This window comes from Eutrigla gurnardus, assembly GCF_963514095.1.
Source record: "Eutrigla gurnardus genome assembly, chromosome: 16".
Taxonomy (NCBI): domain Eukaryota; kingdom Metazoa; phylum Chordata; class Actinopteri; order Perciformes; family Triglidae; genus Eutrigla; species Eutrigla gurnardus.
In genome coordinates, this window is record NC_139927.1 from 24380890 (window position 1) to 24525068 (window position 144179).

Below are 144179 nucleotides of genomic sequence, written 5' to 3' on the forward strand. Positions count from 1 at the left end.
AACGAGCCCCCATTTGCCAAAACCATAAACACACATCACATGAAGACACAATTCACAAAACACAATCCTCCTTTTCTCATAAATCTAATACACATTCTGTCTTGCTGAAACACAAGTTGCAAAAAACTTCTCAAATTCTCAAATTAAAGCTCATGTGATGCACAATGCTTGCCACAGTCAGCAACATTTGAACACAATGAACACACCTGGCTTCAACCATTAAACATAACGACTCAAAATTGAAGACACTTGCATATGATGTGACCACACCTAAAAGCCAGTTCAGAGTGCACAGTTTGCTGAAGGTTCCAAATGAACACAGGCCAAGGAGGAAGAGGAGCAGGCCATGGAGGGAGAGGAGCAGGCCAAGGAGGAAGAGGAGCAGACCATGGAGGAAGAGGAGCAGGCCATGGAGGGAGAGGAGCAGGCCAAGGAGGAAGAGGAGCAGGCCATGGAGGAAGAGGAGACGAGATGCAAGCAACAGTCACCATGTCATTGTCCATGGGATAACCATGGCTGAAGCAGGAGTAAGAGTCCGTCCAAACTTGAGTAGGTTCTCAGTGTTGGGACAATGTACGTTTCCATCGAACGAACCAGATTAGAGAGTGGTTTTACATCAACCAACAATTCCTCAATGTCTGTCTGCCACCCTACTCACCTTTCCTCAACCTCATAGAGGAGTTTTTCTCGTCATGGACCAACATTACACAAAAGAGGACCTTCTCAGGGCTATGGACCTGGGGCCTCATTTATAAAACTGTGTGTAGGATCCTTACTAAAAGTGTACGTACGCCCAAAAGCCAAAGTTTGCATGCGTGCGAGCCGGCATGCAATTTTTTCGAGCGGTGAATCATGGCAACAGGTCTGAAAAAAACGAAGAAAGGTAATTTTTCAGAAACGGAGAAAGAGACACTTGTTGGGGAGGTGGAGGCCCGGAAAATAATTTAATTTAGTGGTCACAGCAGCAGGATCACAAATAAACAGAAGCAGTGCGAGTGGCAACACATTGCTGCTGCAGTCAACGGCGTCAGTGGGACTGAGCAGACGGTGATCTAAAGGTAAATTACATCTTTCTGCTCCTTTACCAACATGTATTTATGTATTGCTTGAGTTTTTGAGGAAGTTTGACTTTGATGTGTCTTTAAGGGTAAACAGATTTTAAACTTTTATTGTATATAAAACAAATCGTTAAATAGTTTCTGTCCTTCCAGAGTCTGCAGCGTTGGGCGTAGCGGAGGGTGGCGGTGAGGAGGGTGACGGTGACGGGCCCTTGGCACAGCGTCCGGGTCCGGCGCAAAGCAGCAGCGCGCCAAGACGCAGTGCACCCCGGGCGCATGGCACATCAAGTGGTCGGGTGCTCACTGATGCAGTCCTGCAACTTCAGCGAGATGCAATTGCTGCTGTGATCAACGTTGCAGATGAGCTAAAGCAAACGCGCACTGTGATTAAAAGCATACATTAAAAATGAACATTGATTGTTGTCTTCCTTATCTTACAAACGCATGACATCCTCACGGATTCTTGCTCCCAGTTGATACCCCTCCAGTCGGGCAGGGGGCTGTGGCTTGGGGTCATCATGCTGGGGACTCTACCACCTTTGCCGGGTGGTAGAGTCTGACTCCTGAAGTTCAGTAAAGTTGTCTTTCCACAAGCGTGGCACTCATTATAGCGCATTTCCTCTGCACTCTGGTGGTTTAAAAACGAGGATAAAGTTTAACAAGTATACGATGGCTTAATGGCTGTATTTAAGTGTGTTGATGACATATGCACAGTAAAAAAGCCATCTCCTCCTCCTGCGGTGACAGCGCTGATTCAATTTTCAAAATTATTTTGATTTAAGATACGAGTCGGATTTTAAAAGGTGTTTAATATGTAAAAGGGTCAAAAATACTGCTTGAGTTCATCATGATAACGCAGATCTAACATATGATATGGAGTGTAATTAAATTTGTGCGAGTCATCAAAATTGTAATAGTTCTTCTCACGTTTACTTCCTACGATCTGACTTCAGTTCACCACAGCTCCATCTGTGTCGCTGATTCCCCTCCAGTCTCCAGAATGTGCGTACGCCCGCCTCAGAGTTTGCTTACAGGTACGCACACTTTCCCGTCAAGTTTGCTTTTTATAGATCACCATTTGCGTGGAAAGTGACGTACGCATGTTTCCAGCCCCGTTTTGTGCGTACGCAAGCTTTATAAATGAGGCCCCTGGCCTGTGACAACGTGCCTGTGGAGGCCTTCCAAGGCTGGATCCGCCATGCCAGGGTGTTCTTCCCACGTTGTCTGACAAGGGACAATATTGCCTGCGATGTAGATGAGGTCCTGTGGCCCAACCCAGCTCAACGACCTGATGCCGCACAATGATTGTGGTGTTTTACAGTTTTTCTCGATCGTTTACACACATTTTCTGAAAGCATGCCTCATACTCTCAGAACTCTACACACAAATCAAAAAAACACACACACAATGGGCAAAACCCCTCAATTCTCCTGCAAAATGAAACTTTACATTCAAAACAATGTTATTTCTTCTCAAAATGGTATTTTGTTGTCAAATGACACACACAAACCATCATATGAATAGACATTTATAAGAACCAGTTGAACACTGATGTGCTCAATGTAAAACACGATGAACACTTCTTCTCCATTTGCCATAATGACTTAGGCCTTTTTTTGTTCAGTGTTACACTCACTACAGACAGTACATACATAAATGTGTTGTAAAATATTTTAGAATATTGTTTTTATATATTTTATTTTTCCCACAAGAATACTGTAATGTACAGTGTTCATCCAAACCAAAACAAAGTTGCATATACAGTGGTCTACATACAAAACCAGAAGAATTTACTGTATACAGCTACAAAAAAAACAAAAAAACAACAACTATCCCGCATCCTCTCTTCTGTTTCGGTCTGGCCACAGCACCTCATCCACATCACAGGCAATGCAAGCGATGGCCGAGCAGCGGGGGAAATATCGCCTAGCATGGCAAATCCATGCTAGGCTCCTCCTCGTACTCTCACTCCTCTGGCTCTGCCTCTGTTGCCAATGTTGGCATCCATTGCTCCAAAACAGAAGAGCTCACCTGTTGCACTTTAATGCTAATGCTCTGATTGCAAATTGTAAAACTGTGTTGCAGGTGTTTTCCCATGTGATGAGTCAGTGTGCATAGTAGGGAAATTAACTTTAGAATTTTGAATGGCAGTGTGTTCCTTGTGAAAACAAGAGATTTTCTTCATGAAAATTGTGCCAAATGCAGAGAATTGTGTGTAGTGTTTTGAAAAAAGTGTGTTTTAAAACTGCAATTTGAGTGTAAAGCAGGAATTGTGCTTGCAGTTTAGCAGAGTTAGTTCAGGGTGTTGGTGCATGAGTTACATGTTGTGGTCATTGTGTCTCAAGTACCAGTATTTGTGTGTAAACAATTGAGAAAACTGTAAAAACTACACCGCCATTTTAGTTTCACATCTCACCCAGGTGAGAAATGTGATGTCACACAACTGGTGCCCTATTGGCTGACAACTGCAGGCACCCCAGGGGGTCCCCGGCAGCAGCCGTGAGCTTTATAAACCGAAGCCGCCTGGAGAACGCTCTCTTACTCTGACTCTTTCTCTGGCGTCTCTTCCTACAACCGGCGCAACACCACGTTGCAACGGGAGGCAACCCCTCCTGCAGCGCACCGCTGCAACAAGAGGAACCAAGCCGTTCCTGCCTTCCAGCTACCAGACGCTGTCTGAAGTAAGCTGACTAAATCGCCAAGCCGCGATTATATCGCCGCTCGTGGAAGGAGGAAACACCAACTGTTTTCTTTATTTGAGTCTGATCAACGAGAGGAAACCCGCTCCGCTCTCGTCTGGACGAAGCCGACTCATCACGTCCCCCGCTGACGCCAGGGCCCACGAACTACCGCCGTTACGGAACGCCGTCATTGCCAGGACGGACTCGCAGCTTACGCAACGACACCAGTAAGAGGCTATCAGTCTGGGCAGAGACATAAGTGATATTGTAGGATATGCTTGTAATTCTTGTTAATGTGTTTTAAGTTCTGATCGCGGACCGCCGAGTCCGTTTGTTCATGTGCTGCTGTATTTGAATGCTGATCGTGATCGCCGCTGGGTTGATTTCTGTAACAGTGTTTTCGACTAACCTCCGCCATATTCGCGAGCTCAGAAAGCCTCTACTATCAGTTAAAAGACCGGTCTAGCGGAATAAACGCCAGTTCATTCACGCGCGCCCGTGTGATAGCGGCACGCCTTCTGAGCCTCAGAATATCGCTTGCGCATTCTCTCTCTCTTTGTTTGTGTCCCGCTAACCAACACACACACACACCGCACACACGTGTCCTCTGCCAGCTGTTCCCGCCGTACGCTAAGGACATAGCTCCACCTCTCGCTCTCTCTCTCTCTCGCTACCCCATCGGACGTCAGTGGCTCCGCCCCCGAACGCTGTGAGGAATAGCTCCATCTGGTGGCCGCACATCTCCATCTCTCGCTCTCTCTCTCTCTCTCGACACACATGCACACACGCACGCACGCACGCACACACACTCCACGTGTGTCTCTCCTTCTGTTTAGCTTAGTTTTGTGTGTTAGGTAGTTAGGTAATAAGGCTTTGTTAATTGCAGTGTTATTGATTGTGATCATTATTACTGATTTTAATAAATCTTATTATATTATAACTAGCGGTCTCTTGTGCTTGTTGTGTATATGTCACTGGATAACAGCAGGTTGTGAAGGCTAGTGCTTGAATTTCACGCCCTTCTTAATTGTTAGATTGTTTTATGCTTCCATGCCAATGATCACGATGATTGGCATGTGAGTATAAAACCTTTATATTGAGACTGAATACAGTTTTAGGTTATCTTTTCCCTGATCCCAGGGTGGTGCCCCGTTTATTCATGATTATATCATGATAATATATTAAATATAATTATTAATACTGATAATCATATTGATATTAATAATTAACTGTTGATAACCAAATCTGCTCCTGCTACAACCCCAACAACAGGCAATGCAAGCGATGGCCGAGCAGCGGGGGAAATATCGCCTAGCATGGCAAATCCATGCTAGGCTCCTCCTCGTACTCTCACTCCTCTGGCTCTGCCTCTGTTGACAATGTTGGCATCCATTGTTCCAAAACAGAAGAGCTCACCTGTTGCACTTTTATGCTAATGCTCTGATTGCAAATTGTATGTTGCAGGTGTTTTCCCATGTGATGAGTCAGTGTGCATAGTAGGGAAATTAACTTTAGAATTTTGAATAGCAGTGTGTTCCTTGTGAAAACAAGAGATTTTCTTCATGAAAATTGTGCCAAATGCAGAGAATTGTGTGTAGTGTTTTGAAAAAAGTGTGTTTTAAAACTGCAATTTGAGTGTAAAGCAGGAATTGTGCTTGCAGTTTAGCAGAGTTAGTTCAGGGTGTTGGTGCATGAGTTACATGTTGTGGTCATTGTGTCTCAAGTACCAGTATTTGTGTGTAAACAATTGAGAAAAACTGTATTTGAAAAAAAAGAACAAAAGGAAGTTTTATCTTTTGTGTTGTGTGGTGGTTTAAAGAAAATAAAAAAGAACAAAAAAAAGAACAAAAGGAAGTTGTATCTTTTGTGTTGTATGGTGGTTTAAAGAAAATATCCTTTGTGTGAAAGCTGGGGTATGTAATGTTGGAAAGCTAGCAAGAGAGCTAGCAAGATTTGAAAATAGCACCTCCTCCTACCTCCTCTAAGTTCCCCCCCTCCCGTCAGTGAGTCCGTCCAAGCTGATTCTTCCGGCATCAGCGAGACGTGAAGGCTGTGCAGAACTAGACATGAAGGCATCTGATTGGTTTTTTACTCCGACCAATCCCTTTGGTGCGAGAGGCGCAGATTGGTTGTTTGTTTTCTCAGTTCCACGGTGGCCACAGAGCTCTGTTTAATTCTGTTCCTTTTCCTGATGACATAATGTACTGATCCCTCTGAAATTAGACGGGCCATTTCACCCAGTATAACAAAAAGCTTCTGAACAGGATTACATACTTCATCCCATCTTTAAATGACAACATATCTTAGTTGGGAGGAGATGTTGTGTATGAAGCTACATATTGTGTTATACCAACAGTGTCCACTAGGTCGCATTTGTGTTCTGTAATAGGTTGGGCTCTCATGTGAAAAAAACAGTCTTGAAGAAGTGATTGAACAGCCAACAGCGTATCCATGTTGCTCTGTCGTGTGCCTCTAGTAGTAGAAGTGTTACCACATAGATATAAAGTAGAAACATAATAGTCATCATCACCTCATCACAATCTCCATACATATTAAACTTCTGCAGTTGATCCTCATAGGATTTCATCCATCCATCGTCTACCGCTTATCCTGTATTCCGGGGGCGGGGGGGCTAGAGCTGATCCCAGCTGACATTGAGCGAAGGAGGGGTACACCCTGGACAGGTCGCCAATCCATCGCAGGGCCAATATGTAGAGACTGAAAACCATTCACACTCAGAGGCCATCCACACGTACTAAAACAAACTTTTTTTCTCCGTTTTGCCTTGGCGTCGTTTCAAGATAATTTGCATCCAGACGAATCCAGTGAAAACGACTCAGCGCGCTGTAGTACATATTCCAGGCCTATATGTGGCGCTGTTTCTGCTACAAAAATGCAGAAGAAGAGACGGAGCTTGATCGGATGTTTGCCATTGCTATGGCAACACGTGAGAGCTACGGCTAATCGCCACCCGACCATCCGATCAATAAACACCCATAAGATGACAATTTGGCCCGTATAAATAAAACCAACAATAAGCATCAAAAGCCGTCACCCCAGGACATTGACGAGGCGTTGGGATGAATTAATTAGACAAATAAATGCCTACATTCATGGGAAGTTAGCTAGCGGTTGTTTGTTAGCATCGTAAAAAGTAGCAAATCTGCAACTTTTTTCCCAGAATATTGCCCCCCTCTCTCGGCTCAGTTTTTTTTCTTCATACAGTGGCCCTAATACGCCATCGTACATACGAGCAGAATATCTGCTACGAGCACGGAGGCCGCTGTTATTGTTGTTGTTATGAGACGTCACAGGGGAAGAAGTCAGGCTCGAGGGTCGAGGGGCGGGCCTATGACGTCAGCGTATTCGTTTTCGCCGTTTACATGAAAACGAACAAGAAACGGAGGGGCGTTGTTTTTTTCTTTTCCACCCTGAGAGCTGGTTTCAAAAAAGTGAGTTTTCGGCCCCGAAAACGCCGGATCCATATGGACGGCAGGGCGAAACGCATAAGACTTGTCCGTTTACGCACACCTACGGGCAATTTAGAGTCATCAATTAACCTATCCCCATCCTGCATGTCTTTGGACTGTGGGAGGACCATCTACACCACCATGCCGCCCCCTCACCAGATTGTTCCCTACAAATGTGATCCTGTTTCTCCACTGCCAAACAATTCCCCAGCCTGCCTACTCTCCTCTCCCAGTCTCCAGTCACTGTAGTATTTCTTTGAAGGACAAAAATGTACTTTAATATAATAATTAAGTATAAAGCAAAAAGTATCCCTATGAAGGAAAGCAAGGCTTATTGAATCCGGAATAGATAATTCCCCTCCAATGCATTAAAACTAAATTAACAAGCCTGTTTTGAAAATGTACAGAATAGATTGTTTTATGTACTGAGTAAAAGTAAAATTTTGTCAGAAAAAAATAAAAGTAAAGTACAGAGTACAGTAATGAAGTATTTCTATTGAGACACATGCACACATTTGTTTTCAATCAACACCACAGTGTTAAGTGCAATGTAGAAGCAAAAAATACATTTTGTACTTCATTTTAAACATGGTCTTCCTGGTTAATTAGAGACATGCTTGCAATGTCCAGAGGATTCAGAACAAAAACCTTGGTGAGTGCTTGTGTTCATGCTGCTTGATGAGTGACATGTACAGGCTAACATGAAGGCATTCAGTGAGCACTACACATCCAATATGGTTGAGAGTTGACAACACCGAACATTGAGAGAAAAAATGTGCTTCCGCCATCCTTTCATCTGGATGTTACTGTAGTAAAACGTCATCATAGCTGACAGAAATATTGGCCAATCTTTAAATACATTATCTGACAACCTTTTTAAAGAATGTGATAATAATTGCGTAGCTCAATTTGACAAACCCTAGCAGGCCTTGTACATATACAGCACAATGTGTGCATCACATCCACAGAGGGTACAGTGAATATGTTGACATTACAGTAGCATGAAGTGACAGGTTCTTCACACAGGAATCAGAGAGATATAAGGCACTAATATATTGCAGTATTCACTGTCTATGGACCCTTAAGAATATGCAGCTCTGTTTCAAATTATTTCTCACTCTCGTTATCTTTGGTTAGCTCTTGAATAAACCCATTATGTGGCTTGCATGCATCCACAAACAGTGGAAAATTAGACAAGCTAGTGTTGCATTCCTTGTCTTCATTCTCATCGTCTCCATCGTCCTTCCTTTTCCCTTCATCTGTGATAAATGTGCTGCCATCAAAAGTGGGCGTGCTGCAGCCGTAGGCTTCACTGTAAGGCCGCCGAGTCTCATCTGGGATGTTCTTCTTGAGGTCCCGATTCCTGTTGCGCTTGGCCATCTTGGTAACGGAGCCCAGGCGGTTGAAAATGTTGTCCTCAGACATGGTCTGGTGGTTGGCGCTGCCGTCGCACTGCTCAGCCCCCCGCAGAAGAAGGTTGTTTAGCTTGGAGTCAATGCTCTCCTGGGAGGACGTCTTATAGCTGTTGGTGTCTAGGCTGTTGAAGATAGCGCGGCGCTCTGGGGAAAGTATGTCTAGGGACACGGCACGTTGATCCAAGCCCAGCTGCCGTCTCTCCATGCTCCGGATGGTGGCGGCACGCTGCAGCTTGTCATGGACTTCGACACTCATACGACGACGTGTCTCCCGGAACTCTGCGCGCACATTTGCTTTCCATTCTGCTGCATGAGCCTTAATCTCTCCAACCTTGAACAAAGATGGTTAGAACAAATCAATGCGTCACTTAAGCATGTTCATATTTTATCATATTTATCCTTTTCAAGATAAATAGGAATATTAAGTAATTCATGACAATCCCAACATATCTTAATCTCATCAACAGTGACAAAACATAATCCAAAAATGTCTGTCAACATTATAACAGTCCCATTTTACAAGCACCTCCAGTGAATATTGCCACGGATCAATACAAATGATTGATAGATAGAGAGATAGGTGGGTAGGTGGGTGGGTGGGTGGGTAGGTAGGTAGGTACCAATTATCAATGAATTCCTAGATGAATCGGTTATAGAGTCTGGATCGGGTATCGCAAGACTTTGAAGCGGTTGGCGGCATTACACCAGCGTCTCTAAAACAACGTGAGAGCTGAAGCTGCCTGTGAAATGCCGTAGCTGCCTAGCTGGTATGAGTGATAAACAAGGGACAACATGGAAAATGGAGGAGGTGGAGGTGGAGAGGCGGGCGCAGCACAGGTAGACGGCTGCGACGCTGCCGTGTGACCGCAGGCACTCCACGACCGCACGTGAGAGATGGATGGCTTTGAATGTCAATCGCTTGTGTCTCAACTTGCGCCAAAAGAGGCGGCCGCAGCACGAGTAGCATCCACGACACTGTCCTGTGACCGCCATCCAACGATTCAGCCAGACTTTCAGACTTTTTTTGGTCCATGTCTAAAAATAAATACATTGACATGCGATTTTGTTGTTCTGTTTTTGTTGTTGTTGCCAGTGCCATACAGCCACAATGCTTAGGGATATGTGGTTTTTTACATATTTGAAAAGAAACTATTGTACTGTCACTTTCATAGAATTGGCTTCTTTATTTTATAAAATATCTACAACAAATATTGTAGATAGAATCAAATAGAATCAAATCGTATCGTTCTTACACTGTATGGAATCGATTTGATTCAAATTGGTCTGTAATAAAAGGATATCGTTTTTTAATCGAATCGTAACCTGTGTATCTAGATGCATATCGAATCGTTCATCACAGAGAGATGTGCAACCCTAATAGATAGATAGATAGATAGATAGATTGATTGATTAATTGATTGATCGATTCCCGAGGGGAAATTAGGTCATCGTAGCAGCAGCGGTACAATACCTTCAGAATACAAAAAAATAAAACTGTACAATACACAATGTGGTTATATTTAAATAATAAGTCACTTAATTTGTATGTGTTTGTGTGTGAGTTGCATGGGCATTATACAGTCTGATGGCACCAGGTAGGAATGATTTCCTGTGCCGTTCTTTAAGGCAGCGGGGTTGAATGACTCTGCTGCTGAAGCTGCTCTTAAGCTTGTCCAGAGTTTCGTGGAGGGGGTGAGAGACATTGTCCATGATCACCAGCAGTTTTGCCAGCATCCTGTCCTCCGCCACCTCCTCCAGGGTGACAAGCTTAGAGCCAACAACAGACCCTGCCTTTTTTATGAGTTTGTTAAGTCTGTGTGCATCCTTCGCTTTGATGCCCGCACCCCAGGACAACACAATGAAGAAGATGGTGCTTGCAACTACAGACTCAAAGAACATCTGGAGCATCCGGTTGCAGACATTAAAGGACTTGAGCCTCCTCAGGAAGTAGAGCCGGCTCAGGCCCTTCTTGTAGACTGCCTCTGTGTTTGTGGTCCGCTCCAGTTTATTGTCCAGCACCACACCCAGGTATTTGTAAGTCCACAATGTCAACATCTCACCCACCGATACAGACCGGAGAGGGCAGGGGCTTGTTCTTCCTGAAGTCCACCACCATCTCTTTGTCTTCGCCACGTTCAGCTGCAGGTGGTTCTCCCCACACCATTTGACAAAATTGCCGACCAGGTCTCTGTACTCATCCTCCCTCCCACATTCTACGCACCCCACAATGGCCATGTCATCAGAGAATTTCTGCAGATGACACGACTCAGTACAGTACTAATCTGCAGTGTAGGTGGTGAAGAGGAAGGGAGACAGCACAGTTCCCTGGGGGGCACCAATGTTGCCAATCAGACGGTCAGACACACAGTTTTGTAATCTCACAAACTGCTGTCTGCCCGTCAGATAGTCATCGACCCATGTGATGAGGGGAGAATCCACCCGCATGTTCTCCAGTTTGGCCTTCAGCAGCTTGGGCTGGATGGTGTTAAAGGCGCTGGAGAAGTCGAAGAACATGACGTGGACAGCAGTGTTGGGTCTATCCAGGGAGGAGTAGGCTTCCTGCAGCAGGTAAATGATTGCATCATCAACCCCAACATGGGGCTGATATGAAAATTGTAGGGGGTCCTGTGATGGGCACACTAGGGGTCTGAGGTGTGCAAAAACCAGCCTCTCCATGACCTTCATGATGTGAGAGGTCAGTGCAATCGGCCTGTAGTCATTCAGTGCCACAGGATGTCCTTTTTGGGCACTGGAACAAGGCAGGATGTTTTCCAGAGCACTGGCACTCTCTGAAGGTGGAGGCTCAGGTTCACAGAGCTGGCCGGCACAGGCCTTCAGCACGCGAATGCTGATGCGGTCCGGTCCAGCAGCTTTTCTCTGATTGAGCCTCTCCAGCTCTCTCTCCTCACCTGGCTGGCTGTGATGTTAAGTCCAGTCTGGGGGATGGGGGTGGTGCAGAGTGCTGACTGCTGCAAGAGTTTGAAGGCAGCAGTGGGGGAAGTTCAAGAGTCCTGGGGGAGGGGTGTGTGAGAAAGTCTGTGGTGGGGGGTGGGGGAGAAGGAGGTGGTAAAAGCTGGTGTCCGCTGTGGGGGTTGGTGTGGGGCTGTGGGGGGGTAGTGTCCAAGAGTTGGTTGCTCAGAGGAGCAGCAGCTGGTTGCTGGGGGAGCTGGAGTCGAACCTGTTGAAAAACAGGTTGAACTCATTCGCACGTTGTATGTTTCCCTCAGCTGTTCCTCCACCTCTCCTCTGGAAGCCGGTGATCTCTCTCATCCCCCTCCAAACATCTCTGGTGTTATTGTTTTCCAGTTTGAATTCAGTTTTCTCCTGTATTTTTCCTTACTCTACCTGATGCTGTGTTTTAGTTCTCTCTGAACACGCTTGAGTTCCGCACGGTCCCCTGACCTGAAGGCCCTCTTTTTCTCGTTGAGTACGGCCTTTAGGTCGCTGGTCACCCAGGGTTTGTTGTTTGGGTAACAGCAGACTTCTTTAGTGGGGATGGTGTTGTCCATGCAGAACCCAATGTAATCAGAGACGCAGTCAGTGATGCCATCAATGTCCTCACCGTGTGGTTTATAGAGTGCCTCCTAGTCAGTGGCTTCCAGGGAACCCTGCAGTGATTCCATGGCCTCGGGGGACCATTTCCTCACAGTTCTCACTGTCACTGGTAGCTGCTGAACCAGTGACCGGGGGACCATTTCCTCACAGTTCTCACTGTCACTGGTAGCTGCTGAACCACAGGCTTGTATGATTGGGAGAGCAGGACGATGTTGTGGTCTGACCTGCCCAGGGGAGGGAGGGCAGTGGAGCTGTATGCATCTTTAACATTTGCATACAGCAGATCTATAGTTTTATTGTCCCTTGTTGTGCATTTGACAAACTGGTGGAACATTGGGAGTGTGGATGAGAGAGAGACGTGGTTGTAGTCACCTGTAATGATGACGAAGGCTCCGGGGTGTTTCGTCTGTAGTGCTGCGGTCTCAGCGTGGATAACGTCACACAGCGTTTCCAGATGGCGGGATGTAAACTAATGGCAATAACACTTGTAAACTCCTGTGGCAGAAAATATGGACGTAGTCCGATGGCGATGAGCTCGATGCCTTTAACAGAGATGTGCCCGGGGTGACACCACCTGTTGTTGACGAGCACGGCGAGTCCTCCTCCCTTCTTCTTGCTACTCGCGGTGGTGTCTCTGTTGGTTCGGACCATGTAGAAGCCAGGGATGGTGGCGTTGGAGTCTGGTATCTAGTCGTGTAGCCACGTTTCCGTGAAACACATGATACTGGACTCTCTGTACTCCCGCTGCGTCCTGGCGAGCACTTCCAGTTCTTCCATCTTATTTGCCAGGGACCTTACGTTTCCAGTAATGATTTCCGTGCTTAAACTTCCTACTCTTCCTTCTCCGTTTAACACCCGCTCTGCAGCCTTGCCGTCTCCTCTGTAGCTCCTTCGGTACTGTCGGTCTCTCCCCGGCGAGGAGGGTTTGGGGCCTCAGGGCGATCAGCTGGTCGCGGCTGCAAACAATGCCGGCTGTAGAGCAGGCATGGCTTCCAGTCACCAGGAGAGACCAAAGCACGAAAAAGGTAACTAGGAGATATCCAAAACGTTGGAGAAGCATCTGTGGATTGTGTTAATCCACAGCGCAGAGTACAAATAATAAAAAAAAAGTAAGCTAAAAACAAAATAAGAACTCAATACAAACTATAGAGTACAGGGAGCTGCTACGATAGGCTGCCACTGGCACGGCGCCATCTTGAATGACATTATTATTTCTGCAACACAATCATATACGTTTTCAGGTTCATCGCATTTCTCCTGAGAGGAAGGGAAAGGGTCTGGCAGCAGCAGCCTCCTCCCCCTGGAACTGACGAAACAAGGCATCAGATTTGACATTACGGGAACCAGGGCAGGGGCAGGACAGGAAGAAGTGGAACTGAGTGATCACAGACCACCGGGCTTGGTGAGAATTCAGTCTTTTCCCCCAGCTGATTGGTCCCGTCAAGTCAGTGACTGCAATCTCTGATGCGGAAGTCAGCAGGTGCATGGACAGACTCATGGGGCAAAGGCAGTTCAGGAGTCCATGGGACAACAGGCAGTGATGACTATGGAGTCCATACGGAGAAAGTCTCTGCGGTTGGTTGAGCCACAGATAAATGATCAACAAACTTACGGTGATCGGGTGACACAGAAAGAGAATTATTAAAGTAACATTCAACTTGACCTACTGCATGCTCTGCTGTCTACTGTATCAGTAAATTTAATAGTGGCGGATCGTCTAAAAGCTTACCAATCAATATTATTGGCCAAGAGGGCAACACAAAGGTTTTAGTGAAACTGCATGTGTACTGAATATATGACTCTGATTTACCAGTGTGAGTTTGTAAACTAGTGTTTCAATATACACTGCTCAAAAATATTAACAGTTAAATAACATAACAGATCTTAAAGAACAAATTATTCAAGTTGAAAATCTTAACTGATGTACATTGTATAATTTGTGGAATATTACGTAACAATAGTCAATGTAAATAAAAATCAATCCATTATGGACTGGATTCAAAATCACAACAAAAAACAAAATAAACCATTTTAATCACAGGCTGATCTAACTTTAAGAAATGTATAATTACATCTTATAATTTGAATCTAGTGTGTCTGGCCCCTGTACACCTGTATGCAATCCTGACAGACAGCATGTCTATGAGTGCTCCTGATGAGTCTGTGGACGTTGTCTTTGTGGATCTCCTCCCAGACCTTGATCAGGGCATCAGTGAGCTCATGGACAGTCTGTGGTGGGACATGGCACCACCGGATGAACCGATACATAACGTTCTATACGTTCTCAAATTGATTTATGTCCAGGAAATTCGACGGTCAGTCAATGGCATCAATACCTTCGTCATCCAGGACTTGCCTACACACTATGGCCACATGAGTTCGGACTAGTCCTGCACTAGCAGGAAGCCACAGCCCTCTGCAACAGCATAAGGTCTGACAATCGCTCTGAGGATTTCATCCCAGTACCTAACAGCAGTCAGGGTGCCGGCTATGACTCCCCAGACCAGGATTATGTTACAGGCAGCCTAACGTTCACCGCAGCATCTCCAGATGCTTTCACAGCCGTCACATGTGCTCAGTGTGAACCTGCTTTCATCAGGGCGCTAATGGCCGACCTACCAAAACCACAGGTCCCACTAGAGCCCTCATGCCACCCTCATGGAGTCTATTTCTGACTGTTTGGTAAGAAACATTCCCGCAGTATGCACACCAGTCATTTTATAGGGCTCTGGCAGTGCGCCTCCCATTTCTCCTGGCACAAAGGAGCATATACCAGTCCCCCTGCTGTGTTGATGCCCTTCTACGGCCCTGTTGGGCTCTCCTGGTATCTCCTCTAGGCTCTTAAAACTGTGCTAGGGACACAGCAAACCTTCTTGTGACCTCACGTATGGATGTGCCATCATGTAGGAGCTGGCCTACCTGTGAACTGGTCTTCATTTGTACCAAAAGCAGGTGAAATTGATTTCCAATCACTTGTGCTTCCTAAAATGAACAGATTGATGTCCCTGAAGTTTAACTGACTTGGTGTTATACTATAATTATTAACAGTTCCCTTCATTTTTTAAAGCAGTGTAGATTAGCAGTGTAGATTGGCTGGCCCATTTTCTTTGTTGATGTTATCAACAAATTCAAAGTAACACCAATTGACTAACTGATATGATTATTGTGTGAGTGAAGTGTTCCTTTTAATCTCAAAATGTTATCACATAATATTCCACCACTGAAACAGAACTGGGATGAGGATTAGGAGATAATATGAAAGATTCTGACATTAACATGCTTCAATCAATCCATAAATCAAACAATGAAGTATGCCTAACGAACATTATGATTGGTTGTAGTGATATATCAGAAGAAGCTTGTCCTCTTGTCAAGAATACACAATGAGCAACATCATCATATGGGCAATGATTGTTCCTCATGAAATCATACCTCTTCTTTTGTCTTTTTGGACAGCACCCTCAGCCAGTCTCCAATCATGTTCAGTACTGCAGCAAAGTAGGCAAGACCACCCAGGATCCAGAACCACACCAGCGGTCTGTACCATGTCCGGTACTGAATCCTTCTGTCTCCCCCTGGTTAGAAAACAAGACACAAATGTGTCACTGTGCTGCTGCTGGATCACAACAAAGAATTAAGACATTCACAGGTGGGTTCACTGGTGCTTCTTTTCCACCAAGGCATTTTAAGGGCAAGTTTGGATCTGGTGCCTAATCGCGAACCAGTTATTTGTGTTTCCACAAATTCCGCCAAAGAACAAAGTCTTGCTTATGTCAGGGGATAGGGGTGGGGTTAACGTTTGAGGCGATGGTGGAAAATATGCTGCTGCAGATCTACTCTGTTACTGATCCTGGTAAGTTTCACTTTTCAAATGTTTCACCTTGTTGCAAACCAACTACCCATTTCTGTTTAATTTACGAAGCTACTGATTACGTTCGTAACAGTAGCAATTCGTATGCTCCCTTGGGTAATGTAAGCTGACCAGCTAGCTAGCCAGCTAGTGTGATAATGCTAACAATAATGTTAGCATGCTACTTTCTGACACTGCCGCTGGCTCACTATATGTTGACTACCAACGTAAATTAACATCTGGCTTCACAGCGTCGTGGACAGGTTTGTGATTAAACCACTGTTCTCTTGTTTTTGTGCTGTTGGAGCTGTCGGACATTGCCGATATTGAAGGAGGCCCAACCCGCAGATGACTTTTGCACACATGCTCTACACTTTTAAAAATGTTGTGATTGTAGTATTTAGTATTTTTTGTCAAAATAAGAGACATGTCTGCTTTGGTATGCATAATCAACAGAGATGCAATGCAAGTAATGCATTTTTTAAAAATGTTTATTCACATGTATGCACATTAATTATACACAGCTGCTCTTTCAACAACTTGACAAGGGAACATAAAAATGTACATTCCAGTGTAATGAGTTGTTTAATCATTGAAACAGAGCAGGTAGAATTACATGTTTAGCAGTGGTGAGATCGTGGCTGTGCCCAGACAGCAGGCGACCTCTATCTTGCCATCCGCCGCTATACTGATGTTACCTGTAAAGATAGAAATTGGTATATCAATATAATTTTTTTTTTGTTTAACTGCAATGTAATCGATGCCAGGTAGTCTGCGCTAGGTAACATTAGCTAATGTTAGCAGCATTAACATCTTACATCCAGTGTTAATAAGAATCAAAACCATAATAATTAATATAAGATAATTACCATTCTTCTCGAACGTTATCTCTGTCTACAGCGTTCAAGATGAGCAGCACAAGTGTGTTGCATCCATTATCGTCAATGGATTCTACTGTCATTAATGGATTCAACATTAATTCATGAATTCTACTTTGACTAATTAATTATACTTTCATTAATGGGAAACCTTGGTAGTTGAACGGATACTACACATACCACATAGCTGTAGAGAGTTTAATTCCAGCTGTGGGATCTTTGCGCACACGTGGATCAGCCTCATATCATAAAACCAGCGGTCAAAGATTGTTATCATGGATGGTCAACAATACCTAATAGAAGCCAATAGAAAAAGCTAGCCAACATCTAACACAGGGATGCCAGGGTTACGGCCCACGGGCCGGACCCGGCCCGACTGTACGTCACATCCGACCCGCGGGTGATAAGGGAAGAATATTATATATTATTATTTTATCTATTTAAAAAAATATATATACCGTAAATCCTATTACCGGCCGGTCTCTAACATTGGACGGGGCAAGTGTCGACAGGCAGCGTTATTTCCATACTTCCCATTCATTGTCAGGTTCGCGTCTCGAAGATTTTGGCTGAGGCTATATTAAAGGATTTACGGTATGCCCTGCAATGCATTAGACTCACGGCGAGTGTGGAGAGACGGTGCGCCGCTCCCTCCTGCAAGCTCTCGAAAATCTTTTAAACTGAATGTTGTCCATCTAAGATAAAGACAGATTCAGCAACTGCATAGCTTATTTCTTGCATAAAATGTTTTTAGAAACACGTTTGGTGCCAATGCAATTTCTTTTTGATGTGTAGGCCTTCATGAACAATTTCAAATAGCCTACCTATCCATGTGTTGAGTTAATGTTTGGCCTTTTCACTCCCCCTGAGGTCTCACTTGAGAAAAATCTGGCCCCCTGTCCAATTTTACCCTGGCATCCCTGATCTAACACTACAAACCAATAAGCCACAGATACAATTAGAACTAAGAGCAATAATGAAGGCAAGGCAAGGCAAGGCAACTTTATTTGTATAGCACATTTCATACACAAGGCAGACTCAAAGTGCTTCACATCATAAAACAAAGTGAGAAGAAAAAAAATAGAAGAATTAAAAGAAAATAATAAAAATTTAAAAATGCATTACAGAAAGAAAAGAGAATAAAAACATATTTGCAATAATTAAAAACAGTGCAGACATTAAAAGATTTAGCAGAAAGCTATGGTGAACATAACAGTTTTCAGTCTAGTTTTAAAAGTGGTCAGAGTTGGGGCAAGTCTTACAGTTTATTCCAGCCATTTGTTGCATAGTGACTAAATGATGCTCTCCCGTGATTGTTGTTTACTCTGGGAATCACTAACAGATTGGTCTCAGAAGATCTTAGTGGTCTAGAAGGCTTATGTAGTGGGAGCATATCAGTGATATACTTCGGTCCTAGACCATGTAGTGATTTATATGTGAGCAGGAGGATTTTGAAATCAATCCTCTGACATACAGGGAGCCAATGTAAGGATTTAAGAATTGGTGTAATGTGCTCACATTTTTTGGTCTTTGTAAGAACTCTAGCAGCAGCGTTCTGAACAAGCTGTAGCTGCCTGACAGTTTTTTTCGGAAGACCTGCAAGGAGACCATTACAGTAGTCTAGCCTACTAGTAATAAAGGCATGTACAAGTTTTTCTAAGTCTTGAGCTGACATGAGCCCTCTAAGTCTTGCTTCATTTTTTAGGTGATAGTAGGCTGATTTTGTTACTGATTTAACGTGATTGTCGAAATGTAAATCAGAATCCATAATAACCCCAAGATTTCTGGCTTTGTTTGAGGTTTTCAGGGACAGAGAGTGAAGGTGTTGAATTACTTTAAACCTTTCTTTTTTAGCACCAAAAACAATTATCTCAGTTTTGTCCTCATTTAGTTGTAGGAAGTTTTGGCACATCCAGTCTTTGACTTGCTCAATGCACTGGCACAGAAGATCTATGGGGCGATAGTCGTTTGGTGATAGTGCTACATAGATTTGGGTGTCATCGGCATAGCAATGATGGTCAATGGGAGCATGTAGATGTTGAATAAAGTTGGCCCCAAGATTGAACATTGGGGGACTCCACACGTTACATTGGTAGGTTCTGATACAAAATCGCCAATGGAAACAAAATAGTTCCTATCTTGTAGATATGACTTGAACCAGTTTAAGACTGTGCCTGAGAGCCCCACCCAGTTTTCCAACCTGTCCAAGAGTATTGAGTGGTCGACAGTGTCAAATGCAGCACTGAGGTCTAATAGCATTAATATTGAAGTTTTGCCAGAGTCTGTGTTAAGACGGATGTCATTTACAACTTTAATAAGGGCTGTCTCTGTGCTATGAAAAGGTCAAAATCCTGACTGGAAGTTGTTGTGGCAGCCAGTTGAAGCCAGGAAGTGATTTAGTTGTTGGAGGACAACTTTCTCAATTATTTTACTTATGAAGGGTAGATTTGAAATTGGTCTGTAGTTGTTGATAATAGAGGCATCTAGGCTCCGCTTTTTTAGAAGAGGTTTAATGACTGCAGTTTTGAAGGCCTTTGGGAAATTGCCTGACTGAATGGAGTTATTAACTATTTGCAATACGTCTATTGATAGGCAGTCAAAAACATTCTTAAAAAAGTTGGTAGGTAAAGCATCAAGGCAGCAGGTGGATGATTTTAGATTTGTCACCGTTTCCACTAGAGTTTTAGAGTCTATGGCATTAAAGCTTGCCATCATTGCTGTGTTACTTTTGCCTGAACAGGGTGGTGATCCAACTTTTTTGTTTGAGATATTGATGGCGCGTCTGATGCCTTCAATTTTATTAGTATAAAAGAATGCAAACTCATTGCATTTCTGTGTGGAGTGGAGTTTAGGTGGTATTTGTGTTGGGGGGTTGGTCAGTCTGTCAACAGTTGCAAATAGGGTTTTCGCCTTATTAGCGTTGTTGTTTATGATATTGGAGAAGTATGTTTCTCTCGCACTTTTTAAATTAAAATTTTATATAATTATATAATAATTTTAAATTTTTAAATTGTAGGCCCGGAGGCTCTCTTTATAGATGTCATGGTGAATATGAAGTTTAGTACTCCGCCAGATTCGTTCAGCCTTCCTGCACTCTCTTCTCTGGGCTGTCACAACAGCAGCTTTTCTCCAGGGTGCCTTTTGCTTACCAGAAATTGTTTTAACCGTAGCAGGTGCAATGACATCTATGACATTCAGAATTTTGGAATTAAAGATGTTTACAAGATCATCAGCATGACATGGGTTTAGAGGTGGTAACGAGGAGATGGCATTTTTAAAGAGTACATTGGCATGTTCATTGATGTACCGCTTTTTGACCTTATTTGATTCTGTTTGTGTGTCAGGAATGAAAGAAATATTAAAGAAAACACAGAAGTGATCAGACAATGAAGGATCAGTCACAAAAACATCAGAAACATGGAGACCTTTTGTGATAATCAGGTCCAGGGTGTGTCCCTTACAATGAGTAGCCTCTTTCACATGTTGAGAAAGGTCAAATGTGTCTAGAATATTAAAAAGTTATTTTGCACCCTTGTCATTCAAATCATCAATATGAAAATTAAAGTCACCAGTTATAACTAGGCAGTCAAAATCAGTGGAGATGCTAGACAATAATTCAGTAAAATCATCGAAAAAATTTGACGAATATTTAGGTGGCCTGTAAATAATTAACAGGAGAACTCTGGGAGAGCATTTCAACACAGCACAAAGATATTCGAATGATGGAAAAACACCAAGTGACATCTGTTTCCCCTGAAATGTATTTTTAAATATAGCAGCAACCCCTCCACCTCTTTTCCCAGATCTACAAACATCAATAAAATTATAGTTGGGGGGTGCTATCTCGATCAGAATGCTTGCACTGTTATTTTGTTCTAGCCATGTTTCAGTTAAAAACATAAAATCAAGTTTAGAAGTGGTAATAAAATCATTGACTAAAAATGATTTGTTATTAAAGGAACTTAGGGCTTAGGAACTTATCAAGAAATAAGACTCAACAGTGACACGACGGCCGTTAGGGTAACTGCAGCCATCTGCCAAGCCGGCGCGGGAGCGCGCATGAACTCTTCAGTGCAGCTGATGCTGTGACACGGTTATTTATTTACTCGCTGTTCACGTGACTGTTTACTACAAGACCTCCGCACATGCCTCCGCGGAACTACGTTGGTAGCATACATCTGCGAACAGCATCATGTCAAGCGACGAAGTAAGTAAACAAGTGTTTATTTTAGTGTAACTTTAGGATGTTTGACAACATTAGCGCATTCATTCAGCAAAATGACAGTTGTAATGTAAAGTACGTTTACCTTACACTGGCCAAATGGTTACTAAAGTTCAAACTTCACCAGCCACGGTGAATAACGAGCTAGCGATAACCATTGTTTTGTGACTGGTGAGTGAAGCTAATGTGCCTGCCACCAACGTTATGGTATTTGAAGAGCATTTGGCTTTGTGGCTGCAGCTAATTTCTGACTGTGGTAATTACCAACATAGCTAATATTTATAACATTGGATAAAGCTTGCTAGCAAGCTGACATAAGTGTACAGTCATTATCATGTAACAGCAGTAGTATGATTCAATGTCTCAAGCCAAGTGTTATGTGCCAGTGTCACTGAGATAATTTGTGAAACCATTTCCATTATAAGACAATATAAATGGTATGAATAGCACTGATGAAAACAAAGTAAATACAAGAAAAACAGAAATGTCAATATGTCATAACTGGTATTATACTAAGTTGAATCAGAATAAAAATAAAATCAAATAAAATCATAACATCCCTTTGAGGATTACTAAAGTTATTCTTATTATTATTGTTCTCAATGTTTTTGTTTCAGGATTTGGAATTGACTCTGGAAGGAGTGGCACACATGTTCCAGATAGAGGGCAGCCTGCTTGGTGCACCTGCCTGAACTGCCGACGCATGCCAACCCAAATGGAGAACTTGTGCTGTCGGCAGGCTCCGGACCAGTGTCTGAGCATGAGTGCCCATCTGGAGCCTGACCCTTTTGCGAATTACACAGGTTACAAAGAAGCTCCATTTAGGGTGCCGGACTGACAATTTACATTGCCTCAAAAAATAACATTTTTCAGCCAAATATTTCATCCAAAAATAAAAACCATTTATGTACATTCTATATTTTTATATTTATTTTCAAAGTTTACAGAAAAACAAAGTATTTTTCAAATTTGCAGTATGTACATAGTTTTATTTTGTATTTATTTTTTATATGTTTATAATAAAATAAATGTCTGGTAAACAAGACGGTCTTGTCTTCTCTCTTCTCTTGCTCACATCTCTGGATCATGTAGCTGAGGCCTTTATGGAGAGAAGAGAACAGTAGCGTTAGAACACATACCAATGCTCCAACTCCAGCCATTAGAATATCTTCCCTGTCAAGATAATGTCACCAGTGTAATCAGTGGTGTGTGTGTAGTTGGGAAGTGTGGCTAAATACATGTCAGCAATTCATGTTATTTTATATTATAATATTTTTCAATGTTTTGTCTATATTCTGAAAAGATTGAAATTCCTGAAAACATACTAACCCCTCAGACACTGGTTCGATTGGTGATAATCGATGAGAGATTTTAGCAGCTGTCCGCTTGCTGGGTGTTGATGTTCTCATCTCCTTACTTCCCTGAGTAGCTGCTTCAGGAGTTTGCTTCTTCTGGTAGCTGGAAAACAGCAATATTTTAAAAAGTTACAGTCTGAGTCAGCAAGCTGGCTGTGACTTTGCTACCTTGGTGTCTTTTCTCTTCGGCCAGAACAACTATGGCCATACAATGTTTGCCTGCAACAATAATAATGTGAAAATACGGGTCTCAGTCGTTCGGTAATATTGTGCGCTTCACTTTTACAAACAATTTCTTCTGCTTTACATACAACGCAATGTATAATGTCTGGAGCAATCTTGTGTGGAAGGTACAACACAAGTCAAAAAAAATAAATGCTAAAAGCTCTCTCTCTGAGCTTGTTTACATGCGATTGTGCACTTCACGGTTAGCTCTAAATGCCTTTTATTCAGCTACATCACAACAGTATCATCAACACGTCAACACAATAGCCCCTAACACACAGCCTGTAAATACCGTTACTGTACCCCCTAAATACTGTATTTCCCAGGGACGGGAACGAGACGGGAGCCGGTGCTGTGTGTATGATATAGCTTTATCCCCTACACTCACGAAGCAGCCGGGGAGCCGGCTTGCTGTGTGTAGCTAGCGGCTAATATGACTACACAGACACGAACAAATTGTTAGCCTGTTGCAGCCAGCTGCTAACGTCACCTCCCGGATAACAGTTGGGCTTTCGGTCCCATATATAAAGGGACATATTTATAACTATTCGGTTTCAGACTAAAGGACCGTGGACAATGCGCAGTCTGTAATTATTCAGTGTTACACAGCGTTGGACTAAGTTACATGTTAGCAGCTAACGCTACTTTGCACTTTAGCTCATTCCGAGTCCTCGGTGATCTCATAAGATTTTCAAATCAAGCCGTAAACATGACCTGTAATGTATTCTTACCTGGTTACTAGGAAATTAGCCATGTCAGCATCTGTTTTCAGTCCGAGTTCAAATTGAAGCAGCCTCCATGAGTCGAACGCATATCCAATGTTTATCCGGGTGCCAGCCCGGCTTTGGTCATAACTTCGTTTGGACTCACGACTTGCCGCTGATAAAACCTTTGTTTTCTTCTTGGTATTACTTTTTAGTGGACTTTGTGTGGTGGTGGGTCATTTTCCGGCCGAAGCAGAGTCCATTACCACACATACAGTACTTGAATCCACCGCGCTTGTCTTTTTCCGGTCTCCAAGCCGTCGAGTACGCGCATTCAGCGTCATTTGACGTCACGTCCGCCGGACTGCGCGGGAAATTCAGACCACGAATTGCAATACATCATGCAGCACACAGCCTGTTCAAGGCAATGGGGAGATATGTGTGTGGTCTCATTCTTTTTGGTTTTGAACGCTTCATCACCCATTAGCATTAAAAGACTTAAAGTGAATGTTTATTTTTTCACAAATCCTGCACTAAGTCCCTTTAAGAGACCTAACATTTAGCAGACCCATCCTGATGGTGTTATTGACAGGCTTTGAGGTTGACTTTGATTTTGAGAGAACAGGAATGAGATTGTTTAGGTTAGCTGTGTGTTCAAGTTTCCCAATGTTTACTCTCTTAGTAGTCACAACAGGAATGCAGAAGGTGCCATGTTTTGATGTAGGCGACCTTGGGTCCAGCTGATAATGCGGTCTACTGCTGAACCCTTTTCTGTCTCAGTAATATTCAGGGCTGCTGTCAGGGTGGGGAGGGGGTGGCCAAAAGGGAAGAGGTGGCCATAAGGGAAGAGTCTTGGAGGAGGGGGTCTTGGATTTTAGTGACTTAGTTGCAGCTTTGGAAGAGGGGGTCTTGGATTTTATTGACTTAGTTGCAGCCTTGGAAGAGGGGGTCTTGGATTTTGGTGACTTCGTTGCAGCCTTGGAAGAGGGGGTCTTGAGTTTTGGTGACTTAGTTGCAGCCTTGGGAGAGGGGGTCTGAGTAGGGCGGGGGGTAGGTGGGGGTAGCTCCTGGAATTCCAAGGGGGAGGAGGGGAGAGAAAGGTTTATTGGAGGGAGGGAGAATGACGAAGACCTGGATTGGGATTTGGGAGGGGTGGGGGAAGGATCCACATTCAGTCCTCCTTCGACGTTGTTGATAATCTGAGAAGGGCGGGGGGTAGGTGGGGGTAGCTCTTGGAACTCCAAGGGGGAGGAGGGGAGAGAAAGGTTTATTGGAGGGAGGGAGAATGACGAAGACCTGGATGGAGATTTGGGGGGGGTGGGGGAGGGATCCACATTCAGTCCTCCTTCGACGTTTCTGATAATCTGTGTTTCGTCTTCCCTCTTTGTTGGTTCCTCTTGTCTCTTGTCCTTGGCGACAGATGGATGACGCAGGCAGTAAGACATGTTGGTGATGAATAGCTTTGCCCCTAGCTTATTTAGGCAAAGTCTGTTTGTCTTAAAAAGATGCCTGCGGTCCCAGAAAAAGCGGAAATTGTCAATAAAATGCATTGGGCGAGCAAGAGATGCAGTTGAGAGCCATTTGAACAGTTGTTTGCTGGGGAGGTTTCTTGGTAGCTCTCCTCTCCCCAGCTGTCCGCTGCTGTGTCCTACGAGGCAGTGGGGTTGAGGAGGCGCTGTGCCTGGATGGAGATGGTAACGCAGGCCAGCCGGTCAGATCACAGATATCGGGGCGCTGGGTCCTGCCAGATATCTGTTCTCCCATGTCACAAGGAAATGGTCTTCTCTTTGGCTTCGCACCAAGTGTGTTCCAGGGAGGATTATCGCTGGTAGATTTATTACCGTGTACAGGATCCTCCCGTTTCTTCATAGCTTCATTATTGCTACTTAGCTGGGTTCTAGCATGCTTCTGTCCACTGTTTTGAGTCAGTGCTAGAGTGGTGTTGTTCCCACAAAGTCCATTCACTTCTACATTTACTTCTAACCGATTCATTTTTGTTTCCAGCAGTAAAATCTTCTGTAGGAGTTTATGGTAATCTTCCGTAGAGAAGGGAGGCATCTTCTGCTAATTACCTTTAGCAGGCTCAGGCTTATCTTGTTTGGTAGGCCTCCTCGCGTAGCGTTGAGGAAGTCGTAAAAATATTGAAAAATGCCCGTTTTATCTCAAAGAAAATATAATCCCACTGGTTTTGTAAATATCCAGGAGCTGCTGCTCTTTGTTTCTTATTGAGGAGAAGCAGATAGCAAAAAATAGCAGAAAATCGCAGGCAGGGGTGAGAGTAAAGAGGAAAAGCGTCTGCACTGTAGCAAAGCCGGAAGCAATCCATCTACCACACAAAATTCCTTCCTGCAAAACAAAATTTTCTCCCCAGGTAAGTCATGCCCCACAAGGTGATACACACAAATTATCCTGATGAGTCACCACAAATATACAGCAATCTGATTGATTGCATCCTAAATTACCTCTAAATGATCACAACAATCAGGGGATTTTTTGAAACTAGAAGCTTGATAGGTGAATAGATAATTTATGTATTTAAGTTTTGTTATTGTTGGGAATAACTTGATTATTATCATGATTAGGACTCATAATGACAATATTGCTCAAAATTACTCACTTTATTTACACACTGCTAAATTTATTATTTAGCACTGCTTCAACATCAACACATATGTGAAGTTCAATACGTATCAATGTTTGATCCCATGGCACAGAAAAGGAAACTTGACCCTAACTGGTGTTAGAATTGGCTTTTACTTTGTTCACTTTAGACTTGTTCTTTTTCACGGAACTCGTATAAATCACTGGTTGTGCTCTCATTAGAACAGTGTGACATTTTAACCTGATAAGCAGGAACCTGTTTAATCTTCAAGACCCTCTTTGATCTGTTAGGTTTGCTAGAATAGATACACGCCTGAAGGACAACATCCATACAGGTTTCATATTACATTTCAGTAAGAAACGTCAGAGATAACTGACCAGTAAGACTCGGTTGCGTGCAAGTTCGACCTCTGTATGGGGCAGTCCCAGCCCAAGATGATAAAATGTGACCAGCACCCAGAAACGGGGTTCGTTCTGATTGAGATCCTGCGGGAGCTCTGCCATTCCGAGCCCAGGCCTGTCATACTTTACCTGTGACCTAAATAAATTATATATTTGTGAACTGAAGATTTCTCCGGTTTATCCTTGGGCTTCCAACAAAAGAACTGGGGGTTAATACTGGACTGAACCTTATAAAGTTGTCTCATCGTGTAACAAGGAAATCAAATCCTGGATCTGGGACGCCTTCTAGCTGACTGGGATCAATAGAAACCTTATCAGTCCTTAGGTTTCATCTTCAGTGGTCCAGCTACGGCTTGCCTCCCACTCAATTGACATATATAGACAGATTACGAGTATTTATATGGACAGCGACCATTTATTAGTTAATAATTGGTTAACTACAATTATGTTGGAATTCAGAAGGTAGCAGGTTCGATAATTAGTTATTATCAGGGATAATTATTAGTATCAATTGGTTTATAAACATTCCTAGAATAATTAATAATCCATCGATAATGATGGGACACCATCCTGGGATCAGGGACCAAAAACTGAACTGATCACATCACACTTGATTTCTGAATGGAGGGCAAGCTAGGGGAGATCTAAGAAAGGAATGAGGAGGGAGGGAGAATTCGATGACACGTTAGTGGTTAGTAAAAAGCAAGGTAATAGATTTGCCTCAATGATAGATTCTATTGGCTTCAGTCAGAGTGTACATCAACCCACTCACTGTCATAACCACACTCTCGTCATTGTCTTATCTTATAGTGTTGAAATAGAACACTAGATAATCTTTCCTCATGTTTTACGTCGCACTTTATGCTTTTTGCATTTCAGGTTAGACGCTAACAGCATTTTGTATTGTACTCTGCACAATGAGAATAAAGCTGAATCTAATCTAATCTATACAATTTATAGGCTAAAGTCAAAGTGAACAGCTGTTCATACTGTAGATTGAAACAAATATATCGAATGTACTGAGAAACAGCCAAAGTTATGCAAATAGATCAATCACAGAGAACAGATCTGTTTTTATGAGGTTGTGTTATGATTAGTGCTGTCAAAATTAACGCGTTAATCATGAAATATATATATATTTTTTAACGAAATTAACGCAGCTGTGTTGGGGGGGGGGGGGGGGGTCGTGGCGAGCGATCACCAAGCAGTTTTTTTTAATAATCCCAGTAATTTGTCTTCGTGAGAAACACTAGGGCTGTGTTCGAAATGCCATACTAACGTACTGCCTACTACATACTCAACGTGTATGTACTGCATACTGCCTACTAAATGAACGTTTGAGTATGCTGTTACCCTCGGACTGTTCACACTGAAGTATACACATCTCATACTACATTTTTTTTTGTTTTTTAACTTTATTGACTTCTCGTCCTCATCTTCTCTCACGTAACCGAATCGATTACGTTAGCGGTTCTAGCTCCCGTTTAATGAAAATTACTTATCAAAATATAACGCATGATTATTATTACAGTTAATTAAGTATTTCTAAATATTTTTTAAGTCAAATTACAATTGTCAAATGTTTTCTACAGTTTATTATATATGCCAGGCCAGTAAATACGTCTTTGGAACGACGTGAACTACTTTGATCCCCCAGGCCGCCTGAGTTATCAAAACCGCGCAGTCACTCAGGTAAGACAAACTTAAGTTTTTATGTTAATTTTTTTTATTGTTTGTTAAAAGTTGTTCGTATATATATATATATATATATATACAATCTATACAGAATAAAATAGAATAGAGTGAACTAGATATAAATAAAATAAAATGGGTAATAGCCATTCGTGTTGCGGCCGGAACACGGAAGCTGAGTATAAAGAAAAAGCAAAGTATATGCAAAAGAAAGATGGTTTTGAACAGGCTCACATCTGGTTGACGGAGGCAGAAAACAGATACAAGGGGCTGCTGAAACAGAAGCAGGAAGAGCAGGAAAAACAAGAGCAGGAGAGAAAAGAAAAAGAAATACCCAAACAGACAAGTTCTAATCTTTATCCTGTTCTTTATTCTCGCCGAGAGCAACGGAGAGATTCCCCTGTGTCTGATGCCTGTCCCTCCTCCCTACCCGGATCAGCTCCATCAGCTGCAGCCTCCGCAGCCTCCACCTCTCCCCGGGCCGGTTCAAGTCTCAACCCCCTCCAGGATGATAGGGCACTTCTCACCACAGACCCCGAGACACCCATGGGTGTGTGGGGGTGACCCGCAGCGGTAAGACATACAGCCCTCTTACTTCACCACAATTTGAATACGACAGTACAGAATGCGTAGCGAACATCTATCCTATGATTGAAATGCTAAATCCTCATGCGGGAGTAGACCAACAGCCGCCGGTAGTCAGAGTTGACGCGGATGTAAAAGAAGCCACAGCTGGCATTCCTCACCCTCAGACCAACAGCACCGAATTTGAGATACAATTCAGGAGGGTGTGTGCCAGCTACTGGCTAAATACACTGGAAGTAGAACAGGCACTCCGACACGTATTAAAGGGCGATTGGTGTCTGGTTAAGGATAATTGGAATCCCCTTAATGCAGCCGATGCCAACAATCCATACGGGTTTAATACCACCGACTGGTCAGCACACGTAGATCGGCTCTTGATAAGAGTGGTTGCGCAATACCGTGGTAGAGCAGATTACTTCAAAATAACTAATTGCAAACAAACAAAAGACGAACCAATTATGGTATACTTCGACAGACTCAAAACAGTCTTTGATGCTAACAGTGGCATAGCTGCCGATGAGATAGACAATAGTCCATACGCCATGCAGCTCAAAAATGCATTTTTGACCGGCATGGACTCAGATCTGGCGCAGTTCATTAAAAAGCATTTGATTGGACATGCTACTACGGGCCTGCGTAACCTAAAAGAACACGAGGTACATGCCGAGGGGGTGCAGAAAAATAAGAAAATGGGAAAGTCAAATAACGCCTTTGTGTTGGATGATGATTGTGATGATGATGATGACGGCGGTGTGCTGTACTGGGGGGGTGCACAGAGAGGGAGAGGTAGATACGAGAGGGGGGGGGACAGGAGAGATGGAGAGGGGAGCAGATCAAAATATAGAGATGACACTTGCTTTAACTGTGGTAAGTTTGGACATTGGAGTAGAGACTGCAGGTCCAGAAGCAGACGAGGAGGGGGGAACAGAGGCGGACACAGAGGATCCAAGCGGAACCGAGACTCATCTCCCCGGCACCGAGAATCACCAACTGTGTGACTATCTCAGCAGACAGGTCGTAATGACACACACACACACACACAGCCCACAGAGTCTACTGACACACACACACAGCCCACAGAGTCTCCGCACACACACACACACACACACACACACACACAGGGAGCAGACACAGAGGCAGATAAAGTCCTTTCAGTTGTAACAATAGACGTCTTGTTAAGCTTAGGAGAGAAACTGTTTGTTACATTAAAAGTAAACAATCGCAAAATAAAATTCCTGTGCGATACTGGTGCATGGAAATCAGTTGTGCGGGAGGAAGATGCTTGGGGTCTAATTCAATCAAGGACAGACGGAATCAGAGTTAAATCAGCCTGTGATAATCGAACCAATGTGCGACCCAGTGTGGATCGAGGATCCTAACACCAAAAGAAAAGTACAAACATCGATGGCCATCTCAAAACTAAGCCCAGTTAACTTATTGGGGAGTTAGCTTTTTACCCAAATTGGAGATTTATATCATGCAGCTAAATTGGGTAACAAAACGGTACAAAGGCTGTTCATCTAAAAGGGGGGAACAAACAAAACGTGGCGGAATGATACCAATTAACTGAAGAAGAGGAACATCAGTTAACAGGTGTTCCACTAATATCATGGTCAACTGGGTCTGCAGATGTGGGTAAAATTAAAGATATAGAACCGATAAAAATTACACCAAAAGGATCATTCAGACCATGTCAACGTCAGTATCCACTTAAACTGGAGGCCGAAGCAGGCATAGAACCAATCATAAAAGATCTGGCTAAAGCAGGGATCATCATAGAATGTCCTGAGTCACCCTGTAACACACCTCTGTTTCCAGTCAAAAAAGCAGCACCATCTACAGGATGGCGCATGGTTCAAGACTTGCAGGCTGTCAACAGAGCTGTGATACCAAGGGCGCCCCTAGTGCCAGATCCACATACGCTGATAAATGAGCTAAGTCCACAGGCCAAATTCTTCTCAGTTATTGATCTAGCGAATGCTTTCTTCTCTATTCCAGTGCACCCAGACTCACAGTTTTGGTTTGCATTTCAATACAGAGGAAAGAAGTACACTTACACAAGGATCCCTCAGGGATATTGTGAAAGTCCTACCATTTTCTCGCAGGCAATGTCTTCTAATCTAGCCAAATTTAACCCACCAAAACAAAGTCAAATTCTGTTGTATGTCGATGATATTTTGATAGCTTCAAAAACTCAAGCTGACTGTAAAACAGACACTCTGGCGCTGCTGAAGTTTTTAGCTGAACAAGGTCACAAGGCAAGTAGAAACAAACTCCAGTTGTGGAAACAAACTCCAGTTGTGGAAACAAACGGTGAAGTATTTGGGTTTCAACATATCTCAGGAAGGAAAACATCTCGATGACAAACGCAAAGAAGCTATTCCAAACTCCAAAACTAAAAATAAAAAAAAGCAAATGATGTAATTCTTAGGCATGACAGGCTTTTGCAGGCAATGGATTGCTAATTACGCTGAATTAGCACAACCACTGCAGGGTCTAATCTATGATCACCTTATGGCAACCGGTGATAATATTATCTGGACGCAGGAGGCAGAACAATCCTTCAAACAATTAAAACAGGTTTTAGTGAGCACATCAGTATTAGCACTCCCAGACTACAAAAAACCATCCAATTCATCCAAATATGTGACGCGAGACAAGGATTCATGACCAGCGTACTAACACAGCCTTTTAGACAGAAACTACGACCGATAGCTTATTACTATTCTAAACTTGATCCCATAGCAAGAGCTATGCCTCCATGCTTACAGGCAGTGCAGACAGCAGCTATTGCTGTACAGAGTTCAACTTCACTCGTGTTATTTCATCCATTGACATTGAAGATTTCACATGTGGTTTCTGGACTTCTGATGCAAAACAAAGTAGCTTTCATGTCACCAGCACGGCATCTCAATTGTATGACAATACTAATGGTGCAGCCACATTTGACAATCGAACGCTGCAACACATTGAATCCATCTACACTTTTGCCACACGAACAGGACGGTGAGAAACATGACTGCTTAGCTAAAACTGAGGAGACTGTTTTGCTGAGAGCAGACCTGACTGATACACCACTCACACATCCAGACATAACAATGTTTGTTGATGGTTCCTGCAGGAAAAATCCAGTTTCATGAGGAAATCGCAAAGCAGATGAAGAAGCTAAACGTGCAGCAACAGAGGGACGGGACTCAGATCACATTTTTGTAACTGATACTGACACAGAACACATTGGCCATGATATCTTAAAGGACATGCAAGCCACAACACCAGACACTGAGAGAACACTGTGGCGAGACAAAGGAGCAAAACAAACAGACGATGCCATCTGGAGATGACCTGAGGGTAAGCCCATCCTTCCTAAAACCCTCTATCGATTTGCAGCTATTTTGAGCCATGGAATTACCCATGTCTCAACAGGAGGGATGGTGACAATGATAAGTAAATGTTTTACAACATATGGATTTCAAAATTACTCTAAAAATGTTTGTGCATCCTGTTCGCTCCAAGCACAACTCGCAAGGAAGAATGAGACCTAAAAGAGGAGCGTTCCCGAAAGCTGAATATCCTTTCCAAACAATATGCATGGCCTTCATCGAACTAAACAAATCAGAGGGGAAGAAATACTGTCTGGTAATAGTAGATATGTTTTCAAAATGGGTTGAAATCACACCAACAGCAACAAACAACGCTATAGTGGTAGCAAAAATCCTTGCTACTATTATTGCACTAAGATTTGGATTCCCAGAAACAATTTATTGTGATAACAGTCCACATTTCAGAAACCAAGTCATGGCTAAATTATCAGAAATGTCTAACATTCAACTAAAAGTTTCATTGCCGTTATCACTGGTCATCTCCTCGCTGGGAAGGTCCATATCAGGTTCTGCTATCTACACCGACAGCAGTCCACATCGCTGAGAGAGGAACGTGGGTTCATCTGACACACTGTAAGAGAGCATACAGCACTCCAGGGGAGACAGATAAGTAAAAACACCACACCATGGCAGATAGACCGTGGAATCCATACCGAAGGACGGGATGCGGTATGAGAGGAACACTGTGTCTAATCAGTCTGGTAGCAGTGATAGTGGTAGTTCCGATACTCTGGGTACACAAACTTCAGTCTCAACAATCGAATGGCAACAACAATCGCACCGCAGCTGAATCACTGATTGTAAATTCGACACTAGCCAATACAACGCTAGCTAATTCAACACCAGCCAAATTAAGAGCTAAAAGAGAAATTGGACCGCAAATTGTATAACTTTGTGTCTCTACTCGCTGACAGGAACTGCACCACTGTACACCAATTGTTTCCCCCTGTGCCAACTCACACGCGGCCACCCTGGTTTGAGCCATATGACGGCAACTACACCTGTCTGTCTAGAGAAGAAGGTACGGTTAGTGTAGGAACTTTGGCTCCCTGTAATCTAACCCTGAAGTTATCAGCAGGAGAAGGGGGTGTGCAGGATGCGTGGGTGAGAAGACAACTTGTGACCAGGGCGGACATCTGGTGGTTCTGCGGTGGTAAGACACTTAGACCAACATTAACAATTGATTGGATTAACTATTTGTATTATAACCAACAAAGGTTCATCAATTATGTCAGAGACAGCATCAAGGGGTTGTCTTCACAATTAGATAGGACTAGTCTCATGGCACGACAGAAACGGCTGGCGCTGGACATGCTGCTGGCCAAGAAGGGAGGCGTGTGTAAGATGTTTGGGGATATGTGTTGCACTTTCATTCCCAATAACACCGCCCCTGACAGCAGTGTGACTAGGGAGCTGGCAGGTTTGACATCGTTATCCGAGGAGTTCGCAGAAAACTCAGGTATTGACGAGCACCCTTACTTTTCATGGATGGAGAGCATGTTTGGGAGGTGGTCAGCGCTCATACAATCAGTTTTGATAACCATAAATATAATGACCATAATTCTGACTACGTTGTGTTGTTGTTGTGTTCCATTCCCAAGAAACTTAGTTCAGAGGCTGATTGACGTTGCCATGAACAAGATGTTACTGTACACCAGAGTGCCGGATGAGGAGGATAAAGGTGATGCAACATCATATCTATCAGATTACAGTGACGATGAAATAACCCCTGTGAAGTGTGCTTCCAGATTCCTAGGTGAGCAGAAAGTTCCAGGTGATCTGGAAGCTGAGGACATGTGCGGGGACTTGGAGGATTTCTATGATTAGTAGTTTAAATAAAAACATAAATTCCACAGCACAATGATGTATTTACAGAAAATCCCAAAAGGAAGATGTAAGATACTGATAAGCATTACGAGTGCAGCGTCAAGAGAAAGATGTTGTCTCCACTATGTATACATATGTTAATCACATGATGGAAGGAAGTCTGTAATGTTTTATTGTTTGCCACGAGCTTAGGGTGAGATTTCTTAGGTAGGGCCAGGTTCAACTAACGGGATCGATGGGTTGACCAGCCTGCGTTGGACATTTTGTTTGATTTCTATTCTTCCTTCCTATTAAGCTTTAGACTGTTAGAGATTAGATTTGCTAGATGTATAATGTATAACCTTGTTTGAATTGAATCATTGTTTTTCCCGATTGGACTGGAGGACCACAAGGCGGTCTCCTGTAGGCAGAGGGGCCGTGAGAGAATTTCCCTGCCTGAATGTAAAGATGGTCACTGGAAGTTGCTAAGAAACTGCCTGACTGGGTTTTCGCTCTCACCCTCCACAAAATGTAACTAATGATTATGCTTAAGATAAGCATAAACAGGAGGGAATCCATCCATCCATCCATCCATTTTCTACCGCTTATCCTGTATTTAGGGTCACGGGGGGGCTGGAGCCGATCCCAGCTGTCAGGAGGGAATGTTATAAGAATTTTGTATAACCACATGATTTTAGTGTTTTAATGACTTTAGTATTTCCACTGATGACCTAAACAGGGCCTAAAGCTATCCTGCAGAACAGCTAACCGTTATCAGGGGCCCTGTGCACATTTATTCTGAAAAACATTCAGAATAAATGTAATATCTTGTGTTTTCTGTTACAGGTTGGTGCCAGACGGCCGTACTGCAGGTCAATCCTCATGTTCCCCCGATGGGCCTCTACTTTGGGTAACGGGATTTAAGGAAGGACTTCTGTCTTTCAAGGCGTTCCACGGAGAACCTCGTCCACTGCTTACTAACAGAACAGATGGGTTCCATGTCCATAGTTCCACGGTGGTGATGGGGCTGACAGCGACGAAGCCCAGCCACTCCAGCAGTCCTGGGACATCCTCAGAGGCTCATAGCTGCGGTGTCTGCTCCAAATGTCCAGATCCCTGTGTTGCAGGAACATGATTATTGTTGAGGTTTTATTTGTGTTTATCAGTGGTGCAGTTTATAAGTAATACCACACAGTAGAAGTTCTTTAGACAAATGTTTCCTGTTTAATGTTTTACGATTATTAGGTTGTGTACAAATCTAAATAATAAATATCTGAATATATATATGATTGTTGACTCATGTTTTAGGCCTGCAGGTCTATTTCCCTCCTGCTCTGGAGGAGAGACCCTGCTGCAGTGGCTGGCATCATGGCTGAGGAGATGGGGTGTAGTGGAGTAATAGCAGGTCTTTGCTCCATCACCTCATCCATGACAACAAACACTTCCAGTGTGCAGCGATGACCGCTCCTCCCTCAGTGCCGACACCTTCAGTTCATACAAAACAACACTTCTCATAATCATTGTTTAGATCAACTATTCTCCACTAGTCATATATTATAATATGTACTGTAATACTGTACCACATGGGACCAACTTAATGGACTCTGATGTTTGAACACATTGTAGACATTACCCAGCACTGACTTTGCCTGATTATTAATAAGAAAGGCAACTTCATCTTGTTTCTTTTATAGTGTTCAATACTTTAAACTGCTTCCAACTCACCTTGTATTTCTGCTTCATGTTCTCCCACTTCTTCTTTGTCCATCCGGCTCCACCTTCCCTCCATCTAATGTTCTTCAATAAACATCCTATATGAAGAAGAGCACGTAGAAAAGTGTTACAGCTCATTGATGATTTCTTGCTGTTAAACAGAACGTTTCAGGTAGACATCTCAGGAGAGCAGTACATCTCCCATCTATATACGCTGGTGTTCAACCTTATATAATTGAGAAGCTAAATATGCACCAGTAGTTGTTAAGCCCTGCATATGAGAATTATAACATTTAATACCACATTTTCTTAAGTGAAGCCTCTCAGAGCAGCATCCCTCCTGCCGGTGAACTTCTTCTTATCGTTCCCTCCACTGAATGGCGTTCGGTGTCTGCATCCGTCAACGGTGCACAGCGTTATTAATCACCGTTAGTAAATATATAACCACGGTTTAACATAAGCACCATCTTCTTAGTTAACGTCAGTAAAAACGGCACATTTGCTGCTTCGGTTACGCTCGCTAACCTCTATGGTAAATTACCGTCAGTAGGCTAGCCGGCTGGACCTCCGATTCATAACGTTAACGTACAATTCCAACAACAATAAAGTAACGTTCATTATCAATACGATTTAAAAGTCAGCTGGAAACATAAAAATCGTGTTACAGTTTACTTACATGTGTACGCGGTTTGTGTCGGGCTGTCGCCAGAATCACAGCAATCGTCCGCCATTATCCAAAACTTTTCAGAAGTCAGACGAGCCGCAATGCATTTTGGGCAAGTTGAGTAGATTTAGCAAGGTCCGCTGTATGCTCAGAAATTCTTGCCAATGCAGTATACATCCGGGCATTTCTCGCATAAACAAATTCACATACTATTGTATGTGAACGTACTACGTACTCAAATTTACATCACAATTGAGTATGACGTTAGTATGGCATTTCGAACACAGCCTAGATGTGGCGTGTGCTGCTTTGTCCTCTGACAAAATAAACAGACTGGTCTGTCTCAGTAACGAGCTGAATTTAAAGGAGGACTAAGCTGACTTGTTCTATGGAGTGAAAAGGATTTATCATTCTGACTTTACAGCAGAATATTTCCTTGTTTGAAATGTTCTGTTAGTGCATATAAGAAATATGCCTTTTTCAAGATGACAGTTAATTTTGATGGCCTTGATGGTTTCTTTGGAAATCTGTAGTTCACATGAGAGAATCTGTGCTTAAAGTAAAAAAAAGCTGCTATTTAACAATAGTATTTTAATTTAAATACTAGGGTTGTAAACGATTAACCGATGCAACCGGATATTCGGTTCAACAAGTGAGAGATACGGCTGCATCGGTAGCAGCCTCCTCAATCGATACGAATTATCAATGAATTCCTAGATGAATCGGTTACAGAGTCATGGATCGGGTATCGCGAGACTTTGAATCGGTTGGCGGCATTACACCAGCGTCTCTAAAACAACGCGAGAGCTGAAGCTGCCCGCGAAACGCTGTAAACAAGGGACAACACGGAAAATGGAGGAGGTGGAAAACGAAAGCGTCAGCCTGACCGAAGGTGATAATGCACCGAAAAAGATTTTCAATGCACCGGGGAAACAAAAATCCAAAGTGTGGACCATTTTTGGATTTTATAAGAAGGAAGGGAAGCTCGACAGAAGCCATGCTATTTGTAAACTGTGTAGAGCGTCGTTGACGTACACTGGCAGCACTACAAATCTCGACCAGCATGCAAGGAGGAAACGCGGTCAAGCGTACGGTGAGTTCAACCCCCGTGCCAACGAGCAGGAGCGTGCAGCAAGCAGTAGCACACAGCCAAAAACAGGGAACGCCATTTCCAACTTATTCGGGCAACTTGGTCACAATTCAGCACGCGCTAAGGAAATCATGGCATCAATAACGTGTTTTATTGCCAAGGGATTATGTCCTTACAACATAGTTGAGTGGGAAGGATTTCAGGATTTGATTCATACGTTAGAGCCCAGGTATAAGATACCGTCCCGAAATCATATGACATACACGTGCATGCCAGCGTTGTATGCCGAAGTTAAGAGCCAAGTTGAAAAAGTACTTGCAAATGCAGAGCGAGTGGCAATAACAACAGACGCTTGGACTTCGTGTGCGACGGAGTCTTATGTGACGATCACAGCCCACCACATCGCTCCAGATTGGAAGTTAAATGTTCATGTCTTACAGACCAGGGCATTCAAAGGATCCCACACTGGGAAGAATGTAGGTGCTCTGCTGAAGCAGGCATGTGCTGACTGGAACCTTCTTGATAAAGAGCCAGCCCTGGTAACTGACAATGCCACAAACAGCTGGCATAGAAGCAGAAATGAGCCCTCACCTCATGTGCTTTGCACACAATAAATCTGGCCACACAGAAAGCCTTCAAAGTGGACACAGTAGCAAGGTTGCTGGGGAGGGTGAGGAGAGTGGTTGGCTTTTTTCACCGCAGTGTCAGGGCAGCAGAAATTCTACAAGACAAACAGAAACAACTGGCCTTGCCTATCCACAAACTCATCCAAGACGTGTCCACCCGGTGGAACAGTACCCAGAATATGCTTGAACGTGTACTGGAATAGCAGCCTGCCATTTCTGCTGCACTTATGTCCAGGGATCTCAGAAGAGGAGCAGAGATTAACACTCTTAAGGACAAAGACTTTTGCGATGTTGAAGACATTGTCAAGCTGATGGCGCCGGTCAAACTTGTGACCACCAGCATGTGTGAAGACAAGCGGCCCACACTCTCAATGATTTCCCCTGTCAGAGCGAAGCTTAAAAAGAACTTTGAAGCATCAGATGAAGACTCGGTGGTAATCAGAGAGATGAAACAAGCATTCAGAAATGACTTGGAGAAGCGCTACACCGGCCTGGATGATCTCTTCTACACTGCAGCAGCTCTGGACCCCCGCTTCAAATCTCTGCCCTTCCTGACGGAGCATGATGCTGAGCAGACGTTCACGAGCATAACAACAGAAGCTACATCCCTGCATAACAAGGTAAATCCCCCAACACAACATCATTTACTCAACACAAAATACATATTACAGTGCATTCTTTAGTATGCTGTCATTAGATTTATTCTGACTGCTGTTACTGTCTGTTTGATTGTGTACACTACAAACTAACTGTCTTATATATTTTATTTCTAGGCAACAGGGGATCCAGTCCAGAGAGGCCCACTGCAGACAAATCCATGTCAGACTGAACCTGCCCTTGGAGATCTGGACATCAGCATTGATGCACCCCAGAACCAAGATGAGCCAGAAGGTTTGTGTATTTTATAACTTGTAATCAAGAAAGAGTTGACAATGGCTTAAACTCATGCTGCAGCTATAAAATATTAGCATATTTTTATATATATATAGTTTTCTCTTTCAGATGATGACCCTCCTGTCAAAAAGAAGAAAATGTCAGCGTTGGACCAGCTGTTGGGAAAAGACTTTGAAGTGAGGATGGCAGATACATCTGTAAGAGACAAGGCCAGTGAAGAAGTCAAGAGGTACAGAGAGCGTGGTCTGTTGCCCCTGCAAAAAAACCCACTACAGTGGTGGAAAGAGCAGTAGGACATGCCACTGCTGTCATCTCTCGCTAAAAGATACCTCTGCATCCCGGCCACCAGTGTGGCATCTGAACGGGTGTTCAGTACTGCAGGAGACATTGTTTCCACAAAACGTAGTCTACTCAAACATGAGCATGTGGATCAGTTGATTTTCCTTAAAAAGAATCTGCCCTCCAAAAAAACAGATGACAGTGATGATGAGAATGCACATTAGCTGATCTGGGAAATGGTACCTCACACACAGTAGTTTGATTTATTTTACATATGTATTTATTTTCTCTAATATTTTACACAAAGCACTTGTCACTGTGTGCATTGTTGCCACATTTTGAGATGTTTGTTTATAGGTGTGTAACTTGTTTACATTGAAATGTTGCACCTTTGTTACCTACCTCTAGTGTTCAAAACACTATGCTCAGGCTGAAATATTGCACTTCGTTGTTAGTATTCTGTGCTACTTTTACCTCTGGAGTTCACATCCAACGATTCAGCCAGAGCCTTTTTTTTGGTCTAAAAATAAATACATTGACATGTGATTTTGTTATGTTTTTTTTTTACCAGTGCTATACAGCCACAATGTTTGGGGATGTGTGGTATTTTACATATTTGTAAAGAAACTATTGTACTGTCACATTCATAGAATTGGCTTCTTTATTTTATAAAATATCTACAACAAACATTAACCGTAGAATCAAATCGTATCGTTCTTACACTGTATGGAATCGATTTGAATCGGTCTGCAATAAAAGGATATCGTTTTTGAATCGAATCGTAACCTGTGTATCTAGATGCATATCGAATCGTTTATCACAGAGAGATGTGCAACCCTACGTAGAATCAAATCGAATCGTTGTTACACTGTATGGAATCGATTCGAATCGAATCGGTCTGTAATAAAAGGATATCGTTTTTGAATCGAATCGTAACCTGTGTATCTAGATGCATATCGAACCGTTTATCACAAAGAGATGTGCAACCCTATTAAATACTTCCTTTGTGTTGATTTTACATAAATTCCATCATTTTACATTTAAATATCCATTATAACATACTTTATTCTTAAGAAGAAAGAAAGCAATTAATTGCGATTAATTACGGCAAATTGTGCGATCAATTAGTTAATTTGTTTTAATTGATTGACAGCACTAGTTATGATTGATTAAATGTTCCTGTTGGAAGAGAACATGTGTTAGTGTTTGGTAGACATGTTCGGGTATTATTGTATTTTGAAAATTAATGTTGGATTTTATTTAACAATGTGTGATTTTGAGCATGAAATTAAGTGTTTTGCCAAGTGTGTGTGGTAGGTGTGTTGGTGCGTCAAAAGTTTAGGAAAGTTGTTGAAAGTATTGAAAAAATTGTTTTAGCAATCGTAAAAGAAAAAACTGTAACCAGGACTCGGTTGTTGTAAAACAGGGTCAAGGGTCAAGACACCATAACGAGAAGCAACAATAAGTTATCCTTAAATACATGGTAGCTAACCTGTAGAGACAGGTTAGCGATCACAAGTGAGAGGCTTTGCTGGGTAGAGACCCAGCAAAGCCTCTCACTTGTGATCGCTTCACAGAGCTATGAAGTTGTGTTGAAAGTCTATTGATGCGTGCGTCATTCTCAGGCCAGGGCAATAACGGGGACATTATCTTGCTCGTCAGTGGATTAACGGCAGCTGGTCCTCATGCTGCAGCAAAGGATATTCAGGGAGTTGACTTGGATGAAAATGTGCGGGTTAACCTGTTATGCCCTAGACATATTTTCATAAAGAAACCCCTACCTACCCAAAGTACCCAAAGTAAATAAAGAATTGCTTCACAATAATAAGGCTCATATGCACATTCTTGGTGTCTCAGGAGGGTTAGGCTGGGGTCATTACTCACTCTGTTCCATCCCATTATACTCCAGAAAGAAGTTTCTCTCAGGAACGAGGCAAAGTGACACATCGCACTTGGAGCAATAAATGGATTCATGGTCTTCATGTCCTTATAGCCGGCATCAGCTTCTCCATCTCCTTCTCCGTGTCCTTCTCCTTGAAGGTCCTGAGTGACAGTTCTCCGCTGGTACATGGGCATGCAATTGTGCAAGTGTTGGTGAGCCAACATCACTTCTGCTTTCCGAGTACAGAGAAACTGTAAATGAGACATCTGACTGCAGAAATTTCGGAGTGATAGTGGATTAATATGGCTGTAGTTTGTTCGGCCCTTCAACGGGCTGATCGGGCTTAACAGGTTAAGGAAGTAATCCTTCTCTATTGTGAAGAACAGTTGTTTGTGTCTTCCTTCTGCAGGTAGATTAGGATCACTGGTTGTATAGTGATACTAAATCCCAAAAATAAAGAGTAAAAAAAGGAAAGAAAAAGTCTCCCACAGATAAGAGGCAAAACAGTCTGTCGCTTACCAGCGATTAGGGCTGCACGATATATAGTTTGAGCATTGTCATCGCAATGTACGTGTGAGCAATAGTCACATTGCAGAGCCTGCGATGTAGGAGGCGAATTAACCCATCTCATTTCAAGGGTAGCGTGTGCTGTGCAGCGATCCACCAATCACATTCGTTCTTTACTCAGTTGCCAAGCAGACTACCCTGCCAGCCGGCAATCAAAATTAGAGAGGAGGAAACCACGACCCTGCACATGGAGTAAGTCGCTGGCGACAACAATGTTTGCAAAATGAGCAACGAACAAGAGTAAACCAAAAATGAAGACTTTTTGCCAAAAAGAAAAGCATTGTCAGTTATCTGGACTTATTTCGGTTACAAGAAGGATGATGTCGACCAAGCATGCGTTCTTTGTCGGTAGTGCCTTTCATCTGTTGCCACAACAAGCGGTAACACAACAAACTTGTACGTCGGCACCACACAGCTCAGTATGACGAATGCAAAGCCAGATCTGAATGTCGTCCAAAACAAAAAAACATTTCAGAAGCCTTTGCAAGTGTTACAACTTATCACAAGTTGTTTAAGGTGTATGTTGTAAATCACTAAGGCAGCTAGCAATATGCTAATATGTTTTATATAGTTTTGTTGAAATCGTGTTAACTTCTTTCCTTCTAGATTCTGCTCTTATTTATTTTTATCATTTTTGATTAAAAAAGAAAGATGTTTAGTTTTACTGTAAAAGATTTCAGTAATTCAGTTGTTGAATAAAAGGTTGAAACATGTTTATCACTCATTGTTAGTTTCTTAATTTAATTATGAAGCTGGAATGTTCCATTTTAATATAATATAATTATACGTGATAGAACAAAACATGCACTCAAGTCCCAGCACAATAAAAGCAAGCAAAAAAAAACAAAAAAAAATCTAAAACAGACAGAAGCCATTCTACTAACGTTCACAAAAAGAGGTAAGATCAGTGCAGGTTAATTGTCCACAAGATTTCTGCAGTGCAGTGCAGCATAGCATAAAGTGCTATTCAGGTCATCCGGTGAAAATTCCTGAATGTAATATCGCAATATATATCGCAGGGTTGAAAAAAATTGCAATGTTAGTTTTTTCCAATATTGTGCAGCCCTACCATTGATTGTCGAGATGATTACTTAAATGAAAAAACATTTGTGGAGACCTTAACTGGTGGTACAGTGGAAAGGCAGGAATGCATGCCCTGTTTTATGGCCAAGTTGAGGTTGGGGACGTGTCACAAAAACTCTCCCGAGTTCAGGTAGACTTAATCCAATAGAAGCTCAAAGTTTGAGTTCAAACCAGTCTTCACACCCGAGTGAGACTTTTGGAACCCGACGGGATTTTGGCTTTGTCCCATTGTTTTTTTGACTTTTCATTTAAGTAGGAAGTTCTTTCTGATGTATTTATTGATTATGAACAATATGTCAGAAACTATTCAGGTAATCAAGATATTTCTGTTCATTAATACTACAAATGATAAGCTCTCACCTGCAACATAGTCACCTATTCCAACTGTGGTCAGAGTGATGACAACAAAATACGTTGACTCCAGAGCCGTCCAGCCCTCGATGTGTTGGAAGATCACAGCTGGGATGGTGACGAACAAGATGCATCCAGCCAGAATGAAGAGGAGGGTGGAGGCCACACGGATTTTAGTCTGACTGATCTGGTTGTGTTTATTCTGTGAAATAAAACACACACATATGCACACACACACACAGTATAAACAAAATGTAAAACATAAGGCCGCGTTCACACTACACCCGTGCATTGATGGACTGGTGCCGGACAAGGGAAGGTGAGTCTGCCGCATGGGGGAGATGCCTTTGCGGATCCACCAATGAAATCGCTTGCTGGCTTCTTTAGGCTGCTTCTGGCATCTTTATTATTATAGTGCAAAATGAATCCCATTATAGCCAGAAGAGTGCTGCTGCGGTTATTATTAATGCAACATTACAGCGATGAAATGGACATGGACATGGTGGTTTCACCCCATCCTACTAGTGCGACAACAACAGGGAGAATTTCATGCCCTTGCATGAGTTGCGCTCCTCATACAGCCTTTCTATGAACAATCTTAGTTATACATGTCACTGTGAATAAATCATTTGATATGAAATATAAACTAGAAAATTCCCCCGCCGGGAAATTTTGAAAGGGCCACGGGGGCTACTGCTGGAGTGTATATACATTACGATGAGATTCTTCGAGATTTCAAACGAGACGGAGTTGTTTTAGAGGCAAATACAGAGACTGCTTGCTGACTTAACTGTCAGAGCAGTCCGTTTTGAGTATTTTGACGTACTGTAATTCAAAAACTTTAGATGTCACCATTCTTCTTCTCAGCCACACAGCTCTCGACAACATACCTGAAACATGAATACGGATGTCTGACAACACAAACCAAGCTGATTAATTAAACAATAACTAGTAACTAGAAAATTCCCCCGCCGGGAAATTTTGAGAGGGAGGCAGTGGGTGTGTCTGTAAAAGTTTAAAGTTTAAACGGAGTTTCTAGGTGAAAGTATGCCCCAGCAGAAGACGTTTGACTAAAAAAACTACATTTCCCACTACTAAATGTAGTTTTTAGTACATTCCTGTCCACCAATCAGAGCACACCACTCGTGTCTCCATTTTAAAGTTTAAATGGAGTTTCAAGGTGAAAGTATGCCCGAGCAGAAGACGTTTGACTAAAAAAAATACATTTCCCATTACTAAATGTAGTTTTTAGTACATTCCTGTCCACCAATCAGAGCACACCACTCGTGTCTCCATTTTAAAGTTTAAATGGAGTTTCTAGGTGAAAGTATGGCTGAGCTGAAGACGTTTGACTAAAAAAACTACATTTCCCATTATTAAATGTAGTTTTTAGTACATTCCTGTCCACCAATCAGAGCACACCACTCGTGTCTCCATTTTAAAGTTTAAATGGAGATTCTAGGTGAAAGTGTGACTGAGTAGAAGACGTTTGACTAAAAAAAACTACATTTCCCACTGACTGCTCCTTCCTGTCCACCAATCAGAGCACACAACTCGTGTCTCCATTTTAAAGTTTAAATGGAGTTTCTAGGTGAAAGTATGGCTGAGCTGAAGACGTTTGACTAAAAAAACTACATTTCCCACTGACTGCTCCTTCCTGTCCATCAATCAGAGCACACCACTCGTGTCTCCATTTTAAAGTTTAAAGTAGTATTCCATTTCGGAATACTACTAGGTACTATGTCACCGAGCTCAGCTGTCACTCAAGTACTACCGAGTACTACCGAGTACTACCGAGTACTACTAAGACTCAAGTATTGAGAACTACTAGGTACTATGTATTGCTTGAAAAACGACAACTCCCACTGGCTGCTCCTGTCGGCCAATCAGAGCGCACCTGCAATCACTTCTGAGTGAGACAGAGAGAGATAGACAGACATTTTAAAGTTTAAATGGAGTTTCTAGGTGAAAGTATGCCTCAGCAGAAGATGTTTGACAAAAAAAACTACAAATCTCACTGACTGCTCCTGTCCACTGCTCCTGTCCGCCAATCAGAGCACACCTTCTGTCACTTCTCAAGATCAAAGCCACAGAGTGCCGTCACCATAGCAACGGCCCTCTACTCGCGTGTGTAACTGCTTTCAAGCCTGTCTCTATCGCTCCATTTCGGCTTCGTGGAGGGTCCGAACAAAAGCTTGCCACGCTCACACCGAAACTCCTATCGCCAATATTTTCGCACCGTTAGTGCCACAAGACTCTGCTGAAGACACTGATCACTTTTATTTTTTCCTAGTTTCAGAAATGTGGACGCTAGGGCAAGTTAGAAATGGAGCTGCTTTCAGGTTTCTCTGAAAATCTGCTTCTCGATTTACATTGGAGCGGATGAGGAGAAAAAGAGGAGTTTCTAGGTGAAAGTATGCCTGAGCAGACGACGTTTGACTAAAAAAACTACATTTCCCACTACTAAATGTAGTTTTTAGTACATTCCTGTCCACCAATCAGAGCACACCACTCGTGTCTCCATTTAGAAGTTTAAATGGAGTTTCTAGGTGAAAGTATGCCCGAGCCGAAGGCGTTTGACTAAAAAAACTACATTTCCCACTACTAAATGTAGTTTTTAGTACATTCCTGTCCACCAATCAGAGAACACCTGCTGTCACTTCTCAAGATCAAACCCAGAGTGCCGTCACCGTAGCAACGGCCCTGAGCGCGTGTGTATGAATGCCTTCAAGCCTCTCTCTATCGCTCCATTTTGGAATACTACTAGGTACTATGTCACCGAGCTCAGCTGTCACTCAAGTACTACCAAGTACTACCGAGTTCTACCGAGTACTACTGAGACTCAAGTACTGAGAACTACTAGGTACTATGTATTGTTTGAAAAACTACAACTCTGCCAATCAGAGCGCACCTGCTATCACTTCTGAGTGAGACGGAGACATTTTAAAGTTTAAATGGAGTTTCTAGGTGAAAGTATGGCTGAGTTGACGATGGACTACATTTCCCACGGACTGCTCCTTCCTGTCCACCAATCAGAGCACACCTGCTGTCAGTTATGAAGATCAGAGCCCCACAGTGCTGTCACCATAGCAACAGCCCTTGGTGCGTGTGTAAGACTGCTTTGGAGCCTCTCTCTGCTTCTTTCTATCGCTCCATTCCCCCTTTGCGGAGGCTCCGAACAAAAGCCTGCCACGCTCACACCGAAACTCCTATCGCCAAAATTTTCACACCGTTAGCGCCACAAGACTCTGCTGAAGACACTGATCACTTTTATTTTTTCCTAGTGTCAGAAATGTGGACGCTAGGGCGAGTTAGAAATGCTGCTCATTTCAGGTTTCTTTGAAAATCTGTTTCTCATTTTGTATTGTGAGTCAATGGGGAGAAAAACCGACGTGGCCGCGCTTAGAGGTTGCTAGTTCAAATTCTGTAAATCTCACAGAGTTTTTGAGCACATTGTGAGAGACAGGACAAGTTGGTCTACAAAATTGGAAAATATCACGTCTGTAGAGTGAAGATTGTGGCCGGGAGGAGTTTGGAAAGGAAAAAAATCTGAGAAGCCCTCACACTCTAAGCGATGATGTCATCCACTCTAGCCCAGAAGGTTCCGCGCAATACACACCCATTATAATCTCATGATTTCTCCCAAAACGATCATGGTCATTGAACAGTGATTGATCAATAACTATATGACCTATTGAAACGTGGATTGACACACCAGGACACAAGACTTGTGTCTACGTTTTAAAGTTTAAATGGAGTTTCTAGGTGAAAGTATGCCTGAGCAGCAGGTGTTTGAAAAGCTACGATTTCTGCTTTTTTTTTTTCGCTCGTCCCATTCAAGTCAATGGGAAAATTTCAGTGGTTACGTCGCGAAAAATTTGTGTTCGGCTAAGAAAAGTAATGGCACGAGCACTGGTCCCTTCAGCTTATAGCTGTAGGGGCCAGTGCTCGGTGCGATTGCCCCTTGGCCCTAACTACATTTAGTAATGGGAAATGTAGTTTTTTTAGTCAAACGTCTTCTGCTCGGTCATACTTTCACCTAGAAACTCCATTTAAACTTTAAAATGGAGACACGAGTGGTGTGCTCTGATTGGTGGACAGGAATGTACTAAAAACTACATTTAGTAATGGGAAATGTAGTTTTTTTAGTCAAACGTCTTCTGCTCGGTCATACTTTCACCTAGAAACTCCATTTAAACTTTAAAATGGAGACACGAGTGGTGTGCTCTGATTGGTGGACAGGAATGTACTTAAAACTACATTTAGTAATGGGAAATGTAGTTTTTTTAGTCAAACGTCTTCTGCTCGGTCATACTTTCACCTAGAAACTCCATTTAAACTTTAAAATGGAGACACGAGTGGTGTGCTCTGATTGGTGGACAGGAATGTACTAAAAACTACATTTAGTAATGGGAAATGTAGTTTTTTTAGTCAAACGTCTTCTGCTCGGTCATACTTTCACCTAGAAACTCCATTTAAACTTTAAAATGGAGACACGAGTGGTTCTGATTGGTGGACAGGAATGAGCACCACGACAGGATCCCGAGAGACCAATTCTGTTTGGGGGAGCAGGATGAGTGTCCTTGTTTATAGACTCACCGCGCTCCTGCACGAGAAGGGAATTTGAAAAGGGAGTGCATTGGTAAAAGGAAAACTCTTTTCAAAGACTTTTAAAATGAACACTTATTGTTATATTGTTTAGGTATTGTCTTTGTTGTATTTTAAAGGGTTACTTTTTGTGAATTTTTGTTTGTGTCAATAAACATTTTCGAAAGAAAAAAAATCTGTTCTTATCCGTTTAATATATGATACGTCCCCTACCTGGGGACCACATATTAAATAGATTTTTGGAATAGGGAGATAGAATAGGGGCTTGCTCCGTCCAGGGATGGTGCACCCTACTTGTCGAAAATAAAAATATAACTTTGTTGAATTAGTCAGCTTGGTTTGTGTTGTCAGACATCCGTATTCATGTTTCAGGTATGTTGTCGAGAGCTGTGTGGCTGAGAAGAAAATGGTGACATCTAAAGTTTTTGAAGTACATCACAATACTCAAAACGGATTACTCTGACAGCTCAGTCAGCAAGCAGTCTCTGTATTTGCCTCTAAAACAACTCCGTCTCGTTTGAAATCTCGAAGAATCTCATCGTAATGTATATACACTCCGGCAGTAGCCCCCGTGGCCCTTTCAAAATTTCCCGGCGGGGGAATTTTCTAGTTTGAAGTATATTCTTTACTTTTTTTATCCTAGATACCTGGCCACAGGCGATTCCTTTAGGACCATCGCATGCAGCTACCGTGTGGGAATATTTACTGTTTGTTGCATAGTGCAAGAGGTTGCCAGTGCCATCTGAATAGCTTTGGTGGAGGAGACCATGCCAGTTCCCACTATGGAGGACTGGAGGATCATGGCTGAGCAGTTCCAGTGGCGGTGGAACTTCCCAACTGCATCAGTGCCATTGATGGGAAGCACGTATTCATTCAGGCTCCATCCAACTCTGGCTCGTTGTTCTACAACTACAAGGGCACCCACTCATTGGTCATCCTCGCAGTTGTAGATGTCAACTATTTCTTCTGCATGTTGGAAGGTTATGTTTATGTTGGAGGCTACGGCAGGACGAGCGACTTTGGCAGCCTCCAAAACCCCTCGTTTGGAGAAGGCCTCCGTTACGGCACCCTTCACATCCCCTCCGGATTGTGCCATCTCAGGAGTGGAACAGTGGGGCCCACTTCCCTTTGTTTTCATGGGGTATGAGGCTTTCCCGCTGATGACCAACCTGCTACAACTGTTCCCTGGATGTCATCACCCACCAGGGAAGCAGGTGTTAAACTATCGCCTCAGTCGGGCAGGTAGTTGAGTGTGCCTTTGGCATCCTGGCTACTTGGTGGCACATCTACTGCCGCGTGATTGCCACCAGTCCTGAGGTTGCGGAGGTCTGTGTCAAGGCCACCTGCGTGCTGCATAACTTCCTCTGGGCGAAGACGCAGCAGAGGTGGAAAAGACATCCTGATATCGAGCCACCAACTGCTCCGGGGGCCCTGCGTGCTATGCCCAGGATGGGCTCCAACAATTCCACTGGCCATCCAGATGAGGGAGGCTTACTGTGCAAATTTCAATTGAGGGTGCAGTGCCATGGCAGCCTCAAAAAGCTTGTTTAAGAGCTACCCAAGTGTTTTTGAAAAAGCAGATTCCAATTATATTTGCATACACATACATATTCTAAATATGTTCCAAGTGTCATAAAAGTAAATGTAATAATTATTGTCTTTGTTTCTTCAGTCACATGAACCAGACCAGCTATTTGAGGTATCCCTATGTTTCTATGTAATGTATACAGTTATGCTATTAGTAATATTATTTTATAAAAATATAACCTTCTAATGAGTAGCTACCAAAGTTCCACAGTTACCATAGTTCCAGTACAAAGTGTCATCACTTGAAAATAACAATGAAAACACAGTACAAGCAAATGTTTATTTACAATTTAAATGTGTATTGAATGTGATGTAGGTGAAGACATAAAAACATAGGAGAAAATAAACTCAAACATCATCTGTGTCAGTCCATCTCCGCCAAGAACACCAGCTCATGGATCTGGAAACCTGGAAGCCTGGCCCTTTGTGCTATATTGAGGCGGAGGTGGTGCTGGTGTTGGCTGGGCCTGGGAGGAGGCAAGAGTTGCCAGCGGCTCAATTGCCACCAGCAACCCTCTCTCAGTCCGCCTCTTCCTGCCCCGAGCTGCCTTTCCACCTGCCGGCGGCTGCCTCCTGCAGCCTGGCCGCTGCCTCCTGCAGCCTGCCCACTGCCTCCTGCTGCAGGCTGCTGCCCACTGCCTCCTGCTACTGCCTGCTGCCCGCTGCCTCCAGCAGCCTGCCCGCTGCCTCCTGCAGCCTGCCCGCTGCAGCCTGCCCGCTGCCTCCAGCAGCCTGCCTCCTGCAGCCTGCCCACTGCCTGCCTCGACACTGACCCTCGTAAAAGGATCTGTCCCAACTTCAACTGAGCCACATAGGCGAGCGATAGCGATGCATCCATTGTAAGCGTTAGCGGCATCCTCTCCATGGCTCCCCAATTAGGTGTTGACAGACGGAGCTCATTAGCATTTAAAGGGGCAGGCACAGAACCAGCCTGTTCTCAGGAGAGCTCATTTGAGTACCTTTGAGACAGCTGAAATTCAGGACCACAGATGAGTTTGGAGCAATGCATATCAAATAGAGTTTTGTTGGACCTCTAACAGCTGTGTGAAATTGATGAAAAACTGTTTAATATGGCACCTTTAAACAGTCCCTTCAGGACCTCCACCTCTTCATGCAGTCATCGACTGTTGTAAAGGAAAATTAAATCAAATTATTGCTAAAGATACAACCTGCTTCTTTCTTATCTACTATTGTTTTTATGAAACACCCTTGCCTATTTGTTTCTATGTATCATATTAAAAAACATGCAGATTTCAGAAATTGCAACTATACATTTTTTTTTTCTTTTTATTGAGCATCAACAGTATTGTACATAGATAAAAATACAGAAGGATCACCATGCTCCTGTTTTTACAACTGTTTTATAACAACCCCCCCTCTCCCCTCCCCACGAACATGTTGGGACACCAGTCCAGAAAAAAATAAAATAAAATAAAAATAAAATAAAATAAATAAATAGTTAATTGAATGAAAAAAAAAAAAAAAGGCACATACATGAGTTTGCCAATACTGAGGCTGTGCACATGGATTTGGTCACAATCACAAATACAAGATGGATGCTAAGTGGTCATTAAGTGGGCACAGTTTACCTAAATGCTTCAACACCGGATCCCAGACAGAGAAGAATTTGTCCCTAGATCCCCTGAGAGTATATTTTATCTTCTCTAATTGTATGAATTGTGTCAGGTCACTAAACCACACAGACACTTTGGGTGGATTTTTTGATTTCCAATGTAATAATATTCTTCTTCGTGCAAGCAGCGTCGTAAAAGCAATTATGTTTTTGTAACTTTTCCTTAATGTTGTATGTCTCCTATCTGTGGTACCAAATATGGCCATAGCTGCGTTGGGTTGAAGATCAATATTCAATGCTTCTGACAACGTTTTAAAGATGGTAGACCAGTAGGTTGCCAGGGCCGGACATGACCAAAACATATGTGTTAAATCAGCAGGAGAGTTTCAACACCTGCAGCTTGCATCTGTGTTTGGGTATATTTTAGCCAGTCTTGCTTTGGAGTAGTGGGTGCGATGTAGAATCTTGAATTGTATGATGCTTAATTTGGCACAGGAGGTACTGTCGTTTACTCTTAGAAGAGCGCTTTCCCATATCTCCTCTTTCAAGTCTTCCCCCAGCTCATCTACCTAATCTGCTCTAATCTTTGCCAGTGTCGTTTTTTTAAAAGAGGTTATACAATCACTAATTCTTGAGATAAGTCCTTTAGTCTTGAATGTGGACTTTAACAGATCATCTAAACCAGAAGTTGATGCTATGTATGGAAAGTTGGGATCATGATGTTGAAGGAAGTGACGGACTTGGAAATATCGAAATAAGCTAGACCGAGGGAGGCCAAATTTGTGCGATAAGTCACCAAAGCTTGCAAAAGTAGAGTCTATGTACATAGATGGAGAAGGTTTTTCCGTCTAAGTTGAGCCCATATTTTGAGGGTGTTTATGACAATAGGATTGTTAGTGTATTGTAATGAGATGCTTGAGACGCGCATGACGCTCATTTTTGAACCGGTGCTGCTCTAGCGGGGGAAACGAGGACAGCGCCGGCGGGGGGCCGGCGGGTCACGTCGGCGGACCCTCCGCCTCGGGGTACCCGATGCCAGAGTCCGTGAGCCCCCTCCGGGAGCCACGTCCCTCGCACCTCTCCCCAGGGAGAGTCGGGGCCACATTCGCGCCAGGGTCCAGTCTTCTCGGAGTCGGGTTGTTTGGGAATGCAGCCCGTCCATCTCGGCTCATCTGTCTGTCGGCTTGAACTCGTCGCTGATTGGATGTCGCGGCGCGATGCCGCCTGAAAAGTTCGATATTTTCAACTTTATTCGCGTCGCTTCAGACGCGCCATTCGCTTCAGACGCTTCATTCGCTTCAGATGCGGCATTCGCTTCATTCGCGCCGCGTCTGCCTGAATCGCGTGTCATCGCGCCATTTACATTGATTTTCAATGTAGAGTTACCGCTCTATTTGCGTCTATCGCGTCCGGTGTGAACGCCCCTTAAGAAAGAGAGCAGTAGGCTGGAGGTGACCAGGGCTCTAAGAGAGGTGGAGATGCAAGATGCAGCTTCAAATTGACACCAGTCTGCGTCAGGAGTATGGAGCCAATACATGATTTTTTGAACATTTGAGGCCCAATAATAATGACAAAAATTTTGAAGAGCTAAGCCACCTTGGTTTTTAGGCCTCCGTGACAGTTCTAACCGAATTCTAGGCTTTTTCCCGTCCCATATAAATGAAGTCAAAGCCTTATTAATAGATTTAAAGAAAGATTTAGGAAGATAAATTGGGATACATTGAAACAGGTAAAGAAACTTGGGGAGTACATTCATTTTTATACAATTCACTTTCCCTATTTAAAGCCATTTTTAGAAATTTTGAACAGTAGAGCACCGTCCTGTATTTGAAGAGCCAAGTCGTTAACAGGATAACGTTCGCTTTTACTGAAGTTCAGTTTGTACCCAGAAAAAGCGCCAAATCTCCTCAGGGCGTGGATAATATGTGTAGCACATGAAACAGAGTCAGATACCTACATTAACAAACCGTCTGCGTAAAGAGATACTCTGTGCTCCCCCCCCCCTATGAATCCCAACAATTGATGGTAATGATTTGAGTGTAATAGACGAGGGCTCTATGGCCAAGGCGAATAACAATGGACTGATTGGGCAGCCCTGACGGGTGCCCCTTGACAGCTGAAAATATTGTGAACATTTACCATTTGTGGTTACAGAGGCTTTGGGTGAGTATACAAAAGTTTAATCCATGAAATAAAATTAGGGCCATATCCGAATTTCTTTAAACAAGCAAATAAAAATCCCCATTCTACCCTATCAAATGCTTTTTTCTGCGCAATTAACCACCTCAGGCACCGCGCTGGACGCAGGAGAGTGGATAACATTTAGGAGTCGACAGATATTTGTAAAAGAATGACGGCCTAAAATAAAACCAGTTTGGTCAACAGATATCACATTGTGCATTGTGGTTTCTAGGCGTAGGGCAAGGGCTTTGGCCAAGATCTTCACGTCACAGTTTAGGAGGGAGATACGATACGAGCCGCATTCTGTGCTGTCTTTACCTGGCTTCAACAGGAGGGTAATTGATGCTTCAGTCAATGTCTGTGGAAGTGACCCATGGAGCAAAGAGTCATTAAACATTAGTTAGTAGTTTGTCAGAGAACTTTTTATAGAACTCTATGGGATACCCATCAGGGCCTGATGTCTTGCCATTTTGCATTGCCTTTATTGCAGTAATGATTTCTATACGATTTAGCGGAAGCTCAGTTTTAGTCCTATGAGCTGTTGTTACAGAAGGAGCCTGGAGGTTATTGAAGAAATGTTCCATGTCAGAGCAATCATTTGTCATCTCTGATGTATACAGATTTGAATAAAAAGTGGTGAATGTTTCTTTAATTTCTTCTGGGTCAATAGTTAGTTCTAGGGGTGTGACAAGATCTCGTACCACGAGATCTCGCGAGATTAAAGTTGCGTTAAAAATCTGTCTCGCGGGATTTGTGAGCTATGCTCGGGCGGGTGAGACGAGTGACTGCTTTTTTTCATCGTAGTTCAGCGGCTACCGCGGTGAAAATGTCCAAGCAGAAACGGCTACAATTACCATCACACAAGTTAATGACGGGCACATTGGATATGCTGGCTCGTTACCTTGAGTAACAGCAGCAGTAGCAGCAGCTCTCACCAGCCCAGAGATAAGACAAAACTCCCGAAGAATTGATACACTTGCAGGGCTGTAAACTAGCGGTCGCCACTCGCCAAATGCAAATAAATATTCCCCTGGCGACTTAATTTTGGAGGGATACATGCCACTGGGGCAGGTAAATGTTTGGCCCGATAGTCGTGCTCTTGCAAATTATGCCTGATATAACAAAACATTGTAGTAGCTGTAAACTGATAAATTATGACGGTAGCAAACGTCAAGCTAAACCGGTGATTTGTTGTGTGTCACACTGAAGTAGCTCCCCCGTCACCGCTGTAGAAAATAGTTCCCCCGAAGCAACGTAGCGCGCGCGTCACCGCTCTTTAAAAGTTTGGCGCAGTGAGTGTGATTCACACCGGCCGCGGAAGCGCCGCGAATAGGCGCGGCCGTCCCGCGCCGTGAAGCGATCCTTTCGGCGTCTGCTCTATTTTTTGCGCGTGCCGCGAGCGAACGCGTCAATTCTGGCAGTAAATCACACAAAGAAACCCGAAACAATCCGGTCAATTTTCAAAATAAAAGCAATTTTCAAAATAAAATACCGCGATTGACAAATGCGATCATATTTGTGTATCTCAACTCGCACTGGGAAACAGGAAGAGAAAATACATTTAATAAATGTGAAGAGTAGATAAACAAATATGCGTATTTCAACGGTATATCTGCACTACTTCTCTCTCTCTCTCTCTCTCTGTGTCTCAGTTCTGATGAGTAATTAATGAGTGTTTCCTTTGTCACAGTTTTGCACTGTTAAAGTTTTCAATTTGCAATGTTTGAGATGAAATTCAATTAATAATATTAAAATGTATTTCTAAATAATACTTTGGCCTCTTTTTTAAGCATGTACTGCTCTATAATACTGTTATCTCAATGAAAAGTAGTGAAACAGTTGTATATGCAACAAAAAGAGGCAATTTATTATTTGGCCGGTAAAAAATGTACTTGGTCGGTAGATTATTTCATCTACCGGTCCCCTTGGCAGGTGAGCCAAAAAGTTAGTTTACAGCCCTGTACTTGACAGCTGCGATGTCAGAGATGCTGAAGATGCTGTAGTTGCAGCATGTTGTTCATGACATACTTGGTCAGGCTCCGTTTGCACCATTTGCACTCTGTATTGACAAAGTAGAAGTTTGATTTGGTTTTGCACATATTTACACTTGGGAAAAAGAAATATTTTATTTTATTTTAACTTTTATAAATTTTAGTTTTAGTTTAAATTTGTAAAAGAAGAAGTTTATTAAAAGATCATGCTTACATCATGCATGTAAAGAGTTATAATAAAATATTTCAAAATGCATGTGCAACTTAAAGTCTGTTAGTCCAGTCATATATTTTGTCATTGTAGTTTTCTTAAAATCTCGTCTCGTCTCGTTCTCGTGAACCCAATATCGTGTCTCGTCTCGTGAGCGGAGTGTATCGTCACACCCCTAGTTAGTTCACCATCATCTTTTCGTATTTGTGGGATTTGTTGAGAGGCTGAGCGGCTTTTAAGTTGGTGTGCTAATAACCGTCAAGCTTTGTCGCCATGCTCATAGATATACCCCCGTGATTTTAATAGGAGACGTTCTGTTTTTTCAGTTGATAATAAATTGCATTGTGTTTGGAGGTCCAGCTTCCTTTTGTAGAGCTCAGGGGAGGGAGAAACAGAGTACTGAGCATCCACCATAGCTTTAATTAGCTCCTCTTGTTTAATTCTTTTCATTTTATTTATTTTAGCTGAATACGATATAATTTCACCCCTGACTACAGCCTTTAGTGTTTCCCACAGGAGAGAAGGGGAAGTGTCATCTTTTTGGTTGGAATTTATAAAGTCATCAATTTTTTGTGATATCATTTCACAAAAGCTCTCATCTGCTAGGAGATTTCTGTCTAATTTCCAGGAGGGGCAATCTAATTGGTATGGAGGAAATGCAAGATCCAGAAGTACAGGGGCATGATCTGACTCTGTAATAGATGAATATTCAACTTTTTTGACAAAGGGGAGAAGGTTCTGGTCAATAAAAAAATAGTCTATTCTACTATATGAGTGGTGTACATTAGAAAAAAAAGAGAAGGACTTACTCTGTGGAAATAAAAACCGCCAGGGGTCAACACTTCCTATCTGATCCATAAAGACTGATAAAAACTTGGCTTTTTTGAAAAGATTTGTAGATTTAGAATTGGAGCAGTCAAGTGCCGGATTCATCACGCAGTTTAAATCTCCTCCAAAAATCAATTGTTGTGAATTCAGATCTGGAATTAATGACATAACTTTGGCAATAAACTTACCAGAACCACATGCTTGTGGTAGAGGAGCCCTGAAACCATCACGAACCGTCCTTGCGGATCTGAGATAACAGTGGTTGCATTAAACTGAATTCTTTTATGAATCAATAAAGAATATAATATTAGAATTAAGATTGGAGTGGAACACATTCCCCACCCATCCTTTTTTAAGTCTGACTTGATCTTTTACCAGCAGGTGAGTTTCCTGGAGAAATGCAACAGTACTTAAGATGATTAAATATCCTTGCTCTTTTAACAGGCCCATTTAAACCCTTCACATTCCAACTAATAAATCGTATAGCAGCCATCTTCGCATCAATACCATTCACCATGTTTAACTAAAGAAAATAAACTGAAAAGAGAGAAGTAAGTAATAAAAAGGTAAAGCAATTCTCATGTTAAAGTGCACAGTTTGATTCATTTCTACTCTTATGTGAATAAAGGCGAGTATATGTTGCAAAAATATGGTGGTGTCCCTTTCCCTAACCTCAAAAAACAAAAACAAAACTGGAACTAAGCCTATACTTGTCGCTCTCTCTGAGGCAAGCTGCAGGCTAAACACTATTTCCAAAAACTTCTGGTAGCACATTTTCTCAACACTTCTGCCCTGGAAGGCTCCCAGTTCCTGTGATAAGATTAAAACCTCTTAACACCAAGATAGAAAAAAAAGAAGAGATGGTTGAGCAGCACAATTACTATCAAACAAGTAGGTACACACAAATGAGAATAACCTCAATATTCAAAGACAACAAATTAGGAAGAATTTAAGATACAACTCAGCATAATATTGATTAGTCCGGCAGTAACATCATTGAATGTCCATACCTCGGGTCCGCGGACCGCAGGTTGATATCGTATGCTGAAAAGGTGAACTTACACATCGTCGGGCTCAGATGATTAATCATCGCCAGGCTGTACACAGTTCAAACCGCGACTCATCCTATTCTTTGCTGAACCTCCGGTCGAAAAACTTCTGGGCTTCATCAGTCAAGTCAAATGTGGACACGTCGTCTCCATGCATCACTCGCCGGGCCGGGTAGAGCAGGCGGAACCTGATGTTCTTCTGAAACAAGGCTTGCTTGATGCCGTTAAACGCAGCTCTCTTTTTGGCGAGTGTTGTGCTGACATCCTGATAGACCCTTATAGTGGCACCTTGGTATTTGAGCTCGTGATTCCTGGCCCAGCGCAATACAGCTTCTTTCTGTTGGGATCTGGAGAAGCAGACCAGGAACGTGCGGGGGATGATCTCTGGCTGGCTCTGGAGGCCGGGGTACGGTGGGCTCTCTCCAGTTCAGGCGGTGTAGAAAAAACTTTGGGGCCCATCGTTCCCATCAAAACATCTGACATGAACTTTAGTGGATCTTTGCCATCTTCACTGCCTTCGGGAATGTTCAATATACGGAGATTAGATCTCCGTGAGCGGTTCTCGAGGTCATCGCACCGGTCCAGCAGCGACTGGTTCTGGCTCTGGAGCGTCTTGATGGTGGACTCCGCTACTGTTAGCCGTTCAAAGTTATCACCTGCTACAGATTATACGGAGGCAAGGCGTTTCTGGAAGGAGGTCACTGTTGTCTGTAGCGAGTCCAGTGAATCTTGTATTGGTCTAATATTCTCTTGAATCAGGGTGGAAACATCCTCCTTGAGTGAGGTTCACTGTTTAGCAAATTCAGCAGACAGTTGGTCCATAGCCACCACCGCAGCTGCATGTTTTTCGGGTGCCACAGGTCCTGGAGCTTTTGCTGTTGTCAGAGTATCGCTAGCTGCAAATGTTGCTAGCTTGCCTGCAGCACGTGTGGCCAGAGTTTGTACGTTAACTGATTTTGCGTGTTTAGACATGCTCTTTTCTACAGAATTAGTTAAACTGACTTAAACAGATACACTTATGTCGAGATCCGTACAGAAAACTCGTTATAAAAGGAGGTTTAAGAAAAAGTGAACCGGGAGCCTTCGCGTGTGCGTCCTCTCCCTACATGTCACAACCGGAAGTCCCAACTATACATTTTATGTAGTTACTTAAAGGGGCCCAATTATGAAAAATCAACTTTTCCATGGTTTCCTGCGGCAGCAGGATCAGCTGATCAGTGTTTGTTTATACACGCCGATGCAAAGACGACAACAAAAGAACAAACGTTTCTTTTTGCACCGCTAACGAAGGGATTTTACGAGCTATTGATACGTCACAACATCAGTTATAGTGAAATAATAACTTGTTACACATTTGAGATGTAGTTGTAAACTCTGACCGTCTGTCTGACTGTCTGTCTGCTTACAGAGCAGCAGCGCACATCAGCATCGCACAACGAGGGACTGTTGGCACTCACCTGTCTGGGAGGACTCTTCAGGCTCCTTACACAAGTAAAGGTGTGTAGTCTGATATGTAGCCGACTTTAGATCTGTCACGCCGGTGAGGTTTGTCTTGTCTTGGTTTTTGTCTTGTGAACTAACTGTTTTATTTTGAAAGTAACTCCCCTCTCGTTTCAGGTCACTTGCCCTTCCTCGTGTGTTTCCTGGTCTGATGTCCTGATTCCTGATTGTCTCCACCTGTTGCCCATTATCCCTCTGTGTATTTAAGTCTGCATCTCCCCTCGTCTTGTGCCAGTGCGTTTTCGTCTTTCGTCATGATCCTCAAGCGAAAGTCAAGTTGGTATTTTGATCCTCAAGCTAAAGTCAAGTTGGTATTTTTTGTAGTTGTATGTTTGTAGCCTCGTTTTTCCTCCCGGTGGAGCGATTTTTTGTTTGTCCCTTTTTATTTTAGAATAAAAGCCCCCCTTCTGGTCCAAGCCTGAAAAGATCAGGTTTAACAGCACAAAAGCAACTACTAGTAGTCGTGCAGATGTGTATTTCTATTATGTTATATGATGGGTTTCATTCCTCCATACAAGTCTGTCCTGCAAGGACTTTGGTGTTGGCACAGCCATGGTTCCAGGATGCTTTGGAGGGCAGCTCTTCCTTGACTTCAGAAGAGCTTGATGCCACATATGACCCTGCAGAGCCGGCCACAAATGTGACAGCCTCAACAGACAGTTTGCGAGTTACGAATGTCATGGTTGATATTACTGAAGTAACGTCAGAAAGACATATCTTGCATAAAGGAATTTATTTTTATAAAACACAATTGATAAACAAACAACTTGCTGCTGTATTCGACTTAAGTGTAAAACAATAATCAGCTCTATATATATTTAATGTGTTTTGGAGAGAGAAGAAATTCAGGCAGATGGTTCCAACCAGGATCCACCAAGCAAGCCTCTTCCTCCTCCGGTGGCTGCATCCGTCTTGTTACCTAGTGTGAATCATGATAATCGTCATGTTATGTGAATAATAATCTCAACAGACAACTTGGTGTAACAAACAGTAACATTACCTGTGGTGTCTCAATGCAGCAGACATGTTCAGTGCCTGAAGGCATTGTTGCACAATTCTCACACGTGCACCTAGACGAATATAGTGCATCATTTGAGCATTTCAACAACAGAAATCTTGTTAATATGGTAACCTGACGGACTTTGCTGACAAGCTGAGGTGGATGAGCAGTAAACTTCATGTTTGAATTTTGTAACAGTAAGTTTGGCACGTAATGTTGAGATGGAGCACAATCACGTTTATAAAACACAGCACACAGCCTATAATTCTACATTTTTGTCTGGAGAAAGGAAGGAAGCTGCTTTGTATCTTGCTGGTAAGTCAGAAACTAATTGTAGATTTGGGTTTAGGCATTCTGTGAGGAGAGCTAGTTGTAACATTTAGTCTTGCCTAGATAGCTTGTTGTTTAAATACTTGTGAAGCTGATCTTACCGAGTGGGCAATAACCTAGTTTCAGCCAGCTCAGCTATAGTCAATGGACTTGATTGGAGGGAGGGGCCTCAGCCTGCATGAGGTAAACCGAGTACTTAAGAACTTGTCACTACAGCATCAGGACAGCCGAAGGAACACAGCCGAACAAAAACAAGGGAGTCTATCTGCGGGAGTCCAGAGAGGAAGTCCATCGAGGTAGGCATAACATCTCAACCACCCATCGCAGCCATGTGTCCTATTCCACTTTCTCCCTCTCCATGAAGTCCACCATGTCCCTTCCCTCTACGCCTCGAACTGTCACCAGCCGCCGCAACCTGAAATCCCTCTCTCCCTTCGCTCTCTCCTCAACAGTTCTTTCCTCACTACCATCCACAGAACAATTCTCTTTAATGCCTAATGAGGAAGCCTCCTCCATCCTGATGTCCTCACTCTCCTCTTCTTTGGACACTCTCTGTCCCCCCACCTCACGACCAGCACGATCATCTCCCTCCCCTCCCTGGCTGTCCGAACCTCTGCGAACCAACAGATCATTGTTGCGAGCGGCAGAGAGAAAATGGAAGAAATCAGGCCAGGAAGAGGACCTTGCTCACTACCACCACCTCCTCTCTGACTTCACATTAACTGTTTCGGCAGCTAAATCTGCCTTCTACCTGGCAAAGATCAACTCAACGACCGCCTCCAACCCCAGGAAACTCTTCTCCATGTTCTTCTTCCCTCCTCACCGCTCCTACCCCTCCCACTCCTGCCTTTCTCTCTGCTGATGACTTTGCAACTTACTTTATCTCCCCCAACTCTCCGTTCTGATGGCCTTACCAGCTTTATCATCAATATCATGTTTATATGTATATAACAAGTCTACTCTTTCTATTCTATTTTTTACATGTTTTAATTTATATTGTTAATTTTTGCTATTGTTACTATTACTATTGTGTTTCTTGTAACATACTGTCCTTTGGCTGAAACAAATTTCCCCGTTGAGGGACAATAAAGGAATTCTGATTCTGATTAGCCCTCTCACCTCTGAAGACATTCATGCACTTGTTACATCTAACCATGCCACCACCTGCTCCCTTGACCCGATTCCCTCCTCTCTTCTCCAAGACATCTCACGTGACACCTTGCTATTCCTCACCACCCTGATCAACTCCTCCCTCACCTCAGGTGTCATTCCAGCGGCTTTTAAGACAGCTACAGTGAAGCCCCTCCTAAAAAACCCACCCTAGACGCTGCTGACATCCAAAGCTACAGACCTGTATCTCTTCTTTAAATACTCTCTAAAACCCTGGAACGTGGTGCCTACAACCAACTGTCATCCTATCTCTCACCGAACAACCTCCTTGACCCTAATCCATCAGGATTCAGGACTACTCACTCCACTAAGACAGCCCTCCTCACAGTGACTGAGTCCCTGCGAGACGCCAGAGCCTCATCCCACTCCTCCGTTTTCATTCTCCTCGACCTATCTGCTGCATTCGACACAGTCAACCACCAAATTCTCCTCTCCACCCTGGCTGAACTTGGCATCACTGACTCTAACCTGGTTCACATCATACCTGACAATTCGCACCTGTTACGGGTCCTGCCTCCTTGTTCCTGGTAGGAGGAGACTGGACGTTACCTTGCAGTGACTAATTGAAAAGGCCAGCCCTCCCGAGTATATAAGCCTGCCTACTTCTAAGATGGCTGTCTCTCTTTTTCTCTCACACGCTCGACGTGGCAGACGCTGGCTGGTCGCACTTTTTCTTTTGTTGAACTAGAACCCTGTTGTTCAAACCCGTATGTATTATTGTTGATCTTGGATCTTTTATTTTATGGCGGGAGCGGTTGCTTTCTTTTCTGTTTTTGTGGCAACCCTCTCTTTTCTATTAACTAAACCGATATATGGAAAAGAAATAAACCAAAACGTCTTCTTTCCAGAAAATCCGTTTCCTTGAGTTATTATGTTAGTTGTTCACACGTTTTTAATGTGGGCTCGTAACAGCACCTTTCAGGTAACATGGCTCTATGTCCAAACCCTGTTCTCTGGACACAGGTGTCCCTCAAGGCTCAGTATTAGGACCACTTTTGTTCTCACTATACACCAGATCTAGTGATCTAGTGGCTCTGTAATCACATCACATGGATTCTCCTACCATTGTTATGCAGATGACACCCAGCTATTCCTCTCATTTCCCCCAACCTCTGACACTCACATTGAAACTCGCATCTCGGAATGTCTGGCAGACATCTCTGTCTGGACAACTGCACATCACCTCAAGCTTAACCTGAATAAAACTGAAGTCCTCCTCATCCCGGGGAAAGACTGCCCTAGCATGGACCTGTCGGTCACTGTCGAGGGCATCACAGTATTGCCGTCATCAACTGCGAGGAACCTGGATGTTATCCTCGATGACCAACTATCCTGCACCCCCAACATCACTGCTGTGGCCCGACCCTGCAGATTTGCCCTCTACAACATCCGCAGGATTCAGATCTTCCTCACAAAGGATGCAACGCACCTCCTGGTCAAAGCACTGGTCATCTCCCGCCTTGACTACTGCAACTCTCTCCTGGCTGGACTCCCGGCCTCGGCGACTAAACCATTGCAGCGTATCCAGAATCCACATCCAATTCAAGACGATGGCACTGGCCTTCAAGGCCATCAATGGAACGGCACCCATCTGCTTTCAAACACTGGTCAAACCACGTGCTCCTCTACTTCAGCTGGCCGGCTAGTACCACCATGGCTGATATCAAACAAATGTCGCTCAGCAAACTCTTCAAACAGACTCTTCTCTGTTCTGGCACCTCAGTGGTGGAACGAACTCCCGACCAATGTCAGGACAACAGAGTAATTTGCCATCTTCCGAAAAAGGCTCAGGACTCACCTGTTCAGACTTCACCTCAACTCTGCATAGCATGACCCACTAACAACCCCCCCCCCCCCCCCCCCCCCTTACCTTAGCCTAGCACTGTTGTTCTTAAGGTATGTTTGCTGAACAGCTACTACTTTCTTTTGACAAATCTACTTATTGTAAGTCGCTTTGGACCTAAATGTAAATAATTCAAAATTCAGCACATAATTCTGGAGAACGACATGATATTGACCAAATCCTATTCCTTGTATTGTAGAGGATCAGGTTTTTGATCCCATTAATGTCATGTAAACAAACTGCCCGCATACATGATGCTGTTTTCATCGGGTTTTCATCCGTTTAAATATAATGTTACGTCCCCGTTTGGAAAACATGCAACTGTGAACTGTCAACAACACGGCACTACTTACGATATTGCTTGTTGCCAAAATAGCTCACAGATACGTTACTTATAGAGCGAAGAAAGCAGCATTAGTGTCATAGTCATTGTGGCTAGCACTAGCTACGCTTACACACATCAAGTTACCGTCCATAACGTTACACAGACACGTTAACTAAACATTCAAAAAATGCCCTGCTGCAAACTTCTGCAGGAGCTTCTCCTGGTTCTGGGTCAGAGTCTGGTTCCAAGCGGTACGGCTGAACCACTGTATTGTTTGTAGCCATGTGTTCTTCCTTCATCCATCCATCCATCCATCCATTTTCTTCCGCTTTATCCGGGACCGGGTCGCGGGGGCAGCTGCCTGAGCAGGGACGCCCAGACTCCCCTCTCCCCGGACACTTCCCCCAGCTCCTCCGGGAGGACCCCAAGGCGTTCGCAGGCCAGCCGGGTGACATAGTCACTCCAGCGTGTCCTGGGTCTTCCTCGGGGTCTCCTCCCGGTGGGGCATGCCTGGAACACCTCCCGAGGGAGGCGTCCAGGGGGCATCCGATACAGATGCCCGAGCCACCTCAACTGGCTCCTCTCGATGTGGAGGAGCAGCGCCTCTACTCCGAGCTCCTCCCGTGTGACGGAGCTCCTCACCCTATCTCTAAGGGAGCGCCCCGCCACCCTGCGGAGGAAGCTCATTTCGGCCGCTTGTATCCAGGATCTTATTCTTTCGGTCATGACCCAAAGTTCATGACCATAGGTGAGGGTAGGAACGTAGATTGACCGGTAAATTGAGAGCTTCGCCTTTCGGCTCAGCTCTCTCTTTACCACGACGGACCGATACAACGACCGCATTACTGCAGCCGCTGCACCGATCCGCCTGTCAATCTCACGTTCCATCCTTCCCTCACTCGTGAACAAGACCCCAAGATACTTAAACTCCTCCACTTGAGGCAGGAACTCCCCCCCTCTTCCTTCATGCAGAGTGTAATCATGGCAATAAGCTGGATGCAGACAGCACAGGGCGGAGCAATTAGGGTGAGGTGTCTTGCTCAGGGACACAAGGCACTCAGCTAGGAGGAGCCGGGGATCGAACCTGCATGAAACCTCATATGGCGTGACACTACATCATATTGTGTGACAGGTTTGTCACAAGCACTTTGTTAGATTTATAACAGGGATTGTCTTAATAAATCTAAAATATATTGACAGATTGAAGACAGATGTCTTATTTTGCGTGACAGATACGAAAAATAATACATAATTGCACATTTGCATTTGAAAAGGGAGTTTTGTTGCAGCAACTTTTTGCTGACTAGTTAGCAACAGCTGGCGATGCTAACCGCTAAATCAGGCAATGCTAAAATAACAACAAGGTTAGCAATACTACACAGCTAACGTTTGTTTTTAGTTTTATTGATAAACCTCAGCACATTTCAGCCTTATCGTCTGCAACAGCTGCAGAACTTTCCTGGCTTTCTGCTGATATGCTGGTCAGTGGTTCTCTGTTACCCCTTTTCCATCAACGCAGACCTAGTTCAAGAACCGGGCCGCTGCCCATGCTTTTGGTTCAACTTGCGAACCTTCTGAGAACCTGTTTGCGTTTCCACCTGTTTGCGTTTGTGAACGGTTCTAGACCAGCAAATAGTTGGTGCCGCTCTGGAACCAGTTTCCCTGTCGAGAACCGGTTCTTTGTCTGTGGAAACAGGAAGAGCTGGTTCGCGATGAGGCACCACCTCCAAACTGGGCCTCAAAATGCCTCGGTGGAAAAGGGACATGTGTAGTCTACCTAACATCTACAGTGGATAAAAGGCCTCGTTGAGGACAATAAAACTTAAATAAAACTGTTCAATAAAAACGTCTTCTCAAGTCTGTTACTTTACAGGCCAGCATTCCAGGACTGAGCTTGGAGCAGTCACATCAGCTGTTGGACCTCTGGCTGACACACAAACACCAAGCCAACGTACTGTGTGGCAGCATGGAGCACTAGGACATGAGCACTGGGACATCAGCACTGGGATATCAGCACTGGGACAGGAGCACTGGGACAGCAGCACTGGGACATGCTCACAGTTATGATACCCAGTTGCTGTGTCTGGAAGATAAGTGCTCACTAACCAGATCCACAAGGACAATATAAAGGTTTCATCCCTAGGAGTAGAGTAGTGAGTGTAATATTTTTTTGCAATAGCAATGTTTATATCTTTACCATTTATGTTCTGCATGACCTCTTCTAAATTGTTTGAATAAGTCTTTAAAATGTTCAAGGCCTTTTCCTTATACTCACAGCATAAACAATCCAGCCAGTCTCTTTACAAGCTGCACAAATAATGAGAACCAGATGTGTCTTGTCACCCATTTATTATTTTTCACCACTCCATACAAAATACACGCACACACACACACACGCAGAATTCTCCTAGTTGTTTGGTATCAGAACAGTGTTGGCTGACCGGTCAGACTGTCCATGTGGTCTTATCTTTAGGCAGCGGTTGTCCTTTAGAAAGAAGATCACAATTACTTTGGCAATTACTTATTTTTATTTTATTTATTTTTTTATTTAGTTACTACTTTTCAATATTTCACCAGTATGGGTTAGGATGAAGGGAATTTAAATTAGGAACCGTGTGAGGGGAAATGCCCTGTTTGTCACAGCTCTGCTAGTGTTGTGGAGCAATAGGAGTCAACAAGATGGGGTAAATAATGATTGGGATTGTATAAAGTCTATGCATTTTATGTTTTTTCCCCATTTTTGTGTTGGGGTGGGAAGGAGGGGAGGGGAGTTGGGATTCATGCTGGTATTAGGGTGAGACCTACCTCGAATATGTATGCTTCCTTCTTTTATGTTACTGTACCTATATCCTCTCTTTTTTGTTTTTGTTTTTCTTCCATATTAAAGTAGTTTAATGATGTCAGGCTTATCTATTTTATCATGGAATTATTATTATTATTACAAGAAACCCATTTGATGCAGCAATATATTACCAAAATTAACAACACTATATTTAAAGTAGTATCATTCATCAGCAAATAACAAAACTATTTATTATTTTATTTCGTAATAATCTCCAAATTAATATTGTGGGGAAAGGCAGCGACCAAGAGGGCAGGATTGCTTATGTCAAAACTATAATTGAAGGGGAAAAAGTTGCTTTTCTTTCAGTATATGCCCCCAATATATATGATAGTCTTTTTATTTATCTTTATACCAAATTCTCCATGAAGTTAATGAATTTAAACTTTTTTTAGGGGGCGACTATAATACTATTATCGATCCCTTAATGGATAAAACAACTAAGACTAATGTTTCCCCAAACACTCCGGCACTACGTAACTTAATTTCAGATTATGGTCTCTTGGATATATGGAGAACACAAAATCCCAAAATAAGAGAGTATACATTCTGTTCGGGCAGACATGGTTCCTTCTCAAGGATAGATTATATCTTGATCTCCTCTCAATTGGTCCATCGGGTTCAGAAAGCCGAAATAATACATATGTCTCTGTCTGACCATCACGCCAATCTGTGTGTTTTCTTATTAACTGCATCTCCCAGTCGTGCAACACATTGGCGGTTTAATACTATTTTTTTGCGAAATTTGGACATTATTAATCAGTTTAGAGAAGGGCTAAGAGAATTTGTATCCATTAATAAAGGCTTGGTTTCGGACGCAAGAATTATGTGGGATGCCACAAAAGGTTTTATCCGGAACAACTCCATAGCGTTTGCCTCCGGTCAAAATCGGAAGCAATTGAAGGAAATAAATCATTTGGAACATCATCTTTCTTCCTTAATCCACCAACAACAAAACCGTTTTTCTACCGAAAGGGAGAAAGAGTTATCCATAATCAAATTAAAATTAAATACTCTTCTTAGCCAGAGGGCTGAATTTTTAATACACAGAGTTAGACAATCCCATTATCTAGATGGTAGCAAACCAAGTTTTTTACTAGCAAGTAAACTGCGCAATAATGATCGCTTGTCCGTTATATCATCAATACAGTCTGAAGAGGGCATAATTTTACATGATCCTCAATTGATAAACCAGCAGATAGATGAAGCGGAGGGCCTAACAACTGGATTAATGAACTCCTTTTTTGAAGATTTGTGTTTACCCCAGCTTACAAAAGAGGAGTGTAAGCCCTTAGACGATAAAATTACTTTAAATTAACTATTTGAATTATTGAAACAGATGAAAAAAGGAAAATCGCCCGGATTAGATGGCATCCCGCCAGAATTATATCTTGAGTTCTGGTCGGATTTAGGACCAATTATGTTTGATATGATTGATGCATCTCTCCAGAAGGGATTTTTCAACAGGGACGTTAATACAGCTATTATTTCGCTTTTGTGTAAGGCAAACAAAGATCCAACTAATTGTGCGAGTTACAGGCCAGTGTCATTGTTAAATTCTGATGTGAAATTGTTTGCCAAAACCTTAGCCAATAGATTAAATTTAGTAATTCCTAAACTCATCCATCCTGATCAATCAGGCTTTGTTAAAAATAGGTTTGCATCAGACAATGTCAGAAGATTACTGCGTATTATACACGCTTCTCCTAAATTGTGTCCCCTGCCTGCAGTATTATCTATTGACGCAGAAAAGGCGTTTGATCGTCTTGAGTGGAGTTTCCTGTGGTTTGCACTGGAACATATGGGCTTTGGTTGACAATTTATTCATATGTTAAAAGTTCTGTACAATAATCCTACAGCGATGTCGTTGACGGGGAACCAGTGTTCCTCTCCATTTCCCATAGGCAGAGGAACTCGCCAAGGCTGCCCCCTCTCTCCACTTTTATTTATCTTATCTTTGGAACCGCTGGCACAAAAAATTTGTCAGTGTCAAAATATTAATTCTAAAGTGCATAACTCCATTTCATTATATGCAGATGACATTTTATTATATTTCAGTAATGTGATTCATGATTTGCCTCACAGTAATAAAATAATTTCATTATTCAGTAGTATTTCAGGTTATAAAGTAAATTTGAATAAATCAGCACTTTTACCTTTGAAGGATGTTTCAGAATACTCAGATTTGCACACAGAAGTTCCGCAATTTAAGTATCTTGGGGTTGATATTTTCTCTACTCTTGACAAAATTACTAATAAGAACTATAAACGATTATTTGACTTAGTTAAAGGGGATCTGGAGAAATGATAAGATACATTTTTTGTCCAGTATGTTGCCCTTACTTTCACCTGTCCGCTATTGGGAAAAGACCCAGAATCTTGTACCAAATTTTTGTGGTCAGGAAAACTACCTAGAATTAAAAGTACAATACTTCAACAGGGCAAACAGTTAGGGGGATTTGGGTTGCCCAATTTTAATTTATACTATTTGTCATTTATGTTCCGCCCTTTAAGAAACTGGATTTCTCAAGACTTGAACCCTTCGTGGCTCCAGATGGAGCAGGGTATTGTTTCTCCTTAAAAATTGGAAGATTTAACTTTTTGTGGTCTACCCCCCAGATACTGTCAATCAAAATTTGGCCCTATAATCGCCCATTCTATACAGATCTGGCAGGAAGTGGAGAAATTAGGTAACTGGGAGATGCAGTGGCACACGCAGACACCAATTTTTAGAAATCATCTGCTACGCTTGGAGAGGAAACCAATTATTTATTCTCCATGGTCTAATTCTGGTATCCGTGTTCTATCTCATATTATAGACGACAGAGGACTAGATCATATGAAGATCTCAAGAGCATATATCATTTACCCAGATCTTCCTTTTATTTTTATTTACAGTTGAGACATGCTATCTTAGCTCATGGAGTTCTAATTAACATGCCTCTTCCTGAACATACCCTTCTCAAGCTTTTAGGCATGGAATCTAAATTCCGGGGGCTGGTATCCACTCTGTATCAAAAAATGCAAGAAGCTAAAGGCTATACACTGGGGGTGACCAAAGTGTGGAATGTTGATTTGAAGGAATATAACCAAGCTATTGACTGGAAGAGAGTATGGGGAAACATTAAAATTATGTCACGGAATTTCAATTATCAAATTATCCATTATAAATTTATTCATAGATTTTATTTAACCCCCAGGAGACGCTGTCAATTTCACCTTTGCTCCACTCCCACTTGCCCCTTGTGTAACCGTAGCCAAATAGGAACTTATTGTCATATGATGTGGCAATGTCCGGAAGTGGAGCTTTTTTGGTCTCAAGTAGCATCCCTGATGGGAGATATAATTGGGATCAACATACCGTGTAATCCAATTGTTTTGCTGTTAAATGGTGACTCTCAATTAGTGCTTAAGTTTACTCAGAAGAAACTACTTTACTTAGGCCTGCCAGCAGCTAAAAAAATGTTAATACAGAGGTGGAAATCGCCACACACACTCAATATCTCTCAATGGACTGCCTTATTGTACGACATTACTTCTCTAGAACTCTCGATTGCTCGATCGAATGGGGCTACAGCGAATAGCATCGAGGTCCTGTCTAAGGCATTGGAGAAGACTAGACTTAAGTTACATAGATGAAACTAGTTAGTCGATAGGGCTTAGTCCTCCATGTATGAACTATAAAAGTGTATGAAGATGTCTGGATAAATTTGTGCATAGGGATTTGTGAGTTGAGGGGTACCTGTATGGTATGTTTGGCATGTATCCTGAATATTTGGGAGGATACTACTGGCAGTGTGAACTGATAAGATCACCCTTGTCTTGGGATGGTCATTATTACTTTCTTATTTTTATTTATTTATTTATCTTTTATTTTATTTTTTTTACTATTATTTATTTATTTATTTCTATTATTACTGGTGTACTCTTTGGACATTTGTTAGTAGAAGATGAGAGGGAAAAGGGGACTTGAAACTCCTATGTTAACTAATTGAACTGTATGTGATGTACTTCCCCCTTTATGTTCAGATACTGACTGAATCCAGCAAGGGGAGGGGAGGGAAATAACCCAGAGGGGTAGGGGTGGTATGGGTGGGATAAGGGTGGGACAATAGCTCACATAGTTATGACGTATACATTTTATATACGATGTATGGTGGTATATGTACGATGTACGGTGGTATATGTATGATTTAAGGTGGTGTTTGTATGTATGCATGTCAATTATGTAGCTGTGAATTTGATCTAATGTGGGCATATTGTAAAAAAGGGGGGGGGGGGGGGTGAAACAATAAAAACTTGATCACAAAAAAAAAACTACTAAAAACAAATTACTTTGGCAGCATTTTATGAGGTGACAAACAGCAGTTTTTTATGTCACCTATTGTGTGAGCCAAGTATAATTGTTTTTTAACATTTGTGTTGGTGGACAAAGCCTCACTTTCCTATGGCTGAGTCATGACTTGAACTTTTGTAAATCATCAAGTAGTTTTGAGGTTTAGAATGGCCTGGCATACATGTTTACACGTTGGGATTCTTAACAACATAGCCATATGGATTTTAACTAGCTTTTGGACACAAGTATGTTACCACTTCATGCTCAACCTACAATATCATTAGCCGACTTACCAAGTCCTCTGCTGACTTGCTTGGCTTGGCTGGTCTGTGATATGGTGACTGTAGTCCAGGGCAAAAACATGAGCTACCCGTGCAAGGATTAAAGATAAATAAGATAACGGATAATGGTCTGAGCCATTGTCTGAATCCAGCTGTATTCACCAGTGAGAGGGAGACTCCTACAAAATGCTAGAAACACTCTGTCAATCCATGTTGCACCTGTGTGGAACTGTTTACGTTCTCAACACACATGTAAGCTACATCGCTACGTCAAACATCCGTTCAAAGATGAGATAAATCAGATCACACCCATCAAACTATATTAGCTCAAAACTACAATGCACACATGTGATTCAGAGTTATCTGTTCCTAGTGGCTTTATTACTATTATTATTATGATTGGGAAATTATATGGGAAATTAAAATCTATTGTTCAATATTTAATCTATAAAAAGGGCCTCCATGTTGCCATGCCATGTTCACCATTCATACCAAAGGACTAATACATGATGGATAGGGAGATGAGATAGATAGGACAAACAAGTGGGTAGATTTTGGACTTCATAGTTTACATTTATAGTAGACCATGTTTTCAGAGACGATGTTACATTGGGATTGTTGTTAACGTACTGTAATGACTGCAATGGTTCAGCCACACTGAGACAAAGACACCTCTGAGTTGAAAATAACGATGAAAATGGATGGTACTATCAATCTAGCCACTGAGTAGATGTCAGAGGGAAGACAAAAACACATAGTAAATTCAAAATTAAAAACTGAAGAGTAGTTCAGGGGGGAATGGTTACAACAACATTCTTCACTACAACACTAACAAACTTAATAAATGCAACAAAAAAAAAGTTTTATCTATGTTAATACAGCAATTATAATTATTATTATTGTTGTTATTATTATTATTTGAAAGTAGAAAAATATCAAAGTGATTGTAAACGGGAGTGTCGATTAAGTTATAAAAGACATCTGACATCTGAAGACATCGTGCTTAGCATCTTGTATCTATAACTGTCCTTTTTTAAACCCAAGGTACCACATTGAAAATGTCACTTTCATAAAGACATAATTTCCACAAAGTCCCTTATACAACAGACCCTGTGACTCACCCGGAACATCTTCTCAACCTTGGCGATGCTTTTGACAAATATGGTACCAAGCTGGTCTCCGACGCCTGCCAGGAGGAATCCAAACAGTGGGATTCCAAATATTGCATAGAGAATGCAGAAAATCTTGCCTCCCTCAGTGCTCGGGGCAATGTTACCGTACCCTGGGGAAAAGAAAGGGGAGACAAAAGGAATTTGAAGGAAACAAAACACCGGACACATTTAGGTGCACACTTTTTTTTTTACAGATTTTTTCTGGCATATGTGCCTTTTACTTAGCAGTGGACCGAGAGGAAACATGTGAGAGAGAGCAGGATGTGACATGCAGCAAAGGACATGCAGCATGTACAGCATGGAGGGGCTGGGATTTGAACCAAGGTCGGCTGCTACATGGGTACATGGCACTGCATGAAAAGTCGGATTTTCGTCCCTGTAAACGCCCGGAAATCTCCCTAATTTTCGGGAGTTAACGACAATTTACAGGCTGCGAACGCCGCGTTCGTCTGTGCCGAAAATTGTCGAAAACGAACCACAGCGAAGGCTCTAATTAGCATATGAATAGCAGCGAAACCGCGCCTGGCCAGAGATGGCTTGAATATCCTCACTCAGGATTGGATGAAACCACTAGTTTTAAACAAGTATAATCGCTCGTGATTGGTTGGCAGATCTGGTCATTATAAATGTAAAGCCAACCCACGTTGGCAGATCTGTCACTATTGGTCAACCTGATGAGTCATTATAAAAGTAAACCCCACCCCCGTTGGCAGATGTGTTACTATTGGTCACACTGGGTCTTTTAAACAAGAATAATCACTAGTGATTGGTTAGCAGATCTATCACTATATATATATATATATACATATATATATATATACATATATGTTTATATATATATATATGTATATTTATACATATATATACACACATATATTTATTTTTATTTATTTATATATTTATAAATATAAATATGAATGAATTTATTGAGGAAAGGAAAAATTGCCAGGAGGAAGTATTCAAAGAAAGAGCTTTATTGACAACACAACACACAACTGTACAAATTTGCCCACACAACAAACAAATGAACTGGCGACATTCTGTCCGAATTTGGTCAATTTTACAGCCGCCTGCGGTGCGTGGCCCTGTACTTGGGAGTCTTCTCTAATCGCGACTGTAGAGTCGCACAGAGCTCGGTGAGCTCCTGGCTGTCGCACAATCCATCCAGACACCCCGCCAACGAGCTCTGTGCGTAGAGTCGCACAGAGCTCGGTGAGCTCCTGGCTGTCGCACAATCCATCCAGACACCCCGCCAACGACGTCGTCCTCCTCATCAGACATCATGTCTGTGGTGGCGCACTTCCAACGGTCCGCCTCATCGCCAGCAAGCACACTCCGTCTCGCTTCCAGCAGCTGTAAAACAATCAATAAAGACAATCAGTACTGCGCGATGCACTGCGCATGGACACAACACATCTATTAATGCACCTGAAAAATAGGTTTAGGTAGGTTTGGTCACATTGACCAAAAACGGATCTAATAAATCTAATAAGTCTTACCCTCTTTCTCCTGGAACGACTCCGAGCTGACCTCTTCACAGCTTCCGCCTGCGATGCGAGATCAGGCTGTGTGTGTCTGAAGCTCCTGCGTACCGTTTCATAGTATGTCTTACAGGCAGCTGGAAAACAATTAAATGAGTGGTATGAATAAGAAAACTTAAGTCACAGTAAAATTAAAACAAGGAAGAAGAAAACAGTAAAAGTTACTTACACACAATGGCGTCACTATCAGCGTCATAGAAATCCGGACTTGCGGACAAAGCTCCGAGCAAGTAAGAGGTCACAGCTTCGTTATGAGGCGAGGTTCGTCTGTGAAAACAAAATGAACAGTTAAGATCGGTATCTACTGTTAACGCATCTATTTCCTTATACAGCAGAATGAAAGCATATTCTTTAAATCTTACCCTTGCTCCGGTTCGTAGCGCCTACAATTCGTCTCCGAGTTGTGAAGACGGCGTACTGCTTCCTGTAAAAGACCAACAACATACACTTAACAAAGCAACTTAACGTTACACTGGTTCCTCTCTCTTGTTCTTTTACAAGGCTACTATGCTACTTTTAGCTTGGACTATTAGCTTTTAAGCTACTTTTAGCTTGGGCTTGCTTTGCTAATTTTAGCTTAGCTAGCAGTCACCGAACATATTCTTACCGCAATCATCCTGAGTCTTCAGCAGTCCTGGGACATCCTCAGAGTCTCCAGCAGTCCTGGATATAAGAATTATAACATTTAAACCACATTTTCTTAAGTGAAGCCTCTCAGAGCAGCATCCCTCCTGCCGGTGAACGTGAACGTCTCCTCATCGTTCCCCCCACTGAATGAGGCGCCCGGTGTCTGCATCCGTCCCTTTAACGGACAACGGTGCACGGCGTTATTAATCACCGTTAGTAAATATATAACCACGGTTTAACATAAGCACTATATTATTAGTTAACGTCTGTAAAAACGGCACATTTGCCGCTTCGGTTATGCTCGCTAACCTCTGTGGTAAATTACCGTCAGTAGGCTAGCCGGCTGGCAGGACCTTCGATTCGTAACGTTAACGTACAATGCCAACAACAATAAAGTAACGTTCATTATCAATACGATTTAAAAGTCAGCTGGAAACATAAAAGTCATGTTACAGTATACTTACATGTGTACGCGGTTTGTGTCGGGTCGTCCGCCATTATCCAAAACTTGTGAAGTCAGACGAGCCGCAATGCATTTTGGGAAGTTGAGTAGATTTAGCAAGGTCCGCTGTATACTCTGAAATTCTTGCCAATGCAGTATACATCCGGGCATTTCTCGCGTACACAAATTCACATACTATTGTATGTGAACGCACTACGTACTCAAATTTACGTCACAATTAAGTATGAGTGGGACGTTAGTATGGCATTTCTAACACAGCCGAGATCTATGATCTATGAACCCATCCTTGACCCTCTAGCAGAACTACGACCAGCCATTATAAAGCAGTTTATAGTTGTTAATGTTGTGTCAAAAGGTACTGCATTTAAACATGTTATTGCGCAAGTTTCCTGGCTTCATCCCCATCCGGACAGACATTTTTATGGAAAGCCAATAGAAGTTTGGAGCTTGCAGGGAACAGACACGTCATACCCAGCATAATTTCTGCCTGTTGAGCGCATTGCTGGGAGATGTGTGGTTAACACATCCACTGTGCATTTAAGCACAGAAAGGGTCACTGTAGTCATGCCACTATGCACAGTGGTTGAGCTCTAGGAGACTGTGATGTTGTTTGCATGAATGTACATTTTACCTTTGTGGCAAAGCCTGATTAAAAGTAATTGTTGAAGCAAATAGTTTTGTGTATCTTTGAATGAAGATGAAATGAAGTTAACACCTTTCAGAAAAATGTCGCCTGGGGGAAAACTCCCCCTGCTACCCTGATTTGCATTTGTATAGCTCACAGCATTTTCATTTACATGTTAAAGCCTCCCCTAGGATTACGGGGAGGGGGGTCATGGGGGGACAACTGCCAAGCAAGGCCCACGTCAATTCCCGGCAATTTACGTCAGTTTTCGGTGTTTCCTGTAAATTGCCGTTTGCAGTCATAAACCTGAACTTCCACGGGAATTTACAGGGCCGCTAACTGACGAAAATCCCACTTTTCATGCAGTGTGGCATGCACTCTAACCACTCGACCACCTGCGCACCAGGTGCACATTCGATATATCGAAATAGATATACATCATGCAGATACCATGGGCTCTGATTTTCAAGTCCTGTTTAGCTCTACACATAAAAGTGGAAAACATGGTGAAATAGTATCTTAAGTGTTGTCTTTTCTGACATCCATTTACATTTAGCTGACGCTTTTGTCCACAGCGACCACAACCGATAAAGTAAGAACGAAAAAAATAGAAACAAGTGTTACATCCTCGTCTGAGTAAAGTAGTAGCTGTTCAGCAAGGATACCTTAAGTACAACAGTGCTATGATCCAAGTGCTATAGGTAAAAACATAGACTTGATTGGCCTGTGTGACACATTGAGTCATGCCATAATCACTGCACCTATGGTTGTGATGACAGTCCCAGCAAAGAAGAAGGCACTACCCAGATCCCAGTGGCTGGAGTTGTAAGACGTATCACCGATTGGATTCACTCCAGCATTCACAGCCTCCACAGAGCGCTGTGAAGACAAGCAGGGAGAGAGGCACATAAGTAAATCTGCATCTCACTCTAGTCTTAGCTGGCTTGAAAATGATGAGCATCACATTAATAGCTACAGATACTGTAAAACACTATAACGACATATGAGTGCATATATTATCTTATTTTATCAAGTATCAAGTAGAGTTCCACAGCCCCCGCGACCCTGAATACAGGATAAGCGGTAGACAATGGATGGATGGATGGATGGATGGATGGAGTTTGTAGAAGAAAATGTGTTACCTTACAATTCTTATTTGGTTTTGGTATAATGTTCCTTTCTCTCTAAACATCAAATGTCCTGCTGAGCTGTTTTCCATTGTGTTAACCCTTGCCGTCTTGATGAAAAGACTCTTTGATCTTTCCCTCTTCCTGAACTGTCTCCGTAACATTTGTCTCACAATCATTGATCAAGGCCCGATGAGTGACCCCTGTAGTGACATCGTCTAGCTCTCTCATGAATAGTCACACCTTGTAGACATCCACAGATGTCTCTTTCTCTGCAGAGAGACATGTGTTGATTCAATGCAAATCCACTCATGACACCTTCCCTTTTGTTCTCCCGAATGTTCTGTATAAATCCACCTCGGCCAGGCCATTCGACAGACTGGATCTTCATGGATACACTGTGAATTTCTTTTCTCCACTGTCAGTGATTAAACCTCATTTGAACCAGCCACAGAATTGGACCTGAAGAGTTTTCTTCTACAAGTTCCACACTTATCAAAAAACAATCCTTATTTAATTAACATAGGCTTCCTCTAAGTGTTGCCTAAGGGCACACTCACACCAGGGCCATTTGATCCGTACCGTGCCTTGGCACGATTCCCCCCCCAACAGGCGGTTCATGCCGGCTTGCACTCACACTGCTCCAGCCCAAACTTTGCCAGTTGTACATACGTCATCACGTCGTAATATGACACATGCATGGCTTGATGTTGTTTTTAAGGAGAGCCGTCTCTGCATATACTTCTAGTAAACACTCGACCTGCATCAGTGCATGTGAGCACGAGCGGATCTGTGTGAGCAGGCAGCGAAAGCACAGCAGATTTTGGACACACAGTGGCATTTTTATTATAAGTATAAGTACCGGTCCGGTTCCGCTCACACCACGAGTCTGAAGAGTGCAACATCTTATCAAAATACAATGTTTTCTGCGTCAACTTTCTGTGTTTTCAAAGTAGAAAGCGACGTTGTGGTGGTTCAACGAGGCGGAACGGTCATCATATCGGCTACTACACGGCCAGCATTTATTTTTTCACTAAAAGTGCCTGTAAATATTCCTTCGTGGGCCAGACCCGGCCCGAGGGCCACCATTTGAATAGCCCTGATATAGGCTGACTGGCTTCAGCTGTTTGCAAACCCTGGTTTATTCACTGCTGAGTTGATAGTAACGTTTCAGTCATATTCATGCAAGTTTACAGTGTGGACATTATAACCTGACACTTAACACTGGTTGTTATTCCTGACTCGGCAATCTGTCACTGTCACCATTTCTTGCTCACTTTCCCCAGGCCGTCTAATCCAGCCTGATCCCCACTCAGCCATGCGTGAAATACAGTCAGAAGCCCAGTTGGCCATGCCCGCAGATATCCAACCTGAACCCCATCATTTTCATCCATCTGACCTGACTCTACTGGTCCGCGGACCATGTAGCACCAGGCCGCAGAGAAAAAATCGACATCTTGATCAAAGAATGGTACGGGTCCATGATGTAAAAAAAAGTTGGGGACCACTGATCTCTACAATATACTGTCTATTGTATAAGGGTTTCTTCATGTATAAGGGCAGGCCTGGCACATACAATAATGCAATTTCTGTATTTGGACCACCCCCATGCAATATTGTCTTGCATTGTCTTGATCTGTCTGTATTGTGAGGAATAGTTTTGAGGTGGAAAATGTTAATACTAATGAAGGTACAATCGGCAGTATTGGGTTTAGATGACAATAATAAAAAAAACTTCTGTACATCTATAATATGGTAGCAAGGAACATATTCCTCTGCTTGCTATCTATATGAAGTCTTGGCTTCTTCGTCCATGGGATTGCCTGAATCTATCTTACCTGTATTCTTGGTGCCTGTTATCAAAATAAAGCTGGCAAAAATAAACAGTATGAATCATTTTAGGCATATAGCCCTAGCTAGCATTGTTTCCAAAATGTTGGAGAGAATTCTCCTCAACAGGTTGGAACAGGACATTCTTACCACGGACACTCAATATGGGTTTAAATGGCAACACGGTACAGAGATGTGTATATTTTGTTTAAAGTGACATTTTAAATTTAAAATCATTATTATAGCCACATTCCACAATTGGTATGTTTTATTGAGGCCTCTAAGGCCTTTGATCACATAAATCATGAAAAATTATTGCTTGAATCATAGAGGAGTCCCAAAAGTAATTATTATACCTTTATAAGAAATCATTCTTATATATGTGCAGGTTGTCAGTCTCAAAGAACAGTTTTATGCTGTATTAGCACAAGCTGAACATAGCGCTGTCAAATTTCTTCTAGACTGTGGAGACATTGGCACTCCTGTTTGTATAGGTGAAAGTTGTTGACCTTTTTATATTTATGTATATTTATATGAATTGTATTATATATCAATTCCTCATTTTTTGTATACTTTTTACTCTACTATGGACCTTCCATTGTTTCCTGTATAAAAGAAATTATTATTTTTATCATTATTATCTACTATGTCTGTGTGTTGTCTAACATTCCCGAACAGTATATGTCATGATCTCCCCTCTCAGCGCACCTCCCCCTCCTGCTCATCAACAGCCTGCCATGCCCCCTAATCAGCTCAACTCAACTGTTCACCGCAGCTGCTGCTGATCACTAATCAGCTGGGTATATATACTCCTCTCCACCCTGCACTCATTGCCAGATTGTTCTATGTCCCCAGTACAAGTCTCTCCAGCGTTTCTCGGACGGATTACCTGGTATTGATCCTGCTTGTCCCCAACTTGTCTGCTCTGTCTCAATCCCGGTGTTCGACCCAGATTTCCGGATTTAACAACGGATACTGCCTGCTCCACGCCTGTCTTCCGCCTGCTCGCTTCTGTGACGGAACCACGCTACACAGCCCTGCGATCTCCTCTGTGACGGTGTGCTACACGGGCCACATGGATCACCGACCGCATCCACGTTACTGTTTACAGTTTACAGGTGTTGGCCGACTGCCTTTGCCATACCTGTCGTACCGTTTCCTGTATCGTATCATTCCCTGACGCAAGTTCAGTCTACGTTGTCACCTTTAAACTGTCCAGTACTCATGTGTGTAATAAAAGTAATTGCCGACTGTCTGCCTGCCTATGTGTGCTGCATTTGGGTTCTCTTCCACACCCATTACAGTATGTACAGTATGTATTGTATATTATGGCTGTGTTTCGTCTCTCCTCGTATGTTTAAATGCAAAAACGATGAATAAAAAAACGATCAGTATTTGTATTTGTCATATAACATAGAATACTCAGGGGATGTAGTGGTTATCACCGTCCCCTCACAGCAAGAGTGGACTACTCATTCAAAAACATCTCTGGGATATATTATTTTCAGATCAATGGATGTCAGGGTGCCATGTGGACTTTACACTTGTGTATGTACGCCTCAGTGTGCCAGGTATCCACTTCTTGGGTTCCTGAGTGTGGAGCCTGAATGGAGTCAGATCCATATGAAGCTCAGGTTTCAGTAGATCTGAGTCCTCACCTGGGACCACATCCATACAGTTTCAATCAACGGCTGCTCTTACCTTTATGAGAGCCTCCAGCTCGTCTGGGGACACACATGGGTGTTTCAGCAGGAATGCAGCCTTCTCTGCTGTGATTGTGATCTTCTGGTTGTTCTCAAAGGGCTGCTCCAGTGCCCGGAACACCAACCCCCCTGCCACCAGGTAGGCTACCACCACCACAAACACTGCCAGCACTGTCTTCAGCTTCATCATGGTGAAGGGGGTGGAACCATCGGCCACCGCCTCCATGCTGACTACCATGCTGGGGGGGCGGGAGGAGATAGAGAGCCGTGGCAAAGTGCAGCCCATCGGGTTCTGCATGGTGGCCACACTGGCGTGCACCAAGCTGGACTGAAGCATGCCTGGCTGCACCTTTTTCGGTGGGATCAGGTTGGTCTGGACTTCCACTGAAACAAAGGACAAATGAACTGCAACATCTCAAGGTTAATTTATTGCCACTGTGACACAGGGTTGCTCTAAAAACAAAAAAAGCTAAACAAAAACATTAGCCCATTCCTGAATGCATTTTTAAAAATGAGCATCAAGGCCTTCCAGAATAGCTCCAATGCTAACCCATAGGGGCAAGTTTTATCTGCTTTTCTGGGCCTCAGAAAATAATTCCAAGACCTATGCAACACAGGTTGGGCCGTGTTTTTCGTCATTCGGTTTTTGCAATTGGGAAATGCACAAACACAAACCATTTTCCCAGTGATGAACTCACAGATGTCTTATACTCTTTCAAAGCTCTTGCTCACTCTCACTCGGCTGATGAGAGACTGCAGTCTGCACACTCGACTCCCACTAGTGCTATCAACACAACTAGGCTACTGAGACTGCTCGAGATTTTTTTGTCGCTGTAGCAGGTTCAACTGTCACAAAGGCTAAGCAATCTTACTATGTAGTTACACTGTCATATGGCCATCACGGCACTCCTTGATAGAAAGAAGTTTGTCACTGTACTGGCTTGAAAACAGCTCCAGAGTGAGGACTTCAGACGGGAACTTGCGCAAGACTTGCATTGTTTTGGCAATGGGCTGCTGTTTAGCTGTAAGCAATCGTTGCTTTGTTGTAACATGGTCATACATATGGACATAACAGCTTTATGGATTTATTATGGACATGACGACTGCACTGCTTGATCATGCTTGATCGTTTCGATCGAGGTGAGTAACTCCATACAAAAACACATTTATGTCGTTTCGCCACACTATTTGAGCTAAACGAGCGCTGTTATGTCTCGTAAGGACCCAACCTGTGTTGCATAGGTCTTGGAAAATCGTGCGCGATCCGCTGCTCCCCTGTTCAGACCAGACACGTATTTCTCCGCAACGGTTGACAAGCACTTCTGCTCAGCTGTTGTTCATTCAGAGCTATTTTTTACATCATGGGTAAGTAAATAACCTCATAAAATGAATATGCCATGTTTCTGTAACCAAGAAGTTTGTACACTTCTTTTATTTCTCTCTCTGAGAGAGAGCGAGAGACATACACACAGACAAAGAGAGAAAGAGAGTGTGTGTATGGTAGTAGACAGTAGTAGTGTAGATATACCGTAGAAATACACATATTTGTTTATCTACTCTTCACATTTATTAAATCTATTTTCTCTTCCTGTTTCCCAGTGCGAGTAGACAGGAGGAGATCCCTTGCTTTGTACCTATTGCTTCACAGGCCTCGCCAGACAAGAAGAATGTGGATCCACCCCATTAACAAAAAAAGGCAAGAATTTGGTGTTTCACCATCTTGTGGCGGAATTGTCCGTGGACAGAGATCGCCATCTGAAATACTTCAGGATGTCTGCTGAAAAGATGGATCATCTTCTGTCTTTGAATGGGCCTGATCTGAGCACACAAACAACCAATTACCGTGAACCTATCCAACCAAAACAATGACGGTAATGAGGTAAGATAACAGAGAAATAAGCACTTTCAGCAGTGTATAGTGTGAATTTTTTTTATTAACAACTGCAAAACTACAATCTAAAACATTAACTACAATACAACAACCACTATAATTTAACAAAATAATAACTTCTTAAATAAATGTCAACATATAAATAAAAAATGAAAGTCATTACAGTATGAAACAACAGTATGAAAAAAGATTTATTCAGGCCTCTCACTGTCCTACTCAAAGTGGTGGTACAGTATGTTGTGGGGGAGGATGGGTCTTCAAGTTCTTCTAGCATAGACGTGCTCCTCTTCACACCCCTTTGTCAAGCTGGAGTTTGCATAGAGGTGTATTGTTGTCCCTGCTGTGGGTGGGACATTGGGGGTTTGTTGTTGATATGTTGAGGGGGGTAGGAGGTGGCTTGGTTGATAATGGGATGTTGATGGATATGAAACTTGATAACCTGATGTTTGTGGCTGGGTTGCCTGCTGCCAAGGTAATTGGGTTGGTCTGGAAGCTTGGTTCAGTTGTTCTTCTTCTTCCTTTTCCAAGTCCGCGAGGTAGTGCAATATGTGTATTTGAGCGCGTCCCTGGAAGCTATGGCACAGTCTGTTCGATCTGGGGACAAGGCTGAGGGCGAAAAAATACATCTCCTCCTCATCTTTGGGGACATGCGGTGGATCGGACATGGAATTTGCATGGAAAACAAAACGCTGCATGTTCCTGCTGACTGCCCTCTGCCAGGAGCAAGCCAACAAGGGCCAGTACCATACACCATGTTGGGAGATGCTGCCTTCCTCTTGAAGAGGTACTTAATGAGGCCATTCCCTGGACAACACCTTGGGTGGTGGAAAAAGATATTTAACTACAGACTGTCCAGGGCCAGAATGGTGGTGGAATGCGCCTTTGGCATTCTGGCAGCAAGGTGGAGAGTTCTCTACACACATTTCAATGGCACCAGAGAATGTGGATGCTGCACAACTACCTCCTCAACGCAGTGGACAATCAGAGGTTGTTTGAGGAGGCAGAAGAGTGAGGGGAACACCTCCAGGATGCCAGGAACATTGGTGGCAACAGAGGATGCAGGGAGGCGTATGACACAAGAGAAAAACTCACATTTTTCCTCTCTCCTGAGGGCAGTGTGTCCTGGCAGTTCCAGATGCTGTGAGTGAAATGCTGTGCCACAGCTAGAGGGACTTGGATTTGAGGGGAGATAGATATACACATTATTTCGGGCCTTATTTTGATGTGTATATTATGCTTGAAATAAATGTGAATGAAAATCGATTTATTTGTCATTATTTCATGGACTCTGACATCAACCTCTTTAGATAGGAATTTACAGGTATATTTATAGTAAAGTAAAGTAAAGTCTTCACTTAACTATTTAAGCATTGCTTATGTCTTTATGTATGATTTATTTTTACATACTTTAGAGATAGAGGTAAATCTGTGAGTTATTATGAGCCAAAGGTGTTAATTGATGAGATATTAACATTATGGGAGGAAATTATTGCCAAAACTTTATAGGTATAACAACCACAATATGCAATACATAAAAAAAATATTTCATGTCTCTTCCAAATTAGTTTTCTGTCAGTATTTCAGTGGATTATGAGGCCTAAATAAAACTACTTCGAAACTAGTAGAGCTGTATTTACAAAGTTATCATGATACTTGTATTTATCCTATCTAAAAATACTGTCAGCAAATGTGATTTCACAATATATGGCTATATTATTGGGGCGACTGTGGCTCAGTTGGTAGAGCGGGTTGGCCAATGTTCGGAGGGTCGGCAGTTCGATCCCCACCAGGCATGAAATTGTCAATCTACCTGCCAATAAGTGTGAGCAAGTGTTGTGTTGTTGACCAATCAGGTAGCCTATTTGTGTTGTTGTGTGTTGTTAAGCACCCGTGCCTCCCCCCCATCAGCTGGCAAGTTCGACAGTACGTGCGTGTACAGCCCCGTTCACATACACCGTTACTCGCCCCTCGCTTTCTCTCTGAATTCTACTCGCTGGCAAAAAAAAATCACTGCCGCCGACGGCGAGTTCAAGCGGCAACTCTCTGTGGAACTCTCTGTTCGTCAACTGTCAATCATCTCTATTCTACATTCCGATTACTACTCGCTTGGTACTCGCTTCACTCGCATCGCAGAAAGTTAAACTTATTTTCTCTCCGTACCCGCCCACATTGCATCGCCTGTCCTGGCCACATTCCGCTACAACACATTCATATTCATTGACAATTGTCGCTCAGAGATGGGCGAGTAGCAACGTATGTGAACGAGGCTTTTGTTAAAACCAAAACACCAAGGAAAGCTGAGGAATATTCACCCACTTATATTATTATTATTATTATTAGGGCCCGAGCGCCGACAACGTCGGGCTGCGAAGCCCTATTGTTATTCGAATGTTTATTATTCTTTCACCACTTTGACCTGCGTTTTGGGGGCCTGAGCGTGAAAAAAAACCTTACGAAAATTGGAGTGTCTATAGGGTCTGGCGAAAATTAGAGAATTTGGCGTTTTCGCATTCAACCACAAAAAAGTTGCTCGCTAGCGCCACCTAGAGTGGAGAATCGCCAGCCCCGCCGCACCGTAACTCCAATTGACATGAAACTTTGCACACATGTGCAAACAAGTGTCCTCTGCAAAAAATCCTCTTGGAGTACCAAAGTCCGCCTACCGAAATTTTCCGCCATCTTGGATTTTATGAAAAAAAGGAAGTTGCGCAGTTCTCGGAAACCGTTGGTCCGATTTGGACGAAATTTGGTACACATACTCTGTAGACCTAGCTGAGGGGGTGGTCCAAAAAATGATATCGGCCAATGAACATTAGAGGGTGTGGCTACCAAAATGCAATTAGCATAACTCTATAACCTTTGCCCCAAAAATTACAAAACTCGAAACCTATGTTGCAATAGCTTCAAAGAACATGCATGTCAAGTTTCATCAAAATTGGGTAATGTTTGGCGCTGCCACAAATTTCCAAAAAGTGCCATTTTTGGCCATTCACAGGGGTCGTACAAAATGGAACTTGTCCTATACCGTTGATCCGATTGATACCAAAATTGGATATGTGGTTGGAAAGGCCTTAAGGACAAAAAGTTGGTCAAAGATGCTCCAAAAGTCTAGGGGCGTGGCCACGCCAACGCCATGACTGCGCTACTATTTTCAAGCTTCGCCATTGGCATTAAAGCTGTTATAACTTCACCGTTTCTTCTCCGATCTGCTCCAAAATATTCATGCTTGTTAAGAGTCACGTCCTGAACACAAATGCACTGCAATTTTAACTCACAGGTAGAGCGCCACCTAATGGCGACATGAAATGTGACCGATTTTAGGCCCCTTTTCTGAGCAACAGCCCCCCCTCTAGGTAGGGCGTACACGCATGAAATATTTTTTCCTAGATAGCCCAAGTGGAGGTGTACAAAAAAGCCTCTTGGACCTACCGCCTAAAGTTAACATAAAGTAGGTAAAAAAATGTTTTTAGCCAAGTGTGTAAATCAGCCAGGTTTTCACTGAATCTTCAATCAGGGAGCATAGAGGGGAGAGACACAGGCGCACAGCGACCACCAGATGGAGACAGAGAGAGATCAATCAGTGACACATGGAGAACTGTGAATCTCACATGCAGCTGCAGTCTCATGCCTCACACCAGATCAACAGCCATGCCACTTTTAATTCCTTTTTTTAAAATCCTCTCATTTCAGCCTGGACACAAAGGGAGGAGGAGAGATGGCACACATCTCCACATGCATCTCACACAGCTGTCAGTTGAACTCTGCCATAAACATCCAAACTATTATAACTTCAGTGTTTCTTCTCTGAGCTGCTCCAAACTTTCCACACCTGATAAGAGTTCCTTACTGAACACATCTGCACTTTGATATTCACTCACAGTCAGAGTGCCACCTACTGGCGACAGGAAATGTCATTGATTTTGTGACTTTTTCCAAGTTAAAGCCACACCTGATTCTTTTTAACTAATTCCTCTCATTTCAGCTTGCAAGGAGGACACAGGGGGAGGAGGAGAGGTCACACTAGGTGGAGGAGGAGAGATGTCAGGAAGGCATGAACATGTGTGTATGTGACAGACAGATGGCTTTGAATGTCAATCACTTGTGTCTAAACTCGCGCCACGAGGAGGTGGCTGCTGCACAGGTAGGCGGCTGCCACGCGTGTGAATGCAGGCACTCCACGACCGCACGTGAGAGACGGATGCCTTTCGGTGTCCATCGCTGAGCCTTTAAACTAATAGTTTAAAGGCTCAGCACTGTGTTTTACTCATTTTTGTTCTCATCTTTTCTTGAATGCTTAAACTCCTCAACCCCATTTAGTATGTCAACATTTGTATCAGTACCAGCAGTTTGTAAGAAATTGGTCAGTAATTGATATGTCATATTTTGGTTGTCAGAATTCACCAAATTGATGCATTAAAATTATTCAAAATTTTCTCACGGGGGGGTTCCCCCAAGGGTCTCCAAACATCCTGTGGGAAATACTGCAAACCCATTTGGAATTGGGACAAAAAACTTTAAGTAAGAGGCAATTAGTCCAAGTCCTAAAGAAAAAACACTTGCATACACTTTAATTTGTGCAAGACACTTCACCCAGCTTGCCTCGTATGAATGTGTATGACTGCTGTATGTTTGAGGTGGTGGTCGGAGGCACCGTAGGTGCTGAATGGCAGCCACGCTTCCGTCAGTCTACCCCAGGGCAGCTGTGGCTACTATCGTAGTTTACTACCACCGGTATGACTGTGTGTGAATGAATGGAACCTGGGACCTCTTATATGATATTGCTGTGAAAACAGCATTAAATGTTCCATAGCTATTCACGGCTCTTCGATGGCCGGAGTGAATCGGGCGTAAGTTCATCTGTGCTCTCCGTCCGCTCTGTCGGTCCGCTCTGTCGGTCCGCGCTGTCAGTCCACGCTCTCCGTCCACGCTCTCCGTCCGCCCCCCTTGTCCGCTCTCTCCGTTAGGCTGGCTCTCCGCGCTGTGTCAACGCCCCCTTTCGGTAGAGCGACCGACATAGTATAACGAGAGATAATTGGAGTAACAATGTATCGTAGTAACAGTGACAATGTGTTGGAGTAACAATGACAACGTGTTGGAGTAACAATGACAAAGTTGAAGTAACGTGATGAAGTAACAATGACGTGTTGGAGTAACAATGACGTGTTGGAGTAACGTGTTGAAGCAACAATGAAAATGTGTTGGAGTAACTCATTGGAATAACAACATTGAAGTAACGTGTAAAAGTTAAAATGACATTTTGGAGTAACAATGACAATGTGTTCGAGTGACAACTTGTTGGAGTGACATGTTGGAGTAACATTGTGTTCGAGCAACAACGTCTTAAAGAACAAAGACAATGTGTTGGAATGACGTGTTGAAGTAACAATGTGTTGGGGTAACAACATGTTGGAGTAACAATGTGTTGCAGTAACATGTTGAAGTAACAATGACAACATGCTGGAGTAACATGTTGAAGTAACGCGTTAGAGTGACAACTTGTTGGAGTGACGAGTTAGATTAACAACTCCTTGGAGTACCAACGTATTTGAGTAACAATGACGTGTTGGAGTAACAATGTGTTGGAGTACCAATGTGTTGGAGTAACAACGTATTGAAGTAAAAAAAGTGTTAAAGTAACGTGTTAAAGTAACAACGACAACGTGTTGTAGTAACGTGTTGAAGTAACGTCTTAGAGTGACAAATTGTTGGAGTGACAACGTGATGAAGTAACAATATGTTGGAGTGACTGTGTTGTAACAACGTGTTGGAGTAACAATAACAACATGTTAGAGTAACAACGGGGTGGAGCAACAATGTCTTGAAGTAACAATGAGAACATGTTAGAGTAACAATGACAGCATGTTGGAGTAACAACGTGTTGGAGTGTAAAAGTGTTGGAGTAACAACGTCTTAAAATTAACATGTTGAAGTAACGTGTTGGAGTAACAAGGACAACGTGTTGGAGTGACAACTTGTTGGAGTAACAACGTGTTGGAGTGACGTGTTGTTGTGAAAATGTGTTGTAGTAACGTGTTGGAGTAACAATGTGTTAAAGTAACGTGTTAGAGTGACAACTTGTTAGGGTGATGAGTTAGATTAACAACTCGTTGGAGTAACAACATATTTGAGTAACAATGACATGTTGGAGTAACAATGTGTTGGAGTAACAACGTGATAAAGTAACGTGTTGGAGTGACAAACTACATTTTGTCTAAAGAAAGGAAGGAAGCTGCTTTGTATCTTGTTGGTAAGTCAGAAACTAATTGTAGATTTGGGTTTAGGCATTCTGTGAGTAGAGCTAGTTGTAACATTTAGTCTTGTCTAGATAGCTTGTTGTTTAAATTCTTGTGAAGCTGTTCTTACTGAGTGGGCAATTACCTAGTTTCAGCCATCTCAATCTAATCAATCAGGATTCAGGACTGCTCACTCCACAGAGACGGCCCTCCTCACAGTGACTGAGTCCCTGAGAGACGCCATAGCCTGATCCCACTACTCAGTTCTTATTCTCCTCGACCTATCTGCTGCATTCGACACAGTCAACTACCAAATCCTCCTCTCCACCCTGGCTGAACTTGGCATCACTGACTCTGCTCTAACCTGGTTCACATCATACCTGACAAAAAGCACCTTTCAGGTCACATGGAATGGCTCTATGTCCAAACCCTGTTCTCTGGACATGGGTGTCCCTCAAGGCTCAGTATTGAGACCGCTTCTGTTCTCATTATACACCAGATCACTGGGCTCTGTAATCACATCACACGGATTCTCTTACCATTGTTATGCAGATGACACCCAACTATTCCTCGCTTTTCCCCCAACCTCCGACACTCAAATTGCAACTCGAATCTCGAATCTCCGTCCGGACAACTGCGCATCACCTCAAGCTTAACCTGCATAAAACCGAACTCCTCTTCATCCCGGGGAAAGACCCTCGCATGGACCTGTCAGTCAGTGTCGAGGGCATCACAGTATTGCTGTCATCAACTGCGAGGAACCTGGGTGTAATCCTCGATGACAAATGTCAGGACAGCAGAGTCACTTGCCATCTTCCGAAAAAGGCTCAAGACTCACCTGGTCAGACCTCACCTCGACTCTGCATAGCATGACCCACTAACGTGTTGCTGGACTTTATAATAAATGAGTCAAAGATGTGTATATGAGCCATGCGTCTCCAGCAGCTCCTTAGTCGAGGGGAAACCCACAGAACTGTTTAGTAATACAGTTTTTTACGATTGCTATGACATTTTTTTTAACTCTTTTAAACTCTTCCTTTAAACTCTTAACACAGTTAGCACAACATCCGTCTGTGTAAGCTATGCAATTAACATGTTTCTTGTTGTTTTGACACAAAATGCATACAGTTAACACTAGTGTTGTCACGATACCAACATTTTGGTAGCGGTACCAAAATGTATTTTGGTACTTTTCGATACTTTTTCAAGTAAAAAGAGAATGCAAATAATGTCATTACTGACTTTATTTTAATAGAAAATCTTAGATCAATAACATATTAATCAGTAAATAAAATAAAATACCACAAAGACGAGCTTCTCTAATGCACACAATTCTAAAATAATGCATGTATGCATTTTACAGCTCTGGAAAAAAAATAAGGGACCACTCAGATTTATTGTAAATCAGCATGGCTACATGTATGGCAAAAAGTTTAAAAATCACTGTGAAAATCTTAATACAATAATATAATATACAATATAATAATATCAATAAACCAGCTCTATTTTTTTCTTCCAGAGCTACTTTTGTTAAGAGTGAAGGGGGTGGCGCTTGCTTTTAGCACTGAATGTGGCTTTTTTTCCTGAGTAAATTACCTGTTGTTCCCTGAGCTCAGTGTGCAGGTCTGGGTGCTTGTCTTTAAGTGTTTGGCTAAGTCGGAAGTGTTTCCGCCGTTAGCCATGCATGTTTTAAAACACCGTTTACACAGTGGTGCATCGACGTTAATTGCCTCTCCTTGCGCATCTGTTTTTAAGCTAAAGTACTGCATATCGCACTTCGCGCCCTTGGTTTGTCCACAAGTTGCGGCGTGGTGACGGTTGCAGCAGCCATTCTCCTCTCCGTGCTCCTCTCTCTCTCTCTCCCTCTCTCTCTCTCCCCCCCCCCCCCCTCTCTCTCTCTCCAACGTCTCTCTCTCCAAGCTTTCCTCCTGCTCCGTTTATTGCTCCAGTCCGCGCTGCTCGCTCACTTGCTAGCTGTTTGCTTGCTTGCTTTTACTTTTTATCTCCCAAAGCTGCGGCCCGCTCCTCATCCTCTCAGCTGTTATAACGCGGTGACGTGACATGGCGAGTTCCCCGCGCTGTTGCGGGCGCTGCCGGCGGCGCTGCAAGTACCGGTCCCGTCCAAATGCAATATAGTACCGTTTTAAATGCCTCAGTACCCCAGTACCAAATTAGTAACCGTATACCGTGCAACCCTAGTTAACACAAATTTAAAATGCTTGAACTTATTTTACACACACACTCAACCGAGACCAAAACAATGGATTTTTACTGGCAAATTTACAAATGCTTTCACACTGTATATCAGAACAGATAACATCATGTTCAATAACATTTGGCAAAAGTCAAAGTGAACAGCTGTTCAGATTGTAGATTGAAACACAAATATATCCCCTGTATCTGTTTCCATTGCTACTGAGAAACAGCTGATTAAAGCTATGCAAATAGATCAATCACAGCTGATTCCCATTTAGGAAACACACTCAGGTGTTGAGATTCTTTCAATCACATGACCATATTTTATCCAGTAGAAGAGGACCTCTTTGGGCTGACCTTGTGTAGAAAAGGAACAATATAGAGCAACACAAAGAAAGTAAGAAAAAAGTCTGCACACGGAAGAGGAAGATGAGTACCAGAAAAAGGGAGAGGAAGACAAGTAGCAGGACAAGGGAGAGGAAGACGAGTACCAGGACAAGGGAGAATGTGCCTTGGAGTTGTTCTCAGAATAAGAAAATATTGGTGGATGTCACAATCTGCAGAGATTGCGTTTACATTTTTTTATGATCGCTAAAACAATTTAAAGCACCGTTTTTTGATATCTATCAGGACTGACATAATTTGGTTGGCGTAATGATACCCAGCCCTAACTGCAACATTGTTCCTACCCACAGTACTTGGGATGATAAATCGAATATACTAAGGTTTTGGATTGTTAGTCAGACAAAAAAAGCTGTCACCTTGGTCTTTTACTATTGTTGTCATTTTTAGACTGAACTGTTATTAGTAGTTTGCAGCAAGCATGTTTGCAAGTTAATTTCCGATCTGAGAAAAAGTATTTAAACAGACAATCTTGACTAACTGCAAGCTTTTCTGCAAGCTTTTCCCAGGTCTTTCCATCACATCTCAGTTTTCATTAGTAGGTGGAGTTTGCTGATACACTGGATAACTGGTGTTTCCAAAGCTTTGGTGAAAAAAACTTTAGAGGATTGTGGGATGTGATTGGAAGCTCTAGAAAAGTTAGAAAGTGGCTCTTGAGTAAATAAAACTGTAATAGCTGTCTTCAACCCCTTATCATTAGAAGTGTTCAGTGTTGATAGAAAAGGCAGCATGCTGTTAATGCCTCTGTTGACTGCGGTGAGTCTCCACTGAGTGTATTTTAGCATGTAATCTGGGGTGTATTCCAGAAAGTAGGTTTTGTTCAACCCTGTCAACTATAATGTGTTGTAACCAAGCGCGGATTAATGCACAGGCTTACCTAGGCTGCAGCCTAGGAGCCCCATGTGTGGAGGGTTCCTCCAATTGGTCAGATTATTTTTTAGAAATTTAAATACACTTTAATGGAAAAATTCATTGACCTCTATTGGTCCGTTGGGTAATAAACAAACAAAACAGCACTGATTGGGCAGACATGGATCACCTCATCCAATCAAGCTCATCGTTTCGAGTTGACCTATTTACGTCACCGGCCGTTACCCATCAACCAAAATTTTGCAGTGTCAAAATGTCTGACAGAAAACCCAGCGGGGCAAAGAAGAGAAAAGTGCAGCGGGAGAAAGTAAAAAGGGACAGAGAACTGTTCCAAATTAACGGGATATTTTAAGGCTGCTGGATGTAACGTTAGGGGTCAAGAAGATGCGGAGGTGGAGGACATTGACCGCGACCACCGCGGCTTGTCATCTACTCAAGCTAGTGAGGAGGGTGAGCCAGCGGACACGTCCACTACAGAGCCCGCCGACACGTCCATTCGGAGCCCGCCGACACGTCCACTCAGACCCCGCCGACACGTCCACTACAGAGCCCGCCGACATGCCCACTCGGAGCCCGCTGACATGTCCACTCGGAGCCCGCTGTCACGTCCAATACAGAGCCCGCCGACACGTTCTCTACAGAGCCCGCCGACACATCGGTGCTGACCTCCAGTGTCCCGGGAGTTGGCCACAGTATGCCTCCCATAATCCATTTACATTACATTTAGGTCATTTAGCAGACGCTTTTGACCAAAGCGACTTACAATAAGTACATTTGTCAAAAGAAAGAAAGAAAGAAACCACAACATATCATTGCCGATAAAGTAAGAGCTAAAAAATAGAATTTTTCCTCGTCTGAGTAAAGTAGTAGCTGTTCAGCAAACATGTCATGATCTGTGTTTTTGTTATGATCTGTGTTTTCTTGGTTTTGATTTCCTGTTTTATTTTGTAATTTTGTCCTCGGTGTGATTTCCTATCTTGTACTTCCTGGTCCTTGTTGTTTCCGCTGTCTTGACTCCCCCACCCTCTCGTGTTGATTACCCTGCCTGCCCTAATGTGTTTCACCTGTTCCTCGTCAGCTCCCTGCCTCCCTGTGTATATAGTCTGTGTGTTTCCCCTGTCTCTTGTCGGTTCATTGTGTTGTCGCTGTTTTGTCACTCCCTGCATGCTGCACCACGTCATGTCCCTGGCTTTATTAGTTTCTGCGTCCTGCCTCCCGTGTCCCTTTGTGTTCTGTTTTTTTTCGTAAGTGTTTCTTTGATGGTCGTTTTTTGCCCTTGTGGTCTTCTTAGTTTGATTCTTTGTTTTAGTCTTAGTTTTTGTTTTGTATCTAGTTTATTATTTAAATAAATCTTTTTAACTGCATTTGGGTCCTCACCTCCATGTTTCCGAGTCCACGCCTGACAGAATGAACTGACCAAAAGAGGACCCAGCAGTCAATGGCGATAAAATCATACGCTGGGTTCAGGACTTCTTGACCAATCCTGCTAGCAGGGCTCGCCAAATTGCTGCTAGCAAACTTTTTTTTGAAGCCTCAGCCGCAGATAAGCCACCAGCCCATGTCTCAGTCACAGCCATGCTAGCAGCTCATGGCGCAGTCACAACCATGCCACCAGACCATGCCTCAGCCACAGCACAGCTTCCCAGCTCCTGCCCGAACCCATTTTGGGGTACTCGCCTGGCCCTGGGAGGGCCAAGGAGTATCCAGCTGGCTAACCGGCAGACAGCTCGTCGGCTGCTGGGCTCTAGGAGGAGATGCAGCTCGAGGAAGCGAGCCTCCCCGATGCTGCTCACAAAGGCCACAGTCACAGCCAAGCTACCAGCCCAGGCCACAGTTCCAGCCAAGCTACCGGTCGACACCGGCCAGTGGTCTTCAGTCGGCGACCCGGTCGACACAGGCCAGTGGTCTTCAGTCGGCGGCCCGGTCGACACCTGCCAGTCGTCTTCAGTCGGCGGCCCGGTCGACACCTGCCAGTCGTCTTCAGTTGGCGGCCCGGTCGACACCTGCCAGTCGTCTTTAGTCGGCGGCCCGGTCGACACCAGTCCAGACGGAGGACCGTCCGTCACCAGTCCAGGCGGAGGATCGTCCATCACCAGCCCAGACGGGGGAACGTCCGATGCCTGCTCCACGCAGCCGTCCGGGAGTCCGCTCGTCGCACCTTCCTGTTCCGATGGGGGACCGTCCCACACCTGCTCCTCGCAGCCTGTTGGGGGTTGCCTGTCACCCGTTCCTGTTCCGACGGGGGGACCGTCCGATGCCTGCTCCACGCAGCCGTCCGGGAGTCCGCTTGTCGCCCCTTCCTGTTCTGACGGGGGACCGTCCGACGCCTGCTCCTCGCAGCCTATTGGGGGTCCGCTGTCGCCCCTTCCTGTACCTACTGGGGACCGTCCGATGCCTGCTCCTTGCAGTCGTCCGGGAGTCCGCTCGTCGCCCCTTCCTGTTCTGACGGGGAACCGTCCCACACCTGCTCTTCGCAGCCTATTGGGGGTTCGCCTGTCGCCCGTTCCTGTTCCGACGGGGGACCGTCCGATGCCTGCTCCAAGCAGCCTTCAGGAGGTCCGCTCGTCGCCAGTTCCCCCACCGTGTGGATGGTAGTGAGGAAAGAACAGTTGAGGAGAGAGCAGAGGTAGAGAGGGATTTCAGGTTGCGGCGGCTGGTGACAGTTCGAGGCGTAGAGGGGAGGGATGTGGTGGACTTCATGGGGAGGGAGAAAGACACAAAGTGGTGGTCGGACACGGTGAGCGGGGTAACAGAGAGTGCGGAGATGCCACAGGATCTTGTGAAGACAAGGTCAAGTTGGTTCCCGGCCCGGTGAGTGGGTGGAGAGTGTGAGGTCAAATGTGGAGAAGAAGTCAAGAGTGCAGCTTTCCCGGGTGGATGTTGAAGTCACCGAGGATGACGAGTGGTGTACCATTATCAGGGGAGCAGCTTAGGAGGGCATCCATCTGTAATGGGAATTTTGGATGTTTGTACTTTATAATCAGAATATTTGTCAGGCTGACTCGATCCGCATCTCCTCATCTGACTGTTATGCTATGACGAAAATGAATGCCTGTTTGTAGATGATATGAACATGAGTGCCACATTGACATAAGATAATTTGAGGACTATGACGCCTGTGTTCTGTAAATCTTGACCTTGCCTGTACATCTTGTCTTTGTAAGATAGGACATGATCCGTCCTTTGGTTCCTCCTCCTTAAAAGGGAGTTGTGTTGGACTCAGGGTCATTCCTGCTGAGTCTGAACCTTTGCATCAGAAGGCAGGGGTGACCAGTCCCTCCTCTGCAGATGAGAATACTTAGTGGAATAAACCTCGGAGAAAAAGCAGATCCTGGTTGTTGATCTTTATTGGGCAGATTCATTTTTCCACAACACATCTCATCTAAAAAGCCACGGAGAGGATCAGTTGGGCGATAGATCACTATGATGTTGAGCTTGAAAAGAAGGGGGACAGAGACAGCGTGGAATTCAAGTGCAGATCGGGGAAGGTGGTCCAAAGGAGATGGATGTACACAATTCTTGGAAGCTGAAAATGTCCCAGTTCTTGCATGGCCAGCATACTCACCGGACATGTCACCCATTGAGCATGTTTGGGATGTGCTTGACCGGCGTATACGACAGCGTGTACCAGTTCCCACTAATATCCAGCAACTTCGCACAGCCATTGAAGAGGAGTGGACCAACATTCCACAGGCCACAATTGACAATCTGATAAACTCTATGCGAAGATGTGTGAGGCAAATGGTGGTCACACCAGATACTGACTGGTTCTGAGTCCCCAGACCCCCAATAAAGCAAAAAAATGCACATTTCAGGGTGACCTTATATTATGGACAGTCTAAGGCACACCTGTGCACTAATCATGATGTCAGATCAGCATCTTGATGTGGCACACCTGTGAGGTGGGATGGATTATCTCAGCAAAGCAGAAGTGCTCACTATCACACATTTAGACAGATTTGTGAACAATGTTTGAGAGAAATGGTAATATTGTGTATCTGGAATGAATTTTAGATCTTTAAGTCCATCTCATGAAAAATGGGAGCAAAAACAAAAGTGTTGCGTTTATATTTTTGTTGAGTGTATATAAATATTTTTTTTCACTTTCACCACATCAAATCTTTTCAACAACTTCAGACCTAACCATAGATATAAAGTTTTTTATAATTATTGTTTTTTATGTTTTAATGCCCTTTTTGACATAAAAACACCTGATTTTCTCAATGAGAAAAACAAAATATCAATATTTTCCAAAAATAAGGTTCAAAATGGAATATTAAAGATGAGGTTATTACAGCCTTGACTAGGTAAATAATTGATAACAACATTGATTTTGATGCATTATTATTTTTGGAGCAATGAGAGTTTATTCAACAAACCTACAAGTTTTAACCTTGGGACCCAAAATGGTCCCTCATTAAAGTGTAATAAAAATGTCATATATAAAAATGTTTTCACTTTCACCGCACCAAATCTTTTCAACAACTTCAGACCTAACCATAGATATAATGTTTTTTTTCATATTTTTTTATGTTTTTATGCCCTTTTTGTCATAAAAACACCTGATTTTCTCAATGAGAAAAACGCATAATATCAATATTTTCCAAAAATAAGGTGCAAAGTGGAATATTTAGGATGAGGTTACTTTGACTAGGTCAATAATTGATAACAACATTGATTTTGATGCATTATTATTTTTTGAGCAATGACACTATTAAAAAAAAATCAGACCAAACCATATATAGTTATTTATTTTTTTAAATATTTTTTTAAATATTTTTTATGTTTTTATGCCCTTTTTGTCACAGGATGTGTTTTGTCATGAGCGCGTGTTATGTTTACAATTCAAGGCATAAACCACAGATCATTGTGACATGCATTTTACACGCATGTGCTCCACATTTGGCACACCCTTCTGGCTGTGTGCACAAGACACACTGGCTCTGCTTTCTGGAGGGCCCTGCCTGTGGCTCCTCCTCCTGATCACAGACCTGGCCCCGGGCTTGTAGGACCAGGCTGGCTGCAGACGGCCCTCTGGGCAAATGGCTCCTCTTTGCCATGGCAGGGGCAATGAGAGCTTACCTGGTCTAGGTGGTCCACAATAGGTGGTAACATCTATCTCAGTAGCATACTGCTCACTCTCAGAGGACTGCAAGACTGCAAAAAGAGCCTCCTCTAGTTTCAAGCTTCTCTTCATGGCTGCCTGCTGGAGAAATGACCAGCCAGACAAGGCTGCAAACTATTCTCACAGACTTCAAACATGCACCTGCATAAACATGCTGTAGCATGCATCCAATAGGAGAGGTGGCTCTCTCCTGACAGACTGATCTCATGAAGTGGCGTATGTATGACACGCCAACTCGTATGCCATTATGGCGTTTTATTACAACGCACAATCGCCTTTTTGCATGTTTATCAACGCCGTTTAACCCTAACCCTAACCCTAAAGGGCGTTTACATACACACGGATGTGATGGGTCGTTTCGCTAGAGGGCGCTGACAAACACGCAGATATGATGGGTAGTTTCGCTAGAGGGCGCTGACAAACACGCGGATGTGATGGGTCGTTTCGCTCAGAACATACACGCAGATAGCTCAAATTGCATACAGATAACACGTCACTTGGCTTTTAGGAAGTGGCATGTATATTTACGAAAAGTCATGATCAACAAAAAACAAACAGCTCATTTGGCCTTTGATGCGCATACATACACACACACACACTCTTTTATATCACTCCCATGAACCAAGACCATTTTATGGTGTTCAGTTTTTTTATTGCCATGCATTTTGCAAAGTAAGAGAACCAGGCCTCCATTGAAACTTTATGTGATAAAGCTCTGCTGCCCCTGTGGGCTTTGGGGGGGTCATCAGACCTAAAACCTGTTTTCCCTGTATTTTGAGGGCAATGGCTTATATTTATTAGGTATTCATGGGAAAAGCATTATAATATGTCAGGATAACAGTATATCAAAAATATGTGGTTATAATGGAAGTCAATGGGCCCTAGTTTCGTAGACCAGGCGCAGTCAGCTTTCAGCGCACCTGCGCCGTGCCGACGGGGTGTGTCCGCCTGGACTTTCAAGTTTCGTCCACCGTGCAGGCTCGCACAGGCTCGCGCAGGCACAGCTCCCGTCTCACCCACCGGCGCAAGTGGGAAAGAGGGAGGAGAAGAAGGCGTGAGTGGGAGACGAGGAGGAGACGAGGCGTGGACTGGGATTAATACAGCCGATTCAGATCTTCACCAATCAAATGAGCTCCTCTCCTCTCCTTTAATGCGTTAGGGGAGGTTCAGTGCAAGTTCCGTCACTTGACAACACGATGACAGAAGCAGCGCCGCCGCTCCAACCACGCTCATCACGCGCTGTGCGCGCGTATCATAATAATAACAATGCCCATATTATAAAAAACAGGAGAGAGTGGGAGATGTTTTGGTCCGAGAGGCTGAGTTTCCGTTACGGGTGCCATCCGCCTTTGATCTGACGTCAGATGTGACGGGACAATCTATATAGATATAAATTCACGTGTTGATTCAATTAGTTGCATTAAATAGTGTTTGTTGTGATTATTTATTGCATTTAAATGTGCCTGGAACTGTAGAAACCTGCCTGTGAGGTCTCGGTGACGTGTACGCACTGCGCGCCGTCAGCCAAACTTCCACTCCGCCAGCTGTGATTCGCATTGAATGAATGGACTTTCTTTACGCCTTGCGCCGAAAGTAGACCAGGTTGGAGCTGGCGAGCTTTCAGCGCAGTCTCGGCGAGGCTTTTTGCCACGAAACTTCCGCTACGCCAAGCTGAATCTGTGACGCCTCCCCCTGCTGCGCCGCCACACCCATCTTGGCGCAGGCGATCCACCAAACTGCCAAACTGACAGTGCGCAAGGCTGCGCGGGTCGAAACTTGCATTGCGCCGGCTCCGCCACCCTGCGCCGCCCTGCGCTGCGCCACGAAACTAGGGCCCAATGTGTCCAAATTGGGCCCGAGGTGAAAGGGTGTAGGTATAGATGCAAATCTCCTATTCTATACACCTTACAATAGAGGGGATCATGGAATTTTAGAAATAATAATAAAAAACAAATCCTGGCCAAGTTTCATATAATTAGCCTTTAAACTGACCGATTTATCGAGAATCAAAGAAGTCAAAAAGGCACAATGTACACGTTTGGACCCCAAGGTGCCTCGAGGGTTAAAGAGGGTGGTGGGTGGCCAGTGGCGCAGTGGTTAGGGCAGCCGCCTCATGTACAGAGGCTCAACGTCCTCGATGCGGTGGTCCCGGGTTCGACTCCCAGCCTGGGATCATTTTCCCGCATGTCTTCTCTCTCTCTCTCTCCCTCTCCCTGTCTCCACACTGTCTGAATAAAATAATAAAAAGCCTTGAATGGCACTGTAGCTGAAAAAATAATCTTTAAAAAAAAAGAGGGTGTTAGCGGTGGTTACGTTTTTGGCGGAGCGAGGACTACCATTCAGAGGACACAGTGAAACTTTCGGACAACCTGATAACGGGAATTTCATGGGAGTGCTGGAAGTCATAGCTGAGTTCGACCCATTCCTGAAAGACCATATTGAAAAATATGGCAATGCTGGTAAGGGAACACCTTTGTATTTGTCTTCAAAAACATGTCTGGAGTTTATTGAGCTGATGGGGGACCAGGTGCTTGCAGAGATAATCAGACAAATAAAAGTGGCAAAGTACTTTTCAATAAGTGTTGATTCCACGCCAGATGTGACCCCCATCAGTTGACATTCATCATGAGATATGTGTCACCTGATGGCAGGATCGAGGAACGCTTTTTGAAGTTTCTACCCATTCAGGATCACTCAGAGTCACTCTGCCAGGCTGTTCTTGGTGTTTTGTAGAAAATGGGCATTGATATAAATGACTGCAGAGGCCACTGCTACGACAATGCTGCCAACATGTCCGGTACTTACAGTGGCCTGCAGTCACGTATCAAACAGATTAACCATTTGGCTGAGTGGGTACCGTGTGCTGCGCACACACTTAATTTAGTCGGGGTTTACAGTGTCAACTGCTGCATCGAGACGGAGGAATTTTTTAACTTTGTACAAACACTTTTTAATTTTTCCTCCAAGTTATTACAGCGGGTTGCAACAGCCCAATGACAACCAGAGGATATAAACTTTAAAAAGTCTGTCTTACACGAGACGGTCAGCACACGCACAAGCGACAAAAGCACTGCACCAGAACTACACCAGGATCCAAGACTTGCTGCAGATGTTAAGCGATGACTCCAACCAAAATCTTACTACTTGAAATGAAGCAAGGGCACTCTACAGTAAAATGAAAAAATTAGAGAATGCGTTCCTGTGCAACATGTGGAACAACATACTGCAACGCTTCCATAAGACCAGTACTGCATTGCAAACTTCGGAACTGGATTTATGTAATGTTGTCAATTTGATCAGCTCATTTAGGGATTATGTGGCCAACCTACGGAATAATTTTGACAACTTTGAGAGTGACGTAAAAAACATGTCTCCGACAGTGTCCAGACTAAGCGGACACGGAGACACAGATAAAGGAAAAAACAAGCAGATGAGTCAACTGAACCGGAGTATGAGCAGATATATGGCGTTATATTTGTGCCACATTTATGAAGGAGCAATGTGAGATTTTGAATGCAGAAAAATATATTTTGCAAGCACAGAAATTATATTTTGAAGAGAAATGATACGCGAGCAAAACATAATTTCATTTGAGCAAGCAAAAATATATTCTGTGGTCAATACATGTATTTGCATGGTTGCTATTATTCATTTTATTGTGCAATAATAACCCCTCTCACTCAGTTTTACTCATATGCCCTCTCTCAAACTCTTGCTTGCTGCGCTGCAGACCGCTGCATGCGCGCTCTCAATCTCTCCCTTCTGTGCGCGCTCAACTTTGTCTGTACGCTCGCTCAACTTGGCACACGATACAAATGTGCCACAATATCAACCAATCAGAGACTTGGAGAAGCTCAATTCTGATTGGCTGTTTCATCTCCAATCACAATGCTTCCATAACATGCCAATTGAGTGGGAGTTTAGATTTCCAGCCAGCAGAATGGCAGAATCAAATGGTGAAAACAACAATAATACGCCACGTCAGGTAAGTCATGAATTTCTAGTTTTGTCATATTGCGTTATTGTTTGCAATGTCTTTGATGGAACCTGCTATTATCTGACCGTTTCAAATCAAATTAATTTTGGTAGCTATCTCTTAAGCAATACCTGTAAAATGCACCTCACACAGGACCCTTCCTTGTCTTAGTTGGAAAAGCATCAATTTAATTTTACTTTACCTGATCCACCGTTATTCACCGTTATGTGTTCACTTTGCTGGAATGCATTGTAACCTAGATTATTGTAGTTTTGCTCTTTTTATTCGTTTTTATTTTGTTTTCCATTTCATTTTAGTTTGAATTTGTTTTTAAAGCAGATTTGTTGGTTGAGTTTGTTTTTGAAAATGCATATTTTTAGTTTAGTTAATTTTTTCAGTTAGTCTTTCTTTAAAATAACGAATGAAAAAAGCAAAATTTAATAACCTTGGTTTACAAACCATCGATAGAGGAATGAATCAAATTGTAACAACTTTTGTAGTATTTTCTATTCGAGCTTCAGAAAGCTAACAACAACTATTGCTCCTGTTACAAATATATCCCAAAGGGTGTTATGTTAAGCTTCTCCTTAAAGTGATGGTTCGGAGTGAAATGCACCCTGTAATTTCCATGACATCCAGCCAAATACCCCCTCGGAAGCATTTTTAGCGATGGTCAGCATTGGTCAAGATAGGGCTATCGCAAAACGAGGCATTTGAAAGTTTGTACGTACACCAGGAGTTTATTTAAAAGAACACTCGCCTGATAGCTTCTATCATCGGCTGCTATGCTACCGCAGCGTAGACGCCACTTCCGTGTTTACCTAGCCGATGCCGTGACGAAAGTTTCACGCGTATTAAAAAGTTTAGCTGAATTTTTATAAATGCTTGTATTATCAGGTCAACACTTGTCAACACTTGTTTACCTGATAATACAATAATTTATAAAAATGTGTTGACCTGATAATACAAGCATTTATAAAAATTCAGCGAAACTTTTTAATACTCTCACGGAAGTGGCGTCTACGCTGCGGTAGCATAGCAGCCGAGGATAGAAGCTATCAGGCAAGTGTTCTTTTAAATAAACTCCTGGTGTACGTACAAACTTTCAAATGCCTCGTTTTGTGAGTACAGACCCTATGTGTACTACTGCAGAAGTTTGGTAACATTCCATGCATTATTAGTGGGGTAATTTACCAGATATACACTATGTACTATATCAATCAATCAATCAATCAAATTTTATTTGTATAGCACTTTACAATAGCCAGACGGTACCCAAAGTGCTTTACATCAAAGCAATAAAATAATACATTAAAACAATACATAAAAACACAAGAAAGTGCCACAGTGCTGCAAAAAAACACAAGAAAAGTGCTACTAGTGCTGCAGGGTGTTTGAGGCCCTCTAAAGTGCATTAAAGTAAAAACAGGCAAAATAAGTATGCCTAAGAGCAGGACTACCCTAGTCACAGTTAAATGCCAATCTAAAAAAGTGTGTCTTCAGCTTTGATTTAAAAAGGCTGAGGTCAGTAATGGTGCGAATGTCAGGGGGCAATCTGTTCCACAGCCTGGAAGCTGTGACAGCAAAAGAACGATCGCCCCACTGTTTAACTCTTGACCTTGGGACTTCTAACAGGAGCTGGCCGGAAGAATGGAGGGCCCTGCCATGATCACGGACAGTTAAAATCTCTGACAGGTAGGAGGGAGCCAGGCCATTAATTCCGTAAAAAACAAACAATAAAAGTTTAAAATCAATTCTAAAATGAACTGGAAGCCAGTGGAGTGACGACAGTACAGGGGTAATGTGTTCATGCCTGGACGTGCCTGTTAAAAATCGGGCAGCAGCGTTCTGGACAAGTTGAAGACGGGAGATTAAAGACTGGCTGATGCCGACATAAAGTGCGTTACAATAGTCCAGTCTTGAACTAATGAAAGCATGGATCGTCTTCTCGAGGTCCTGCCGACTTAAAAAAGGCTTTACTTTGGCCAGGAGACGCAGCTGAAAAAAGCTTGTGCTAACAACAGACCTAATCTGTTTATCGAATCTGAGCCCACTGTCAAATGTTACCCCAAGATTCTTTACATGTGGTTTAAAAAAGGGTGCCAGAGTCCCAGAGTTTGTAATTAAAACATTTGACATAGATGGTGTGCCAAACAGAATACATTCAGTTTTGCTGTCGTTCAGGTGCAAAAAGTTCAGAGCCAGCCACTGTTTTACATCAGATATACAGTCCAGTAACTGAGTAAGTGCAGTGTTTTCATTGGGTCTCATAGGCAAATATAACTGTAGATCATCAGCATAAAAATGAAAAGACAGATTGTGTTTTTTTATAATTGATCCCAGCGGTAGCATATACAAGGAAAACAGAATAGGGCCAAGAATAGAGCCCTGTGGCAACCCACAAGAGAGGGATGTCTGTGAGGAGCAGAGGTTACCAATTATTACAGAAAAACTCCTATTTGCCAGGTACGACCTAAACCATTTGAGGGCGGTGCCACGGATGCCTACATAGTGCTCTAGGCGAGATACAAGGATTGCATGGTCAACTGTATCAAAAGCAACTGTGAGGTCCAGCAGAACCAGCACAGCGGGGTTCCCAGCATCCACGGACAAGGCAATATCATTATGCACCTTCAAAAGTGCTGACTCGGTGCTATGTCGGGATCTGAAACCAGACTGAAATTTATCGAGAATGGAATGAATTTCTAAAAATTTTTGTAATTGAATAAAAACAACTTTTTCCAATACCTTAGAAAGAAAAGGCAAGTGGGAGACAGGCCTAAAATTGGACAGTACAGAGGGGTCAAGATGTGTTTTTTTGAAGAGGGGCCTAACCACAGCATGCTTGAAGGCAGCCGGGACAGACCCTGAGCTAAGACAGATGATCTTGATCCAATAGAACTAAAAACCTCCTTCAGAAACTTGGCTGGAATAATGTCTAGGGGACAGTTAGTGGGTTTTAAGCCACTAACCACCTTAATGAGAGATGGCAAGGAAATAGTTTAAAATTGCTCGAAAATGGCAGATTGTGCAGGAGGAGCACACACATCATCAGGGGACATAAGCATACAACTGGTATTCTGCCTGACTGATGCCACTTTGTTTATAAAAAAAGAGAGAAACTCTTCGCAGGTTGTGGTGGAGGCATCAGACAGGACAGTAGAGGGTGGATTAATAACAGAGTCAATAGTTTTAAATAGCACTCTTGGATGATTAGAGCTGTTAGCTATAACAGAGGACAAGTATTTGGACTTGGCCTCCTTCACAGCTCTCTGATAAGCGGCCAAACTATCCCTTAACCAGCCCAGTGATACATGCAGTTTGTCCTTTTTCCACCGCCGCTCCGCCTGTCTGCATTGTTGTCTCAGCAGACGGGTGTGGTCGTTCAACCAGTGATCGGCTTTGGTTTTAGTGCTTTTTTGTCGAAAAGGGGCAACAGGATCCAGAATTGCAGAACATGTAGAGTGGAAAGTGGAGAGTAAGGTGTCTGGACAAAGGGGGGGAACCAGTCCACTGTCAGCATGCAGCTGAGAGTCCCCAAAGGCGACAGCAAACTCTCTGGCCGTTGATGGAGTGAAGATATGACGTCTACGGGCTGGGGAAACAGGCTTATTGGATCAAATCAGACAAAAACTCAGAGAACTCTTGGAGAAAGTTCTTGTTAAAATTGGGTGGGCGATAAACTGTGGCACACAGCACAGGACAAGAGAGGTTGATCACAAATAACTGTAGCTCAAAGCTTGAATAATTATTAGGGGTTATTATTTTGCATCTGAAGCTGTCTTTAAATATAGCAGCCAGACCGCTGCCACGACCGGCAGCTCGGGGGGTGCTGAAGAAGGAACAGCTGGGTGGGAGGAGCTCCGAGAAGGCGCTGATCTCACCTGGTTTCAACCAGGTCTCTGTGAACAGGAGGAAATCCAGATCACGTGTTGTGAAAAAGTCATTCAAAATAAACGTCTTATTTGTGAGAGATCTGGTGTTTTAACAGCGCCATATGAACTGAGAAACGACCAGACAGGTGAGAGAAGCGGCTGAGGGGGCGGAGATTCTATAGCGCTAGTACTAAGCCATTCGGCTGATAGCCCTATCTTGACCAATGCTGACCATCGCTAAAAATGCTTCCGAGGGGGTATTTGGCTGGATGTCATGGTGGAAATTACCTAGGGTGCATTTCACTCCGAACCATCACTTTAAGTGCCTTGTCCATAAGTAAACTTAAGGGTATATTTTGGCAAAATAACTTTGTAAGTTGTAAGCAGCTAATGTGCCAATTTACAAGTTAATGTTCGAATGTTACTGACATCCTGTGCAAGAATCGTGTGTACAAGTCACGACCATGTGACTGAGAATGTTCGAGAGGATCAACAGTTCTCTGAAGTTCTTCCAGGGCTTCGTCATCCAATGGGCACACAATTTCAGCAACTGCACTGTTAGAGTCTTCTTGCAATATGGCACTCTCCCAGTCGATGCCTGGATCTTGAAGTTCCTACAGATCCAGAAAAAATCATTTATATAAGTCCAGACTCAGGGCTTTGTTCTGGTTTGTTTTTTGAAAATAAACACACAAATGTTACAAAAATATGTATTTGTTTGCTCTATTTTTTATTGATAAAGAAGTTCACACTACTAGTTATTGAACAGAGAACTGTTGCCAAGTTTTTTATACATCTGTCAGTAATGTCTCATCACTCACATTGATTCAGACCTCATAACCATGTCATGAGTAAATACATATTTTGGCCTGTGTGCTCCACAGCACATTCCATAACACAAGACATATCTGCCTGCCACACCTTTGCAACTCAACTGTTTTGTTTTTTATAAATATATTTTATGTGAACTGTGTGAACATTTTATATTGGTGTACCTCAAGTCTCTCCCCTTCGTCTAGATCTTGTATGTGTCCCATACACCACAGCTGTTCAGGAGTGAGACCTCCCTCTGTCCGCAGATGATTATTCCATCCTCCAGTGAAGGTGTCGAGGTCTACTCTGAGTCGAGGGACAAATATGTAGTGTACACCAAAGAGGTGAATTGCATTAGAGATGTCAAGCAGACCATCTTTCTCCAGAGAGTGAAGAACATCATGGTATTTGCTTGTGGCTGCAACCCACAAGGACTCCAAGGACTCGGGCACCCACAGCGCGGATTATGCAACACGATCAGATGGCGAGGTAATGCTCCACAAAAGATAGTACTGGCGGCTCAGAGATACACGCAGACTTCTCACTGATCACTTTCAAAACTGCGCAGGTCCTTTTCGTGGGGAATTGTGATTGGACGACGTCAGGATTGTGGGTGTTAACAGTGAGAAAACGTGAATGAACTGAAGGTCAGGTGGGCGGGGATGCAATTACGACAGCCGGTCGCTACAAGCTGGGTTGTGTCAGACTTGGGCATGCAGGGAGGACTCAGATGCAGGGCAGTAGCAGTAAAAAGTAGTGATGTGACTTCCGAAACGGGCGTGTCGGCGCTTCTCTGAAGTCCCGGATCGAAACGTTTCGAAACGATGTGCCGAAAAGCGGTTCTGAAACGCGCATGTCACGTGACTGGAGTTCAGTGATTGAAGGAACGCCTCTATGTTTCGAAACGGCTATTCCAAGACGGGCAGATCCTTTGAAATACTGGCAAGAGCGACATGCTGTCTTCCTTAATTTGTACCAACTGACTAAGAAATGTTTAAGTGTCCCTGAAACAAGTGTACCCTGTGAAAGGATTTTTTCGAAAGCAGGGGAAGTGTTATCCAAAAAAAAAAGAAACAGACTCAGCTCAAAAAGAGCTGAACAAATATTATTTTTGAATAAAAATCTTTGATTATTGTATTGCATATAACAATGTGTCATTTATTTATTTTTAACAATGTTTCTTTAATTCAACCTGTATTCTACTTAAATTAAGGAAACCTAAGACTGGCTCATTTCATAGTGGCACATAATTAGGAGTTTTCTTTGGCGCGAGCATGTAGTTCACAGAAGTGGCCACGAGATGCCACTGTAGAGTCAGGTTTCATATTCGTTTCAAGGCTTCAACACATACTGAAACATCGCTTCGAACTGTTTCGAAGCTTTCCTTTGCCCATCACTAGTAAAAAGGCTTTTATTCTCAACTTAAACAGTATAAACACAAAATCACTCCACCGGGAGGAAAAAACAAGGCTACAAACAAAACTACAAAAATACAAACTTAACTTTACATGACGTGACGTGACGTGACGTGACGAGGACCGTGACGTGGATCGTGACGAGAGACAGGAACGAACTGGCACAAGACAAGGGGAGACGCAGACTTAAATACACAGAGGGATAACGAGCAACAGGTGACAACAATCAGGGACCAGGGAACACATGAGGAAGGGCAAGTGACCTGAAACGAGAAGGGAGTTATTTTCAAAATAAGACAGGAAATGACAAGACAAAAACCCAAGACGAGACATTACCTCACCGGCGTGACAGGTTGATCTCGAGAAGAATGAGAATGCTGTTGATGCTCTGTTATTTGTTGCAGCATCCAAGTACAAGATCTGCCATAAAACCATATGGAATATGTTCTGCTTTTATCTGTTGTATTGTATTCGACTCTAACGGTTAAACTAACGTCACCGTCACAAAAGCCGATATCTCAAGATACATTGAGATATAATGTTAACCCAAACAACGTGACATAACAGCACTAAAATACAATGTATTATTAATACATAATAAAGATATACTGACCGAAAATGTGTGTTAATCCAGCTGTAGTCGAACAACTCCACTCTGGTCTGTTGATATTTCTTAGTGCTTCCGGATGTACGCTGTAAATACTTCTACTAGCGATCTAATTGGAGATGACACAGCCAATCAGAATTGAGCTTCTCTGATTGGTTGATATTGTGGCACATTTGTAACGCTGTGCCAAGTTGAGCGACCGTACAAACAAAGTTGAGCGCGCACAGAAGGGAGAGATGGCAGCGATTTGCAGCGCAGCGAGCAAGATTTTGAGAGAGGGCATATGAGTAAAACTGAGAGGGGTTATTATTGCAAACATGCAAATACATTTATTGAGCACAGAATATATTTTTGCTTGCTCAAATTAAATTATGTTTTGCTCGCGTATCATTCCTCTTCAAAATATAATTTCTGTCCTCAGAAAATTAGAGGTGTAACGATTCATTTGATTCATTTGAATTAATCGTTTTGGCTTCACCCGATGATCGATATAAATGCATTTAATTGGATGAATCGTGATTCTTACTTATGATTAATGTTTTAATACGTTTAAGACACTCTCTCCCCTGCCAGCATGTAGTCTACTGAAAATGTTAAAAACTGAGCAATGTTTAATTACATTTTTGTATTCAGCATAAAATATTATGCAGGACTACTTTTTTATAGAATAAATATGTTATTTTTTCACCTTTCAGAAGAATACAGATAGGCTCACTCGCATTATTTCATGTTTATTCATGGATATAGAATTTTGGTTACAAGTTACTGAATCGAATCGTGATTTACAGAATTGAATCGAATCGTTCCAAAAAAATCGTCCTTGAATCGAATCGCCAACTACTGTATCGGGACAGATGCAAACTGGGACTACAGATGCAAACTAGCCTCTTTGGCTAACTCTGGCTCACTTACAGCTTGGCTGTTGATTAGTGTGCAATGTCCCTGAAATAAACCAATAAATAAATCGTTAATCGAATCGCTGTGAAGCCAAAGATTCACACCCCTATGCAAAATATATTTTTCTGCGCTCAAAATTTCACATTGCTCCTTCATAAATGTGGCACAAATATAACGCCATACAGTCAGGCTGTGACAGGTTCAGAGTGACAGTGTTCACTGTCTTGTTGCAGAAATGGATCGGAGGTATCACTTCTTCTCACATTTGGATTTTTGAACAACATTCCATCCATCTCCATATAAGACCTCCCCTTTTCTTCGGCGGCTAATCTCCAGAGGAAATATCCAGGTGATGTGGAAGAAGATTTTGTGGATGAAATTGGACAATTCAGAGAACTAATTCAGCTAGGTCACTGCTGAGTCTTGTTCGAGGAAGGAGACTCCAGGCTGTGTTTCCAAATGTTGATATAGCACTGAGACTCTTTTTGACTTTACCTGTTACCAATGCTAGTGGAGAGCGTTCGTTCTCAAAACTTGGACTTGTGAAAAATAAACTGAGATCCACAATTGGCCAAAACAGACTGAATCATCTGTCTCTGATGTCCATTGAGAGTAATTTTCTAAGAAAACTGGAATTTACAAGCCTCATCAAAGACTTCTCAGCTAGGAAAGTAAGGAAGAATCACAAACCCTTCAGTTTATCTGAAGATCATGGTATCACTGGGCAACCACCACAGCTTTTGGTGCATGAAAAGTTTTACCAAGCAGAATTTAAAGAAGCTTTTTTTCAATTCTACTTCAAAACCATTAAATTTGAGATATTTGTTTTACATTTATTTAATAATTCATTCAAAAATTCCACTGATATTGTGATGCTCAGACTTTGCTAAGCACCAAAACAATTATTCCACATGAGTAAAGGCTTATTTCTTATTTTAATCTTTTTGTTCAGATTATCTTTGCTCCTGGACAAATGGAGTCTCATGAAACAGAAATGTGCTGTAAATGTGTATATACGATAAGTATAAGATAGTTATTGTAAAGGAATTTTCAGATCTTTGAGAGGTCACTATGCACACACACACACACACGTCTTTCTCGGCCCTACTGTTTGATTTGTGCCTTTGCTATAGAACAGGATAGTCTGTGTGCTGTTGCAGCAGATATTGAAACTGAATCTGAAACTGAAAATGTTGCTATTCTGTTGTATTTTTGCTACGATAAAAGCTGTTAGAATAAATGTGTGCTAACTGGAATGTGTGTGGATCATGTTTGCCAAATATTCTCCCTCACTGTTACACATGGTGCAAAATGAATTGTTTGCTGGGAGAGCATGATGCATGGGTCAGGGGGGCACATAAAAATTAGTCTAGGGGCCCATGACTACCTTAATCCTCCTCTGGTTGTAACGGTGGAGAACCATGTCTTACTGACTCTGATACAACCAACTTGCTTGGATTCATTTTTGTAACCAGTCTTTGTTTCGTGATGAACTGCTGCTTTAGAGTAAAGCTTGGAAATGAAAGAAGGTTTTCATGTCTACATATAAATCACCTGTAACAGCTGGGTGAACAGTACAGGTGCTGACACTGTATGAGGACGTGACACGCATGCAGAATGTGGGCTGGATGAGGTCATGTTTGAACCTGTGAAGGTCTCTCCCTGCACCACCTCACCTGCAAAGGCCCAATGTGGGTATTTGGATATACATGTCTTCCCTCCCTCCCACTGAATCACTGCTCAGGCACCAACACATCAAATCCCCCCACAAACCCTAATTTGGAGCACTGGGGGCGCCACAGTAAAGACGTCCCTCATAGTAACGTACAGCATGCAGCACCAGCCTCTATTGTGGCATATGTGTGTGTTAAGTCCATGTCTGCTCTGCATTATGGCTCATGCTGCTGGTAGAACACACCTGCAACTGTTTTACACACTGCAGCATTTCATTTCAAAACACGTAGTGATGAGATGATTTGATTTTTGCCTTAAGACTCACTGCAGTCTTCACGAAAACAATATGAAATATTAATATCCAGTCTACCTGGTGGAGGGTTCGTGTTCCCTTGCTTCCTTGGATTCTCAGTCGGAAATTTCATCTTGCCTCTCCGGTTGGCTCCTGCGGGGAATGATGTGTTTATTGTGTCGACGGCAGTCAACGCGGAGTGACTCCTCTGTTCACCCACGGAGCACTCCGGAGCGCTCCCCTGTACACAGCTTGTCGACGAGAAGACCGTGGGCGCCCGCAGCGGGAGACGGTGCTCCGTTGCAGAATAGAACGGTTACATTGTGATGGATTTCCCCCTTCTTGTTCATTTACGTCAGAATGCAGCGGAATATCGACTCTGCACTGCGAGGAGTTCGGACCCACCTCTCCGACGCAAAGATGCTTCTAGTCTAGTGCCGTTTGGTTGGATGACCACGCTGGGCGCGTCGGCGTATCGACCAGCTGCGTCCGACAAGACACGACGTCAGTACGGAGAAAGAAGAGTGGCGGCGAGGAGAAGATGATAACGGTAAGAAAGACCGAGAGTAGTTACCAGGAACGGACTAGCAGTTAGCCTGCTGAAAAAAACAGCTTAGATTGACCAGGCTCAGGCTCTGGTCTGCTGGTTAGAGGGGTTTTGGAAACTTTAGCTGGTTGGGATGCTGGTTAAGGTGGTCACAGTGGTCTAGCTGGTCACCATTGCTGGTTAAGCTGGTCAGGCTGGTCTAGCTGGTCATCATTGCTGGTTAAGCTGGTCAGGCTGGTGTGGTCCAGGGTACACTTTTAGCTGATTACCTTGATGGCTAAGATGGTCATTGATGATGATGATGATGATGATGATGATGGACACAATTACAATAGCTCAGTTTACAGACTGCATTACAGAGTGGGTCGGTGGGGCCAGTGCTCTTCATATGTAGGCTATTATATTTTTTTCAAAAACACTTGTTTCACATGTACACATTTTGCGAATAAAGCCCTTACTTTCTGTAATATACTGTTTTGATCAAATAATTTTGGCTGCAAAGCCTCTAAAAGCAGGCTTCTTTCCTCACCCACAAAATAAGTCCAGAAAAAATTATCAAAGAAGAGTAGACTTGTTTTATAACCTGCAAAGCCACCTTTCTGTACTGTTGAATGTAAAAAATATCAGTGTATAAAAAGCTCAGTGTTAATGACAAACAATTATTGAAAGTAAAACAAATAGACAGTAAGGTGTATACGTCTATGATAACCATTTTTAAAGATATGACATATCAGTTCATCACAGAGCACATACCTCACCATAAAAGGTACCAGAATGTATCCAATTTATTATTATAAAACTACTTCACACAAATGATTTTAAGCCGAAAAATAATGTATTACATAAACAACATTAACAGATAGATTAAAAAACGCATAACAAAACTAACCCACATAGCCAGAATAATTTAAATTAAGTTAAATTAAGGTTTTTTTTCTTGTTTCACTAAATCTTGAATTTTCTGGGATATGTAGTATCCTACCAGCTTCCCCCTTTTCTCCAACTCTGCCACCTCCATGTTCTGGTTCTTCAGCCAAGCATGGAACACACTCTTGAAAAGAGGGGGGGGGGAAAGTTATTGATTTGCAAAAAAATACACCTGCATCACCTGATTGCCTTGACTGTATTTATACAGTTTTGAATTTATTAGTTTAGGATACCATTCAGTGTAGGGAGATGTGCAGAATACCTTTGAGGGTCTTCATTGTGACTGGTACACAGCAAAATCATCAGTGTTAAATTAACTCTGAGAGTGTAAAATTTAAAGTGTAGGTCCGGAGTGAAATGGACCCTAGGTAATTTCCACCAAGACCTCCAGCCAAACACCCCCTCGGAAGCATTTTTAGCGATGGTCAGCAGTGGTCAAGATAGGGCGATCAGCCGAACGGCTTCGTAATAGCGCTATGGTACTTACAGTATATCTCGTAAATTTCCCCACTAATAATGCATGGAATGTTACCAAACTTCTGCAGTAGTACACATAGGGTCTCTACTCACAAAACGAGGCATTTTAAAGTTTTTTAAGTACATCTGGGGCCCGTTTCACAAAGCAGGTTCAACAAACTCTGAACCTAACCCTGAACTCTGAGTTGATCAACTCTGAGATGGGCAACTCTGAGTTTTCAGTTTCAGAACAGCGGTTTTGAATTAGTTCAGTCAACTCTGAGTATGTAAACTCTGAGCTACGCGCGTGCCTGCCGACTCTACAAAGCCATCATCAATGGAGCTCCGTTACTACGATTCACCATGGCAACGGGGAGAGCGTCATTAGATACTACTGAGTGTTTATGTAGAAAACGAGCTCATCCTGAGAAAGCGGAGCAACGTAACTGCAGCAAAGTAGCGATAGTTGGCGTGGCAGACAATTACTGCCCGATCTTATGTATATAACTGAATGAAACAGTCTATTGATCTAAAGGTAATATGTCTTTATTTTCAGACTTGCACACTGACACTGTGGTGTAATGGTTAGCAATGCCGCCCCCGGTGCAGGAGACAGGGGTTCAATTCCCGTAGTTCACAATGTAGCGCACCGAATGAATTATCTTTTTCATTGGGTGTAATCAGCCCAGGCACAGAAAGAAAGTAGCGTCAGTTGAAAGTTAAGCATAAGAATATTGCGCAAATACGTTAACTAAGGCATATGATTTTAATCATATTTCACATATTAAACAGTAAATATAAGCAGATATTTTAACACAGAAATGTACTAAAACATTTCATAAATCTCCCGTTCGCAAAAACACTACCTCCGCAAAGAATCTGGTTGCGGATTATGTCCGCGATATGAAATGTTGAAAATGTCGGAGAATATTGTTTAGATAATATCTAATGTGATTGGAAGGAAAGGTAATCAAAATTGTCTCCCAACCCAAAGCTGCTAGAATCACTTTTATTTCCGTATCGATTAGGTTGAAGATGAAAGGACGGCACATTTTTTTCAGAGTTGGTTCAGATTCAGGAAAAAGGCGGAGACATGTAGGGAGAAACTCACGGTTAAGGTTTCGCTTAATTTTTTTTTTCATAAATGCTTATCAGGTCGACAAGTGTTGACATGATAATACAAGCATTTATAAAAAATAGGCGAAACTTTTTCATACGCTGGCGTGAAACTCGCGTCACGGAAACAGCTGGGTATACGCCGACTGCCATTAAACACCAACGAAGAAGAAGCTGTGTAAACACGGTGCCATCTAAGCAAACAGCGTAGCTTTAGCAGTAGAAGCTATCAGGCAAGTGTTCTTTTTAAATAAACTCCTGATGTACTTACAAACTTTAAAATGCCTCGTTTTGTGAGTACAGACCCTATGTGTACTACTGCAGAAGTTTGGTAACATTCCATGCATTATTAGTGGGGAAATTTACGAGATATACTGTAAGTACCATAGCGCTATTACGAAGCCGTTCGGCTGATCGCCCTATCTTGACCACTGCTGACCATCGCTAAAAATGCTTCCGAGGGGGTGTTTGGCTGGAGGTCTTGGTGAAAATGACCTAGGGTCCATTTCACTCCGGACCTACACTTTAACACTAGAAAAGTGTCCACACTTTTAAGTGTTGAAGTTACACTTTGGAAAGTGTTAATTTTTTAACACTCTCACTGTGTTATTTCAACACAAAAAGGAGTTAAAATTAACACTGGCTAGTGTTCATAGTACTCTACACTGGTGTCAGTGTTAGAAAATCAACACTGGCTAGTGTTCATAGTACTCTACACTGGTGTCAGTGTTAGAAAATCACACTACAATTGAGTCCAATGTAGTAACACTAATGAGTGTTAAACAATCAACTCTGAGGGTGTAGAATGCCGTGACTAACCAATGCCCCTCCAGCTACTGTACCCCCAATAACGTACACCTCTATACCTACAATTACAAAACAAACAAGACAATAACTTGCAAAAATATATTTTTTTATAGTAAATTTCATTGCAAGGTACATTAAAATCACACATTTAACAATAAAGAGCGAGTTCAGCATGGAATCATACAAAATTGCAGTATGGGACAATGTAGTCATCAGTGTCATACGAAAATTGCCTATCATGAGGTCTGTAGTGCACCAGGTCATCTACACAAATCAGTGTAAAGACACTTGTTTTCTCCTCAATACTGAATGCATTCAAGTGCTCATCAAAATACATTGTAAAGACTTCACATGCTAAAAGATAAGCATTGTCATCATTAACAATTATACAGCCAATCCTCTTGAACAAAGGCATCTCATTTACAACACATGAACATACATACATCGCAAGCTGATATTCAGTACCATAGCTTTAGACCCAGGAAGTTGTGCAAACATTACATGACTCGTCAAAAAACGTGTGTATAAGTGCCTGTTTTATGTCTGCACATGTCAAATCGTACACCAAGAATATGTTCCACAGGTTCAACTATTTTCCATTTTTCTTCAAAATGTTTTGTCCTTTTAGATTCTGTGTTAAGACATGAAAAAGGATTTTCAATCTGGTCAAAACAATCTTCAACTTTCTCTAAGGTTTCCTTTGAAGCATCAGATGACAAACATTCTACAACCGTTTCTTTTACATGAGTATGGACGTCAATAACCAGTTCCTCCATTGAACCAACTAAACATTGCACAGTGCTTACATGAACTCCTGAGGCTTGGACTTAATAGAGCTGCACATGTCTAGGATTTTCTTTTTTCCCCCAATTGGACTGTGTGTATCAACAGTCATGGGAGGATCCACAGTTACTGGCTGTGAAACAGAAGGTCCAACATTAGCTACAGGCTCAAACTTTAAATTGCTCACAGAATGAGAATCAAAGCAGTCTCCATGTGGTCGTGATAAGTGACGTTTATAACCAGAGTATGTGCTGAACACAAAAGAACATCCAGGCTCTCCACAGTTCAAACGCAAATATTTTCCTGGGTACAAAACATGCTGAAACTTCATATGTCTAAATAACAGTGAACAACTTGTGTGGGGTACCTTGCAAATGTAACACGTGAATATTGGTGAACACAGTCAAAGATGTGTTCCTCCTCAAACAGCACTGTGAAAAATGATTGCCCTGATTTCCTTGACACGCAGACTCTCCTTCACACTGTCAACATCAATGCCATACACGGTGGTCTGGATGAAAGTGTAGAAGTTGCACAAGGCTTCATCGTAGGACACAGCAAAAGCAAAATGTGCCTTGAAGAGCTCATCAAAGGCAGCAACTCGAACAGGGAATAATTTTTTGGTCCAGGACGATGTAGAAATTCTGGATGCTGTTCTTTCTCTCTCCGACACACAGGAGAAAGGGTTGAGCAGGGCCAATTCCCTTAAGGAAGGCATCCATGCTTCTTCCCGCCTGAAAGAGAGACAAAGAGAAATTAATCAATGAAATATAATTCAATTAAATGTATGTACACCATTAATTTCAATAAAGACAAAGCTGCTTCTGTGTTGAAACACAAACGTACAATCGTAATTATCAAGCACACCCTTGCCATCTCAAAATATGTACTGGCTCTTGCAAACCAAATAAACTGACATCTAAATTGAAATATACTTTAATAAAGATCTTTGAACATACCCTCATGAATTTCACGAGGTGGTCAGCAGCTTCTGATGTGTTTTTCTTCGAAGACTTCTTGCCCTTGGATGTTGGAGTTAACAAGTGTAGGATCAAAAGGATGGCAGCCATCTCACAATTCCATCCTTGAATATGAGAATAAACACCATAGCAATTACTAACTTAACCTTCGTCTTGTGTTCGCTTTCTGTTACCATCTCTTATGTTAATGGGTCGGTTTTGACCCGTGTCTTAAATCAGCTGTAAAATACACTAAAAACAATTAGCTATCATCCAATTTGTTTCTCATCTCTTGGTTACCTTGTTAGGCTTCCATATCCATGAAAATATTGGTTTTAATATTTTTGGTGTGGGCCTCTGGGCCTTTTTTTTGTCAGTATACCCCTCGATTTCAATTAAAAAAATGGTAAAATGAACCTCAACAGAATCATATAAATAAATAAAAGGTTGTTGTGTTACCTGACTATTACTAAGCGCTATTAGAACACATCTCTTAAATAAATTTGTTTTATTTATTTTTTCATTTTAATATTATTAACTATAGTAACATCTATTGTGTTACGGGTCAATTTCGACCCATATATATTTACTTCAAGAAAAAGGCAAAAAAGTATTTTTTTCAGCAATAGAACTTTAATATAAACACAAAATGAAAAGCAGAACAGGTCATAACACAAAATATAGATTTGCAAGGTCAAACAAACAACAACCAATCCAGCAAATCAAACCAAAATACCAAATCAGAGTAAAAGTCTCTGTGTGCAAGAACATGCATGTGTATGTGTGTGTGTTTAGATGCATGTGTGGCAAAAAGTGACACTTTTAGTGTGTTCTTTGCAGAGATATTTCTTGCACTTGAAGCACAATACATTTGTCTTTCTGTCCTTACTGCTTGGGCAGACTTGACACCTCTTTCTTTTAGAATCAGGTGGCCTGAGTGGGGTTGTGGCTGTGGCTGTTCTGGTTGGTGTTGAGGCAGGGCTGGCTGAGGAGGATGCTGTTGCGGATGCTCTTTGTGTTGCTGATGGCGTGGACGGAGTGCAAGGTGAGCTCTGCAGCTGTCTGACCAAGGCGGCAGCGTCTGGGTCTCTGGGCAACTGTTCCCTTCGCTCAATGTGTGGCTTGACAAGTGAATTTCCCAGCTCCTCAAGAAACATTCTCCGCTTGGCTTTTTTGGTTGAGTTCCACCCTTGGTGGATGTGGGTCCACAACACAAATGCGTTACATGCAGACACATCAAGGATGTTGTAAAACACAACCATTGGCCATCTCCTGGTCATTCGCTGGCAAGTGTAGGTGGCAGTCAGCTTGTCCAGGTTGTCCACTCCTCCTTTGTTTTTGTTGTAGTCGAGGATGATTGTGGGCTTTTTGTGACTTCCTGATGACACAGCTGCATCTTTGTGAAGAGTCGACATAAGTATCACATTCCGTTTTCTTTTTGGACAATATGAGACAACAGTGGTGGTGTCTGTAAAAGCAAACTTTGAGGAAAGTGGAGCCCTGTCCTTCACCTGCAAGATTTCAGCAGGTAGCTCAGGTTTATTTTTCTTCACTGTGCCCACCATGGTAAGTTTCCTCCTGAGAAGTTCTTGTCCAAGGTCATAGCTGGTAAAAAAATTGTCACAAGTGATATTGTGACCCTGCAGTCCAGCAGTCATGTCGAGGACCACACGTTTTCCTTGGTTCTTCTCAGGGATGCCACTCGCAGCTTTGCCTGTGTAAATCTGTAGATTCCAGGCATAGCTGGTTTTTGCATCGCAGGCTGCCCAGATTTTTATGCCGTACTTCCCTGGCTTACTGGGTATGTATTGCCGGAAGGGGCATTTTCCTCGGAAAGGGACAAGACGTTCATCCACTGTCACCTCTGGCCCTGGGTTGAACATCAGTGGAAGGAGCTGCGTCCATCTCTCCCAGACATCCCTGATGGGGGCAAGCTTGTCAGATCTTGCTCTGGTATCTCTGTTGTCAAATCTGAGGACTCTTGATATCATGCGAAAGGTCTGAAGTGACATTGTTGCGCGGAAAATATTTCTGCCTGTCGATGCGTCCCAAAGACTATCAGTGGCCTCATTGCAGGATCTGTACACTCCAGCAAGAAGAAGAACACCAATATAGGAATCCAGGTATTCCTCATCAATGTCTTTCCACATGTCGCCATGGACTTTTTTTCCTTCCAGGTTTGTCATAGCAATGATGACTCTTTTTAGTGACAATGGCATAAATAGCTCAAAACATGTCTTGATGTCATTGACTCTTGTCACAGCAAACCTTGTGATTCCAGGGGTCATTTTGATGACATTTGCAGCAGCTGCCCTGCCATGTTCATCATGAGGTACTGAGCTCCAAAAGATCTTACCATTTTTGGACTTGAATCTTTCAGCGGGAGCAGCTTCACCACCGGTGACCTCCTCATCAGACTCATCAGATGTGTCTATGTCTTCTGGATGATACTCCACATTGTCTTCCTCCTCAGAAACCTGCTCATCCGTATCGCTATGCTGCTCTGTGTCCTCTCCCTCATTTTCACCAAAAAGACTATCCAGAACTTGGGTCACTGTAAGTCTTCTTCTCATGTTTGCGTGCTGCAAATTGGAGATGTGCACTCTGCAAGTCAAATGACCACTCAGATGAGTGAATTGACGTAACATGTCTGGACATGCCCGTCTTTGTTTGTTTTGTTTTTGTGCAGGTATACTGGAAAACAAGGCAAAATGAGAATCCCCTAAAGCTCACATGATTGGGAGAGGAGCTGGCTGTCAGTGTTTTGGCTGACAGTGCACTTATGATTTAAGTTTTGGTTCTAATTATTGCTTTATAATCTTACTTTTATAACTGGGTCGAAACCGACCCGAACAACACAAAGGTCATAATTTCAACCAGAGCATTTTCTAATTTAGTGAAAACATTTTTTTTGTTTTATTTTGTTGAAATAGAGGTTCTTGACAAAGTCAAAAAGCCTTGACGCAATAAACTAATTTACGTGTTTTTTAATGCATTTAAAACTGTAAAACGGGTCGGTGCCGACCCGAACACCAGAGGAAGGTTAAAAAGATGATACATTAATAATTAAGACCAATTATTACAAATTATACAAGTTATTTGTAATGTCAGCTCTTTTCCAAAGCACATTGTGGGTTTTTAGATGGATGATAGATTGACAACTTTGCCTGCCTTCCGGGCAGTCATGGGTTTCCAATCAATTCAGTGCAGAATGAAAATCAATTCGAGACAAAGTTGCTAAAGTTAACCCATCACAGTTGACATTTGGTCAAAATTGTTTACCCATTTTTTTGGTCAAACTTAAATTTATCCATGTTTCAAGTAGTTGGATATTCATTTTGATACTGTACCAAAATTAAGGAATAATGTGAAATTAAGGAATAATGTGAAATTCAAAATTTTGAAGTTCCAGTAAATAGCTACATAACGTGAAAATAAAGCAAACGGCCACCTTGAAAAGTGGACTTGGATTGCTTGATTTCCTGAGCAGTGTTGCGCTAGACAGTTTTCAACCTCCATGCCAGATAACCAGAACCACTCTGACAATCATAGAAATGCTCCTGTTGATGAACACAAAAAAAGGTTAATCTTTTACATATTTAAGAATAAGTATAATACTGTGTTCCATTGACATGACATGTGTTCCATTCAGACAGATAACTGCTTGAATGACTGAGTCACCTGAATTAACCTCATAAGATTTGACTATAGTAAAAGACAGCAGCATCAACAATTTTCTTAAAGTAATATCATGGATGAATGTTAATGTTAATACTTACATAACCTGTCTTTGAATCTGGGTCCTTCAAGTTTGTGAACAAGGTTGTAATGCCTAGTGCATACATAATGCGGACATTAACTGGAGGGATCCTCCTGAAACGAGACAGATGCTTAAGTTTTCACACATTTCAGTCTGGTTCTCCAGGCAGACTGATTGTGGGGCATTAATAACAAGAGTTTACAATTTTAAAAAGAACATGAGGGTTGTGACTGTTGGAGGCAATTAATTCAGAAAAGTATTTGGCCTTAGCAGATCTCACTGTTCTCTGATAAAAACGCCAACTATCCTTCAAAATCTGGAAGGACACCTGCAACTTGTCTTTTTTCCACTTTCGCTCAGCTCTTCTGCATTCACGCCTGACAGTGCGCGTAGCATCATTCATCCAGGGCTCAGGTCTAGGTTTGGAAAGGCTAGTTTTTAGTGGAGCCACAACATTTAAAATAGATTGACATGTAGAGTTGAAGTGAAAAGACAATGCCTCAACCTCTGAGTTAAAGGGGCCCTATTATGCTATTTTTCCACAAGTTAATATAAGTTATTGATGTCTCCAAACCTGGTCTTTGAATTCCTCAACTGGAAAAAACAATCGGAACATGTATTTTCGGAGTGGATCACACCGGGTGATTCTGTCGGGGTGTAGCCGTATGCTAATGAGATGACCCCCGACCACGCTCCTACTGAGGAAGTGGTTGTGTCTCTCCGCCCCATGCTGTCCGCGTTCAGCTTGTTGCCATGGTTATGGTTATACGCGACAAACTAACAGCGGTCCAGCCGTACCGCTTCGAACCAGACTCCGACCCAGACTCCGACCCAGAACCAGGACCAGCTCCTGTAGAAGTTCTACGCCGCGGATGCAGCAGGACGTTTCTGAATGGTTAGTTAACATGTCTGTGTAACGTTTTGGACGGTAACTCGATGTGTGTTAGCATAGCTAGCGCTAAGCACAATGACGTAATGCTGCATTCTTCGCTCTATAAGTAACGTATCTGTGAGCTATTTCGGCAACAATTAATATCGTTAGTAGTGCTGTGTTGTTGACAGTTCACAGTTGCATGTTTTCCAAATGGGGACGTAACATTATATTTAAACGGATGAAAACCCGCTGAAAACAGCGTCCTGTATGCGGGCAGTTTGTTTACATCACATTAACGGGATTAAAAACGTGATCCTCTACACATATAAAGATATACAAGGAACGGGATTTGGTCAGTATCATGTCGTCCTCCAGAATTATGTGCTGAATTGTGAATTATAGGCTGTGTGCTGTGTTTTATAAACGTGATTGTGCTCCATCTCAACATTACGTGCCAAACTTACTAAAGTCCGTCAGGTTACCATATTAACAAGATTTATTGTTGAAATGCTCAAATTCTGTACTATATTCATCTAGGTGACCATGTGGGAATTGTGCAACAGCCTTCAGACACCGAACACGTCTGCTGCATGGAGACACCACGGGTAATGTTACTTTGTTACACCAAGTTGTCTGTTGAGATTATTATTCACATAACATGACGATTATCATGATTCACACTAGGTAAGAAGACTGATGCAGCAGCCGGAGGAGGAAGAGGCTAGCATGGTGGGACATCCTGGTTGGAACTGTCTGTCTGAATGTTCTCTCTCCAAAACAAATGAAATATACAGCTGGTTATGGTGCTTCACACGTAAGACGAATTGTTTGTTTATCAATTGTGTTTTATAAAAAATAAATCCCTCCATGCAACATATTATGCAGTCTTCCTGACCATAACTTCAGTAATGAAGTGGTGACGATCCGAACAAAAAAAACGTATTTAGTCACCGAGAGGCTGAACGGGGGAAAGTTGCTCGACGCGCTGGCTGTCAATCATGCACTGAAATCCGTATGTACGAGTTTCGTATTTTCTTGTTCCAGGTCATCAATGGTACATGATACAGAAAATAACAGTTAAATTAGTGCAATGGTTCAATAGCCAAAGTGTGCGATAGCGGTCAGCAAAAAGTAGGCTTCCTCCCGACACCCCCTCTCCTTCCATTCATACAAACAAACAAACAACGCCGGTGAACAGCTGATAACCCTTACTTCCTACAACCCTGCACCACGTGATCATAAATTACCGTAAATGACTAACCAAAGGTTTTACAATAACTATATGGCTCTTACAAGTAATATTAACCATGACACATTTTACAATTACTGTAAAGACTTTATTGTCAAATTAATCAGCAGTTGAAGTTCACAGTTATCTCAGAACACAAACGCAAACTGTTTGTGGCCGACTCTGCAGGGTCATATCAAGCTCTTCTGAAGTCAAGGAAGAACTGCCCTCCAAAGTATCCTCCTCCTCTACCGGGTCCAGGCGAGCTCTCTTTGATGGTCTCCTTATTGGAGTGGTTGTGAAACAGGTCTGGAACCACGGCTGTGCCAACACCAAAGTCCTTGCAGGACACAGTAGCTGTAACAGAGTTGTATGGAGGAATGAAACCCATGATATCACATAATAGAAATACACATCTGCACAACTACTAGTAGTTGCTGTTAAACCTGATCTCAAATAGGCTACACACCTTTACTTGGGTAAGGAGCCTGTAGTCCTCCTAGACAGGTGACTGCCAACAGTAGCTGTGGTGGGTCGCTGTGGGACGCTGATGTGAGCTGCTGCTCTGTAAGCAGACAGACAGTCAGACAGACAGTCAGAGTTTACAACTACATCTGAAATGTGGAACACATAACTATTTCACTATAACTGATGTGGTGACGCACCAATAGCTCGTAAAATCCCTTCGTTAGCGGTGCAAAAAGAAACGTTTGTTGATGTTGTCTATGCATCGCTGTGTAAACAAACAGATCAGCTGCTCTTGCTGCCGCATTCAAGCTACAAAACGTTCCCAAGCAAACTGATCTCTAGGCGTTATTTAACAGGTTTGAGGTGTTTCATGTTGGAAAAGCCCCAGCAGTACTACGTATTGTTAACGGTCCTCAATATCAATACAATGGAAGCTTTTAACGCAACACGCCAATGCTAACTTTAGCGCAACACGCCAATGCTAACACACCAATGCTAAGAAAGCAATGGTAAACTGTAACACGGCATATTACAAAATATTTAGAAACTTACCGCATCAGTGTCTGTGGTTGGCTCTCGGACTGTCGGTATTGATCCAAACTTTAGCCTCAGGTTAGAGGTATATCCTGAGCTGTAGCGACCCATGTTGTCAACGCTCCTGTCGGTGAAGTGCGTCGCACACACAAACACACATTTACGGACGCGTGTGCGCACATTTCCATCGTAGATGCTCCGATGATGCCAGTAAATATCAGCAATTGGACTACCAACTCGCTTTCTGTTGATTTTGGCATTTTGGTCACACTGACAGCCAACAGGTATGGGGGTTATGTGGGCGGGACCACACAGGTGGAGCGATTCTAATGAGCCGAGATGACCCATATAAGGCACAGGAAAATTTGGGGCTGACGTCATTTAGTGGACATTCTGCAAACCGTTCGTTTATCGGGAGAATTTGTTTCAAACTGAGAAAGTGAAACAGGGAGATGGTGGTCTTTTCTGATACTGTGGGGACTTATTGGCCCGAGGTGAAAGGGTGTAGGTATAGATGCAAATCTCCTATTCTATACACCTTACAATAGAGGGGATCATGGAATTTTAGAAATAATAATAAAAAACAAATCCTGGCCAAGTTTCATATAATTAGCCTTTAAACTGAAAATTTCATGGGAGTGCTGGAAGTCATAGCTGAGTTCGACCCATTCCTGAAAGACCATATTGAAAAATATGGCAATGCTGGTAAGGGAACACCTTTGTATTTGTCTTCAAAAACATGTCTGGAGTTTATTGAGCTGATGGGGGACCAGGTGCTTGCAGAGATAATCAGACAAATAAAAGTGGCAAAGTACTTTTCAATAAGTGTTGATTCCACGCCAGATGTGACCCCCATCAGTTGACATTCATCATGAGATATGTGTCACCTGATGGCAGGATCGAGGAACGCTTTTTGAAGTTTCTACCCATTCAGGATCACTTAGAGTCACTCTGCCAGGCTGTTCTTGGTGTTTTGTAGAAAATGGGCATTGATATAAATGACTGCAGAGGCCACTGCTACGACAATGCTGCCAACATGTCCGGTACTTACAGTGGCCTGCAGTCATGTATCAAACAGATTAACCATTTGGCTGAGTGGGTACCGTGTGCTGCGCACACACTTAATTTAGTCGGGGTTTACAGTGTCAACTGCTGCATCGAGACGGAGGAATTTTTTAACTTTGTACAAACACTTTTTAATTTTTCCTCCAAGTTATTACAGCGGGTTTAACAGCCCAATGACAACCAGAGGATATAAACTTTAAAAAGTCTGTCTTACACGAGACGGTCAGCACACGCACACGCGACAAAAGCACTGCACCAGAACTACACCAGTGCGCTACATTTCCATCGTAGATGCTCCGACGATGCCAGTAAATATCAGCAATTGGACTGCCAACTCGCTTTCTGTTGATTTTGGCATTTTGGTTCACTGGTTTGTATGTACATCACACTGACAGCCAACAGGTATGGGGATTATGTGGGCGGGACCACACAGGTGGAGCGATTCTAATGAGCCGAGATGACCCATATAAGGCACAGGAAAATTTGGGGCTGACGTCATTTAGTGGACATTCTGCAAACCGTTCGTTTATCGGGAGAATTTGTTTCAAACTGAGAAAGTGAAACAGGGAGATGGTGGTCTTTTCTGATACTGTGGGGACTTATTGACACCCCAGGGACCCATTTTAGGGTTGAAAAACATTTTTCATAATAGGGCCCCTTTAAAGCCCAGAGACTCGCACTGGCATGACTACAGTGACCCTTTCTTTGGTCTTGCTTAAATGCACAGTGGATGTGTTAACCACACATCTCCCAGCAATGCGCTCAACAGGCAGAAATGATGCTGGGTATGACGTGTCTGTTCCCTGCAAGCTCCAAACTTCTATTGGCTTTCCATAAAAATGTCTGTCCGGATGGGGATGAAGCCAGGAAACTTGCGCAATAACATGTTTAAATGCAGTACCTTTTGACACAACATAAACAACTATAAACTGCTTTATAATGGCTGGTCATAGTTCTGCTAGAGGGTCAAGGATGGGTTCATCAAAACTATTAGTGTTTCCACACCACTTAGCATATACATATGCTGACCTTTCTGCTCTAGACCCATCAATTGAGTAAGTTACATTCAGATATGGTACCCGTTTGCATGTCATGGCAAAACAGTCAGTGACACAAGGGTACATTTGATGATACATTGTCAACATTGCATGTCTGTCAGGCTCATCCAAGATTGTCTGGTGGAATGGAGACAAAGGCACCACTGTACAGTTTTCTAAGAGAAGTCTTTCTGCTGACACCAACACACTGTGCTTCACATAAAGCATATCAGCTGTGTCATTGCATGACAAAGTCCCAACCATTTGTCTTCCTAAAATACTGGCAAATTCAGCACCATATTCACATGTCCATGGCATATGAAGCTGTTGGCTCTGCTGAAACTGCCTCATAATCTGGACTTCAATTGCCCTATTGTTGTGTTGTGGAAAAATGAATCTGCCCAATAAAGATCAACAACCAGGATCAGCTTTTTCTCCGAGGTTTTATTCCACTAAGTATTCTCATCTGCAGAGGAGGTTCACCCCTGCCTTCTGATGCAAAGGTTCAGAATCAGCAGGAACGACCCTGAGTCCAACAACAATCTCCCTTTTAAGGAGGAGGAAGCATGGACAAAGGACGGATCATGTCCTATCTTACAAAGACAAGATGTACAGGCAAGGTCAAGATTTACAGAACACAGGCGTCATAGTCCTGAAATTATCTTATGTCAATGTGGAACTCATGTTCATATCATCTACAAACAGGCATTCAATTTCGTCATAGCATAACAGTCAGATGAGGAGATGCGGATCGAGTCAGCCTGACAAATATTCTGATTATAAAGTACAAACATCCAAAATTCCCATTACAGTTGTTATTAAACTTTCCCAGTATTCCATTAAAACGCTCAAATGAAAAACACCAAAAAGTGTGTTTCTATCACAGAGCTTCATGGCCACACCGTGCCTGTTTATATCATAGATCTTGTCTCGCGAGTTCTTCCGTGTAACAATGACCTCGCATGGGATTGGACGAGCACGTACGAGGTCACGGGGACCTCGTCCAATCACGTGCGAGGTCGGCATCTTGTCCAATCACGTGCGAGGTCATGGGCAAGACGGGCATGTTTTTATACCTGTACTCAGAACTTTCACTCCATTTTCTGTGTTTTAACTGCGTTGGTTTCGTGATCTATAATGGCTGGACGGCGTCTCGCATTCAGCTCCCCTTCAACCCCTCTGCATGGACGCGATCAACCACTTTCAGCCAGTCCGCAGACTGGCGAGAAGAAACTGCTGAATGCTATCAGTGGCCTGTCTCGTCAGCAAGCTGTGCTTGCTGCCGATGTGAATGAGCAGTTCGCCGCACTAAACTCCAGGTTGGCTGCTTTGGAGACGAAACAGTGTGTGGAAGAGACTAACGTTAACTCGAAGAAGAGAAGACGGGTGAACAATCCCAAGATTGCGGTAAGAATATGTTCGGTGACTTCTAGCTAAGCTAAAATTAGCAAAGCAAGCCCAAGCTAAAAGTAGCTTAAAAGCTAATAGTCCAAGCTAAAAGTAGCATAGTAGCCTTGTAAAAGAACAAGAGAAAGGAACCAGTGTAACGTTAAGTTGCTTTGTTAAGTGTATGTTGTTGGTCTTTTACAGGAAGCAGTACGCCGTCTTCACAATATCTGTGCTCGGATTAAATAAAAATCCTCATTGGGTAGCTGACTGTGTCTGCGTCCTGTGATATGCTACAGCCCCTCCCCTACACACTCGCAGATGTGTTGTTGTGTCCGCTCTGATCACTCACACACAGAACAGCTCTCTGTCTCTCCCTCAGTCACTCAGGTTCGCGGGTCGTTTTCCGTTAATGTTTAGGGTTTCTTTCTTCAGCTTCAGGTTTGTTATTACTTAGGTTGGTACTTACTTATGAACTAGTAGAGTTCTGGTACTTCGTTCAGACGTGGTGCCGACTCGCGTTGCGTCTCTGCCTGTCGGAGATTTTTCTTTTTCTTTTTTTAACCGTCATCTGGCTGCCTGGCTCTAACACTTTCTTGCTGTATTTCGTGAAAAAATAAAGCTGGTAGTGGTATAAATATTGGAAATCAAGCTACACACACACACACACCTGGTGTGGGGAAAAAAAAAAAACCAAAAAAATATATATATAAAAAAAAAGATCACACTGATCATAAAAAAAATTAAAGTTAAAAGAAAAAAGTTATTGTTGAGTATGAAAACTCTTGTTCATTACATTTTACTTGATAATTGCAACCGCATGTGTTGTATTCATTGTTGCAAAACTTGTTCTGTAAATAGTTCGTTTGCTATTGTGATCAAAACCATTGATCTGAAGCTCAATGCTGATGCTGTCCTGTAAATAGTTTTCTAATCAGCAATAAATAACAAATTCTGATCAGCCCATATCAATTGCATGCTTAAAATAACATACCAGTTAAAACCTCGCTCATTTCAAGACAACCAGACCCACTTCCGGGTTAAAACTCCGAGTACAGATACAGATACAGATAATTCATATGGTTAACAGATACAGATACAGATACAGATAATGCTGTACTCGCTGATCCCTAATATTTACTAACGGTGATTAATAACGCCGTGCACCATTGTCCGTTAAAGGGACGGATGCAGACACCGGGCGCCTCATTCAGTGGGGGGAACGATGAGGAGAAGTTCACCGGCAGGAGGAATGCTGCTCTGAGAGGCTTCACTTAAGAAAATGTGGTTTAAATGTTATAATTCTTATATCCAGGACTGCTGGAGACTCTGAGGATGTCCCAGGACTGCTGGAGTGGCTGGGCTTCTTCGCTGTCACCCCCATCACCACCGTGGAACTATGGACATGGAACCCATCTGTTCTGTTAGTAAGCAGTGGACGAGGTTCTCCGTGGAACGCCTTGAAAGACAGAAGTCCTTCCTTAAAGAGACTAACGTTAACTTGAAGAAGAGAAGACGGGTGAACAATCCCAAGATTGCGGTAAGAATATGTTCGGTGACTGCTAGCTAAGCTAAAATTAGCAACGCAAGCCCAAGCTAAAAGTATCTTAAAAGCTAATAGTCCAAGCTAAAAGTAGCATAGTAGCCTTGTAAAAGAACAAGAGAGAGGAACCAGTGTAACGTTAAGTTGCTTTGTTAAGTGTATGTTACAGGAAGCAGTACGCCGTCTTCACAACTCGAAGACGAATTGTAGGCGCTACGAACCGGAGCAAGGGTAAGATTTAAAGAATATGCTTTCATTCTGCTGTATAAGGAAATAGATGCGTTAACAGTAGATACCGATCTTAACTGTTCATTTTGTTTTCACAGACGAACCTCGCCTCATAACGAAGCTGTGACCTCTTACTTGCTCGGAGCTTTGTCCGCAAGTCTGATCTCGCATCGCAGGCGGAAGCTGTGAAGAGGTCAGCTCGGAGTCGTTCCAGGAGAAAGAGGGTAAGACTTATTAGATTTATTAGATCCGTTTTTGGTCAATGTGACCAAACCTACCTAAACCTATTTTTCAGGTGCATTAATAGATGTGTTGTGTCCATGCGCAGTGCATCGCGCAGTACTGATTGTCTTTATTGATTGTTTTACAGCTGCTGGAAGCGAGACGGAGTGTGCTTGCTGGCGATGAGGTGGACCGTTGGAAGTGCGCCACCACAGACATGATGTCTGATGAGGAGGACGGCGTCGTTGGCGGGGTGTCTGGATGGATTGTGTGACCTCCATCCTCTCGTAGCCAGGAGCTCACAGAGCTCTGTGCGACTCTACAGTCGCGATTAGAGAAGAATCCCAAGTACAGGGCCACGCACCGCAGGCGGCTGTAAAATTGACCAAATTCGGACAGAATGTCGCCAGTTCATTTGTTTGTTGTGTGGGCAAATTTGTACAGTTGTGTGTTGTTGTCAATAAAGCTCTTTCTTTGAATACTTCCTCCTGGCAATTTTTCCTTTCCTCAATAAATTCATTCATATTTATATTTATAAATATATAAATAAATAAAAATAAATATATGTGTGTGTATATGTATAAATATACATATAAACATATATGTGTATATATATATAGTGATAGATCTGCTAACCAATCACTAGTGATTATTCTTGTTTAAAAGACCCAGTGTGACCAATAGTAACACATCTGCCAACGGGGGTGGGGTTTACATTTATAATGACTCATCAGGTTGACCAATAGTGACAGATCTGCCAACGTGGGTTGGCTTTACATTTATAATGACCAGATCTGCCAACCAATCACGAGCGATTATACTTGTTTAAAACTAGTGGTTTCATCCAATCCTGAGTGAGGATATTCAAGCCATCTCTGGCCAGGCGCGGTTTCGCTGCTATTCATATGCTAATTAGAGCCTTCGCTGTGGTGCGTTTTCGACAATTTTCGGCACAGACGAACGCGGCGTTCGCAGCCTGTAAACTGTCGTTAACTCCCGAAAATTAGGGAGATTTCCGGGCGTTTACAGGGACGAAAATCCGACTTTTCATGCAGTGGTAGATACCGATCTTAACTGTTCATTTTGTTTTCACAGACGAACCTCGCCTCATAACGAAGCTGTGACCGCTTACTTGCTCGGAGCTTTGTCCGCAAGTCCGGATTTCTATGACGCTGATAGTTACGCCATTGTGTGTAAGTAACTTTTACTGGTTTCTTCTTCCTTGTTTTAATTTTACTGTGACTTAAGTTTTCTTATTCATACCACTCATTTAATTGTTTTCCAGCTGCCTGTAAGACGTATTATGAAATGGTACGCAGGAGCTTCAGACACACACAGCCTGATCTCACATCGCAGGCGGAAGCTGTGAAGACGTCAGCTCGGAGTCGTTCCAGGAGAAAGAGGGTAAGACTTATTAGATTTATTAGATCCGTTTTTGGTCAATGTGACCAAACCTACCTAAACCTATTTTTCAGGTGCATTAATAGATGTGTTGCGTCCATGCGCAGTGCATCGCGCAGTACTGATTGTCTTTATTGATTGTTTTACAGCTGCTGGAAGCGAGACGGAGTGTGCTTGCTGGCGATGAGGTGGACCGTTGGAAGTGCGCCACCACAGACATGATGTCTGATGAGGAGGACGGCGTCGTTGGCGGGGTGTCTGGATGGATTGTGCGACCTCCATCCTCTCGTAGCCAGGAGCTCACCGAGCTCTGTGCGACTCTACAGTCGCGATTAGAGAAGAATCCCAAGTACAGGGCCAGGCACAGCAGGCGGCTGTAAAATTGACCAAATTCGGACAGAATGTCGACAGGTTAATTTGTTTGTTGTGTGGGCAAATTTGTACAGTTGTGTGTTGTGTTGTCAATAAAGCTCTTTCTTTGAATACTTCCTCCTGGCAATTTTTCCTTTCCTCAATAAATTCATTCATATTTATAAATATATAAATAAATAAAAATAAATATATGTGTGTGTATATATATGTATAAATATACATATATATATATATATATATATGTATATATATATATATGTATATATATATATATGTGTGTATATATATATATATATACAGTGATAGATCTGCTAACCAATCACTAGTGATTATTCTTGTTTAAAAGACCCAGTGTGACTAATAGTAACACATCTGCCAACGGGGGTGGGGTTTACATTTATAATGACTCATCAGGTTGACCAATAGTGACAGATCTGCCAACGTGGGTTGGCTTTACATTGTAGAAGAAATTGTGTTACCTTACATTTCTTATTTGGTTTTGGTATAATGTTCCTTTCTCTCTAAACATCAAATGTCCTGCTGAGCTGTTTTCCATTGTGTTAACCCTTGCCGTCTTGATGAAAAGACTCTTTGATCATTCCCTCTTCCTGAATGGTCTCTGTCTCAAATACATTGATCAAGGCCCGATGAGTGACCCCTGTAGTGACATCGTCTAGCTCTCCCGATAACGGTCACACCTTGTAGATATCAACAGATGTCTCTTCCTCTGCAGAGAGACATGTGTTGATTCAATGCAAATCCACTCATGACACCTTCCCTTTTGTTCTCTCGACTGTTCTGTATAAATCCAACTCGGCCAGGCCATTTGGGAGACTGGATCTTCATAGACACACTGTGAATTTCTTTTCTCCACTGTCAGTGATTAAACCTCATTTGAACCAGCTACAGAATTGGACCTGAAGAGTTTTTTTCCACAATATGGCGTTGTCGGCAACTCGCTAACCCTGGGCTAGGGGACGTCTGGACTGGAGGGAGTGATTTTGAATATTAGCAATCGGCGCCAAATTCAAAGGGTAAAGGAAGCCTCTTGTAAAATTCCTAACTTTTGCTGATATTCACAATGCCCTGTCTCAGGTCCGGATCTTCCATAGACCCAGGTAACGCGATTTACATTTTCAAATAGCAGCAGTTGACTGCAGGCTGTTCTGGTGAGTTTTAAGCAAAAAAGGCCTTATGTAGTATAATAACAGATTGCATGGTGGAATTCTCCGTCACCTTATGGGTTTGAGTTTTTCTCGGTGTAACAGATTATTATATGAGGTGGATGATATTGTTGGAGTAACCAGGCTTCCATACATATTGTCGTAATTCCTATTGGTAGCATAATGACAGTTTGCATGGTGGAATTCTCCGTGACCTTATGGGTTGAGTGTTTCTCTATGTGAGAGATTGTTATGTGAGGTAGACAATTTTAGTGGAGTAAATCAGTCTGACACTATATTGTCATAATTCCTAAACTTGGTAGCATAATGACAGTTTGCATGGTGGAATTCTCCGTGACCTTATGGGTCTGAGTGTTTCTCTATGTGAGAGATTGTTATGTGAGGTCGACAATATTTAAGTGGGGTAGCCAGTCCGCCACTCATATTGTCCTAATTCCTATTGGTAGCATAATGACAGTTTGCATGGTGGAATTCTCCGTGACCTTATGGGTCTGAGTGTTTCTCTATGTGAGAGATTGTTATGTGAGGTCAACGATATTTAAGTGGGGTAGCCAGTCCGCCGTCATCGTAATTCCTACTTGGAAATGTAATGACGACTTCCATGGTGAAGCTCTCTGTGATCTTATAGATTTCAGTGTTTCTCTTTGTAAAAGATTGTTACATTGAATGAATGAGGTGTGTATAACCGGTTTGACAGTTGTATGAGCTCATTGTAACGTCTTATTTGTCAATGTTGTGTATTTGTGTTTGCTGTGATTTAAGGCCCGCTGTGGCCATAAAAATTTTGTTTTCTTGCTGTGAGAAATGATTGCTGGAATTGAGTAGTTGTTCAGGAGGTTACAATTGAACACAACATTCCAGCTCTAGTTCCTTATCCGTTAGTTAATAGCCTTTTGATCACTGTGATTAACGACTGCTGTTTTGCGATAAACCACGTGGCTAAGAGCACTTTATTTTCATGTAAATACAAATTTTCTTCACTGTGTAGAATCACTTCTTTAGCTAGTTGGGTTGTAAGTCTGTTTTAATTAATTTTCCCCAACCTACTTTAGTTTTCTTTTAAAATACGTTATATTCTATTTTTTTTATTTTTTGTTACTCAAGACTGTTAGTAACTTGCCCTTTACCCCTTCTCTAACTAGTTGGTTTGTCTCTCTGATTTAATTAGTTTCCCCCACTCTGCCCTTTGTTATTAACTCTTTTGTTCCTTACTGTAGTTAAATTGTTGGTTTTTTTTAGTATTCTGGCTTCTCTTTAGCCTGTTGAATTGTTATTTTTTTTTAACTCACTTCACCCTACCTACCTTCTACTATTTTTTGTAAATATTTCATTTTTTCAATTTTATGATTTCTTGTTTCTCATACTAATACTGTACCTTATCCTTCTAGTATTATCATTTCGTTTGAGCCGGTTGTTTCTGTATCAATTAATTTGCCCCCTTTTATTTTTGTCAAAATATTGTTCTCAATATTTAGTACTATTATTAATTTCTCGTTAATCATTTTATAATATTTTTGTTTCAATTGTACTTTTATTTTTACTGTATTTCATTGTTATCTTTATTATTATTTTTTTTTATTTTCGCCTGGTTTTTGCCTGGAATGCTCTATACAAATCTGCCACCCTATTGAACGGAGTTAAACTGAGAGAGCGTTCACAGACACCAGGATGAACGCATTCACAGTAGCGTTCATCAGGCAGAAATACAGTACGTTCAGTTCACGTTCTTCCCAAAATATGAACGAGTTCAACAACTATCGTTCAATGAACAGGTTCAGGCACAACACTGTTTAGCAGTATTGTTTCTGTAACTAGTTGGTTGTCTGTCTGTTTTAATGCATTTTCAGCAACCTACCTGTTGCTATTTTAGTCGTTTTGTAAATACATTATTTTTCTATTTTATTACTTCAGGTTTCACATACTGTTAGTACCTTGTCCTTTAAGTGTTATTGTTTATCTTAACTAGTTTGCTGTTTTTTTGTCTATATGAATTAATTTTTACCTTTTGTTAATATTATTAGGGCCCGAGCGCCGACAACGTCGGGCTGCGAAGCCCTATTGTTATTCGAATGTTTATTATTATTATTATTATTATTTTTTCACGAGTTCGACCTGCGTTTTGAGGGACTTCGCCTGAAAAAAAAATAACGCAAATTGGAGTGTCTATAGGGCCTGGCGAAAAATTTGAGAATTTGGCGTCTTCGCATTCACCCACGAAAAAGTTGCTCGCTAGCGCCACCTAGAGTGGAGAATCGCCAGCCCCGCCGCACCGTAACTCCGATTGACATGAAACTTTGCACACATGTGCAAACCAGTGTCCTCTACAAAAAATCCTCTTGGAGTACCAAAGTCCGCCTACCGAAATTTTCTGCCATCTTGGATTTTATGAAAAACAGGACGTTGCGCAGTTCTCGGACACCGTCTGCACTTTGACATTCACTCTGTAAGAGCGCCACCTACTGGTGACAGGAAATGTCATTGATTTTGTGAATTTTTCCAAGTTAAAGCCACACCTGATTTTTTTTATAACTAATTCCTCTCATCTCACCTTGCAAGGAGGACACAGGGGGAGGAGGAGAGGTCACACTAGGTGGAGGAGGAGAGATGTCAGGAAGGCATGAACATGTGTGTATGTGACTGACAGATGGCTTTAAATGTCAATCGCTTGTGTCTAAACTCACGCCACGAGGAGGTGGCTGCTGCACAGGTAGGCGGCTGTCGCGCGTGTGAATGCAGGCACTCCACGACCGCACGTGACAGACGGATGCCTTTCGGTGTCCATCGCTTGTGTCTCGACTTGCGCCACGAGAGGCGGCCGCGCCAAGGGCAGCGTCCACGACACTGCCCTGTGACCGCAGGCACTCCACGACCGCATATGAGCTCGGGCCCGTCACGATACTGCTCGCAGTTTTAATTTTTTTTATATTTTTAAATGTATTATTTTCATTTTTAAATTTCTCGTTAATAATTATGTTGGTTTTAATTTTTATTTCATCTTATTTTGTATTAGTGTTTCATTATTATTTTCGCTTGTACATTTTATTTTATTTTTTCTCTCTTCTAAAGAAAAAAAAAAAAAAAAAGAGGGATAAATTAACTGAATTATATGACTTGCCATCAATCCTAAAGACTTGAATTATAACTTGAAACGTTGAATTGTCCTCTGAGGTTGTAAACACAGTAGGCGTCTCCGGCATCACTAAACAAAACCCAGTAAGTGCTCCAATGACAGTGGAATTAGGCCCCGTGATTTATTATGTAAATTTGGCTGCACCATTAATGCACCCCTTGGGGTATATCTTGATGTACCTGATGCTAATGTTAATACTGTGTTTTCTAGGCTACAACAGGTTTCCCGATCAGTGACCTATGCTTGGCAGTTGCCCTCTCCTCAACTTTCTTTCTGATCACCTCTTAACTCTGTTTCCCTCCTTCCTTCCCTAATTGATGGCAAGCCATATAGTTGTGAAAGTTGATCTTAGTTGATCATTATGCTCACCCCATCCCGAACCACTAGACACACCACTTGCAAAACCTGAGTTAATTTGTTTGTAGATGGTAGCTCATACCGCTCTCCCACTGGAGCACTTGACTAGAACCCTATGAAATCTGTTTTAATTTTTCAAGATTCCTTTTATTTTTCCAGAATTTCGTGCTCTCCGTTTTAATTTTCTAAATTCCATGTTTTCCCATTTAATTTTTCCCAAATTCCGTACTTCCCGTTTTAATTTTTCTAAATCCCGGTTTCTGTTTAATTTTTCTAAATTCTTTTTCCAGTTTAATTCTAAATTTTGTTTTCCGTTCTCATTTTTCAAAATTCTGTTTTCCGTTTTCATTTATAGAAATTCAGTATTTTACAATTTTATAGCATTTTTTCATCAAATAGTGTCTAATCGTGTAGGTGATAGATCAAAATAAAGAAATTTCTAGCAGCCCCCTGCCCCTGACTTTCGCTGTGTCTAAAATCAGCGTGTCTGTCGATCCACTCGCTACTATTTATGTTTCACTTTTCAGACAGGCTGGATGAGGCGGTGTTGCCGTTGATTACACAACGTTTAACCCCCCCCTTTTCCCTTTTCTTTCAGCTTAGGTATGGTAACAAACTCTTATAATGTTCGAGAAAACATTGATTTTCAGATTTTGACAAATTCCACGAAATCCACGTTTTACAGGTATTCTTGTCAGATTCTGCGTTTAAGTCTATGCGCATTGTGGGAATCAGAGAGCTCTACACTTGACTCAGGTTATGCAATTGGTCCCCTATTTGAGATCCTAGAATCTCACCCACCCCCCATGCTCAGCCCCACAAGCTGAGCTCTTTGCTTTAACGTGGCTACGTTACAAGCTGCCCCCGACACCTCGGAGCGCTATGCCTGGTTGTGTTGTTTTATGAATTGTGGAGCTCCTGCGACGGCCGCGCATTAGCCACACATTTCTTGCTTCCTCAACTTGTTTGTGTGACACATGGTGTGACTCACAGGAGCAAATGGGGAATGATTGCTGCAATAAGCTGATTTACGTTGCTCCTGTTACGTCCCTAAATTCAAACAATTTTGTCGACACAAACCAAGAAGAGCATTCCCCCCATGAGGACTCTTTTGTAAATATGCTGATTGACTTTGTACAAAGTCATATGTTCACATGTTATTGTTATTGTTTTTTATTAATCATATGTTTTCAACATAGACTGAAGTTTTTGCAAACAGAAAAGCAGACACCACAACAGTGACTACTCTGCTCCTCAGAGACATTGTCTGCCTGTTTGGGATCCCACGCTGCATTAACAGCGACAACGGCACCCATTTCAACTCCTCTATCACACGAGAACTCTGCAAGGAACTGTGTTCTTCTGTCTAAGCTCTGCACTAACAGGTGATCGCAGCTCACACGCCTCCCACTGACGGGAATCACAACCTTCAGCCTGGTGATTTCAACCCTGAAGCAGTTCAAGCAAAGGAACGCTCTCCAGCCCAGGTGGACCGGCCCATCTCAAATACTGCTGACCAACAACACTGTCATGAAGTGTGTGACACCCCACATGGATCCACTCTTCACACCAGTGAAGATCAACAACCCAGCAGGATGCCAACATGGACCAGTGAAGATCAACAGCTCAGCAGGAGAACAACCCGGAACGGTGCTGTTCTGACCAGATGCTGATGAACGACACCAACATGGCTGCTGCTTGTGACCGGATTATCACTTCTGTGGCTCCTTTGCAGTACCAGTATTAAGCAATGGGGACAGAAGGTTGCTTTGGAAGATCCCCCTCTTAATACTGAAACCACGGAGCCACCAAAAAAAAAAAAGAAGCATATTAGCAACATCTCGTCCCTGCTTGAATGCTCCATCCTTCAACAGAGACGGGAAACTGGACCAAATACAATCTCCACACACGACCAAATGATTTCCACAAACACCTATATCAACCTGACTAGAATGGTAGCTTATCACAGCTCAAATTCTACCAATTGTTACGTATGTGGATTCATCCCACATAGCACAAATGAAGGCCTCCCCCTGATGGCTCTGCCCATTTCTGACTGCGACACGTGACATTTACTTCACCTAAATACACACACATCTTACACCCATGAACTGTGCCCAGTTACACCTGAACTGAGACCTTTACCTTGCAAAACATCCACAAGCAAGTGTCAGGCATGCACTGATGTCCCTGCTGCCATCCCTCTTAGAGTAGTTCCACGACCATTAAAGTGGTGCATTAAAGGTACCGGAGTTGGTCATGACATGGGACATTCGAACTGTGACTCGCTGTTTTATCCAATACCAAGAAGTTCTCCCAGAATATGGACTTCGGACTACAGCCCTTCACCTACAGCTTGTTCGACACTTGACATGAACTTTTCTAGGTTAGCCACAGCGGCTTCTTTTTGCTCCGTCCCAGCTGGAAAAGGGATGTACTGGATATGTGGACAAAAAGCATATGAATATCTTCCTAAGGGTTGGAGCGGAGTGTGTGGCCTGGGCTACGTAGTCCCAGCAATGCGAGTTGTAGATAAATTGCCTACAATTCCCTCAGGATTAAAGTCAACAAGATCTAAACGAGATGTGTTAATCACCCACTCACAGACATATTGGAGCCGTCTATTCGGCATGCTTATTCCCAGTTATGGTGTATTGTCTTCCCTGAATCAGATAAGAGATCTTTCCAAACGTATAGAGGATTTAGCTAATACCACTTCCCTAGGTTTGTCTCTCTTATCAAAAGAGCTGGCTGCAACCCGTCTAGTTGCCTTACAGAATAGAGCAGCTTTAGACTATCTTTTAGCATCCCAGGGTGGTACTTGTGCAGTGATTGGTGTTGAATGTTGTACTTATGTGCCAGATTATAATGCTAGCCTTTCTGATGTCATTGCACATGTTAAACACATTGCTGATGAAGTGTACACCAGCGATATTAGTAGCCCTTTTGTTGGTCGTTGGGGTACAAATATAGTTCAATATGTTTTTGTTGGTTTAATCTGTTTTATATTTTTTGTTATTATTTTTTCTTGTATCAGAGCAATGTGTAAAATTATTACAGCTAAGGTGACTACTCAATGAACTACTCACGACGTACCTAAAGAATTATTTCATGATGTTTTCGACAAATTGTGTAGAATTGATGTATTGTAATTTTCTTACTTCACTTGATTACATTTTCTTGTGTATTTAGTGTTGTCCTATAGGACAAAATGGGGAATTGTAGAAGAAATTGTGTTACCTTACTCTTCTTATTTGGTTTTGGTATAATGTTCCTTTCTCTCTAAACATCAAATGTCCTGCTGAGCTGTTTTCCATTGTGTTAACCCTTGCCGTCTTGATGAAAAGACTCTTTGATCATTCCCTCTTCCTGAATGGTCTCTGTCTCAAATACATTGATCAAGGCCCGATGAGTGACCCCTGTAGTGACATCGTCTAGCTCTCCCGATAACGGTCACACCTTGTAGATATCAACAGATGTCTCTTCCTCTGCAGAGAGACATGTGTTGATTCAATGCAAATCCACTCATGACACCTTCCCTTTTGGTTCTCTCGACTGTTCTGTATAAATCCAACTCGGCCAGGCCATTCGGGAGACTGGATCTTCATAGACACACTGTGAATTTCTTTTCTCCACTGTCAGTGATTAAACCTCATTTGAACCAGCTACAGAATTGGACCTGAAGAGTTTTTTTCCACAACATTTATAATGACCAGATCTGCCAACCAATCACGAGCGATTATACTTGTTTAAAACTAGTGGTTTCATCCAATCCTGAGTGAGGATATTCAAGCCATCTCTGGCCAGGCGCGGTTTCGCTGCTATTCATATGCTAATTAGAGCCTTCGCTGTGGTTCGTTTTCGACAATTTTCGGCACAGACGAACGCGGCGTTCGCAGCCTGTAAATTGTCGTTAACTCCCGAAAATTAGGGAGATTTCCGGGCGTTTACAGGGACGAAAATCCGACTTTTCATGCCGTGTCGGTAGGGCTGTTTGCAGAGCTGAAGGCTGCAGTGAACTGAGCAGCAGTGGAGGAGGTGACAACACGACAGCGCTGCGCAGGAGTTCAAGGTTTGATCACATGACACGGAACATGTCAAAAACAACAGGCATATGGTCTGAAAACACAGCTTCACCTACTTCTAGGTTAAAAGCAGTAAAACCATGTCATCCCTGAGGACTAAAACAAGAGTGCTCACATGCACACTACTGATTTGTACATCAATTCAGGAGTGAGTAATTCGATTCAATTTTATTTATAGTGCCAAATCATAACAAACGTAATCTCAAGTATTATCTCTGTTGAAGGTAGATGCAACCTTATGGTGTGAGAGAGTTGACACAGCACTCAGAGGACATGGAGGTTCGGTAGAATAGAGGAATACTTTTTATTTTCTTTCTGCCAAAACGGCAATTCATTCATTGTTTAGCAGATGAGCTAAAACAACAAAAAAAAAAAGGTAACATTTCAAACAACAAAACAAAAATGACATGATAGTAAAAAAACAATAACAAATACTTAAGCTTTGTCACTCGAGGTTAAGATTCCCATGTGCAGAGAACCGAGCCTGGACAGTCACCTGTTTTCCACCAGCCCTCTTGTCTCCTTGAACACCTGGCCTTAAATAGGTCCTGCACTGATTACCCTAATTGGTAGAAACCAAACTGCCAGTTTGACAGGGGTGCTTCAGCAAAACTAAATGAGGCAGTGAAATTACCCTTATGTATATATCCATCCATCCATCCATTTTCTACCGCTTAACCTGTATTTAGGGTCACGGGGGGGCTGGAGCCAATCCCAGCTGTCATTGGGCGAAGGCAGGGTACACCCTGGACAGGACGCCAGTCTATCGCAGGGCCAACATGTAGAGACAAACAACCATTCACACTCACATTCACATTCACACCTACGGGCAATTTAGAGTCCTTATGTATATATATTTATATATATTTATTTGTAAAGATTTGTAATCAGCCTAAAAACTCATGGACCAATCAGATTTTATTTAATGCTAAACAATGACAGAGTCAAATCAAACCCAGCAGCCTAATCAATATTTACTTTTGCTCTTACTTTTACTTTACTTTACGTTCGGATCTCTATACAAATAAACAATACATGCGAAATGAAAACAAAGTGTAGCGTGGTTATTTGTTACATATGAGAAAGGAAATGTATTATTGACGATCGCCCCTGCAGTGTTGATATTTATCTGGTGCAGTAACAGGTGAAATATGACTTATGAACCGGTTAACGTGGAGGATGGTTAACAGACTATAAACAGAGGAAAACTAAAAATACAGCAACATAAACATAAACACACAGTCTTTTAACCCTCGGGGCACTTTGGGGGACCGTTTGGGTACTTTTGATTTTTGAGTATCAATATCTCTGTCAGTTTAACGCCTACTTTTCTGAAACTTCTCCAAGGAATGTCTTTTAATTTTTAAAACATTTTTTTTTTCATCCATTTGATTGCAAGATGTATAGAATATACCATAAAAAAAATTCCCACACCTGCCACCTTCGGGACCGTGGCGGGCCCCATTAACTCCCATTATAAAACCATAAAATTAGTTTTTTTTGACATACTGTGAAACGGTCATTTTTTTCTCTAAAGCCAGCATCAATGTGACTTCCCAAGCCTCTCCCTTCAAAATAACAGAAAAAAAGGTTTGAGGTGTGCTGACTCCCTCAAACCACTGGGAGAGCAAACCACACACAGTTTCAATGGTTGTCTTATCCTGCAGAATGCATGCCAGTGAAGAGGCTGAAATCCACAAAAATGGTCTTAGTGTGTTGGAATTAATATAAAAGAGTGGTGTGAATGTGTTTGAGAATAAATTGTGTGTGTGTGTGTGTGTCTGTGTGTGTGTTTGTGAAAATGAGCTCTTCACAGGCAAATGGAGATTTGTGCATGTCTTTTTTTTTTTATCAAAAGAGAGACTCCACTGCACTGTTGGCTGTGTGGTATAAAATATCAATGCTGTTGCTTCTCTGAAGTCTGCACAACTAGTTTGCAGCCTGGTCAGACTGGTCATTTGTCCAACAGACAGCAGACAGTCATGAGGAGCAGCCTGAGATCAGAGCACAGGTTCACAATAGGAGCCTAGTTCGAATTCTGCAAAATGCATGACCAGAACGGCTCAAACATGGTTTGGGTGTGTTGGGATTGATATAAAAGAGTGGTGTGAATGTGATTGATTGTGTGTGTGTGTGTGTGTGTGTCTGTGTGTGTGTGTGTGTGTGTGTGTGTGTGTGTGTGTGTGTGTGTGTGTGTGTGAAATTCAATTCCGAAGGGCCAGGTGGGATTTGTTTTTGTTTCTTGATCAAAAGAGACCCTCCTCTGTAGTATTGGCTGTGTGGTTTTACATTTACATTTAGGTCATTTAGCTTTTGTCCAAAGCGACTTACAATAAGTACATTTGTCAAAAGAAAGAAACAAAGAAACCACAACGTATCATTGCCGATAAAGTAAGAGCTAAAAAATAGTCACCACTGAGGACCGTAACAGAGAAGAGTCTGGACTTTGTTGAGCAACATTTGTTTGATTTCAGCGATGGTGGTACCAGCCGGCCAGCTGAAGTAGAGGAGCGAAGTGCTCACCTCAGGGCGTGAGGTTTGACCAGTGTAAATGGCCTCATTTATATAGCGCTTTTCTCCAAAGCATGTTTGGAGGTAGATGGGTGCCGTTCAATTGATGGCCTTGAAGGCCAGTGCCATCGTCTTGAATTGGATGCGTGCTGCAACAGGGAGCCAGTGGAGGTCACGGAGGAGGGGGGTCACATGGGAGAATTTGGGTAGATTGAAGATAAGGCGTGCTGCAGCATTCTGGATACGCTGCAATGGTTTAGTTGCAGAGGCCGGGAGTCCGGCCAGGAGAGAGTTGCAGTAGTCAAGGCGTGAGATGACCAGTGCTTGGACCAGGAGTTGTGTTGCATCCTTTGTGAGGAAGGTGAGAATCCTGTGGATATTGTAGAGGGCAAATCTGCAGGATCGGGCCACAGCAGTGATGTTGGGGGTGCAGGATAGTTGGTCATCTAGGATTACACCCAGGTTCCTCGCAGTTGAGGAAGGTAATACTGTGATGCCCTCGACAGTGACCGACAGGTCCATGCGAGGGCAGTCTTTCCCTGGGATGAAGAGGAGTTCGGTTTTATTCAGGTTAAGCTTGAGGTGATGTGCAGTTGTCCAGACAGAGATGTCAGCCAGACAGTCCGAGATGCGAGTTGCAATGTGAGTGTCAGAGGACAGGGGAAAAGAGAGGAACAGCTGGGTGTCATCTGCGTAGCAATGGGAGGAGAATCCATGTGATTTGATAACAGAACCTAGTGATCTGGTGTATAGTGAGAACAGAAGCGGTCCTAATACTGAGCCTTGAGGGTAAGGGTTAGGGTCCAGAGAACAGGGTTTGGACATCGAGCTATTCCATGTGACCTGAAAGGTGCGATTTGATGATGTGAACCAGGCATTTTTGTATGAAAAAAGGGCCTAAAACATAAAATAATAATACTAAGCTTTATATCTATTGTTAGGTCTGAAATTGTTGAAAAGGTTGATGCAGTGAAAGTGATTTTTTTTTTTTTTTTTATTCATTTTTTATGACACTTTTATGAGAGGGACTCCATTTTGGCCCGAAAGTAACAGGTGTAAGTTTTTTGGAAAAACCTCTAATGTCTCCAAAAATAATAATGCATCAAAAACAATGATGTTATCAATTTTTGACCTAGTCAAGGCTGTAATAACTTAATCCCCAATAATCCTCTTTGCACCTCATTTTTGGAAAATATTGCATATTTTGTGTTTTTTGCATTGAAATTACACATTTTTTGTATGAAAAAAGGGCCTAAAACATAAAATAATAATAATTATTATTATAATGAGCTTTATATCTATTGTTAGGTCTGAAGTTGTTGAAAAGCTTAATGCAGTGAAAGTGAAAAAAAATTCATTCATTCATTTTTTATGACACTTTTATGAGGGGGACCCCATTTGGGCCCGAAAGTAACAGGTGTAAGTTTTTGGAAAAAACTCTAATGTCTCCAAAAATAATAATGCATCAAAAACAATGATGTTATCAATTTTTGACCTAGTCAAGGCTGTAATAACTTCATCCCCAATAATCCTCTTTGCACCTCATTTTTGGAAAATATTGCATATTTTGTGCTTTTTGCATTGAAATTAGACATTTTTTGTATGTAAAAAGGGCCTAAAACATAAAACATAAAATAATAATACTAAGCTTTATATCTATTGTTAGGTCTGAAGTTGTTGAAAAGCTTGATGCAGTGAAAGTGAAAAAAAAAATTCATTCATTCATTTTTTATGACACTTTTATGAGAGTGACCCCATTTGGGCCCGAAAGTAACAGGTGTAAGTTTTTGGAAAAAACTCTAATGTCTCCAAAAATAATAATGCATCAAAAACAATGATGTTATCAATTTTTGACCTAGTCAAGGCTGTAATAACTTCATCTCAAATAATCCTCTTTGCACCTCATTTTTGGAAAATATTGCATATTTTCTGTTTTTCGCATAAAAAGTACACAATGTTCGTGTGAGAAAAAGGCTTAAAAACAGGAAAAAAAAGTTAAAAACTAACAACAAACTTTATATCTAAGGTTAGGTCTGAAGTATTTCTGATTGCAAGTGTAAAAAAAAAAAAACATTATCTTTGCATTGGGTTATTTCTATATAGGTCTTGTCTTCATGTTTGTTTCCAACAGATTTCCTGCCACTGACTATTAGGGAAAATACGGCGACCTTGGATATTTCTGCCAGTCGGACACAGCGTACCCCTCTCCCTCTGTATTGTCTGCGCAATGCGCATTCAGCGGCAGCTGAAGCACAGCACACAGCACAGCAGACAGCAGCGGGTAGCGGCAGGTTAAGGTCTGCAGGCAGCCAGTTTAGTAAAACGGTAACGGTAGCTTGTTTAGCTAGGCGAAAGTTGTTCGGTCACATAGCTTTGACTAGTCGAACCTGGCCGTTATAGTACCCATCTTCCCAAAGGATGGGATAAAGAATGTCTCTTTGGTATGTATTTATGTTACAATTTTGGATATCACCAATTGGTACAATAGTTTTGAATTAGTCAGTATATTTCACGTAGGCAAACATCTCAAAAGTAGTTATTTCGGTTTGAACTTTGCGCCGTTGGACTGTCCTTGCGCCGCCTGATATTCGGGCACGAGACACAGTGTCAGGTCTGGGCAGAAAGAGGACTCAGATGCAGAGGTAGAACAGTACAGGCAGATCTTTATTTCACACTTCCGTAGACAGTGAGAACAAAAACGGGCTATGAAACACTTGAGCTGAAAACTGATCATCGTGAAAGCACTAATAAACACGATAACCCTAACGGGGAAAAGACAACCAAAAATCACTCCCTCAGGAGGCAAAGAAAAAAGCTGAGAACTACGCAGCGCTAAGAGGGAATAAACTATAAACTTTACGAAAAAGAAAATCACTCCAACGGAGGAAAAAGACAAGGCTATAAACTTACTCGGCTACACTAGAGCTGAAAACTATACAAAGCAAAACACTCCAACGGAGATCAGCACGAGGCTATAAACAAAAATAACTGGCTTCTCTTAAGCTGACCAGAAACTACAACAAAAAAATCACTCTTATCGAGGAAAGCGAGAAATCAAAAGAATACAAACTCATGGGATTTGTGGCGTGGCTGTGGACGAAGAAACAGGCTGGAGAAACATTGACGCACGAAATACTCGAGGTGGAAACAATCAGGAATCAG

At 42.6% G+C, this 144179-nt stretch overlaps 1 protein-coding gene and 3 long non-coding RNA genes across 4 annotated transcripts; 1 reads left to right on the forward strand and 3 right to left on the reverse strand.

Annotated features, from left to right (window-relative positions):
* Positions 1-8060: 8060 nt before the first annotated feature.
* On the reverse strand, positions 8061-110507 carry kcnk10a (potassium channel, subfamily K, member 10a). The gene is made up of 7 exons (XM_084031065.1): positions 110116-110507; positions 79770-80155; positions 75873-75990; positions 71805-71965; positions 43038-43230; positions 15612-15754; positions 8061-8955 (listed from the first exon to the last, which is right to left on the reverse strand). Exons 1-7 carry the CDS (start codon positions 110168-110170, stop codon positions 8317-8319), a joined length of 1695 nt encoding a protein of 564 aa, XP_083887191.1. The 5' UTR covers positions 110171-110507; the 3' UTR covers positions 8061-8316.
* On the reverse strand, positions 22046-23691 carry LOC311027214. Its single transcript, XR_014598577.1, has 4 exons — positions 23504-23691; positions 23441-23471; positions 22459-22587; positions 22046-22228 (listed from the first exon to the last, which is right to left on the reverse strand). It is a non-coding gene; the product is annotated as an uncharacterized lncRNA (long non-coding RNA).
* LOC311027218 lies at positions 34718-36442 on the reverse strand. Its single transcript, XR_014598581.1, has 3 exons — positions 36269-36442; positions 35605-35690; positions 34718-34995 (listed from the first exon to the last, which is right to left on the reverse strand). It is a non-coding gene; the product is annotated as an uncharacterized lncRNA (long non-coding RNA).
* Positions 110508-120204: 9697 nt separating the features above from the next.
* LOC311026588 lies at positions 120205-121079 on the forward strand. Its single transcript, XR_014598501.1, has 3 exons — positions 120205-120287; positions 120804-120871; positions 120951-121079. It is a non-coding gene; the product is annotated as an uncharacterized lncRNA (long non-coding RNA).
* Positions 121080-144179: the final 23100 nt, after the last annotated feature.

Bases quoted from the DNA above. Each gene is read 5' to 3' on its own strand.
- kcnk10a (XM_084031065.1), bottom strand. From the start codon at position 110,170: ATGAAATTTCCGACTGAGAATCCAAGGAAGCAAGGGAACACGAACCCT. The intron at 75,991-79,769 runs GTAAGAGCAGCC...TTGTCTTCACAG, and splicing joins AGCTGGAGGCTCTCATAAAG to CGCTCTGTGGAGGCTGTGAA. The intron at 15,755-43,037 runs GTGAGAGCTTAT...TTTTCTAACCAG, and splicing joins AATAGGTGACTATGTTGCAG to GGGGAGACAGAAGGATTCAG.